Source organism: Diadema antillarum, unplaced genomic scaffold, assembly GCF_040938485.1.
Source record: "Diadema antillarum isolate AM-2024a unplaced genomic scaffold, OU_Dant_1.0 seq00001101_RagTag, whole genome shotgun sequence".
NCBI lineage: Eukaryota > Metazoa > Echinodermata > Echinoidea > Diadematoida > Diadematidae > Diadema > Diadema antillarum.
The window spans coordinates 102,598-242,598 of record NW_027271918.1 but is presented as its reverse complement, the minus strand read 5'-3'; the positions used below and the strand labels follow the sequence as shown (position 1 = coordinate 242,598).

Here is a 140,001-nt window from a genome sequence, read left to right as displayed (position 1 = left end):
AATGTGCTATTCTGTAACCTAGTCAGCATTCCGTATCTTATTCATTGAGACACCTTACTATCTTGCCGGATGGATTCCTAGCCATTCTGCTCAATCAATTGATGGAGTTTGATTGCAAAATGACTGAACTCCATTCTTGTTAATTTGAGATATTTGCGATTGAAGCACGTATAGCAGCTCAAAAAGGGAGAAACTAACGGGAAAATATGGGATATTCTTAATTATTACTTCAAGATTATTTCTTGTTATATAGCAAGTGAGGTATCTCTTGAAATATTTTATTCTTCTGCACCTGAAGATGGACTTACTTTAAAATGTTTAAAAATTGCGCTTAACTCATTTTGTGATCAATTTCATTTCTTGCAACATGTCAGGTAATTTGCATGCACATATTTCCTCTTTAAGGAATGATTTATCTATTTATTATAATTATTATTGTGTGAATATTCGGCTTCCAGAGGGGATATGGTGATGAAAGCAAATAACGGCAAATGTTTTTGACTTCCACGGCAGTGTACTTTAATAGCCATTTGTCATGCTGCTCCTTTCACATGCTACCAAAGAGGTGCTTGTCGTGCAAGATTTACCCGGGTAATTTGGTTGAGTTCGAACGAACAGTACTAAAGAGGAGAGGTGGTGTGAAGGTTTTGGTAGGGGTGTCTGGACCGTGTCGAGACAAATTGTTTTTAGCCGGAGCCGTGACTTCCTGATTCAGTACCTCCCTCATATAAACATCTCTAACATGCAAAAAGTATACTTCTGAGGTTGATACTGAAATTTTTACAAAGGCATTGGTACGGAAGGCCCTTGTACTTGAACTCTAAAAGTTAAACGTGTCCAACTTCCAACGTGAGATGGGGTTGTGAGGTGCAGATGAGTGGCACCATGCAACCTTTTTATCGCATTTGCCACAGTTTAAACGGTAGAAATAAGAAGAGCAGATTTTGAAGAACTGTGACAGAATATTAGTGTTTTTGCATTTTCAACTGAAAGCCTAGCTGTAACACATAATTCTTCTCTGTAGATTTTTTTATGAAAGATGATTCTCATGAAATGTTTTATAACTGATTTCTTTTTTTTTACTAATTATGTTTTTACTCTTGTGAGTTCTGTGTGAAAGCAAGACCTCAGGAGTATTATTAATTACGAGACACTGTAGTGGTGAAGTGAAATTAAATCATGTGTGAAATTGAATACACATAGAATTGAGACAATTAGATAACGCAAGATGTGTCAATATACATTCATGGTACACGGAAACTAGTTTTCTTTATCTGAATGCATATATTACGTAATTATAGTTACCCGTTCAAAGGTATGTACATATCCTGTAGTGATATCTTACTTTATACATTACAATAGAACATTTTATACAAAATATGTCTGTGTTTATAGTTTTCAAATAGATTTTAGTCTAGCTGTCATAGTAATTATGATAATGTATTATGAAAATGATTTTACTGAAATTTTAGCATTGCGATAGAGGCTGATTGATATAGATTTGTATATAGAAGTTATTTTGTAAATGGAGTCCTTGTTTTAAAATTGTTCAATGAATACCTTGAAATGAGCCACGTCTAAAAATCAGAGGCCTTTGTGAATAATTAAGTAACAACTTTGTATATCTTGCATAGTATACACGACTGTACAAACTTTTGTACTGCAGTGATTAAATTGTAATCATTGTTCATTACAGTTTTTTTTAGCTACTTTAGTCATCTTTGTTATTTTTCATATTATGCCTGTAATATGATTGTTTTTCACCATAATGTGTTCATTCTTACAGTGGCAAATATGTGCTCTTTTATTTGTTAGATAACACACAGACTATAAACTTGCCATTATTGAAATTTCATAACAAGGAAACAAGTTTACAGGGTCAAGAATGGATATTTCAAAGCCACTTCTTACCATCATTGTCTAGACTTTATTACTGTATTTCAAGTCTTAAGCCAAAATATTTGAATACAGCTGTATCAGTTAATAGGCACTTTGGTTTGTAGATCTTGTGCATGTGCAAACATACAAATACAAAAACAGGAAGCAGTCAGAGTAAGATATGTGCATGACTATGAATATGTGTTCAATGTCAATATGTACATGGTTAGCGTTCATGTTACAACAGTCTGTAAAGATGGTCCACAATGACCCCCCCCCCCCCAAGAAGTAATGAAATAAATAAATCAGAAATGTGATTTTCTTGAGCAATGCTCAAAAGCAGTGGAACATTTCCAGTTCCAGCTTGCTATAAAGAACAGTACACAGTGATTCGATCAAAGACAGACAAGTGTTTTTAGTTTGGGTAGAACCTTGTTATAATGAACTGCTACGGACCAGTGAAAGTTCCTCGTATCAGGTATTTCATTTTGGCAGGGATGAAAACAAAAGAATATAAAAGGGACATGAAAACTGAAATTTTACCTTGTTCTATCAGTTATCTTGCTATATATGACCTTGTTTCAGTTATGGTCCCACCATTAGTCTTGATCATTACTCCAGCACCAAGAGCCTGACCATGGACGAACTCTTGGATTACATGTGTATATTTCACTTTGAAGTGCACTGTACTACTTGTACCCAACCCTCACTAACCACCATGAATGTGCAGTTTTCTTGTAATGAATGAAGGTTTTCTTTTTTATTCAGGGCTATGAAACCAAGTCCCAATGGCCAGATATCATTAATAATGTGTTTATGGGCATGGACGTCGTAAGGGCAAGCAGTGTGTCACGTGTGCCTCTATCATCACTGTCCTATCATGTACATTTTTCTAATCTTGTACAGAAATGCATACTTGTTCATGTACAAATTAATGTATTCATGTAAATCTCAGCAGTAAATATGTATAAAGATCAAATATTCAAACACATTTTTTTTCTGTGTGTGCCGGGTGTGTTAATTGTGAGCTGTACAAAGGTTACCCATTCTATCCAATAGCATAGACATCATTTCCATGGTAATCAGATTCTGTATCACTGCTTGAAAAAAGTGCATTGGAATTCTAGAACATTTCACATATACAACGGACGTGTTTATTTCATGACAAAAGTTAAATCAGTGCGCTAGTACAGTTTTGGTGAGAGCATCAGGAATTTCAAACACTGCTTTGGATCTTGTTCTTCTACAGTGATACATGGAGATGATTATAAACAATGCAGTGGTTTGTCATACTCAACTTGTGACGTTTGTAACTGCAATGTATCACTGAATTTGTGCCCTTATCGTCTTTCAACTATCAGGTAAAAAAAAACCACAAAAATGTCCATCCATGAATTAGAGTGACAGTATTGCTGGACCAGCTGGTGACTGCAGCTACAGTGAAATGAACAAACAAACAAACACAATTTTCTTTACTGTCCTATTCATAGGACTTTCAAACTACATTAAATGTTATCTTCCAGTACACATCTGTACAATTTGTAACCATGGTGTTATACTCTGGGAAAATATCATTTGGACAGATGTAGGTATACTTTGAATATTGGATGTATTGGATCTACAATAGCATTCACTTTAATGCTGCTGATTGATTTGTCTGAACACACGCACACACACTTTCTCCGGCTGATCACTGGCCAATGGTGGGCTAGCAAGATGGCCGATTTATGATAGTTTGGATAGATGCAGATACCAAGGTACACTTTATTTATTGGACAGCAATTAGTGCTGCTGATTTGTCTGAACACACACATACAGCTGTACACACACACAGACACACATGCATACACACACACACACACACACACTTTCTCCAGCTGATCACAGGCCACTGGTGGGCTAGCAAGATGGCCGATTTATGATAACCCCCCCAAAAAAAGAAAAAAATATAACATCACCCTGTGCTTCACATCACTTTTTCCACTCAAGTTTTATCCATTAGTACTAATTAATATCTTGATACTCAGAACCAACTTTTCATTCAAATTAACTTCTGGTTTACCAACACAAAACCACTTGCTTCTATTTTTGTTTCAATATTAAGATTGCCACTTAGCTGCTGAAAAGAAATGAAGAAACTGCCATAGTAACATAAATCAGGTAGTCCTCTGTGTTTGTGAATGCTTTTACAGTGCGTATCTGGCTGGACAAGTAATCACCTAAGGCTTTAGCTGGCCTGTCTAACCTCAAACGTAACTGCAACAACCTACAGCATTCTAATGTCAACTACTGTTTCCCAACTCCCAGATGGTAGCAGAAATGGATTTTGTTCATAGTACTGCACTTGTAACATGTCACACATGTATCCAACAATGACATTACGGGAAAATGTTTGCCGTGGTATTCCGTTAGTGCAATACATGTAAATATAAGTAGTGTGATTTGTACGATGGTAACAAATGACACATTCTTCGTCAGTTTCCTGAAACAACAGAGATAAACACACTCAACAACAAGGCTTCATGTGGATACCTTAAATCAGGCTAGTCAATGTGTATGTATTTTAAATGGCGGTTGGGCAAGGGGATTGATGAATTTGAAATAAGGTTTATTTTCTCCTCTCCCTGTACATTGTACTCGTCACTGCAGGCATTTTTATGTATAATAGAAACCCCTCACTGCTCATACATTATTTATGCTGTGAATTGATTATACGATGGTAATACACCATTTACATTTCAATAATATAATTACACAATGTATATCCAAGGATAATGATTCATGAGATAAATACTACAGCTGTCTTAAAATGCATCCAATATTGGCATGTTGGGATATTAATGCACATGGTATAGATCGTGAAAAGTCATATCTTGACAATTGGGCCGATTTTTACAACGCAATGCCTTGGCATTTCTATAGAGAAAGAGATCAACTTATAAAATGCTGAGCATGTCGGATACCATACTGAAGTGATAACTCGCATGTCTAGTGGAAGCAGTAGTTGACTTACGTAGTACAGAAAGACACACAAGCATGCAGTCCAACCATTATTTCATGAAATGCACTGACCCAAGGTACAGGGACAAGCCAAGTTAAATTTGTGCGTAAAAACCTACATCATATGTATCCTTTTCAACTGTACACAAGAGCTATGAACTTACATATATACAAACAAAGCACTAATGCCCACATGAAAAGGCAAATATACGGTAGTAAAAGTTTCATAGTGAGAATGAATTGGATATAATAATTTTGTCACATACCCTGCAGAAGAGCCACAAGGCTTGCTTCTTCAAAAAATACAAAGAAATGATGGCATTTTTTCCTATGAAAAAGCTTTAATGACCTGTTGAATTATGTCACAAACCAAAATTGATTTAAGAGGTTTAAATTTGACTCAGCACGCCGTACCCTGAGGTACCGTCGTAACCTCGGTTATGGCATTGTGTAGCACCATCTTGTGTCCAGTATCATACAGTTGTGCAATGTTACCATGGCAACTATATTCTCATTATCAGCGCTATCACAAATTGGCGTGGTGATAATAATCCCACTGCCGATTTTCCTTGCAAACATAATACAGTGTACAATTAGTACTTACAATAACACCAAACAGTGAAAATCATAACAGATCATGTAAATGACAACCAAAAAAAAAGTTAGTATTTGCATGCACTGATTGTTGCATAATCACAAACAACTAACAAGACAACGTTTTTGTGCATAATAATACTAAAAATAAATTGTACACATTTTGGGGTAACCCAGGGTACAGTGCTGGGGGAAAAAAAAAAAGAGAAGATAATTCAACAAAATGGCAAATTTTCATTTGGTACCCCAGGGTACCAAATACTGCATCATTTCATGCTCAGGCCCTTCTGCCAGGCAGGCATCGTTTTACAGTACCGGTACTCATTTATTTTGTCAAATTTTTTCTGTGAGAACCATTATGAAAACAAACACATGCACTTACAAAGTGTACATAATTCCCAAAGTATAATAGTCTCTGATAAAGTTTATTCTATGTATTTACATGTACAAGTGTAATGTACAAGAGCCAGCTTGAATCTAGAACTTGCATACTGCTAGTCTTTCTGGCTTTATTTTACAAATACAGAATCTTCAGATTATAACTCTTAGAGCCACTGATGTATTAGCACAGTTGGGCTCACACTAGGTATAAATGTGTACAATGATGGCAGATTTTAGATGGGCTTAATACTGCAATACATGTACCATTATTGGGACTACAGGGAGCCGTTATCTGATTCACTACATAATTACAATAGACCATTCTTCATTCACGGAGACATAAAAATTGAGGAAAAAATGAAGAGCCACCCTGAAAATCTTGAGAAACACACTACATAAAATATTCCAACACAGTACAATGTATAGATCAGAAACTATAGATTGTCTTATTGCTCAAGTTATAGTTTGGGAAAGGAACAATTATGCTTCCCACTTTTCAAGAATGCTCACCATGGACCTAATATTGCTTACTTGCATTTGGCATACTAAAATATCGATTGAAAGGGCACACAATACACTGTGCTTGGTTATTTTGCAGCAACAGATAGATTCACTGCGCCTTTACAATGATGGTTGCCCTTGACAACTAGTCAGCTTGTCCAAGAGACTCGAGCGAGATAGCCACACTTGATGCATGCTAACTGGATTCCATGTGTCGAAATGGAATTCAGTAAGAGTAGGTGAACTGAATATCGGTAGCACCTTTTACTAGGTAGTGCTGGGAAATATATCCATTAAGGTGAATACACTGCTCATAGGACCGTTTGAAAAGCAGCAATATTGCAGGAGAAGCATGCACTCAAGTCTGTCGAGCAAAATAAAACAGAGACTACATCTTTGATCCTCTAGTGGACCAATCACACACCCTTTAACCTTCCAGGCAAGAATAGAAGCTGTGAAATAAGTGTCCTCACATAAAGATCACCATCAGATGCACAGCTTGCTCTCAGGGTCCAGGGCATTTCAAGCATCCCCAATCCTCTCTTCCAAATTTTTCAGCTGAGCACTAGAAACTTCATCCTGTTCATCCTCAACCTGCAAACAAAAATAATGGGATAAGACATATGGTGACTCTAAGACGCATCCATGCATACATACCTCTTCACACATCCCAAATATTCACAACGACTTATTTCACACTGTAACAATCATCCCAGCCCACACTAGGCGTTTTCACATCAGCCCGATGTTTCGAAATAGCACACTATTTTCTGACTTGGGAAATTAACCCGATCACGAAATAGCGCGCTATTTGATACAAGTAATGTGAACACAAATTAGTGCGCTAATTGTATCGCTCTGGTCGAGAAAATTTCTCGAGTCCAACTCGGGGAAATTTCTGAAATAGCGGGATAGTAGCGCACTATTTGATAATGTGAAAATACACATCTGTGATTCATTTTCAAAATGATATTCTTCAACAAGTTTTTGGTGGACTGCTTTTATTTTCACTAATGTTGAAAAAAAAAGAAGAAAATTTGTCTTGCGTAGTATGTGTGAACAGCGGCATATAAAATCAATTTTGAACTCCTGTTTGCGAATGCAACTTCTATGCATGAAATCGTACCTGCTCCACCTCCAGGACCTCTGGGACGTAGAACTGCAGCATGTTCTGGACCCCATGCTTGAGGGTGACGATGGAGCTTGGGCAGCTGGTGCAGGCTCCCTGTAGCTTGAGTTTCACCACACCATTCTCAAATCCCTGAAAGATATAGGGAGAGGAACACTTTTGAGTTACAGTATATAATACAACTGTGCATCATGTGAATGATACAGAGACTCCAATCCTAAGCATCTCAACAGGATACTCTATCATCTAGACCCTCCAGCAAACTGGAGACTCTGATATTATTCCGTGAACATGCACACAATGTGATGTGTGCTACCATGAGCACGTAGCATGATGTCTCTTGCGGCCGGAGTCCAGTGCCCATTTAAGGGTCCGGGAAGCTGTAGAGTTAAAAGATGCTTTTTAAATTTTTAGCACGAGAAAATACGTCTTTAAGGAGAAGACACACCGCTAGGGTGGGAGAAAATTACCTTAAAGCACGAGAGTTGGAGGCTTCGATAATGTATGTGGCTTGACTTTCATCATGCCATTTTTGAACCAGTGTAATGTAGGGGAAGAAAAACATTACCACCAGACAATGCAGAAAAAACATGTTGCAGGCCATTAACTCTCAACAAGCCTTCAACATGGCATATTGAAGTAGAACAAAACAAAATTGACTTAATTGAGCTCTAGAAGTGAGCAAATAGTTTTCCATTCAAGTTACAAAGCTACTTCTATTAAACTTACCATGTACACAATATCCCCACCATCTTCCTGCACAGTTGGCCTTATTCTAGTATCCAACAGTTCCTTGATCATCATGACTGTTTCGTCGTCATCTTCTTGAATTTCTGCAAATAGATTGATATTTTCATTTTCTTGTTAAAATGACATAGATGTTCACATTCCAAGGTAAAGACGAAATGTCATAGCTAAAAAATACACGACTTATGAAAGAATTTAAACGTGCTATCTTATTAAGCATTGTCATATTAATTCTAGTTTCTATAATGGTACAGTTCCGGTTGAGGTGAGGATTTAGCTTTTAATGTTTTGCGAGATATTCAGAAACCACTCTATGAGATGTCAAAGAGCATGCAGTTCTAAGGGGTATCAAAAGTTTATTCGATGAAAATCGGTTTTGAAATGGCTGAGATATCCAAAAACAAGGTGAAACAAAGATATCCTAATAAAGTTGTGGCATGTCGCCTTTTATTATTAGCACTTTTTTGGATATCTCGGCCATTTGAAAACCAATTTTCATCAAAGAAACGTTGAATCCTTCTTAAGATTACATGCTCTTTCATATTTCATAAGAGGCTTTTCATTATCTCACTTAGGAATGCTCAAAACATGAATCCCCATCTCAACCAGTACTGTACAGTCCCTTTAACCTGAAATGCCCATGCTGTAGTTAGTCAGCAAAAAGTGCCTACACATACATGAATCATACATGAGCACAACTGAAGCACTCAAAAAATTTAGAAGGGTTTATTTGATAAGATGAACAAAATCATGTACAAATCATTTTTTTAAGCAAATTCAATATTGAATTAGGTGTTATAATCATACATTACCAAATCAATCTTTCAGAAAAGTCAGAGTGAAATGACATTGGTTTGCAAGACTACAGGCATCACTCTGTTAACTGAAATGACCCCAAAATGTGGCTTCCTCACACACCTGTATCGGTGGGGGCTTTGTCGTCTGTGAGTATGGGCACACCGGAGGCAAAGAAGTCCATGATGGTTGCATACACCTCAGGCTTCAGAACCTTCCACTCCACATTGTCGTCATCGACTTTTGTCACTGTGATGAAATCTGGCCCCAAGAAGACGCCTTTCACTCCCTCGATTCTGAACAACTGCCTGTTTTTAGAAAGCAGAGTCAGAGTCACAGAGCATAGTAATCGTCTCACATTAACAGCTCGAAACTTCAAACACATGTTGTGGGTAATAACCCCTCAAGATATCGCAAAGATTTGCTTCAGGTTTCCAAGTTGCACATGGAAAAAATCAAACAACGCATGCAATGGCAGATTTTGGGCAAAATACTATGATTTCAGAATGTATTCAACTGTATCTAGGAGACCTAAAAATCCCCTGTACCTTATCACACATTTCTGGCAATGAGGGTATATAAGTCTTTTCACTTTAATAGTATTAATTATTGAAACACAAAGGAGAAAGAAATACATCTTAGGTTATCTAGACTCTCCATGATACACAAAAATGAACATCAAATACCGTAAATATTGTATTCAGACACCCAGAAAAACTATGATTTCTTACATTTAGCTACATTCTAATTTCTATCAAGAACTTTATTAGACAAAAACTGTTTTCTAGAAAGAACTAGTGTGAGTGCCTTTGCAATTGTGCAGAGACATACATTGATTGTAACTGTATCGGGGCATAAATGCACACAGCATACATGCCATAAGTGAGTACCATACAAAGAAACTAATGCATCCCAGAGCTTGTATGGTCAATTATTGTATTGCTTGCCATGATATTGAGATGCATACCTTGCAAGTGGAGAACCATGTGCAGTCATAGCACTGGGGAAGTCCATGGTTCCAGACCCAAGTACCTCCACCCCGGGCAGAAACTTGAGACTGTTGGGGTTTGGTGTGTCCTGGGTCTGGATGAACATACTTCGTGCTGGTGTATGAGGATAAAACAAAATATCTTCTGAAAATGTTTGAATGCTGTTAGAATTCAGGACATCACAAACGTCATCTCCATTTATTATTTTTTTTTACATGTATTTATTGACTTTCCAATGATTGGAGTACAGTATACCACAAATCAATCATAAATCACAATGGTTATAAATGATCACAGTAAGGATGTTAAACAGTTAAGATTAAAAAGAAAAATAAAAGTTTCCAACAATCTCATGTGACACACTGGGGTCAAGGAGTTATGGGATCCAAGGCCTACTTTATTACACACTGCAAGGGTCTACCACACATAAATGGGGGAAAAAACACGGACTGGCTTTGGGGTGATCTAGAAAAAGACAGCTGTAACTTGTAACTGGAGAGAAGAAATTACACATAATGTGGTATATGAAATGAATTATACACTTACAACAACAACAACAAAAAAAAAGGATGTAATGCGATCACTATTACACACAGACCACCTACATATATTCTATATATCAAAGAGAGGTAGAAACAATTGAGCTAACTTCCATACACTTAGTTCAGTATTACTTCTAATCTCCCTCCTAGCAACAGTCTGCTACCAGACTACCAAACCTTGACATGTCTTTTTTTCTTTTTTCTTTTTTTAAATACCTGGTTGCAATCTCGACAAAATGTTATTTCTGCCTGCAGCTTGGCTCAGGAGATGTTTACTGGCCGATGCCTCAGCTGGCCCATTGGATGATGCCAGGACATGATGTGCTTGCTTTGTGAGGCTGAGGAAAAAACAAAACAAAATGCACAATCACCATAACAACAACTAGGATCAGATACATTGAAATTCTAATCTGCCTTTTCCAAATGATGAAAAACTCTACAGTAATCATTCTCATTTATTTTTCTTCACAAAAAAAAGGTTTCTTCCCTATTATTCTGCATGCCCAGTAGTGATTAACACTGATACCGGAAATGGTCACTGTAGCCAACTAAAATAACTCCACAAAATCTATTTTGTGACATTTTTTTTTTTTTTTAATTCTGAAAGAACAACAGAATTAAAAGACATGTACATACACATAGTATGGTAATAGGAGTGGATAGAAATACAAAGATGTTGCACATACTGACGCAGATTCAGAAAATTATTTACATGTGGGCAAGACAGAATATTCACTACATTAATATCATCTAAAAATAAATAGCCCTTTATATGTACAGATCTATGAATTACTTTAAGTTTGCAACTGATTGACAAATTGCCCTACATCAACGTATTGGCTTTAAGTTTATTTTTCTTATTCACAATTATAGTTTTCAATTTAAAATCGACTATTCGGATCAGGCCGCTAGGTGCGGCAGTCTTGCATTGTGCGAACACACTGGCGCCCGTGTTTTGATGGGCGCTCTGCATCGGTTGATTAAAACTCGATTTTTGAAAAAAAAACAGACAGGATTTTTTCTTCTTTTCATCATGGATAGTGGACATGTGTGTGTATCAAAAAATCACCGTGCAAAGTTGCGACAATTTATACGTCAGATGTGAGATGAATAGAAGTGAATAGGGGACCTCATGAGGCGTTCCCCCCAGGCCTCATGAGGCGTGGGGGCGGTCCTCATGAGGCGTGGGGGCGGTCCTCATGAGGCGGGGTAGTCCTCGTACGCGGGAGCGGTCCTCATGAGCGGGTTTCCCGGACTGGTCTAAACAAGGCCAAGCAAGGACAAGGTTGATAAAATGGCTAAATTACTACAGTCAAACGGAAATAATGACGCTGAAAGAATATCATGTTTTAACCGAAGTATAATACAGTAGTTGTTGACTAGCTAGGCCTAATCAACAGACAAAACAAAATTATCACAAGAACTTGAAGATGGCCGTTATTGTTATTTCATAAAATAAAGCACGGTAATATATAATTTAAAGCTCAAGGATCATATCAGCCCCGCTCAAGCACCGAGAGGTATGACAACCGGAAGTTATCATCCTGATAATTATTCTATTTCACACGGTTCTTCAACTGGTCTCGCCAACTCCTTCTTCCATATCTAGCGGTTAGTCAGAACAGCGAAGGATTGGAATAATCTGCCGAGTGATATAGCAGATTCATAAATTTGACACATTTAAAGAAGCGCTCCAGCGTCACCTCCGTTGTGATTAGCTGCACATCACACCACAGTGCTGAGTGATACTCTATCCAGAGTTTTTCAGCGTATTCATCCAGATCCAGATCCAGATGACCAGATCAGATCCCAGGCAATGATGTATTACGCAACACTCCATTTTTCTCACCGGGATCCTTATGTGCGGGACTATTAAGTATTAAAAGCAAGTGCATGTAAGACGAAAAAGTGTAAAGATCAGAGAGATACGACTTACCAAACGCTATTCACACGAGATGCTACAGCCGTGAGCCTCGTGTTGATTCTGTATAGTCCTATGAAAGGTCTTACGACAGACATTTTGCAGGAGAAGCGGTTAAATTTCTTGTTTTCTGGTTGTTCGCTGCGCGCGGTAGTCTGTTCGTAATTAACCCTTGTTGGTCGTGAAGGAGTCTGTGCGAAAAGACTATGCTGATATGCACAACTGGCCGTGGTGATTCGGTGGTACTGCTAGCTGCGGGCAGCTGCTCCGCAGACAGTCAACCTGTCTTAGCGGTCAAGTGTCCACAGCGGCCACCTGTATAGGTCTATATACGGCCACAAGCCACCATATAGGCCTATCCACATACCACAAAAGCCATGTTTAAAAACTCTGTCTATAGTGGTCATCTGCCTCATATAACGGTCACTTTTTCGTCTCCCTTGGTTGGCCGAGCAACAGATATACTTCAACTATATTCCATGGAGCTTTTACTGATGCACTTCATAAATACATTGCTATTTATACGCAAAATATGGCATCGGGCTCTGATGTGTACCCCCCCCCCCCCCCCCCCCCCGCACGCACACTTTTGACAAAGAATAAAAACCAATAGGGGAGAGTGGGGTGAACTGGGACGCGGGAGAAGTGGGACACCTGTCATACCTCAAAAAGTTTTGAACTAATCAGCTCTCAAGTCTTTACGAATTATCACCTGTTATAGGCATTAACATCAGAGTACAAGCATATGCCTGCTCTGCAACAGCTCTGCGGGAAAGTTTAATTTTGAATATTTTTTTTTTCGGACACTTTTTTGTAGTTTTTTTTTTCAGTCAGTGTGAAGTGTTTTCAGAATTCATCGTACGACTTTGTAGGTCTTATGAATTCCAATTATTCACACAAAAAGATTTTGCAAAAGAAAAATAACTAAATTGCACGTGATGATATAGCCGTCATGAATTTCGGGGGTTCTGGGGTGAACTGGGACAGCATCACTGCCCCACTTCTCCCCGTATTCAAAGTTATGATAAATATATCAAAGCTTTTCTTTATTATTTTCTTTAAATTCTGGATGTTTTTGATGCAACCGTCTCTGATGGACCACAACGGATATATCACGTTTTGCGATGAAACTCTTGCATGGGTAAATATAATGGGTGACACCTCGAGTGTCACCAAAATGCTACAAGAACTTAATTGGACCACTCTGGAACAGCGCAGAGAAAATGACAGGCTAATTATGATGTACAAAATACACAATAATCTCACTCCTCTTTCAGCACAGGACTATATCATCAAACAGGCTACTCAGTTAACGAGAGCCTCGCAACCTCACTCCTATCAGGTACCATATTCGAGAACTGAATCGCATCGCCATTCGTTCTTCCCAAGAACTGTAAGGAACTGGAATTCCCTGTCGTCAGAAATTGTTTCAGCGCCATCTGTGGGATCATTTCGAAACCGTCTAACGGTTGATCACAGTGGCTAGTATTTTCGTCAAATTTTCTATGTGCTTGTAAATATCTGTAAATAAATTGTATTATAATGTAAATAGCACCAGTCTGCAAGAATCTTCAGTCTGTTGAAGGAGGCAGACTTAATCAGAAGAAGAAGAAATATTCAAACACACACACACACTCTCCTTCTCTCTCTCTCTCTCTCTCACACACACACAAACATATATTATGCTTGTAATATTGTTTAGCCTGAACTAATGTTTGTCCCACCTCACCCCAACCAATGTCCCACTTCTCCGAGGGGGTGGCCCTCTTCATCCCGATCAGAAGAATTTTTTAATCAATAATAGGCCTACTAAGACTGAGACATTTAGGAATATGCGAAGTAACAACCCATCATGTGGCATGATATAGCATTAGTAGTCTTTGGGTCATAGACATGAGAGCCCCATTCTAAATATCAGAAAAGTTATAGGAGGGAATTCATCAAATCACAATTTTTGTCTCACTTCTCCCCACTCTTATGCACGCTTTGACGCATGCTCAGAACATTTTTTTTTTCCTTTGCACGTCCCCGTCGCGGCCAGAAATCTAAATAGTGGACCTTTTTATAACATGCCCCTCCCTTTAAAGATAATGTGTGGGAGGGGTATACGTTCTAAAACGTAAAAATCAACGAATGACTTTTTTTTCGGGGGGGGGGGGCTGGTTTGGTTTGACGTCGGGGCCTACATATTTAGCATCATCAGCCATGAAGAAAGCGACGAAGAATGTGGGGGAAGATGTTTCATCTTATTTAATTTGTATAATGGATTTGTTCATCTTTTTTTTGTTTCAAATGAAAAAAAAAACCCCACTCTTATGTTGCATATTGAAGCTTTGGGAAGAAGTCATGTTTATCACCATTTTATGATCAGCGGAGCGAACGATCGATATACCCTGCTCACCAGGGAGAAGAGGATTCGTTCGAACTCTCTGACACCCCTACTCCCTCCCCCCTTCCCCGCATCATCACCTCATTATTCGCATAAATTATACTTAGTATGAAGTTGGTCATCATTGTTACCATTCAGGAAAACAAAGGCTGTGTGAACCTTTATCTTTGTTCGCGTTACTCGTATTCTTAACTTCTATGGCTGGTAAATTACGAGTAGTCACGTGGGATTGTTTTGGGTGGTGCTAGCTACGAGCGCTCACTAATTCTGCGCACGATGTGCAACAAGAAGACAGTACTCGTTGGTCGTATTGACCTCCAAGTGTAGACTCTAGTCAGAGAGATTACTAGACAATCTCTTTGACTCTAGGTGGGTGTAGAGATGAGAGGTGCATCCGCAACACATTAGACGTACAAATGTATATGGTGTCTAGAGTACTTGTACTAGTATGGTGGTGCCCTCGCGATACACCTACACGTTAGATACACCATGGATACACTAGTTCCATGGATACACCAGCTACACTCTACACCTGAATGCACCCTACGTACGCACACCGAGATTCGCGCGCGTGCGATGCAATACAATCGGAGTCGCATCATCGGAGAAAAGCTGCCGAAAAGTACAGGGAAGATGGCGGAACACATGAGAAAATCTGCGAATGGGACAACAACACAACAAGATCGCGTAAATTCAAGCGCTCCTGAGTCAGACTCCAAGACAATTTCCAATCAAAATGGTGCCAGCAATGATTCAGATCATGAAAATGATGAAAATGCGCTGAAAATTGGTGATACGTATCTCGTCAAACGCAACGACAACACGTGGCGTAAGTACGATACGAAGCAGGTTTTTTAACAATAACAGACAATGGGCAGAATGGCCCGTCACTGCACTGGCCACTGCACTGGCCACTGCACTGCTACCTAGCCTATGCTAGGCGTTGCAGAATACTGTGGTGTGTGTGTAGCGAAGCCCACGGCAACACGTCGTTCGACGGGTGTGCTTGCCATTCATTCAGGAACTTGTTTCTACTGACTGACCAGTACGACTCCTAATCATCCTATCTAACCTAGATCTAGTCATGCTGTAGACAAGTATCAGTAACAGTTAGTCTGCTTGCTTGTGAAACAAGGTGAAAAACGAGGTCGTGTGTCCACGACCATTTTCTATTTGACAAAGAAAAAAGTTGTGTCGTGTACGTGTCCAACTTCAAGTTGTGGGGACATTCGTCGTCGACCTCGTTTTTCACACCTTGTCAGTCAAAATTTCTTATAGTTATGGTCTTGCAGGGTCTGAAATTGTGAAAGTTAGAAACATACTTTTAATAGTTTGTCACTAGAACTGGAAACCACATAGACGTCTAAATGTCTACATCATGGAAAGTAGAAAAAGTAGAACAAAAAGTGAAGTCAATCTTAACTTTAGTTACAGAAGTTGAAATCATCAACGCAGATCAAGGAAAACATTGTGTTGATTGATCAAGCTATCATCTGCCTTGAATTTTCTAGGGCCTGTTGAAAAGATTGAGCAGTTGCAAAATGGAGTTAAATTTTACATTTTACAAGAATGCAGATGCTTGAAAAAAATCCAATGTGAGAAGATTGGTGAAGCAAGAGACTGCAACAGTTTTCAAAATAATAAAGATAAACTAAAACAAGCAAAGTAAGTAGAAAAAAACAACAACCAGAAAGTAAGTTCTGTTAAACATTTTCTGAGTAAAGTGCATGTCTGTAGAGACTGTAATGTAGGCCAACAAGCCTTGGTGCACAGAACAGATCAAGTGATTGAAGCTTGTCTTTCCTTTTTTTTTATTTATTTTTTTTTATTACCCGTCCTGAGTGTAAGATATCTATTAACGTTAGCCCCTTAGTTGATGTGACCTTTGTTATTGTGATATTGCAGATAATGCAGAGATTGTGCAGTCAAGGAAGAATGAACTCGAAGGCGGGAAAAAGGAGTATTATGTACACTACAAAGGACGTGAGTATTCAAGAGTCTTACTCATAGCTATTCTGCTTGAAAATAGATTTCTCTTTGCAGGCATTCTTGTCATCCATAGTTGGTGTTGATGTGGAAGGCACTGTGTGTCAGGGTTATCCATTTTCAAAAGTAGCAGAGGAAATTTCATTCTGCTTTATGGGGCGGGCTGTGATGCTCTTGATTTTTTGTTTTAGTTCTTCACATGATCTGCCTACAGTTGAAATGAAGATACAAATGTGTTACAATGTCTATGCCATTGATTTCCTTTTGCAACTCAAATACAATGTAAATCTCCTCATGATTGGTCAATGCTTTGAATTTCAAGGTTTCTGTAGACTTTCTGTTCAGATGCTCCACTGTTCCACAATAGTATATTGATCAAGAGGGGAATTCAACATATTTTGCAGAAAAAGCAACTTGAATGATGATGGTTGTCAACTTGTGGTATTTACTGTAATGATGGACACTGCACTTGTATGTTCAATAATTGTAGTATATTCACAGCTGAGTGGTTGCTACTCAACTAATATCACAGCAACTATAGATTGTGTATGGTTTGTTTGTAAAATGCTCTCTGAAATGGGTGTGCACGGATGTGTGGAGAAATAAGATGAAAATGCTGTAGTGCAACAGTGAAAAATGTTTATAAAATTTGTGTGTAAATGGCATATTACCATTTCTCTGATAACCTCTTGGAAACATCGCCACTGTTTAGGAATTTCTGTGCATTTCCCCCAAGGGTGCTCAGAGTGTCTTCCAAACAAAACGAAGAGAAACTTTTTGTTGTTGTTGAACGATGTCACAGAAGTTAGATGAAAATGATTGATTATGGACTCTAATTTCTCCACCAGTCAACCGACGTATGGATGAGTGGATTGGCAAGGAGAAAGTCAACATCCAGCAACTGCCACAGGAAAGGCAGAAGCTGGAGATGGGAGACCTGTTTGATGACTCGGACCGGAAGATCACTCGCAACCAGAAAAGAAAGCATGATGAAATCAACCATGTCCAGAAGGTGATTTTTTTTCTCTCTTCTTTTTTTTTCAGCTTGTGAATCTGTTTTCTGCCTTGGGATACATATCTGTTTATGTTGGTAGTCCTTTCTTTTCTCTTTTCTGTTTTGTATATAGGAGGGGGACAGTGTGAGTGTTGTGGAGTAGAAATACGTAGGAATAATTGATTGTAATAAACAGTCTTGGTAATTGTATTCTGAATACCCCCTTGTTTCCTCAAAGGTCCTGTTTACCTTTGGGAGCAGTGATTTAAAAAAATGTTCAAGATATCACATTTCATGAATATGTGTAGGTCTGTCGTATCACAAAACATCCTACCAAATAAATTTTTTGCCATAAAGCCTAAAATATGAGGAGATATCAGTATTTTTCTCAATAAACCGTAAATTTAGACGGTTTAGTCTGGAAACATTTTTTATTGCTCACATTTTGTATATTTAACAATACTTAACATCGAATTTACTGATTCAAATTTTTACAGTGGTTGTTTCTATCCCCAACTCATATTTTAAAATCATTTTAAGGCACTAATCTGGGTTTTTGTTTCATCTGCAAATGTTAAATTATGCCTTTAATGTAAACAGATGTTTTTATACTGGGCACATTTTGTGACATATTTTTAATAGTGATTTTGATCATGTTTTGAAATCTGCAAGATGAGGTTATCTTCCTCCTTGATTCCTCCTTTGCAGTGTGATCTACAAATAATTTTGAAAAGAGTTTGACAAGTTTGTGAGGGTAGTGTCAGTTGATCAGAAAAGCAAGTGTTAGATTGTCAAAAGCATTGCCACTTGCTTGTTTGGATATTGATTGTGAGTGAGAAATACATTAATGATAAGTATTATAATTATTTAAGTAAGAATACCATATATACTTAGAATTGTATGCATGCAAACAAACAAACAAGCTGGTAATAATGATAATGTGAAGAAATGTAGGCACAGATATTAATCACATGTCATTTATTTCCTCTGCAGAGTTATGCTGAAATGGATCCAACAACAGCGGCATTAGAAAGAGAACATGAAGCAGTGAGTAAACCCAATCTGCACTGGATCACACGGCATGCTCTCCTGAAGATCTTTCAGACTAGAGATTTACAGGAAGTTTGTGTTGGTGTGAACACAGTGATCAAGATGAAAGTTATATTGTACTCTTCTTTGTATCAAGCAGCAAGTGCTTTGTGTAGCTTTGCCTCAGTCTGCTAGAAATCCTCTATCAGTGTGTCCACAGCTGTGAATGAGGATGGGTTAAGACTCATTCTGAATGTTGTATACAGTAGTTTTAGAAATCAGGTTCTGAATACGTGTCTTGTTTATCCTTACATCTTGACCACAAGTCTTTGCTGAGAAAATGTATATGTGTATTGTGGCCATTTGCCAATAAAGAATCTATGTCTAGGAACTGAACCTTTGTAGATTGAATCTCTGCCTCAAATATTTTTATGTTATTAAGCGTAGAATTGTTGGAAATATGAACAGCTCTTTGTCATGGAGATAATTGACATTAGAATTGGTTACTTATACCTTTCATTAAATGTATTGTCCCCAACATCCAGCTGAAGTTGTGTTTCTTCATGAACTGTGGCTTCTGTGTCAGAACTCTTTTTGATTCTTCCAGTATTCCAGTGGCACATAAGCATAACCATGGGTATAGGACTGCTTGATTCAAAATCTTGCTCTGCTGAATTTTTACACTGGAGACATCATACATCATACTTATTCTATCCTCAGATTACCAAAGTGAAGTATGTGAATAGGGTCCAGATAGGCAAGTACGAGATTGATGCCTGGTACTTCTCCCCCTTCCCTGAGGACTATGGCAAGCAGCCCAAGCTGTGGATCTGTGAATACTGCTTGAAGTACATGAGGTTTGAGAAGACCTTCAGGAGGCATTTGGTATGTCATTGAACAATACTGTTGTAGTTTACTTGTGTGCATGTGTATTGATGGATAGAGATATGTGCATGTGTCTCTTTTTTTTTTTCATTGCAGTTCTACATTCAGTCAGTTGCCACACTTATTCAGAGGTGATTTGGTTACAAGTTTCCTTCAATGTAAGCAGGGTTCCTGATTGTTCTAATTGTGGTCATTTGATCATTAGAAGTGACAAATTTCTGGGATGTTCAAAAGTGACATGTATTTTGTGATGTACTGATACAATTTTAATTATGTGGCGTGATGTGGAAGAAGATTGTCTTCTTGGTTGGGGAGTGGGAGGGGCAAAAAGTCACTAATGCTAATTGGATATGAGCCTGATATATTCCATAAGACCTTCTTATGCCAGCTTTGTGTCACTGTCTTTTTGCAGGGTGAATGCACTATGAGGCAGCCTCCAGGTCGAGAGATTTATCGCAGGGGTTCTATCTCGGTGTATGAAGTCAATGGAAAAGACCACAAGGTGAGTTCCTCCCCTGTTCCCAGAGATTTATAGTGTTGGTTTCACTGTGTTGTCTCTGTTCCTTGCCTCTTATTTCAAGCTGCTATGGGGGTTTAAGAAAGAAGTAAGATTGGATAATTCTTAAGTGTTTGCTGAAATCAATACAGTCGACTCCTGTTATAGCAAAGTCCTCAGGACCGGCAGTTTTCTTTTGTCATATCGAAATATCGTTATAATCGAACAAATAAACAGTGAAAAATATAGAGAGGGTAATATTTGGACCTGAATTTTTACTTTGTTGTATCCTTAATTTTGTTATAACCGTGCTATAACGGGAGTGCACTGTAGTGTGTAGACTGACACTGTGTGCCGGGAGGGAGCCAATCTTCGTCGTCAGTTATAAGATATAATCTTTGCACATTTTCTCTTCTATTTCTCCCTCCTGCACCCATTGTAGTTGTACTGCCAAAACATGTGCTTGCTTGCCAAACTGTTTCTGGACCACAAGACTCTGTACTTTGACGTCGAGCCATTCCTTTTCTACATCCTGACCGAAGTGGACAGGCAGGGTGCCCATCTTGTCGGCTACTTCTCAAAGGTAAGCTTTTGACAGACCTCAACTGACCATCGAGGCTATATAAGGTCCAAGATACAACAGTGGAAATATTTGCCTCTCTTTGTGTATACTTCAGAATCTTGAAGTTTGCCACTCTTGTGTAATTTTCCATATGTACATTTTACATGATGTCAATTATTCTTTCAAAATATTTTTAGTTTTTCATTTTAAGTTCCTGTGTGATAGCTCAGTGACAAGTAGAGTCAGAAGTGCCTCCATTAAAGGCTGTCAATGAGAAAAAAAAAACTCATTCTAGGTTTGTGAATGGTCAGAGGAGAAATAATTTTGTAGGAATGTCTATTTGTTCTCTGTTTGTTTGTTTGTCATCTTTTTTTTTTTCTTCTTTTTTTAGTGGAGGGGGTTAGCACATGAATTTCTTCAGCCAAGATTGCTGTAGAGTAGAAATTAGCTACTTTCCAGAGATTTATTTATTTTTTTTTAAATCTTGAGGGTAGCTTACAAGTTATTTTGAACTGCATCTTTGAACTTATTCTTGGATTATGTTTTCATCATGATGTACACTAATGTACATTGTGAACATGCCTTTGGAGCAAATTAAAGTTTTCTGTATGAGATGTATTTCTTTCACAGTTTATAGGTTGTTTGATTGATTATTGTCTACTCTAGTAAAACCAATGAAATTTGAAGTGAGATCAGATTGTGGGGGAAAAAAAAAAGTTAGTTGACTGAAAGGAGCAAGATGAAAATACTAGTCTTTAGCATCCAACCATTGTAGTCACTAAAAAATAATAAAAATGATGATAATAAATATAATGATAAATCTGTTATCACACTGTTTCTTATTACAGGAGAAGGAGTCCCCAGATGGCAACAACGTAGCATGTATTCTTACTCTGCCTCCTTACCAGAGGAAGGGATATGGGAAGTTCCTGATTGCATTCAGTAAGTCAGGGTTTTTTTCTTATGGCATGCTGTAGTATGTAGTACTCAGAATTCATGTCTCAGATGCAGAGAAAATGTCATGGCAACCATGTTTATGAGATGTGTATAGATATAACTTGTTTTTGTTCTTTTTCTCTGCCACGAAGCGTCCCAGTAGGCATTTTCTTTTTGGGTTGTCCGTCCCTCCATCCGTCCGTAATCGGGTTTGTGGATGGGGTAATTTCGGAACTATGTGAGGTATCCAAATGAAACTTAACTTACTTTGGCATATGTATACGTGTATGAGTGAACAAAGCTGTGCCTCTCAACTTGTGGGTGCACATGCTCAAGGTCAAAATCAAATTCTAAGATTTCACTGTTTTCTCCATAGCTCTGCAGTGGCTGAAGTTATTTTTGTGAAACTTACCCCATGTTCACACTGGACATCTCACTTCAATAAGGATAGTCATGAAAGATCTTATCTTTTTTAGACTGACCATTCACACTGTTATCTCAGCTGACCCCAAGCTGTGGGGGCAATCGGGGCTTGAGGGGAGCCCTGCTGCTTGACACCAGACCTTTCACATGCACACATGTGATGAATACAGCTTGGGGAGGGAGGGGGAGGGAGGCAAGTCCCAGTAAGTGTCTTCACTGGGTTATTAGAGGGGAAAGTCCTGCAAAGTGGGATTTTCCTTGCAACGCAGGGACAAGTGTGAACATGGAGTATGTGTATACATGTATTGCCAGATAAAGATTCTCTAGGGACCCTCTTTATGCAACTTAACACAGATTCACTGAGTGTGTGCTGGTTTTTTTCACGATCTTACATTGTAATCTGCAGGCTATGAACTGTCCAAGCTGGAGAACTCTGTTGGGTCGCCAGAGAAGCCCTTGTCAGATCTGGGCAAGCTCAGCTACCGCAGCTACTGGTCCTGGGTGCTCTTGGAGATTCTCAGGGACTTCAAAGGGACCCTCTCAATTCGAGACCTCAGGTGAGGGATTGTGCCTTCAATGTTAAAGTGCAACATATGAATTCAATCCTGCCAAATATCCCTTGAGGACAGTCATTCCCACAGGCAGTGACTCCCTTAAGCCGTAGCGGTCAACAGGCAGAATATTAATGGAGATCTTTTGTGACAGAATTACAGAGAAGACATTCATCCCACTAATATTAAATGTTCGAATGTAATTTATGTGATAGTCTTCCAAGAGATGCCTGTGATGAAGTTTGTGAAGGCAGATTGATGTTTCAGATTTTTGTGACTTTGATTTTGTGTGGATGTGTTGCCCAAATGCAAAAGCAAACCTGTCAAGGTTTGGGTCTATACTCAGATGGCAGATAATGTTAGATTTCATAAATGCATTTTGTATTAGTTGTAATGAATTGTAATAATTTCCCTCAAAATTGTGATGAATTAATGCTCACATGTAGTCTTGAATCCCTACCCCTCCATTGAAATAGAAGAAAAGAAAAAACAACAACAACCACACCCACAACAGAGCATGTGCATTCTGAACTATCCAATTTTGTGATGACTGATTATTTATGAAGCAAATTGTAAGAACTACATCAGTGAAGATACTGCATACAGTATGCAAATCCTTTGATGGAGGTGCATCATCCCATTTACTCCTCTCTCTCTCTCTCTCCACCCGCCCCCAAACTGCAGCCAAATGACCAGCATCACGCAGGCGGACATCATCAGCACGCTGCAGGCGCTGAACATGATCAAGTACTGGAAGGGGCAGCATGTCATCTGCGTCACCCCCAAACTGGTGGAGGAGCACCTGAAGAGCGCCCAGTACAAGCGGCCGCGGCTGACCGTGGACGTCAGCTGTCTTCGATGGCAGGCACCCAAGAAGCCCCAGCTGTACTCGCGGGGCCAGAAGATGAAGAAGTGACGACCAGATCGGAGGGGACAAACCTGATGTGAGCTGGATGTTGCAGTCGTTAAGTTCCTGTCCATATGATAGTGAGTGGCATCGTGTGGCCTGTGCTCCATGTGAGTCATAGATGGACTTCCAGACATGATTACTTCTTCTTATCTTTTTTAAATGTCCCAGGAATTTTGTCTGTTAGATGGACATGAAAGGGGTTGAAGCCTGCAGAGATGGTGCACGGAGTATCAATGGCCATCTAAAACGATGCAATTTATTGCTTATAGGTGATCGTGAATCCCTGATGCTCTATGATATCAGATGCCATTTGCCATTACCATACCACATAGGATCCATCAGGATATTTAGAGAGGAAAAGTCACATAGTTTGATTTGAGTGAGTTCCAGTAAGTTGTTGGTTGGTATTCAGGGACTTCAGTCTCATTATTGTGTCTCTGTTTTCAAAGTTGTGGAGAGACATAGGAGTGGAATGCTTCATAATCTCATAGGATTCTTTGATCATTAGAAGAGGAAAAGAGTTATTTGATATCCTAGCAAAGCTGTTGGAAGTGACAAACTTCTTTCTGCATTTTTGTCTACTATTTTTAGAGTCAATAACCATAAACAGCGTGGAATTTTCATATGAGAGTCTTGACAGGACACTTGCATATGGAAAGATCAGATGCCGATGTGTATCAACTTTGATGTCAATAGTTGCACACCTCAGAAAAGACATGGCCAGTAGGGGTTTTATCCACCCCATAATATACAGGAAATGTTTAGTGACTTTCACATCATGTAGCAGTGTGCTAATACATGAATATGAAAGTGCACTATGACACTTGTGATTCATGGACACTGTACATGCACTCTTTGAAGAAATCAAAATGTTTGTACAGTGCTATCACGTTATCTACCCCTCTGATTGAGATTGCATTTTGATAGGCACGTACGTAGTAGAAGAGTGTGTAGGACATGTCTACTCTGTATGTCCTGTTTTTGTGCTGTGCTTTTTGTCAACAAGATCTCTGTCGTGTTTAATTTTGGAGAACCAATTGACTTGTAAGGGGATGGGAACATGAGCTGTGAAGAAAACTAGGCAAGGTTAGATGTTGGATACAATACACCGTCAACAGGAAGATAAGGCCATTAGTTACAGCTGTGTTACTCAAAAAATGGTGTGTTTATGATGTAAGAGTAAGGACTTCAAAAAGTTTGTAGCTAAACAGAATGATGTTTCCTTGTGCTGGGAGAAACAAGAATCAAGTAAAGTCAGTGAAGCAAAACATGTCCATCTTTGACGTGAGTCAGATCACAGAAATCATTGCTGTATATTGAAAGGCAGTATTTGTATGCGTGAACCCCTTTAAAATCAGGCACAATTTAACATTCGTGTGTATCTCGAAGCTGTACTGTATTTGGTTTGAGTTACTTTGTGCTAAGTGGCGGGAAATCTTTGAAAAATATGAAGATACAAATGTTGCGAATTGTAACTTTACTCCCCCGAATCTCATCTTTGGATGATATTGTTGCACAGGCCATAGCAAACTCTTGTGTTTAATTTTGCACCAGTACACAAATTAGTCGTGCTCCTATTTTGCAAGGTTGATGAGTGGCTGTTGCAGATGTACAGTCTATTCTTAGTGCCAAGATTGGAAAACAGCAACAAAAATTATCAGCCTTCAGGCGAAAAGCATCAAAGGAAGGCAGTGATTTGTTTTGTCACCATTTGCTAGTGGATATATTTCTTTTATTCATTTCCTTGGCTGTTATTTTGTTACACATATTTTTGACCTTGTTTCATTTGTAATACTTACCAGTTTCATGACCTGTTTGGTAGTAAAGAGCTAGAGAAGTAGCCCATCATGAAAGTGTGTGCACTTTGTATATTATTCACATCGATGTCAATACTGGATGTCCTTGAAGAAAATCTACTCAATGAGCACTATGTTGAAAGGTGAAATACAAATATCAGTATTGTGAAGTACATCAAAATTGTAAATGTTTTGTTTGTATTCAGAAGTATCAAGTCAACACCAATGATAAGTTATTTATCATGATGATATATATGTGTTTTATTTCATGATTTTTAAGATCAAGTTTTGGTTTTTTTTTTTTTTAATTGAATGTTTTTGGATTCTGCTTGTAACTGTATTGAAGACAACCAGGGGTATGCGCTCAAACATTTCTTTCCTTCCAAGCAAACTTCCCTGTTCATGTGTGAAAATGTAGCTTTAATTTCGTGTGAAGTTAGCGGTAACGTTTTGCTCTTTCCATCATTGTACCATGTGTTGCAACTGTCGTGTAAATACCTATAGTGTTATTTTACTATCATGTATATAGTAATCTATGTGAATAGGATGTGAATTATTCAGAAGTGTTAATAAATTCTTCTTTTTTTTTTTAAAGAAAGCAGACTTTGACTCTTACTCTTTCTTTGATTTCTACTGCCAATGGCTTGATTAGAAATCATAGTCATTGTAAAGATATTTTATAGCATGTGTTCTTAAAGCAAAACAGATGAACAGAAGTCTTCCTTAGCCTGGCCGTCCACTTAAAAGACCCCTACATTAAAAGGAAATGAATATAGGCCATACATATACTTGTGCTGTTCTACCAGTTACAGATACATGCCCCATTTTAACCATTGGATATGCAACTCAATAACACTTTACACGTGCTAAAAAGTACTTCAAGATCTCAAAACTTTACAGATACATCAGGGTTTGACATTAGCTTTTTCTTTGGTGGCCCATATGAGCCACTAAAACCTTTGAATCTGAATTTTTTGTTGCCCAAAAAAGGAATATAGTAGCCAAATAAAAAAGGGAAAATTGATATTCATTTTAGATTTTAACTGCCAGATTGGACCACCAAAAGATACACTTTTTGGAAATTTGGTGGCCAAAGATCAATACTTGTATTTAGTGGCCCAGAGCGCAGGTCACTGCTAATGTCAAGCCCTGAACACGTTAACTACCAGTCGCAAGTATATCTCTCATTTCAATCACTGTAACTCCTATCAGCAAGCTTTACTGGTGCCAAAATCAATTTGAAGATTCCAGTCATTTTGTCCAGTACTCGGTCGTGTTTATCACAAATGAAAGTGTTGACAAAGTTGACAAAAAAGACAAAAGGAACAAAATAAATGTGTTCCATCGTGTTTCAAACCCCATGTGCCCCCCTCCAACACACACACACAGAGACACGTAGACACACACTCTTGCAGTCTTGCTCTTAAAAATTTACGTCCTTTACTCTAGGCATCTGCACTACAAGAACATTCATTGTGGAGACAGGTTGGGTCACAAGTCATAATTGGCGCAGATAAATCAACTCCTAATGAAAATGTTGGGCTCACCATCAGAAACACAAGAACACAGGCTTTCATGATGTGTACAGTCAAACTCACATAAATCAAATAATGCCTAGGCATAAAAATTGGTTACCAAGGTAAGTCAAAGAAAATTCTAGCCCAATTGGATGTATTAAGCATGTGTTAATTCTGTTTTATAAGTCAAAATTCACTAAGTTGAAGGATTTTCTCTGATCCATTAGTATTAGCATTCGACCTAGGCGAGGTTGACTGTACTCTGTTGTGAAGAGGAACTCTGAGGCGGCAAGTGGGATTGTTCTTTAAAGGTTGTACATATATGAGAACAACTGAGAAAACAATATCAGTATGAATTTCTCATTCATTTTATTGCACAAATTCTTTATTTTCTGTAGGAAAAACAACAATGAAAAACAACTTTGCACCAAAATCATGTGTAGAGTGAACCGTCCTCGCTGAAATACTACATCGCCAAAGAAGCATGTGAACATGAGACACTATACACTTGCATTTATGAATAAAAAACATTTATGAATAAAAATTTCATACATTTTAATATGAGAATACACCATTGCATTGCAAGTCAATGAAATTGACACTGAAGTTTAAAACTGATAGCCATCAATGATACACTTTCAGTCATAAAAATCAGTCATAAAGTAAACAGAAATCTTTCTGTTTATACAGAAATCTGTTCACTCTCACATATTTGGTGAGTAAAACACAATAACAACATACCTATTAACAAGGCTGGTAATTTAAGTGAATCTGTTTCACAGGTTAATCACATTTATAGTGTGTTTACATGTCTCAAAGATGTCTCAAACCTTCCACACCACTTCTTTTGCTCTTCATATTGTAGAAATCTCACAGAAGGCATCAAGATTCAAAGGCAATGTAAGCTATTCATCATATAACCGCATGTAAAAAATAAATCTTAAAATTTTACTACCAGGTGTTAACACAAATGTAACGATACATTGCGGACCAATCCGTTTCTATACACCAGGATAAATTGTGTGAAGCAACGAGCTGCCATAGTGATTACTAGTAATCATAATTCCTTCCCAATTTTGTTTCTCTACATGTAATACATATATCTATGTACAACTGTATAACTATTGAACACACCTGCAAAGATGTTAATGAAAGGAGCACTGCACTGATAACTGATTCAAATCTTATGCACACCAAATCTTTATAATTCAAGTCGTTTTTGACAACCATTGAGCCAGCTGAAGTTTCCTGACACAGCAACAATTACTGCAAGCAAATTGGATTTCAAGTACATGTACTGAGTGTGTTCAGGTGGCTGGAATGACTTATTACTAGGGCCTCAGAGAAAAAGCAAAGCAAAACAAAACAAAACAAAACAAAAACAGATTTGAATACATTGGTAAGGGGCCCATCAGTGAAAACAACATGATGTAAAGCACAGGTTAGAAAGGCAACAAAATAATGGTGGAAGCACATTGTTGGAGATGAAGAAAACTGCTATACTTACTTGACAAAAGCGAATATTACAATGGATGGTAGAAGATAATGTATAAAAGTGAGGCAATATTTCATTGGCAAAACGAATGCACAATGATAAACAGTGATTCACAATATATTGAACACAACCCTCTGTTTTGTCCCACCTACAAATCACCACTACCTTTTATTTACATAGTTCTACACAGCATGATGACAAACACATCATGCATTATTGATGGTTTCACAGCAACTGTGATGGACAAGAGAGGATGAGACACGAGCTAACCACAAGCTGCACGTGAGTAGGCATGACTAACGGCTAATACTGACATGGACAGCTGACCTTCATCGTAGGTGGTACCAATCTTTTACAAAGTCGAGTTGGGTGTGAACAGGAAGAAGCCCCTAGTTTAGCGAAGACAATTAACATTTATAAATGAGGGGCATAGACACTATCACTAATTTTCAATAGAGTACCAAAGTGTGATGTCATGGTCTCATCACCATGGAAACTGGTTCTAAACAACCTCACCTGGCCCAAGTGTTTACGCATGCACCTGGTACCAAGCCAAGCTATAACAAAAGACTGTGACATCATCACTCTGGTACTCTATTGCCTTCTCTTCATTTTCAAATGGCAGATAAGTGCAAGGTCAACCAGTTGATACACTCCTTATTAATCATTATTACTACGACATTGTATATGTGAGGGGTTCCATGACATTTGCTCCTGCGAGAATTGCTCCCATGAAATACCTGCACGCTGAGCCAAACATAAATTCTACCTACAAACATAACCCTAACCCTAAGCCTAATCCTCATATCAAACTAAACCTAAAACCCTATCACAACCCTAACCCTAATCCTACAGCTGTAAGTCCTTGGAGAAAATAAAAACTGAACAACTATCGCAGAAGCAAATTTAGTGTTGCAATGTAGGGAGCCAGTGTGGCTCAGTGGAAAATGAAAACAAAACAAATAACACTGACTCTCAGTCATAAGGTCCTTGCTTCAAGTCTGCTGGGCAGCAGAGGTAATGACTGATATGACAGGCAAGGCACTCCATATCATAATTTTCATGCCACACAGCTCACTTTTAAGGTGAATTCTCTTTCTAGATTGAAGGGGGGGGGGGGGGGGGGGGGGGAGCTGCTCCTACTTTCTGCGAGTTAGCTTCACGTGAATTCCGCAGGAGGGCCGGAGAATGAGTTCTGCCATGGGGCGCACCTCCTCGATGCTGGAGAGGGACTCCACGGAGAAGCGTCTCAGGACGGTGGCAATGAGCACCTTGTCCTCCATCATTGCAAACCTTTGACCTGAAGACAAAAACACAAGCATTATCATTGCAGCATCACAGATTGAGAGAGAGAGAGACATGCACACATACACAGACATACATACACCATTCTCACAAGAGGCTTCAAGCGGGGATATGTTAATTTCCACAAGGCAACCATACTTCTTCCCTTAGTTGTCTCTAAAAAATATATGAAAGTGTATACATATTTTGTTTTGATACACTGACTGAAATGGAAATCATCAAATCTAATATTCAAATTTTTTATTTAGTGAAAAAAAAAAAGGCTACATGTAAAGTATGGGTGCTAAACAACAATAGATATGCATAATAACTTTAGTTTCCCCACTTTTTGGATAGTGTAAAGTACTATTTGCCTATATGCAGACACCAAATATGCAAAACAGGCAAGTGCATTATATATCCTTATGGTACCCTTTGGGCCTTACGAGGACACTTTTTCATTTGTTTTTATTACACCAAACAAACAGACATATGGTCAGTGTGAAATACATCCCTGGCTGGTTGCCTGGAGTGAAACTCACCAATAATGGCAAAACAATTCCTTGGTGTTCTTATTGATTATTGTTTCATCTTTGCTTTCGTTTGTGAAGGGGTTTTCTTTTGCCGCTGTCAAAAATGCTTGGATCAGCTTTTACAAAACCCTTGAATGTTTTGTGTGCATGCACTTTGTAACTTTATTACTATTTTTGAGATGCAATAGTTGAATGCTACATTCAGTCCTCGTAATAATGCCTGTTCAATAATGAAATTTGTCATATCATCTGTTGATTTTTTGTATGTTCATAAGGAGAAAATGAATTTTCTCCCTATGAACATAATCATGGAAAATAAACAGAGATAGAATTGAATCCTATTAAACCTGAAAACACTACCACTATCAAGCACAAAGTCCAAAAAGTTCTAAAACAAAACTCATTCAAGTGATGAGAAAATAATCAAGGAGGAATCAAAACAAACTTGGGGATCTACATCTGTAAAACCAGAAATCTTTGAGCGCATGAATCTTTTGCAAATTTTGCAAGGAACCAAGATTTGCGAAAGTAAAATGTACGTGCATGTGTTTGTCTACACAATGCACTGAACTCCAGTGGCAATTCACGAAAGTTTCATGCAGCAGTAAAGGCTATCAGCAAAAAAATTCATGCTGCGAATGTTTCTGGTTTTACAGTATGCCAGAGACTCCAACCCCAAGCACCTTCTGATCTGGAGATTCTCCCGCCTGAAACCCCTAGCAAACGGGAGACTCCAACTTGATGTGCGCGAAGTTCCTTGCTGCCGGGGTCCAACTCTAGGGTCCTAGATGTTTTCTCGTGCTATCTAAGGCTTATTTTACAACATACGATGACACAGAGTAAGAAATCATTTCAAGCGGGAGAAATTAAATCTCAAGCGGGAGAACAGGAGATTTTGCAAAAATGGGCTTTCAGCGAGAGATCTCCCATTGAAAGCGGGAGAGTTGGAGTCTCTGGTATGCCCTTTTACCAATGCAGTTTCTTGGTCCAGCAGAGAATGGTATGTAGGCGTATGGATGTCTCTTGGCGGAGTTCTCTGGCAGGAACCGGTCCGGGTCGAACATCAAAGGATTGGGGAAGTACTGCGGGTCTCTGTGGACAGCACCAATGGCCACCAACGCCAGAGATCCTTTCGGTAACAACTTTCCGTCTGTTCAGTTCAAGAGAAAAGATACAAAGTTGCATATTGTCAATTATCAGATTATATCTTCTTGTATGGTGACAGCAACACCAATGCAGTGAAATCTTGGTGGTGTATGTACAGCTTGAGGTGTTGAGCCCACCACACACCACATGATCTGACCAGTCTTGTGACTGTGGTGACTCGACACCGCACACTATGCACTCGGACTACACAGCTGGGCTTATGGCTGTACCAGCATCAGTACATGCACTGTAACATGATTGGCTGAAAGTCCACGACCAGTCATGAAAATTTGGCATGTCAAGTCTCTACGACTGACAATGTGACCCAGTCACACAACTTGAAACTGGCAAGGCAGGTGACATCACACTTCTGGTCTTTAGGTCGTATGACCGATGAATCGTGACATAGTCATGCAGAGTGCAGTGGCCTTAACCCATATCGGGCCAACTACGGGATATTCCATAGTTCGTTCAAACGCCTCTTGGGCCACATACGGAATATCCCATAGTGAATGAGATGACATTTAAAGGACGTCATTCCAAAGTTCTTTCACCTTCTAACCTTTGACAACATATCCCAGAATACTTTGCTACACTGTCTGCGATAATTCAAGAAGGTTTTGTCAGTGGAACGCCATCAAAATCGTAAAAATCATCGAAAAAAAGGTGTGTTTACATGGAATAACGCGAATAACCATGAAGCGTCAGTGGGTACTATGTACAGCTGTACAGAGTGCTCGATTTTGGATTTTCTGCAGCAGTTTTTGAGAAGGTTTGGACACTTCCAGGGCGACGATTCGACTATGATAATAGTCCCACATGTACATCCACATGTATTTTATGTATTTTATAATTCAGTCGAACCTGAAAAGCTGTGGCTGTATCTATCGTGACGAGTTTCGCTTCAACAAACTATAGGATGCACACATTATACTATCAATTTCCCGTGCACTCGCCATGGCTTCCTCGTCATAAATATAAACATAAAACCTGCAATTATTGTATCAATGGTCATGATATTTATATGTCCAGAGAGCTGACACTCTTATCATTTCATTTCCGGTACTGGATGTGTAAGAATTACAACATTTGCTATTTTTAATCCATGACAAACAAACAAATTGATTTCGTAACTTTTGGATGACTGTACTTCACTTCTGCTGAGTGCTATAACTACACTGTGCATTGAATGGCAGGATGTCATATATCACTTAAAAGGGAATTTTATCCTCTTTCAAATGATATATAACTTGTCTATTTTTTGTTTAGTGTTTGCTAATGAAGAGCGATTGTTTGGGGAGTTGTCTGCCTGTCGGCGTGTGTGTGCAAATGGTGCTGGGCCACTGCGGTGTTTGTTTACACAAGTGCGTTGGCCCGATGTGGGTTAAGACTACAATGTTTGCAGTCAATTCCCTCACACTGGCTGACCTTTGCAAAATGTGTACATTCTGTCAATTAAGCTGACAAGACTTAAAAACTATACTTTTTTTTGCTGCAAGTCCAAGTCCACATTATGCCACATATTACATCTTGGAGCAATATCTATCTTCCACTGGTCAGGCACATCATCTCACCTGCAACTTTCCAATTGCTTGATCTTGATCTTGTTTGAAAAAAAAAAAAATCCTAAGAGCAATAGACATTTTCTATTGGTCAAGGTGATTGAATAAATTGCCTTATGATCTTTTAAGTTCATATTCAGATCTTCTGGCAATATTTTTTGTACTGTGCCCGTTAGGAATGCATTACCTTTTTCTGTTTGCCCTTTTCTCCCTCCTTAAAACACTTCGTAAATTAATTTTGTGCACTCGAGAATCAAAAGTACAATGTTCAAATGAGAAATGTTTACTTGCATATTCGTTCCATTGAGCTGGCTTGCTAGAGACATGGGAGTTCAAGGCACCGCTTCATGAAAGTTGTCAGCCCTAACAAGACGTCAGTCTCTGACAGTTCCAATAAAATCCTTGGTTTAGATTAGCTAAGAAACTCTGGTAACTGACTGTTACTATGGTAATTGTCAGAGCCTGATAACTTGTCAGGGCTGATGACTTTCATGAAACAGAGCCCAGGCCATGCAACAAGAACAACAGCAATATATCTGGCATATCAAACACTTCCATCCTCCCTCTTGCTTTAGCTTTACCGACTTTCCTCAATCACTCCCATTCGATGGAGATGATCGACTCACCAATCACACAGTCCTCCAAGATATCTCGACCTATTGCTGGCACAGATGGAAAGATGCGGAGAGTCTCCTTCAGGACGCAGGCCAGATAGGTCAGCTTCTGCAGGTCATCTGATGTCACCGGTCGGTCACTGTCACCTACATATCGATTTCAACAAATGTTTCATTTTTATTTTTATTTGACTTGAGTTGCCTTCCGCATTTTTTCTCCAGGAGCAACAGCAATGGAAATGACACAGAATGTACATACATTGTAATGTGTGTTAACAAATAACATGGAAAGAGGCCACTACATATACATATTCAAAAGTGCTATATATACATACATACTGAATTTTGTACTCATTTTGCTACCAATGCAACACAGGAGGGAAGCATAGGAAAAACTGAGACTATCTTCCTGAGTATCAAATTAAGAGAGGAAAAGGTCTTAGGTACAAAGTCTGCTGTAGGCATGGAAAACAATGTTTTCTGGATTTCATGCTATGGTGGTGTACCTTGTCACCAAAACTACTGACAACATTCTACGTCATTTGATATACTTGCTGAATTATATTTGATATACAATGCAAACTGGATATCACAGTGATTTGATTCTAATCTTTAAATCCTCCTTTTTCCATTTTCTATGAGATTGCACCACATAACTCTCTCTCTTATTTTAATGATCTTTTGAATAGGTTAGGATGGTCCAATTTTAACAAATAATATCTCATTGTTAATCTTAGAGATTATTCTTTCAAACTATGTAGAAAACTGCAAATTCATTTTGGCCTACTTTTTATGGATTTTGAGCAGGGCGGCCACAAATGTGCTTACCAAAGATCTCATCCAATTCTTGATGTAGCTTCCTCTGTACTTTGGTGTGATGACCAATGAGAAACATTGCCCAGTAAGCCAGAGCTGCTGTTGTATCATGGCCCTGTCTCAGATTGAAACATTTTGCAAAGCATGCAGAAATATAAAGTGCATAGCCCAAGTCAATACTAGAAATATCACTTAAGGTGATTAATACCCCTGCCCCGTGACGACAGTCTTACCCAAGGAATGATCTTTCCTTGATCTTCTGCCATTTAAATGCCATTACCATGGCAACGCAGCTTCCGACACGTCCAAAAAATATGTCTTGCACATCTTCCCACCAAGACTATTGTGTGTGCCACATTTCATAAGCTTTTGTCAAAAACTGAGGAAGTAGTTCAATCCACAAGATCTTTCCTTGATCTTCCGCCATTAATATGCCGTTACCATGGCAACGCAGCTTCCGACACGTCCAAAAAATATGTCTTGCACATCTTCCCACCAAGACCAATGTGTGTGCCACATTTCATGAGCTTCAGTCGAATACAGAGGAAGTAGTTCAATCCGCAAGGTCTTTCCTTGATCTTCTGCCATTTATATGCCGTTACCATGGCAACGCAGCTTCCGACAAATATGTCTTCCACATCTTCCCACCAAGATCAAGGTGTGTGCCACATTTCATAAGCTTTGGTCAAAAAACTGAGGAAGTAGTTAAATCCGCAAGATCTTTCCTTGATCTTCTGCCATTAATATGCCGTTACCATGGCAATGTACTTTCGGGTACTGTCAAAAAATGCGTCTTGCACATCTACAACCAAAGGCACACATCTGTACCAAGTTTCATGGAAATTGGGCAAAAACTGAGGAAGTAGTTTGCAACACAAAATTTTCCATCATTTTGGCTCATAATATGTGAGCTGTTACCATGGCAACATACTTTTTGTCACTGTCAAGAAATGTGTCATGCTGACCTATATCCTAAGACAAACATTCAATATGAATTCCATGAGAATTGGAAGAACACTGATGAAGCATTTTTGCCATGAAGCATTTTGCCCTATATTTTACCAATAACATGCCGTTACCATGGCAACGCACTTTTTGCCACTGCGGAAATATGTGTCTTGCACATTAACATATTCAGATGAACATCTGTACCTAATTTCATAAAAATTGATCAAAAACTGTGGGAGGAGTTCGCGACGCAAGATTTGTACCCATTTTTGCCCATAATATGCCGTTACCATGGCAACGTACTTTTGGGTACTGTCAAAAAATACGTCTTGCACATCTACAACCCAAGGCACACATCTGTGCCAAGTTTTATGGGAATCGGTTGAAAACTGAGGAATTAGTTCGCGACGCAAGATTTGCAACGGACCGACCGCCCGACCGACCGCCCGACCGCCCGACCGCCCGACCGTCCGCTGATTCCTATATACCCCCTTCAAACTTCGTTTGGCGGGGGTATAACAATATGTGAGATATGATATACAGCCAAAACATCCAATAAAGCAAGACTGCAATTTGCTCAAACAATGTGCATAATTAAAAACTTTATCTTTTAATGCATGCATCAACTTTCCCTGCTCTCAAACATGGGCAAGTTCACTCGGGGAACATAGCAAAGATTTAAATACAGAACTTTACAGCTGTTGCTGGAGAAATGTTTCTGGTAAAAGTTGCTATTTATGAAATTATTAATCCAAGACACAATATCCATGATACTCTTTCAGAGTTGTGAGACAATGACATCACAGGATCATCTACTTGGCATACCAAATGAAATTACAATCAATTGCACATCACGAAAATGTGCAAAACTCAATATCTCTATAAATTCCATAACATTCTCACTTTATTGTTAAATAAACCACTCTCTTTATTTGATCGTACTCTGTCAGTGTTATTTTTAAACAAGGGGTGACATTTCACTGTTGGCTTTGCTCCATAGCCATACGTGTATCAGCCTTCGTTATGAAGTTATGGTCACTCATCCGAAAGACATACAAAACACCATCAATTGCAGACGAGCAAAAAGAGCTGGTGACTGCAAAGCACTATATACAAAACATGCTGCCTGAACATGTTTCTGCTGCTTTTGAGAGATATCTCCTCTTCCGATCTGCAATTAAGGGCTCGGCAATCATCTTACCATTCTACTTTGGCTCTTTCACTTCAGCTTATCTTATTAATGTTTCACTACCTTACATGGAATTTTTGCATTGAAAGAGTTTGCACTCACTCAGAGGGACAAAACTTAGGACTATAACCCCACTTAGTAAACACAACATCACACAGTGTTGGCCAATTTGGTACTAGCTGTGTTTAGGATACAAGGTTAAGCTTGAATATGTTTCACTCTACTCATGCAATCTGATAAGTAGAAGGGAAGGGGGAGGGGACAGACCAGACACCACACTTGACCTTTGACCTCACCTCAAACATGAAGGTATCCACCTCCTCCCTGATGTCATCCAGGGTGAAGCTGGGGTCCTCCCGGTGCATCTTCAGCAACAGGTCCAGGAAGGCGATGCGCTTCTTCAGGCTGTTCTGGTTGTTGTCATCGTCTCCAAAGTCTTTGGGGGGTTGGTTCTTCCGTTCTGTGATAATCTGGGTGCAAACAGAATGAACAATGATCACTGGGTCTTGAATATGAATTATTTTTGTGTTATTTTCATTGGATTTCACATACAAGCACTAAAATATAGAAGCCTTGGGAAATATCCGTTTAGATCATTATTTTGTTTATATATGTTTGCATGTCCTTTAGCAATATAAATAATTTGTGTCAACAGAGGTAGTTGATCGCACAATGACAGATAATTGAATGAGGGAAGGGGAGGGAGGGAAGGAATGAGAATAAGAATGACAATTTTATAGATATTCTGCTTTTTATGTATAAAGCTTATGCTCAAATTTCTTTGAAAGATTTTATTAAAAACACTAATGATCATTTTCATGTATTTTAATTTTTCTGTTCAAAGGGTGCCTCAATTGATGTTCAAAATGCTGAAAGACTCACATGACATCATAATAAACTGTTAGCTATAAGGAAGTTATCGATGTATATTGCAGTAATTTACTAGGGTTGGCTGTCTCCCTATTTCGCTTCTGCCAAAGGCTTCCGTCATTTCAGGAATATTTACAACAGTGTTTCTGCAATGCCCGATCTTGCTCAGCTAATCAATGTCATCAATCAGAGAGCTAGCAGACTTTGGATCCCTATTTGAGTCTTGTCTACTAGTAACGGGATGCTTCGAGTGTCGTTTAATGTGGGTCACTAATCAGTTTAAGGGACCTCTTATCTCCAAACCACAGATATGACTGGTTGTCATACAAGATGTTCTGAACGATTCTGCCTGAGGCAATAAGTCCAATGAGAGAGAAGCAAGATCACAGTAATAACAACAGGAACTGTCTTCACATACGCTGACGTTAATATGTCTGATGTCATCTGATGAAGACCACAATGACAAAACTTTCTTTAAAGGTGCATGGTCCCGGTGTTTTAGTCAAATGCGTACGCGGGCGCACGGCGCAAGTTTCCTATAGAGACCTACGCTATTGACTCCTCTTTAGCGCTTACGCTTTGGCCCACTTCCCCGAGTCCGAAGAAGTCCGATCCACTGTATTCAGTGGTCCGATCACAGTTCGGCTCATGATTCGGCTGAGGGGGATGACAGCTTTAGCAAACTTCTTTTGTGATGTCATGATAACAAGCACATATGCACGCACCCTGGCATTACTACAGACTGCGCGATGTGCAGAGAAGACAACGAAGGCGACGTTACTTAGCAAAACCTATGCACTTTACTCTTGATGACAGCTCAACTTCAGTAATCTTCGTATCATTGCTAACGGTGATCAGCAGTATCATCAACAGCGCCCTCTACACTACAGGGACTATGCCCCTTTAACATGTAATATCCATGAAATGGGGAGGAAACCCCAGAGAGTGAATGTAATGCACATCTCTGCAGAGATTTTGACCAGTGAGGCTCTGTACACACAAGGGTAAAATGGGCCTGCATTTTTAATCCCAATCTTGGGAATAATTTTCTATTCCATTCATTTGTTTGTAGTAAAACATGGAGCCAGCAGTATCTGCAGTGGTGAACAGACCACTTTTGTATTGTAAGGAGATTGCAAGTAGAGGCAAAATAATCCTACAGCTCAAGAATAGTTTTGGCATCGGAAAAGCATATTTCTTACCCATTACCTGTAGGATCTGGATGTGCCTTGTATTAACCCTACACAATATTGCCACATCTCAGAGACAGTAGGTCACAAAAGTCTTTCTAAAATTCATTGACATTATCTAAAGCATTATCCTTTCTAAGTATAAATGCTGGTGATAAAAAGGACCTGATGAAAAAGCAAATTAAGGAGTATGAATTCTAAAGAGAGACCATGCACTTCACACATTACTATTTAACAGAGATTCTGGTGTGTGGGACAACCTCTGAGCAAGAAACAAACGCTGATATCGAACTGACTTGCACACAATTGATCTCGCCATAAAACATTTTGAATAAAACTTGTATTCTAAATTGTGTCCTAACATGATGTCCTCTCTCTAAGAATGTGAATAAACAATAAACATTTCTAGAAATCTGTTGCAATTTCATGAATTTATACATTGGCTTTACTGTCAAAAAATAGCAAACTCCACCATACCTTAAAGATGTCACACATTTCCAACAGCACAATCACATACTTTTGGACATCTTGGCACAAGCCCCCCCCCCCCAAAAAAAAAAAAACCTTTATGGAAAGATAAAGAAACTAAGGATCCAGCTCCTTAAGCAAAAATTCCCAATATAAAGTACTTGTATGAACAGAGACGAACAGAGATGAGTCAATGTGATAGCTGAAGTATGCAAACATACATCCTGCTACCATGGAAAATAAGCAGGGCTTTAAGTGAATGAGACAAATAATTAGAACAATATGCTTACAATAAAAGTGATGAGAAGAAAAAATGATCACTACAGTGACAAACGAAGAGGTATAAAGGCAAATATTGCTCACCATGTTGGTCATGTCGTGCAGTATTCGTAAGCACTTTGCGTGTTCTTTTCCAGAGTTCATGCTGTCGTAGACAACATCCGGCCACGTCCATGGTTTCTTCTGCCGCTGCTGAATCAAGTCACTCATCCTGTCAAGTAAGATATCACAAGACAAATTGCATCATTATTTTGTTTCTATATTATCTTATTATTCATGGAGGGGGGGGGGGGGGGGGGAGGCACAGGCTAAACTTATAAATTCGAGTTATGAGTTTTGATTAATTCTATGCAGCCACCAGTGAAGAAAATAAATGCATTGAAGCATTCACATCCATCCTTGAATCCTTGGTCCGGTGTTAGTGAAATTATCCACCCTCTGCAACATCTGAAGCAGTCCACACAATACACAAGGATTTGCCTCATGTATCTCATGACAATTCCAAAAGTACACTCTTGGGTGGATAATTCTTCCCAACACCCTCTACAATGTGCATTATTTGTACAACAACATGCTGAAAGTTTCACAGCTAAGCCATGGAGGATAGAGAAGCACAAAAGTGGAGATTATGCCTGCACAGACACCTGACAATATTGACACTTCCCTTGCTTTAACATATTGTGGTCAACCTCACACACCACTACCAGTGAAACCAATGAAACATCTCCTTTGTATACAGTTTTAAATAGAGGATTCTATGGATGTTAAAGTTCTGGTGTATCCAATGCACTCCCCTCTCCTAAAAAGTGTAGCTATTGTATTAGAACAAAATGTGAGTAATCCCCATATTGTATTCAACACAAGGGCATAATCAAACCAGGATACAAAACAAAAACAAACAACAACAATGAGGAGAAGAAATAACAGATGGAGAGAGAGAGAGAATACAGATCTTTGTAATACCTTACGACTGCCTCCACATACTCATTGTTCCCATTTCCCTGGGCATTCATCTGTATGCCCATAGCTGTCTCTACAAGAAGATAAATGGGGAGAAAAGGCCACTTTGTGAAAGACTCAAATACTACCATACTGAAAGGTAACCAGAAGAGAATATGAGCTTGATAAATTCACTGAAAGGGTATATACATTCTAAAGATGGCAGAAAATCCACGGAGTATACAAGAATATATGTATGATACATCCATTGGGAAAATCAGAAGGAAATATTGTGAAATTGGTCGATGAATGAAAGGGGAAGAAAACCAAGAGACATGATGAAACAAGGAGGGGGAAACTCATCCACATATATCAAATGAGTCATAACTTTGAATACGGTAAAAGTGGAAATTTTCATGGTGGTGAAATTTTTTCGCGCATTTCAGGCAACCAGAAACTATCGAGAAAATAAAAGCATGTGAATATTTTTGCTTGCCATACGTACCACTAGTTGATGTCTTGATTCCGTGGAATTAAAAACACGCAAAACTCTTCTTACCCTGCCAAGCGCGAAAAGTCAGTCGCGCGAAAATATCCACTTTTACAATACACCTTGTACCAGAAGTGTACAACAGACAGACAGCTGGTTTATCAATATTGTATGGAAAGTATACTGAAAAGAGACAGGTGATATATAACAATGCAATGAATATACATTACAGACCTACATGAAGTTGACAAGGGTACCACAGTTTTACTATGATAACTGACTTGCTCACATCAGTTGATAGCATGTGAAATAGTAGAGTATTGAACCGGCACACACCAGGAATGCTTTAAGACCGAAGACTCGATTTACTTGATAAGACGTCATGCTTCACCTATGTGTACACTACAAGAGTTACGTTGGTCCTACCACTGATGATGTCCAGCACACAGAGTGTGATGTATGGGCAGATGTCCACTGTGACAGACTTGTGGGCTAACTGGTCCAGCTTCTGGCACATGATGATGCTCTGCTCGTTGAAGACGTCGATGAAGTTCTGCAGGACTGCGAAGTGAAACGCAGGGGTGAGCATCTTGCGCCGGTGAAACCACTTTTGGCCAGAGCTGGTGGATGAGGCATTGTAGTTGAAACAAGAAATTATATGTATGTCCTTGGGTCACTGGATTAGAAGTTTCAGTGACCTAGACTCCAGTATTACCTTCATATATTACAAAATTAAATGTCATCCCCCCTTTAATATTTAGATTGAATTGTGCCTGCAAAATGTGACAACAGATCAAATTAGATGTGACAAAACAGGTATTCAACTGTAAAGCTCTTGCATCGAGTCATTTTTATTGCAACTGATTGACAAACTGCCCTACATCGATGTAAATAAGCATGGAATTCATCAGTGTTTTAGTAGTAGCCATGATAAAATATCATGGGCATACATTATGGACATCCTGTCTAGTATGAATGTCCATGATTTCTTTTGCATGGCTACTATCAAAATCCTTATTAATTCAGTGCTTATTCATGTTGATGTAGGGCAATTTGTAAATCAATTGAAAGTAAAAGCCTTGACTAAATGTAGACTGTTTCAGAAACCTTTTCGACATAGCGCAGAAAAAGAGAAGAAATTGACTCACGAATATACAATGTATCATTTAAATGACAGGATTTCTCTGTCATATCACTGGGACAACCTTGAGAAATTTTAAGCTGATGGAGATTGTTAAAAAAAACAAAAACAAAGCAAAACAAAACAAAACTTCCTGTTCATTGATCCACCCCCATCCATTCCTGACTTTAAGTGCACCAAATGAATCCTTTCTCATGCATGATTGTACCTTGTGAGGAGACCCAGTCCAAGCCATGGCTCCAGGAAAGAGTAGACAAAGCCCTTCTTGATGTGACGACTGTTGCTCAGTATGGTCTACAGGTGGTAGAAATGATGCATGATCTAAATCTATTACTATAACATGTGATACAGATCATAGTGAATCCCTAGTCAGTACAAATGGTCTGGACCATAGTAATCTGCAAATTCGTCAAGAGAATTGGAGTTGCAGAAATTTTGGTATTTCCTGGCCTTTCTCCGTCAAATTGATATTTCCTACTGATACACTAACTTTCATATCTGTCTCATGCTATCCCTATGTTCCATCCACAACAAATACATTTCAATTACACGCCTATTCCATAAAAAAGGTAAATCTAACTGATCCACTAACTTTGTTTTATCTAATATTATGGATATTCTTCTCAAACTATTGCTTATGTACCATCATTTCTACATACATAATCCATTTCTTCTTTCTTTCCATGAAAACAGCTAGTGAATCCTAAGTAGATTAAGGTAATAAGTAGAATAAAGTTGAACAGTGCATTGAAAGCATGAAATAAAACATAAAAAAGACAATGTAAAACATTGTATACTGCAAGGAGGAACCCACTGATATGTAATCCTGTATACCGGTAAACCGCTGTCTTTAAAACAGATACAGCAATTGATCCACTAGCCTAGTTCATTGAGACAATGCTCTTGAGAGCAAAACTTTGATCTTCTCAATGGAGTGATTTTATCATCACAACAGGGCAGTAAACAAAAAACTATTTGATGAAGATCAATATCACATCAACACAACAAGGAAACACTGAGAGTCAGCAAGTCAAGTGTTTTACTCTTGTATGAAGATAACAAGGCAGCATGAAAGCCCTCGCCATAGTGAAAGAAACACTTGTACACTCACATTAGCTTATTGCCCTACTAACAAAACTTACACATAAACTGGGATATCAAAAAAAGAAGAAGAAGTTTTCTGCCCAGATAATTTCACACATACTCTTTCTCTCTGTGCCTGCAAAGCTGAAATTCCAGTCATTCCCAATTTCTCGCAAATCAATTACAAAATACATGCCTTTATGAATTCCTCTTCGAACTTGTAAAAAATCCATGCAGTCAATCCTTCTCAGAAAATGTTACCAATTGTTTCAAACAGATCCAGATATTTCCTGTTTTACCATTTACCAAATAAGTAATTCTGCAAATATCAGACATAAAAGAGAACCTAACAAGGAAAAGTAGAAATTACGCGGTGCGTAATATATGTCCCCGCCGGAAGTAGCATTTAGTAGCAATATGCACAATATAGGTAAAAAGATGAAGGTCAAAGGTCAAAGAAGTCAAAGGTCAAAATTCTATGTAGAAGTTTTGAAGCCCTCACCTAGTGCCATCACATAAAGCAAACGGAATCGAAATCGGGTTAGAAATGGCGAAGGAGTAGCATTTTGTAGGCAATGTGCAATATAGGTCAAAAATCAAGGTCAAAGGTCAAAGAAGTCAAAGGTCAAAATTCTGTGTCGAAGTTTTGAAGCCCTCACCTAGTGCCATCACTTAAAGCAAACGGAATCGAAATCGGGTTACAAATGGCAAAGGAGTAGCATTTTGTAGCAAAATGTACAATATAGGTCAAAAATCAAGGTCAAAGGTCAAAGAAGTCAAAGGTCAAAATTCTGTGTAGAAGTTTTGAAGCCCTCACCTAGTGCCATCACATAAAGCAAACGGAATCAAAATCGGGTTAGAAATGGCGAAGGAGTAGCATTTTGTAGGCAATGTGCAATATAGGTCAAAAATCAAGGTCAAAGGTCAAAGAAGTCAAAGGTCAAAATTCTGTGTAGAAGTTTTGAAGCCCTCACCTAGTGCCATCACTTAAAGCAAACGGAATTGAAATCGGGTTACAAATGGCGAAGGAGTAGCATTTTGTAGCAAAATGTACAATATAGGTCAAAAATCAAGGTCAAAGGTCAAAGAAGTCAAAGGTCAAAATTCTGTGTAGAAGTTTTGAAGCCCTCACCTAGTGCCATCATATAAAGCAAACGGAATCAAAATCGGGTTAGAAATGGCGAAGGAGTAGCATTTTGAAGCAAAATGTACAATATAGGTCAAAGGTCAAGGTCAAAGGTCACAATTGAAATTCTGTATAGAAGTTTCAAAGCTCCCATGTAGTGCTATCATATAAAGCAAACAGAATCAAAATTGGGTTAGAAATGGCGAAGGAGTAGCATTTTGAACGTTTTGATCACACACGGACGCACACACGGACGGACACACGGACGGACGGACGGACACACGGACACACGGACACACGGACACACACACGTACGGAGCCCGTTTCATAGTCCCCTGCTCGAACTCGTTCGGCGGGGACAATAAAACATATGAACTGACCATGGCATACTTATTTCACATCATTCTGTATGCTGCCATTATTATTATTTTTTTAAATATTTTTCAGACAGACATGGGGGAACATATCAATGATGTTTGAAAAAAAAGCAGAACAGCTGTGGGATGGTTGCATAAGTTTGCTACTATCAAATTAGCTTCAAGCGGAATATGCACAAACACAAATGGATCAAAAATCTTCCACATGTCATTTTGCTCCTGTCCAGTGAACAAGATCAAACCTGAAATACTTCTTGGGAAGAAAAGAAGAAGCTATCTGAGGCTTTACCTCAATGACCTCTGCATCGTAGATAAACAGAGTCGGGACAACACCGAGCCAGAGCCGCATGAGACCCTTGGACTTTTCCCGGTATGTTTCAAACCAATCATTAACCTGCTGTACCAGCTCTGTGGAATGAAGGAGAAAACAACTTATAAAGTGACAGTTTCAATTCAATACAGTTAAAACTGACTCAATCCAGTTCCTACCAAGCTACTGTAAAAGTGTAAATTTTGGCATTCTCAAGTAATTTTTCGTGCACAATCTGGTAAAATAAATTTCATGTTTTTAATTCCATAGAATCAAATAGATCAAATATTACTAATGTTAATCATTACCAGAAAAAAAAAAAATCTGCACACTTTAATGCACCTGAAAATGTCAGGACTGGTAACACCTCTGCAAATCAAAATACTTGCTAGGTACTAATGCACAACAAAAATCACATTCTGAAAATAAAAGTTACATTGGTTAAAGAATTGGAATATTAAACACAGCATGCATGCTTGAGAAAATTTGGTGAATGACAATCTTTGTATTTTTATCTTATAAAAGAAAACAAATCCTTCATTAAAAAAAAATGGATATAAAATTCTTATTTCTTTGACAACAAGAACAAACCCCCCCCCCCCCCCCCCCCATATATGTATCATATATATGCATGCACGCAGCACAGGTTTGGCAGCTCTGTAGTATTGAATAAGATTGTCAAAGAGTACACTTTTGTGGGAAAAGTGACCATAGGGCAGCATGTATTTGCTCTATAACAAAAACAAAGAGGGGGCGCGTACCCGGTTCACCCCCCTTTGGATCCGACACTGTAAACAAAACATTGAATGTCAGTGGTGGCAATTTGTGAAAGTTTCCTAACTGCAAATGTTAACCGGTTTTACAGTATTCCAACCATCAGCCGCACTTCTCACAAAAAAATAGAACAAGTCTTACCGATAGGGTCATGCTTGAACTGGTAAGTGTTACCAACAAAGGGGATGGCTGGTGGGCCCTCAAACTTATTGAAGATGAACCAGAGCCTGATGAATCGAATGAGTGGGACAGCCAGGACGGCTGTTACCACAAGGACGACAGCGACGCTTCCCATTCCAAGCACCATCTTGGCGGCAGCATCAAACTTTTTACGTCATTACTCACACCAAGAATCATCTGTTCAAAAAGAGAGATTCATAATTGTTTTAATAGCAAAGTTTTCGACAGAATGAGCCTCATAAGTCATAGAGTAGCAATATAAAACAACACCTGTGAATAAGCATTGTAAAACCATGCTAGTTCAGACAGGGGCGTCCTATCTGTTTTCATGATGGGGGGGGGGGGGGGGGGGAGATGAAACTTAGAATGGGTGTGCAAGGGAGCCAAGTGACTGAGCTGGGGGGGGGGGGGGGTTGTTGGAGGAGATATTTGCCTCCCATGAGAGAGAAATTTGCATTTTCAGACCTGAAATTCACAGATCTGGTGCACATTTTTGGTGATTTTTTTTCCTATTAAAAAAGTAAGACTATAGAGTAGCATCCGAGTATAAAGATCTAGTAGTGAGTAAATATTCATGCTACTTGCAAGGGAGATTTTGCATTTTCAGAATTAAAATGTTTACCACCCCCCCCCCCCAAAAAAAAAATCAAGGGGGGGGGGATCTACCCTGGATTGATTGTATCATTGCATTTATTGTGATTCAACCATGAACACTAAACTTGACCACCCCCCCCCCCCCCCATACTCAACTCAAGAACACTGTGGCGAGCCGACCGTGCTGCATTTACTAAGACAAAGGGAGATTCCCCCTTCGTTTGATGAACAGGTCGCTCATTCGAATATTCAAATACCACTTATAGGCCCTACTGTGAAGTTTCATGTTGACCGGTGATTATAAAAGTAAAAAACCCTATCATGTCATAGTCATGATTTTAGTTCATTAATTGCTCATCACGGACATCCTGATCAGTGAAGAGATCTGCGCAAGACTGGCTATCTACCTATTAGACCATGTAGACAGAAAGATCCGTCTGTCCGGAGGAGTCTTTTATTTTTTTGACGTTATCACTCTCATAAGGAGGGGATCCGTGAAGCCAGACGCAGTCTCCGCGGAACATTTCCCCGACGACCAGATACAGACCGATCTTTCGGTCAATCTACCTATAGCTATAGGCCCTTAAATTTCTACACTCAGATAGTAAACAAATAAGCAACGTTGGTGAAGGTGATGGGACAAACTATCACTTCCGAGGCGATCTGGATGTAGCTATCTTTCCAAGCGCAGCTGAGGAAAGATAGCGTACACATTCAGATCGCCGAGGAAGTGATAGTTTGTCTCATTGCCTTAAACTAAAAGTTGATTATTTGCTTTATATTCCACATCTAGGGTCCTAGAAATTCCCATTTTATTCCACATCTGAAACCGTTTTAGCTGTCTTTAGGTATCCTTAGGGCTTATAGGCTACGTGTGCGCGTAAACGACAAAACAATGAATTTGCTGTGCGCACCGCGCGGCACCGAAGTGAAAGTGCATTGCACTGTGTACTATCAAGTGACCTCGGTCACATGATAGTCCACAGTGCAATGCACTTTTATTTCGCGCGTACTCATCTTGCGTTAGGACTGTGTGGACTGTGTGGAGATCAGCGAAACAAAAGGGACTATCATATCAACATAGAGTGTAACGAACTTTTCTTCTCAGGTGATGTGATGGGCAAAACTACGCTTCATCACGTGATCAGCTCTGGACCAATCCTATTGCAACATTCTTAGTATGTGGAATATAATATGTGATACTGATTGGCATTAATATTGTCTATAGACAACAACGAGGAGTGAGCGGGATAGACCAAGGTAATAGCTCCGAGGGTGAGCTCTGTTTGGCCATATTGTTGGGTGACGAAAACAAATGGGGGTTCCTTGACTCTCCCTGGCATAACATATATGATTTGATGGACGATTCGACGTATTATCACTCACACTAAAGAAAGTCACTACCAACCGTTACTCAGTAAATTTACTCATTCATTGTGCAGTGATCAGCCGGCTGGATGGCCCACTGCACCAGTCAGTTTCTTCATTAAAATCCCTCCCTGAATTGAATCTTGGGGGAATGGCAGTTGAACAAAAGATGTAGAACCCCTAAAAATCTGGCACTAGAAATCTTCACAACAAGTTGTTGCTCCTTACCCAAAAAGAGTACTTTCTCGATTCTCCCTCGACGTCCACCTGATGTATCCGCCTTTGCTATGGACGCCGCTCGCTGGCGCTGGCTGAGGTTGGTCGACGCGGTAGGCCTCTGATACAGCACCTCCCTGTATATAGCGTGTTAATGACTGTAGGTCTAGCAGACGAAGATGTCATGTCACTGTATGTACCCAGTAGAAACTCAGACTTGTGGCAGTACGCATTGTTTATGTTCGTGAGAACCAAAGACGCTTACAAGTATCTCTGTTATAATCTTTGGTGAGAACCGAGTAAGATGGCGCTCTTTCCGTTTGCAAACAACGGAAGCGTAAACACGGAAGTCCAGACAGTAACCGCCTCAGGTCTCGCTTCGCCTGGATCTTCCGTAAGTTTACTAGACAAGGAATCGGGGGTGGGGCAAGTCAGGGGAATCAAGGAATCACCTGAGTCCCACCCCTCGTTTCATGTCTTTTTCCCCTAATCGTTTATGAAACAAATAAATGTTTTTTTTGTTTTGTTTTTGTTTTTGTTTTTGTTTTTGTTTTTGTTTTTGTTTTTTTGTTTGTTTGTTTGTTTTTTTTTTTTGGGGGGGGGGGGGGTAGGGTGCTTGGTAGGATAGAGCTGACACCCCCACTCCCGGATTAAATCCCCAGGTGCGTCAAACAAAATATATACACATTATGTACATTGTATAGCACGAGTTCAGACACACACCCTCGTCAAACCCATCCAGACCATTTTGATAAGCGTGCAATGGTTTATTTGAGTTGTACTCATATTTGCGAGATTACGCTCCTTTATGTTTGCATTGTAGTGAACTTAGAACCGCAATGTAGGCCTGCCAGTGTTTTTCACACAGTGTTTTTGTTTTGTTTTGTTTTTTATTGCTTTTTTGCTTCTTTTTTTTTTGCGATGTTGTTGTTGTTGTTCATTTTCCATCTGTGAAGATGGCTGGATAGCCCATATTCAGCTACACTAAGCTGGTCTTCCATGGGGTCCAGTTGGATGTGGGGTAGGACCACTTCACCGGGTTAGACACCCTGCTCTTTGCGATGAATGAATGAAGCGGGATCTTTTACGTGCATGAGCTGTGACTCTCTCATACACGGGACCTCCATTTTATGTCCTATATCCGAGGGACATGTGTCTATTGTATAGTCTGAGAGAGCATACCATATGCAATGCCTGAATAAAAACAAATTCTGATCAGGACTTTTTTTTTTAAATGTGTGATTGCATGGGGCCCTGAATAGAATAATCTTGGTCTTTAGTGATTATTGTATAAGTCACCTCTCTGATCCACTGCATAGGCCTTATTATTCCTCCTTTGAAATGAAATCGAAAATTGAAATATTTATTCTTTTCGTTAACCCTCTGTGTGCCCCGTTTATTTCCTGTCCATAGGTATAAGTGTGAAATTTGTGCACATTTCAGTCATTGACATAGAAAGGGTTAAATGATTCTTGTGTCGCAATGATTATAATCTTGCGTGCAATTAGTGAAAGGGGGATATGGATATAGGCCTAGTTGGTAAATCTTTGTCAAAGTAAACAGTTTTTGCGACAGGCCTATTATTTGCACAAACCAATGGGAGAATGAGTTAAAGGAAAGAAGGAAAGCAAAGCCAAGAAAGAAGTAAAAAGAAAGAAAGAAGGAAAGACAGGACAAGAACAAAAAGAAGGCGAAGAAACTTTATACAAAATAATGCAGTCTCGAGAACATAGTTTGTTCAACCCTCATAGTTTTGCAACATTGTGTTCTCTTCAGTGATTCTCTTTCATTTGCCACCTCACCGCAAGAGGGCGATATCTGCTTTACAGACACAGCGATTCATTGAATTTCTACTATGGCTTCCTGTGGTGTAACACATTTTTTGTTTTATATTCATTTCTTCTTCTTCTTCTTCTTCTTCTTCTTCTTCTTCTTCTTATTCTTCTTCTTCTGCATGCAGGGATTCAATTTGAGTTCATCGTTTCTTATAGGAAATGTATTCATCATTATAATCATTAGTGGTAATGATGAAAAAAAAATGAAAAAAAATATCATCGAATGGCATATCAAATTAAGTATTACCTAAAGAAAATTTTGCAAAACGAAAAAAACAAACAACAAACAAAGCAAATTAAACAAACCTCGCAAACTCTGGTTATCATTGGCATCACACCATTGAGACTAATATGCTATGGTATGTTCCTACACTCAAGATTTTCCCGTTTTTGTTCTATTTCTGGGCCAAGAAATTATTACTTCTTCATAATCATTTGTCGTCACCGTGTTATATTATTATTGTCTTACTAATTGCGAAAACTTTCTGTGTTTATCTTTTCGTAACTTTTCTTTAAATCTGTCTCTGTTTCCATTTCTTTTTGCCACCTGCGCTGTGTCTGTACTTTCTTCTTTCATTATTATACCACGGATTCCTCTTTTAATTACACCCACCATTTCGATGTGCCCTATTTGTCTTTATTTTGAATGTTGGTCTCATGTGCAATAGTGATTAATTTTGGAAAAGCAGAGGTGACTGTTTCACTTGATATGTTTTTCGCTTCTTTGTTTACTGCCTGTGATAATTATGTGAAAAGATAAATGCCGTATTACAGGATAAAGAGCTCATTGCAAATCCGTGTCAGACAATCCTTATAAGATGAGTGCTGCCTTCCTGTGTATACATCACTGACAGAGATAGGTTCACAATCATGTACGTCGTAGGCCTACATGGTTGTGAAAATCGTGTTACATGGGCGGCATTATGGGACTGACAGATATCGTGATCAAGAAATGCATTTCATTTGTATTGATAAAAGGTTAAATCACTTCAGAATATATTTTTTTTTTGTCTTTATGAAATGAACAGAAAATGATGTAATAATGAATGCGAATTTATACTGCAGCGGTAGAGCATGACGAGATCACTCCTTTGTTGAAGGGCGCCATCTATACGCTGAATTATGACAACTCTGAGATGATACACGATGCGCAGAAAGATTGTGATTTTCTTGATGAATTCCTGTCAAAATACAGGGGCGGATCCAGGAATTCCATAAAGAGGGGGCGTGTTTACAAAATTAAAGGGGGGCGCACGCACCCCTCCCCCCATTTTTTCTTTTTATTTCTTTTGTTTCAACAAAAAATAAAGGGGGGAGGGGGCGTGCGCCGGTTGCGGTCCTCCCTGGATCCGCCCCTGAAGTAAGTAGGTATAATGGGGAATGAGAAAGGTGTTTGCGGTGAAAAATGGTGCCCGAGCAATCAGCATAATCGTTAGGAGATCACCTTGGCTAATCTGCATACTATTTGATTTTGATCGAGATCAGAGTTGGGATAAAACGCGCGCAGGAATCAGAAAGTCAATTATTTTACTTTCCCATTGTCTTGTACTGAAGCATCACTCTTATCATTAATGGGTTGGGAACGGAACTATGTTTTAAAACATTTATATCGTTCACAAAATAGATTATCTAAAACAAAGAGATGTGACTGCAACCCCACTGACTATGTAGGCATGTAAGCCTACTGAAACAATAATATAGATCACGTACAACGTGAAGCCAAGTGTTCAATATTTTCCACAGCCATGTTCAACTCGAATTTAAATTTATCATAATTATAATATAATTACTATATAAATGTGATTTCCAGTGTGTAAAATTCATTTTATACATTGGTTTGTCACCTGTAAATCCGGCTGCTCATAGAGACAGACGTTCAATGCGACTCTTCGTACAGCGCAGATGGTGCAGGAAAAAATTGATAAAATGGAGTGGAACTGTAATACATATACCACTGCGGCGTCGCATCAGAGAAGGAACTTGGCGGGCGAGCATTGGAAGAACACGAGATTATGAGAACCCGCAGACACCTTACACACCTTGTGACATGTACCTGTCGGACGGGGAAACATTCCATTCCATTCACTCACTCATTCATTCATTCATTCATTCATTCATTCATTCATTCATTCATTCATTCATTCATTCATTCATTCATTTAAGAATGAAGGCTGAAAGTCAAGGTTCAAGCATAAAATGGAGGTGAGGAGAAGGCCTGGGTGGGGCGTCTATACCACTCACAGGCATTTCTTCTTTTTTTTTCTTTCTTTCTTACCTGCATATCCCCTCCTATTACCCCATGATCGTCAAAATCTATTCGTTCACAATCAAAGTTCATCAAAGGCTAATTACTGGCCAATTTACCACGCTTATACTCTCGGCATCATCTTTCCTAAGTGATTGCCTCCGCATGAGGCTAGTTTTGCTGAAGGCTGGGCAAACAAACCCCGGTAAAATATTTGACGAGCTCACAAAATTGGAGGTAAAAGGAGAGGAAACGAGAAGAAACCCCATGCTTATTCCGTATGTTATGTTAGCGGCATATTACAAAGTCTACCCGGAGAACTTCGAGAGAAACAGCAGGTGAGTTTTTTTCTGGAATTTCTCAGCGGTGTGCGATCCTGCTGAGTCTAGAGATTTGGTGCGATACGAGAGAAAATGCCGGGAAAAATCAGGTTGCAACAAAGTTCAGGCGCCTTGTGATTCACCGTAATGTGCCTATGCTCTATTAATAGTCTGGCTTCAAGACGTTTGATTTTCCCACCTGTCGATATCAAGCATCGAATAAGTTTATAGCGGCTGTCTCGAAGTGATGGATGCATCTAGCCGCACGGGCGCCGGGGCGCTGGCAACGACTTTTGTCGTCATTGGAAAACTTTCTCCTCCATTTTTCAGCCACCAGCCACACTACGGTGGTAGAAAGACGCATAGCCGAAACCCAGACGCAATGATACGAGCATGCATTCAGATTAATGATATTGGAGGACTACGAACTCCCCTGGAGCTAGTTATTAGAAAATGAAAGTAGTTCATCAAAAGCGATGGATCAATGACAATACGACCGAATTCTAATACAGCTGTAGTTGTGCGTGAGAAAAAAAAAATTATTTCGATTTTGATGCTGGTGGAAGTCATCTAACATGTTTTATAAGGGGCGCGTACAACATTTCTCCTGCGGTATGTCAAAAATCTTTTACGTCGTGTGCAAACTATACATGCACCTAAGAGTATGTTCTATACTTCACGCGCCTCACTAATTCCAATTCTCCCCAAATAAATACTTTCCATTACTTTGCTGAACATAATCCATATATGACACACTGTGTTCTTAAACATTCTCTAAGAAAGACAATACATCCATGAAAATTGTGCAATTCTGGGACAGTCTTGTTCGGAATGTAAGAGGAGTCGCATTTCTGTCCAGTGGTCACAGAATGATATACGAATCTGTTAAAAGTCTCTAAACATTCTTTTCTAACAAATTTCGCTGTTGGTTTAACGGAATAACTTACTACCTCTTCTTTCTACCGTTGTCATTCAAAACAATGCAAATAGAGGACGAAATTTTCCTTTAAAGGGCACCCTCACGCGGCCTCATCAGAACAGCGTGCTCCCACGAGGTAGAGACTTTGGGAGTCGAGTGTGGGCGGGGCGAGGAAACGCTGGTCCTACTAAGAGAAGATTTAGGAGGATTAGCGTTTATCGATAGTTGGGCCACTCGGGGAATTATGGGGCGGCTGGGAGGCAAAGAAGTTTCTCCGACAGACCGTGAACGCATTGAGATCCAAAAATAAAAGAGCAAAGAGGAAAAATCGAAGAGAGTTATGTGGTGAACAATTTGCGGGATCAGGGCGAGTGTAATGTTCGCTTGGTAACCCACACTCCTCTCGGCACAGGATGTTCCACAAGAGAAAGGAATTGTTTTGGAGTTGGAGGACATGTTGACACCGGGGATGCATGGGCGTGGTTATGTTCACAGCGGTCTGCTCGACGAGACACGGTAATAACCCCAGAGAATGAGAAAGAAAGCGCGACTACCTTATCAAAACTGTCTTATGAACAGCCATATAGGAACCCATATTAGTAATAATGATAATAATAATAGAAGTAATGATGATGATGATAATAATGATAATAATAATAATAATAATAGTAATAATGCATATAATGATAATAATAGTAGTAATAATGATAATAATGAGAATAACAATGATGATAATAATAATAATGATAATAAAAGAGAAAAATAAAACAACTACGAAAATAGAAACTACGGAAGCTTGTAAGTGCTACCGAGCCGAGATCTCGTTTTTTCACCTTTTCGGGTTCTAGAAGACGAGAAGACGAGATGAGATCTCGTCTGTTCGACTTTTCGGGTTCTAGAGGGCGAAAAGACGAGATCTCGTAGCGACCTAACATGAACAGAACTATGATTTTAAAAAAAAAACATGCTGCGACGACTTATACGTAATATTGTATAGTAATATAGGCGTACATTGAACAGTATATTGTAATCGTTTGATCCATGAACGTGCATGAACAAGTCGAGTCAGAGGTAAATCACTCTACATACGGGTCACACAGAAGTCGGTAAGGAGCTCAACCTTTTCGTTCTTCATAATGGAATTCCACATCGAATTTTTGTCGAGTCACTGATTAAAATGACTACAGTGTCGTGTCGATTAAGTTTTGTGGGCTATTCCTTCGGCCTTTTGTTCATCACCTTTTACGTCCCTTGAAAAGAGAACCTTTGGAGAAAAAAAGAAAGAAAGCCAGAGAGGAAGCAGACGATGGAGAATTTGTAAAACAAAAGGCGGGAATGTAAGGAGACGGGCTACGGTCGATCTCGTGAACTTAATTTCGTCGAAATGGCGCGGCCGCCTCTGAAAGGGGACGTTACGCTATTCCGCACTCTCATCGATCGACTTTTAAATTCTGCATTAAGTCGTAGTTTGGTTCGACAACGACTCCGTAAAGAGGTCAGTTTGTGCACTTCATTGAGATTTTTTTCACACACAGATGAGTCCATTCCTTCGACTCGAGGCGATCGCTTGCTCACATCAATCAAGTTGATCCTCATTTTCTTTTTGATAGGGCATATTGTAGAACAGTAACTGTTGTAGTGTTTATGCTTTCTTTTGTGAACACGAATTTTAAATGCAAGGAAAAGAAAACAAGAAAAAAAAACCCGCGGTGAATTTATTTGCTATATCCATACGAATATAAAAAGCCATGCATTGTAATATTGCTAAAAAAGAGCGCTATGAAAAACATCTTTCTGCTCAGAACACATGCTCCATGACGTTTCTTCAGATGAAGTGTACGTTGCGTTTAATCCAGTCATGGTTCTTCGTGACTATTCCGATAAATCAATTTGCTTGATTATGACGGATTTGAATTTCAAATGATGGCCTCAGTGAAAATACAACGTTTTCCAAAGAAATTTACTGTATTTTTGTGGTTGCTGTAATTTTTCATTTTTACAAGATTTCCTCCAAGACCAGTGGCATCCGCCCCTGGTTTATTTGGTCTGAGATTGTATAAGATCATATCGATTGGAAACAAATGTTACTAGAGATTTAGGCAATGCTGAATTTTCGGAAACTCAACGCCTTTCACTCAAGCCCCCCCCCCCCCCCCCCCCCCCGCCGTTAGTAACGCGTCTTCCATCGTGCGCGTGTGACGTCATGCGTAACCGATCCGCGTCACACCTCATTAGTAGTCGATGCAGCGGAAAGCGCACAGTCTTTGTGGGGCGGTGCTCACGCGGAGTCTGGGAATACTTACTACTCTTTAGAGTCACTTTTGTGTTTGAGAATGGTATCACATTCCTGGCATTACTAAGGACCCCCAATAAAGATTACGATCTCCGACAAACAAAGGTATTCAAAAACAATGGCTCAGTACATCACCCAATACAAGGCAGAATATGTTGGATTGCTCGCGAACACAATCCATACATTCTAATCCTATTGTGATCGAAAACTGCGGTTATTTTTGACATTGCGCCAGTTTTCAACGCGCCAGGTTGTGCCAGGTTGAAGGGTTTATCTCAGTCACTTTGTCTAATATACTAGTAGGTCTAGTTCCCAGCTCGTCTAACACCAAGACGGCTAAACCCATTTGGTCTACCATCAATTTTAATAGTCCAATGGTCATTTTGGTCTATAGGCATCCTTTTGTCGAATGCCCATCACTTTTTTTTTTTCGGGGGGGGGGGGGGAGGGGGGTGGGGTGGGAGAGACACTCAGAATGTATTAACAGAACCCAAATTAATGTTGCATTTATTTATCATGCCTATAAATGACATTATTAGATTAGACCAAGTGGCAATTTCCAGATCGAAGGGCCTCTGTGAATTTGGTCGTTTACCTTCCTCAAAAAATTGTGAAGAAGAGCGAAAGAAAAAAATGCCGCGACACGTTTAACGTCGAAGTATAATGAGCAAACTAATGACGAAAAAACAACTGATAAAAAAAGACAAAGTAAATAACTACATGTATCATATTCAAAATGGTTTATTTGGACAAGTAATATAACATATCTTGATATAAATAAAAGAGTGCACCTCGTTGTAAGCACAAAGTGTCTGTTTTCTCACTTCACCCTGTTTCTCACCTTAGCTGTCGTTGCTTCCATTTGGGTCTTCAAATATTCGTTTTTATTACGAAGTTTTAGCGATAAAAGCCATTCATTTCATGGATTTAGTCCTCCGCGATAGAATTTCAAACCGCCGACATAATCAGCGTAATGGTGCGGAAAATGTTATGCCTGCAGGTTACACCTGTTCATCGCCGTCTAACCAGGTGAATACCTGACAATTTTCCGCACGAGCTCGTATGATTCCGATTTTCGGTTTCTACCTGATGATAACTTCTAAAAAAGACCCGTCTATTTTTCGGCCCAGATGAAACAGAAGTCGGTGTTCGATGCCTCAAGCACGAGGGTGTGACAGCTTATTTTCGACCTTGCTTTTTCTTCAGAAATCCCAAGATCGAGCGCAAGAGTTCCTCTCCTTTTCAGTTGTCCCCTTTCTTAACTGTTTTCCATAAGCAGGCTGTGTTATATACCGTCTTTATTATCTACCTGTGTATTAAGAATACTATAGCTCAGACCATGGAGCTTTATTGTCTATAGCTCCATGCTCAGACATGATATTCACTGGTGTCAGTGAGCGTGGGATGATTAGGCAGTTGGATAGATTAAATCCAGTACTTGTATAATCATTTTCTTCCCTTTCATTTCACTTGTATTGGATTATAATATTTGGTATATATTATACTCTGTATAGTGATGATATAATGTCTACTATGTGTTAAACCCTGTATATTTATGAGATAATGTCCACTATGTGGAATATGAATAAATTTCAAATTTCAAATAATTTTTTGCAGTCAAAATTCAAACGTGATTATAAAGTTGACGATATTTTTTTTTTACTTGTGTGTTTTTCCACGAATCGACCTTTTGGTTCAAGCAAGATTCAAACAATGACAAACAAATGGAAACGTACAAACAAACTGCTTACAATATTTTCAGCAGACTGTTTGGCACTGGAAAGTGACAAGTTTCCTTTGGAGTTGTCGGTTCTATTTGTAAGTACCCTCTATAGACCCTTGTACCAGGCAGGGAGGTACAGTCAACCTCGTCTATGTCTACTTCGAGCAAGTCGGCAAATTGGCTAAGTTGATGAAAAATTCCACCCGGATGGATAAGACGTGCATAATATATCAATCTTTAGTGTAGATCGACAATCACGTAAGTCAAAGGATTATCTCCGATACCTTTGGATTCGATTTAGACGGAGTTGACTGTGAATAATGATGATAGTACAACTGTTGGTTCTTAGTAACCATGCTGCACAATGCACTTTCTCTGTGTTTGTCAGCATGTGTGTTCCTCTCTCCCCCTATCTTCTATTCACCGTGCATGTTATCGAGTTTAGAGATTATACAAAGTATAACCATCATGTTTAAATTCGTGGAGAAAGACACAAACAGATGCCTTGTGAGTTTTAGCGGCATCGAGCGCATTTCTATTAAAGACTTCCCAAGATGCATTGCAAGGGGGGGGGGGGAGAGAAGTGGGGGAGTGAATGGTGCATTGCAAAACGTATGATTAAACGTACTCGAAACGGTGTATAGGATCGTACATCAAGAGAGCGGCTCTAAGAGTACATGACTGTTCATTGCGTTCAATACCAATCGTTTTTCGAAAAAGAAGAAATTAGTAAGCGACTGTCCATCTCTACCGCGAGCTTCCTTCGTCATTGTTTTGCTAATGTCGTGCTTGGTGCCGCACCGACGGACACCCTCCCCGGAGCTTTGGGCCTGACGGTTCACCACTGTCCCGCTGGGATGTCTCCTCTCGTGCCAGCTGCCGATGTCAACTATTACTGCCGATAGCTTTTAGTTTTGTCTTGTTGTGTTCTGTTTGGTCTGGGTTGATGTTTTTTATTAACGTTCTTATGAAAAAGAGAGATAGAGAGAGACATAAACAGTGATAAAGTAAGAGAAAGAGAGAGAGAGAGAGTAAATAAAAAGCATAAAGGGCAGAGAGATCGTCATAGAGAACAGATACAAATAATTACAATGAATCTTGGCTTAATGCAGCGTAATGAATCGTGGAAAAGGAAGACCACTAAAAAGGCATCCATCCCTCAGGCAATGACAGGAAAACAATACTCCTAACAGACTCCCTCCCACTTCCTGCAAGTATGAAGGTGATTAAGATGAAGTGGCTTTCGTTATAGCCTTCTTTCTCTGCCCCGGCAGCCACTTTGACACAGGCGGCTGATCCATGTATGCACTCTCCTGATGCCCTGCTTCGGTTTCTTCAAGACTAAAGTTTGTCCTTAGATGATGTTTTTTGTGTCGGAGAAGCATGTACGCCAAAAGGAAAAGTTTTGAACCATGGAGCTCTGGTTGAACCTGCGTTTTCGTGTTGCTGAGGGAAAAGAAACAAATGAGAATAAATGTGGTAGTTATACTTTTGTTTCTCTGCTACTGCCTGCGGTCTAATTGAGGCGACTGTCTTTTTTTTTTTTCAGGTTGATGTTGTGATGTAACCATGAATTGCATAATGAAATGATATTGATGAACAGTTAGGGACCTATTAACTTGTCATGTTTAGCTGTCAGGAGAAGTGTGATCCAAGAAGTGACTTAGCACTTTCATTCTGCATTAGTTTGCTCATCATCAATATTGGCACAACAAACGCATACTCATCATCGGGATCGCGTGTTATGAATTGTGTGGATTACATGGCCCCTCAGTTTATTGAATATAGTTATTATGATATTGATGTTGTAATCCAAGCTATTTTTTTTCTCTCACTTTCTCAAAAGATGAATTTCTTCTTCAGGAGTCTTGCCAGACATTATCATGATCTTCTATTCCTCCTTCTTTCTCTCTATCATTTACATTCCCCCTGCGCATCCATCTCCTTCTCTTAACATCATTCTTCTTTTTCTTTTCCATCTTCTTTCCCTCTGGTTTAACTTTCTATTTCCATCTCCTTTGTCGCAGGAATGAGAAGAATGCCACGATTTCTAATAAACTTTCTTAACTGTTGAGAACTATATAGAGAAAGAATGCAAAATCGACATTTATATCCACGAAATTTGGCAGTGACGTCGTACTGGTAGCTATGGGAATGACAATGGTGTTCTATATAGGTCACAAGTCGACTTTTTAGAAGATTGACCCCTTACTCACTGACGAGCATTCTCACTGGCAGTAACATAAGACATGGATTCGACGTGGGGACTACAAAAGCAAACTGTAACACTTGATGGATGAAAGAATTATTCTGCACTTTCCTTTCATGTTGCCGCTGTACATGCGAAGAGACGTGATATTTTGAGGGCAATGAACGCTGAACAACAGATTCTGGAGAGAGAGATGGGGGGGGGGGGTTGGAAAGCAGAGAGGGGGAGAAGAGCTTGGAGGAGGTGGAAGTGGAAAGCAGAGAATGGTTGAGAGGAATGACCAGGATTAGATGATACGTCCTTTTTACACCGCTATGACGTATTTTGTTATCAAGAGAAAAACTTACTCAATAAAGGATGAACTGACGTTAGTGCCATTGAGATAACAAATCAAACGTAATCTATTTGTGTGAACACGGATGAATTGCGTTACGGCAAAAACAAAAATAGAGAAGAAATTGGCGAGAGAATTCTCGGCAAAAACCTCTCCAATTCACGCACTACAGCAATCATTTTTGCCTCAGGCCAGTCGCAGGGGATGAAACAAAGGCCACACTTTCTCGAGAGAAGTTTTCGACTGCCCCGCCCCCTCCGCAATTCTCTGGAAATCATGAAAAAACAAAAACAAAACTTTACTATAGACTTCACGGATCATGCTTCAATGATGCACGCGCTAATGTGAGCAGAAATGTCAATGACTCTTGTTCCTTATATAAACCCATCTTTCCTTGCTCTCAACTCCCTCTCTCTCTCCCTCTCACTTCCTCTCTCGCCCCCCCCCCCCGTCCCTCTCTCGTTCTCTTAAACGCAATTACATCAGAGAATGTTTCAACCCATGTGTGAAACTGAAACAACAAAGAACATAACAAATACAAAAGAGAGAAAGCCAAAAGTAACAAGAAGTTCTCAACAACGAAAAAAAAAACAGAACAGAAGAAAGAGTAATGCAAGATAAACCAAGGAAAACAAACAAAAACAAAGCCAGGCGTTTCATCATGGAAACTGTTATTTTGGCTGGCGCGCTTGTAATACAGGAACATGAAATGTGGCGGGGGGGGGGGGGGGGGGGGGGGGGGGAGTAATGGGAGTAAAGGGGAGTAAGGAGAGCAGAAGAAAGGAAAAGTGATAGAAGCTGGAGGAGCTTGAAAGAGGCTGACAGTGAAGAGGGGGATGAATGAGAATTCAAGAGCCATTCAGATGATAAACAAGGATGATGAAGAGATGAACGAGGAGAAAGAGAACTTGAAGGGGGGGATGTGGGAGGGGAGGAAATGAGGGGAAAGTTGAAGAGGTGCAGAAAAGGTGTTACCCCAGTCAAGTCAAGAAAGCCAAGATGACATATAATTTTGATCGGCACTAAAAAGTAGTTGGCAAAAACGTTTGAATCGCATGGCTTAGTCAGGTAGTGATAGCACGTACCTGACACCCTCGTTTGAATGAAAAAATAAGAAAGAAAGGAGCAAAGAAGAAAAATTCGTGTTATTTCATACATGGACTTATACAGTTAATAGTTAAAAAAATAGTCATATAGCAATTGGTTGTTAATCAAAACAACAATATATATTCATGTACATGTATTTTCAATATTCCCGGTATTGATTTTTTTTTTTATTAGTGTTATGATGCAATCAGTCAAGCTTCACTGAGACATTTTGATTGCAAAGGTTCATCACGTCATATGACTTAAGTGATAATATGCAAATCTCAAAAACCAACGAGCAGCAAAAATCAATGTACTAAAAGTGAATTCAAAATGTCAATTTTCCACACATAATAATAATGATCGACGACGACATTGGTGGATTTTCTGTAAAACAAGTCCTTCAAAGAATACAATCAGAGCAAGTAAAACGATTACCCTGCAAGTCATATCAACACCATCCAAATCGCTAAGAAAGATAAAGGAAGATTGCCCATAATATTAAATTGTGAAAGAAAGACTGACCAATGTTGATTTTTTACAGGAAATTAGCAATATGGAAGAAAATGATGGGTCGAAAGAAGTGCAAGAAGTATAGGAAAGAGTTGAATGTGGTGTTCGTAATGAAAAACCACAATCCCATAGCTTCTGCCATCAGACTCTGGAAGACATTACAGTTACCTTTGGCTTTATATAATATTATATAGTTTAGCTATGAGGAAACTAATATCATAAAGGATAGATGGCTATTACTAGAAACATTTCGAAGTATGGCGGTGCCCTTTTATCTTCTCAGAAACTAATGGGAAACGAAATCTGCCTCAATAATATGCTCTGCAGTTTGCTCCAGCCGAAATCCGCTTGGCTGGCGTCAGCGAAATAAAGCGAAGTGAAATGAAATCGCCAGTCAAGACGAAATGCATTATGAATGCAGTGCGGAGGAAAAGCGCGGCAAATTAAAAAGGCCCTCGTGAAATTTCATCACGGATTTGATATGACAAACGTTCTCTCTCTCTCGCTTTCCGTTCAAGGAGGGGGAAAAAGTCACCTTTTTTATGGTATGATGGAGGACTGGGAATTATACTCGCCACTTGTCGGTCAGTTTCTTTTTATGAAAGAAACTTCTCCTTGTGCTGATTACATTCTATTGAAGATTGTCGCGTTTGGTGGAAAAAGTCAACTATTTCGGTTCCTTCTAACTGGATAAGATTTCTCTCATATGTGCTGTAATGAACAAAAGGAAATGTCGAAATATTGCCAACATACGCCACAATATTTTTGTGTTTGTTTTTATCTGGATGTAACTGAAACGGCGAGAGAAAAAACTTCTCAAAATGCAGTTCCACTTTCTACGCGAAGACTCCTCTGGCGCCGAACACACAATATCAAACTTTAGTTGCCTTGTCTTCGTAATAAGGATTGGAATTGATCCGATTTCATGTGTTACAATTCCTCAAATGTAATGGGCGAACCAGCCAAATATCAGGGTCTTGACATATACACACTCACAAAAAGCTGTACTCCGTAGAGTGCCTCCCTGCACTTTACTTTCAAAGTGAATCTTTACTGACAAATATAGAAAGTTTGGTTTGGGTGCATGCGCAGTTACAATTATACAGGAACGTATATAACAAGAAGAGTGCAGCAAGGTATTGCAAATGCTACGCAGATCGATACACTGCACTCATACTTGAACTCTATTTATGAGGACAGATAACAAAATGACAGACAGTAGGCCTATATACTCCTAGCTAGGTTTAATGAGTCAATATGTGTGTGGGCTCCCTGCAGAAGAAATCTGAAGACAAAATCATATCTTGTTTTCTCCGTATATAAAGCAAATGCGGAATGCTACTCAGAAGGCATCACGGTCACGTGACGAACGGTCACGTGACGAAAACGACTGTTAATTGTACATTGCTGTGCTACTGGTTACTGCAAACGACTTGATAGTTGTCGTATTCTATGTCCTGTTTTCGGCCAGACTTGATTTGCAGATATAGCATGCTTTTCCTTTGAATTACGACTATTTGCAAAATAATGATTCTGGAACACACTGTTCAGTTTGACATCGTGTGATTAATAAAATTGTTTCACAAGATGAGTGCGAAGAAGGAAGTACATCCATGGACATGACTGATATAAATATCATGTAACGAGTTAAACAGCGCACTTATGGGGTACTGTATTGTGATTGTATGTCTTTCGCTAAAAGTTTAAGACAGAGTTTGTTCTTGTTTTCGTTCTTGTAATAGCCCAAATACTTATTATCAATTTCTTCTAGAAAATGGCCCATAACAGAAAAATAACAGGTCTCCACAAAACAAAAACAGCTACAAATCCTGCCTGTCATACGAGTGCTCAGTATAATGCAACCATTTGCTTCAAGATATAAGTCGTTCCACGATGAAGAGATGATACAAGGATGTCCTCATGTCATATGATCATGAGATGTTATAAAACAAATACGTGGTATTTCATCATGGTTGCTAAGTTGACGCAACTCTTTTTTAATTTTCTCGTAAAAACCAATGACAGAGAATTTTGACGAGATGACACCATGGCATCATTAAATCTACAAGGTCCTATTTATTGGCTTAGAGAGTCTATCACTGTAGCATGAGATAGGGTGAATCTTGAATAATTATTGATAGTTTTTTTCATATTTCTCTTTCTATTTTTGTTTTCCAATACTCTGTTTGTTGGACTTTACTCTATTTTGTCAATGTCTGCATGAATTAAAGCGCAGCCGAATTTCCTCTTTTTGGTTGTTCACACGTAGAAATGAAAATCGAGATTAAGATCTCACTTTATGCCCGTTGGTGTGAACGGCCCTGTTATGGCAAGGGTTGCCTCAGTCACAAGAAGTGTAATGTTATGTTGTTTCCTCATATATTCCGTCCTGCGTGCCTGTTGACCTCCTCCGTGAAACAGCTGTCGGGTCCTGGCGTGCTCGTATGCGGCCGCGACGTCGGGGAGCATTTGCCATGAGCTTGTCGTGGTTATGGATCGGGCTTCCGTTCGGCAGCAGTACATCTCCACTATCCTGCGAACTGGTATCTCACCGTGACCCCTCCATCTTTGGAGTATTCTATCATGACGATATTGATAGTAGCACTAGTTATGTCGATGTTGATAACGATGTAATAGCAATAACAGCAATGATGATTTTAATGATAACAGTGATGATGATAACGCTACTAATGATAATAATCATTATTACATCATAGACAACAGTTATGCCTCAGATAACGATGCAATTGTAATAGTAAAAACAATATTAATGATTTATGATAACGACAACGATGATGATGATGATGACACTCCTATTAATAATAACTGTTATTAGTATTTTTCATTAAAACATTATTATTGCTATTACAATTCTATCTATATTATTATACTCACTGCGATTATTATCGTCACTATTGATGCCACGCCTGCCAAGTGATCACAAGAGTTTCACCGTACGCAAGGGCGAATCCAGGAATTCCGTAAAAAAAAAAAAGGGGGGGGGGTGCCTTTACAAAATTAAAGGGGGCGCACGCGCCCATTTTTTCTTTTGTTTTGTTTTGTTTCAACAAAATTGTCATTTGTGTCATTGTCGTTCGGATCACTGCCAACACATGCACTGCTATTATCTACCATACTGTTGTTGCTTCTACTTCTACTTCTACTTCTAATCAATTGCGATGATGATAAAGATAATGATGATAATTGCAGTAGCTACTACTACAAGTATTACTTGCTTCTTTAAACGTCGCCCTCATTGTCAATAACACACACATGTTTATGTTGTGACAATCTATTTTTCCGTTGCAAGGCAAGTCAGCTGGAAATTGACTTTGATGGCAATGGAGGGGGGGGGGGGGCATAGCAAGGTGAAGCATAGCGAACACTTCTGACATAATGAGTCGAAACAAAATAAAAAACAACAACAACAAGGGATTGACAGGGATAGAATGGGGAGGGTACATACGCGGGTAGAGGTTTGTTTGAGATGATATTTGAACTACTTACGAAGTTTCGCTAATTTGGGGTCACTTAGCAACAGGTAAATCCCTGCGAAAGACGTGCGCGACGCGCAGATATGTTTAGTCGCATGCGAAAAGCCAACAGCAGCCCGATGCTATTTTTGGGAAATACCATCACTGCAACCTAAATAGAATTAACCCTCCCGCCGAGCAATGTGTAACATTAGTAATTTGTTAGCCGAGACACGCAACTCTAAACTGCGTTCGTAAGCCGGAATGAGGGGGGGGGGTGAATTAATGTCCAATCGCATTCACCGCACGAAATGTTTTCAAGAATGCGACCCTAAATTCTTCCTGTACGTCAGCAAGCTCAGTGGGAATTATGGGTATACGATTGCAATTAAGAAAGAGTCTGTTGATGCGGGCAATGTAGATAGAACTAACAGAGTTTGACATTCATTCATGTCATGGTATGTTTTCTTGAGAGACAGACTGATGAATAGTGCCCGTATTGATAGACAGATATAGGTAGGAGGTATATAGATGGATAGCTTAGATAGATGATTAAATAGATAGATAGATAGATAGATAGATAGATAGGTAGATAAAAAGGTATTAGGTAGATTGATTATGGTAACTTTCGTAGGTATAGGTCGATACACACACATATATATATATATATATGTGAATAGATATAGAAGGTGGGAGATAGAGATTTACATACCCCTATGTCTGTTTCTAGAGGTAAGCCAATATAAATTCACAGAGAGATGAATGGCTGATGAATACGTAAATTATAGATTCAGCTAATAGTTGAGTATAGGCAGTTTGTAAAGATTAGCTAGATATACTCTCTAAAAAAATCGAGTGAAAATTTTCACTCTTAAAGGAGTGAATACAAAAAAGAGTGAATTTCGAGTGAAATTGTGAATTTCGAGTGAAAATGTTCATTTTCACTCATTTTGGAGTGACCTCAGGGATCACTCGAAGATTTTGGAGTGATCCCTGACGTCACTGTTCATTTTCACTCAGAATTCACCCCAATTTCACTCAAAATTCACTCTTTTTTGTATTCACTCCTTTAAGAGTGAAAATTTTCACTCGATTTTTTTTTAGAGAGTAGGCTGACAGACCGACAGAAATAAGAAAATGTGAGATAGGTATAGATAGATAAATGAATGGACAGATACATGCATACACACATACAAACATGCATACGTGCATACGTACATGCATACATACATGTGCACGCACAAATACATACATACATACATACATACATACAGACATACAGACATACACACATACATACAAACCCTACTGGAAAGAACACAGTGTCGTACAGTGTGTTCACAGTGTGTCACATAGTCGACTATGTGAAAATGCTCGAATTTAACAGTGTGGAGATGATTTCACACTGTGGTTTGGTTTTCACAGAGTGTAAACACGGTAATGATCGGTGTCACACTGTTAATAGAGGATTCGCAATGTGTTCACAATGTGTTCACACTGTTAACATGCTCGAATTTAAAAGTGTGAAGAGATTTCACGCTGTGTTCACATTGTGTTCGCATTGTGTTCACACTGTGTTTCTCACACTGTGGAAAACTGTGTTCTTTCCAGCAAGGAACGTAGAGATAATGAAAGGGAGATGGGAAGAGAGGGAGAAAGGGAATGGTGAGGACAAAGAGTACTCAGTGTATAACGAAGCAGGGCTTTTACATTGCATGTACAGCGCATGTACCAGTAGTCAACGCCTGCTGTCACAGCCATGGCAGCAGCCATTCCCACATCCAGGGTTTGAAAACGAAATAAGTTCATTGTGAGTTCATTTGCAGCTCAAAATGACACTGAAGACAATTCAGTCTCGTCATAGATACATCACAATGAGAATCTCGACACTTGTTTATCCCCCTCTCTCCTTATCGCTCAAGAGGCCATTTTTAAGGAAATTGGTGTATTGTAGCATAAATATACAGTAAGGCCGATTGCCGTATAAAAACCCCTAAAGCTTTTAATCTACTAACATGTAATGTTCACCGAGATTGGCTAGTCTGTTTTGTCCAACAAATATTAAAGAAATACAGTATCCAGTTAAAGTCTTTAAAGTTTATTTCTCATTGTCAAAAATTAGCGGGAAAATGGTATAATATTATGAACTTGCACAGTGATGGCCATTATTCTATATACTTGCTCACAACGGACGAAATTTATTGAAATAATCCAAAAATTTCGTTGACAAATCCTGTGGTATTTTAACCTTTCAGTCGATATTTCATACTGCAACAACTTTAACCAATTTCCATCAACAGGACCTGTAGATTAGAAACAGAAATTCATTATAATATTGTGTGACGGCCCTTCTCTTCGATGCGGCAGTCATAGATACACACTGTATAGGGGTAAGAATGTATCTTCTACTTTGTGTTAACTGGATGCAACATTTAAAGATGCCGTTTGTAGGGAATTCCTTCAACCAATAAACCAGCGATTGATACCCTCAAGTCGTTTGTAAAAAAAAAAGAGAAAATAAATCTTTAAACATGTATCCATGCAATCACCGCATAATATGCTCAAAATCAAGTAATAAAGGCCTATATAGGTATATATGTAAAGACTTCGCGACATCATCAAAAAGACACATCGGACAGTGTCAACTCGGCAACGTTTCAACCCCGAAAGTTAAAGATTGACGGCTTGTATCGGTGATCTCAATGTGTAAGCATGACATTTAAAAGAACCAAATCTGTTGATGTTATCATCAAATATAATTATGGTGTACTGAAATTGAAACACAGTGAACACAAGTAGATGAGTCTTTTTACTTCATACAATGGGATAAAAATCCTCTTCTTGTTTCTCTCTGTGACCACTGATGTCAATATTCTGAAGTGTTCGTTTGGTTAATGTCCGTTTCTAGTTTGACCTGTTCTCAGTTTTGACGGGAATATTTCGTCTCGTTAACCCCTTTAAAATAATTACCACAGAATATGGGAAGTAGGTTGAATTCTTGCATGACAAGCACGTGTTTGAAATATGCTAACAGCAGGCGGCGCACGTCTGATTTGACTGGCGGCGAAGGTGCACAGGGCCAATATGACTACACGACAATAACAACAACCACGGCAACAAAAGAAATAGATGAACTATTCTTAGATACATCGAATTGATTGACCTCATTTGTGAGAGATTACACATGTCTAGTATAGCAAAGGCGCGAGTAGAAACTAAACTAGATCTTTCCCATGTGCTAAATCCAGCATACTCTATGGGAGTTTCATTTATGACCCTATTTTCAAAAGCGCTCTGATCCACTAGCGAAGTTTACCTTGAATATCCTGCCATCGATTTAAGTATCAGAAGAGGAGTCCCCCCACAAATCCAGTCAAAATACACCTATGACCTTCGAAAAATGTGGGAGCACAAAATAGTTTGGAAAGTTCCATCATTGTTTTCAAGTCGTGCTTAAAGGGCCCCTGAAATCCAAATGCATGTTGATTTGTGTTGATTTGTGTTGATTTGTGTTGATGTGTTTCTGTGATATCAATGTGACTAACAAAAGACATGGCGAGGGAACATGCAAGTTATGCTGAGTCGAGGGGAAGGTGCATTCCAATGTCTTTTGTTAAACATTTCAGTACTTTAGCAATGATTGACAGATGAGGTCATCTGAGGAATATTGGTTTGGAAGGATTTTTGTGGGCGTTCCCAAGTAATCGGAAGAAAGAAAAAAAAAATCGTTAAAATATATATGGAATGTTTCTAGATATTCGTTTCACCGCAAAAGTGATGTTGAGGGTATCATAAATCAACACAAATCAACATGCATTTGGATTTCAGAATTTTCCAATCTGTATTTTATATACAGCAGATTCCATTATGATGAAAAAATAAACAGTATGCAAACGAAGAAAAGAGTGAACGCATGGATTGGCCCTTACTTCAGGCTAAACATACTGTAGCCTCGCAAAAGGGGCGGGTATAACCATAATTGCTTCTGAGAAGGCATTGAAAACTAGAGAAAAGAGGAAAACGACCACAATCACTGCAATGGATCAAACTACATTAATGGCACAAAATTGTTCGGTAATAATCGATTATCATCAGAAGTACATTTTAGTCGGATGTCATCATTACGCTGAATGAAGTTTAAAACACATTTGGCAATCTAATCATGAATCCGGTTAATCCAGAACTGTTGTGAACTCATTTTATCACTTCATACACATTTTTACCCAGTCCATCGATATTCCCATTTCTATGGTGACTGTAAATAGAAAATTAGAATTTAGATTTCACCGGGTTCGCAATGAGCCGATCCTTACTATTTTTCATCTAGTTCATATCAAAGGTTCTTTACCCCCAAGAGAACCACTGTCCACACTTTCCCCGGGGGATTCCTCCCCTCATCAATCATCTCAGCCTGCCCCTCGTCCCCCATCAGCACCAGGAACCATTTCATTTGGGGGAAATTCGAAGCAAACACTTTAACCTGTCGAGAAGTGTCCCATTCCGTAGAGTTAATTGGTTGCTAGCTTCGCTCGCTAATTGCAAGCGGAAACGTACTCATGTATTTAGTCCCAGAAATGATCTTTGTCAAACGAAGGTTGTCGGCCTTGGAGATGGTGGTTAAGGTTGTATCCTCTAATCGTGAGATGTCTAGCAAGCTTGGAATCTCTTTGTGCGCTTTATACATCACCGGATTAAAAAAAGGGAGGCATTATTCTAAAGACTTCGTATGTCAATCTGTTGCAAAGATCTGGCGTCATAAAAACGTCTTCCTCCATATAATTTTCTCCCTCCCGCTTGCTTTATGTTTGCTAATATCTTTCTTCTTTTATTTGTACGATGTTTACCACGTTTGGATATAAGGATCTATCATAGTGTACAAATTTCCCTTGCGTGCACATCTCTAGCGAACACAAGAACCGGGGTAGATGCTCTCTTATGTTCGATGTCAGTCGGCCTTACGTTTTGTTTTGTCTCATCGTGCAATGGCAGAGCATTACGTGAGGTTATGGTGAAAATGATCATGAGCCAGGTAGTGTTTAGAATGTTATAACAAGTAACATTAAATTAACATTGACATTAACAACATCCACTACAAATTGCGTATTGTGGAAAAAAAAATCAATATTCGATACGGGAATCAACAATGGTACGAACCACACCACATTAAGCCCATAAACAATTACGCAAAACGGTATTGCTTCGTGAATATATTGTTTATTTTCAACTCTTTGCATGAACTGTTTACTGTTCCTGCTCTCACACTGGAACTTTGCAAATGTTTAGGAGTCATACCAGACTTCTGTGCGAAAAAGAAGAAATTTGAGAAAACTAGAGAAATGGGGAAGTCACAGCTCGTTGTTTTCAGCCGTTTGTGGATGAGGCTAAATTGGGCATTAACGCAGCATTGTTTCCACCATTACATTTATGTATATAGAGGGGGTGAGATTCATGGGGGGGGGGGGGGTGGTTGGAAAAGAGAAGGGGTTGCCTCGAATGAGTAATTTTTTTATGCAGCCCCTGTGAACTCACTGATAAGTCACTGTGTAAGTCGTAGGACAAGATTCGGGCGGGTGCCAACAAGGGTGGCTGGTGCAGTAACTGGAGCAAATCAGGTCTGAAAGGAGTGTGTTTCCGCCATGTCTAATGCTCACCACGTGCAAATAAGAATTGGGTACATTGTCTTTGTCTCTGTCTTTAAGCAGAAGGTGTCAATGCACTTTTAAAGAAGAAAGTATATAAAAGAAAACTTATTAGGAAAGATAATGGATTCATTTCGCCCTCCTCGCTTTGCGTCTCCCTCCTAATATGTAACTTAGACGATCGATTGCCACTGCGATATGGTTCTTTCTATAAGTTCTATACACTTTGTAAATTATCTCTAATATTAGTGTTGTTTCACCTGAGCATTGTTGATGCTGGCGAACCATTATTCGTTAATCGCCGTTATTATTGGCATCTGCCGTACACTATGTTTCCAAGGAAAGTTATTGATCGACGAGATTATATAGTCTAACTTGATAACAGATGAAATTAGCTAAATTAGATTTTTTTTTGAGACACAGATGTAGACAATAGAGGTACAATGAGAGTCTAAGTGAAACAGACTCTACAAACTGTAACATACAAATATATGAATGGATTGATGACTATATATATATATATATATATATATATATATATATATATATGTGTGTGTGTGTGTGTGTGTGTGTGTGTGTGTATTGGTTGCAAAGGAGACAAGTAGGCAGATACAACATCAATGCAGAGAAAAAGAAAAGTATGGGACGTAGATATAATACGTCCGTAATAATGATATCATATAAATATATATACATGGATATATGTATACGTATATATATATATATATATATATATATATATATATATAATATGATAAAAAGACCAAAAAAAAATAATATGTCCCAAAATGTTCAGGAGGGAAACAATTCTCTTTCCCTATGCCTACCGCACACCGGCCCCCGTAAAAAAAAAGAAGGAGAAAAAAAAATGGAAAACGAAAACTCTCAACTTTAGAATCTCTTGTCTTGAATCATTTAACTCCCTTTCGGGTTAGATGACAGAGTGGAGTGTTTTTCTGCACTTTGTCTCACGTGCATTGTGACCGTGGTGAATCAGACAGGATTTCAGTTTTGCGCCGTTTCCGATTGTGCCCGCCGAAATATAATTATACATCTCGGAGCGGTGGTTTCCTCAATTTAGTTCCCCCCTGCATCGCTGGAACGACCCTCGAAAGCCTGTGAAGTGTGGTCTTTCTCCCACGATGACATCTGATGTAGTTTGAACTGGAAGATTAACCCGACATGTCCCGGGAATCCTATTTCTGTCGATTGTAAATATAGCTTTTTATGATTGTCATGACTTTATACACATGTGTATATAGGGCCTATACTTCCGACAATTCTGCAAACGAAACATACAGGTTTGTAACATACTATAACTGTTTCGGTTGCATGTACTTAAATCTTTAGTTGGCATTATATATTTAAGAGGAATAAAGCTTCTGTATCTCTCTCAAAATGGCAAATATTTGTAGTCTTCTTTCTGATTTGTGTAGATTTAGTGAAATATACCAGTTCCAATAATCTTTCTCCGGGACATCATATGCAAAGAAATTCCCAGCTGGAAAAAACACAGTGTACCACACTGTGTTCACAGTGTGTTCACATTATTAGCTATGTAAAAACGCTTGAATTGTGAAGATGATTTCACACTGTGGTCTTTTTTTTTACAGAGTGTTCACATAATGATGTTCGGTTTCACACGGTGAATTGATGATTCACAATGTGTTCACAATGTCAAAACGCTCGAATTTAACAATGTGAAGAGATTTCACACTGTGTTCACAATTCACACTGTGGCACACTGTGTTCTTTCCAGCAGAGTTGGAAGGTACCAATTTTATTATGACAAAATGATAATTTCTGCGACGAGTTCCCCACTCATAATTAGCGAGAACGCACAAGAACCTTTATGCCGTCTAAGTTCAATTATCACATTATTGAAGAAGATTGCATATTCCAGGGAGTATGATGAAGAAATTTGCAGTTCTTCTATTGTAACTTTCAAGAGAGTTTATATTCTTATGAGCACATTTGCAAAGTTGTTCCATATATTCACTAATTCTCAAAAATGTCAAAACAACCAATCCGCAGCTTAGAAATGAGAGTTTAAGAGACGATTACACACATACATAAAGACACATTCATAAATGCATGCACATATATACAATCAGACAGATATACATAAGTGCCTACAAACACAGATAACTTCATCGCATCTTTTCATTCTGTCTGTCTTGAGAGACATCTTGTATTTGATCTTTTCTGGTTTTTTTTGTCTTGTTAAAAGCTTTAGATTAAAGGAAACATAAAACGGAATATTTACATCAAGAGCATAACAGGTTCAATGAAGTCTCACTAGTAACAAAGAAAACTTTTAACCGCCTGTCTCGTCACAACGCCACCTTTAATCGCCCGTAAATCATTCTACATCCAAAAGTCAAGGTGATAGGATACGACTTTTCCAACTGCGGAAAACTATCGAATATCACTCACGGTATATCATATTTCATCCTCTGGAGAATTCGTTCAGGCAACCGACAAGAGAAACACCTTCCCTATCACGGGTGAACTTGATAATGCAATTAAAACGATTTTCCTTTCTTTTTTAATAATTGCTTTCCCAACAAAATCAATCAAAAACTCACAATGTTTCCCAAAAGACATTGCTCAAACGTGAAGAATTCAGAGTAATTTCTTTACGATTTTGTCGGCGGTTAGGGAACCTTTTTAACCTGTCTACGATGAGACAGCAGAAAATATATTTGAAAGATATTCCTGATACAGTTTGGGCCTACAGAAAATTGTAGACGCAAGTAGTGATTTCGAAGTGATCTCGGCCATGATATACGATCAGATGAAGGAAAAGAGGCTCCACTGTGTATATGACAAAGTATTAGAGAAACGGAAAAATTCATAAATATCAGGCGTTTTTATGTTGACGATCAAGACGGTGTTATGCTGAGTCAACATTATACTACATAACTGGTGACAACTGCTTAACATACACTTCAGAAACAACTGATTGACATTTTTCCCTGTAGGTTTACGGCACTCGCAAACGCATACACATACACATACTAATGCAAGTACGGAAATGATATGAAATAATTGCGGGAAATTGTGGAACAAGTTGGTGGAGTGGGGGTGGGGATTGGTAGGTGGTACACGGAATGGCTCTATAGACTTAGTCGCATTTTTGGTGATCGAATAATGTTACCAGGGTCGTCGACAGAACCACAATAATGTTATGTAGTCTGTACTATTCGGTTCACCAGGAAGGTAGGAAAGAGTCTCATGCATCTCCCCGATTACATGCCTCATCACACGAAAGATTCGGGGAACATTAAAAAATGTCCTTCGGAAGTTTAAATTGTTTGTTTCTTCATTAGTTTGTTTGGTTGCTTCATCGCCGGATGCCATGCTTCGTCTTGATATTTGTTTGTTTGTTTGTTTGTTTGTTTACTTATATAACATGTTACCGGGATTAAATGTAAGTACCATATATCGACGATTCGGTATATTCAGGTGTTGTTGTTGTTGTTGTTGTTGTTTTTAGATTGTAATGCTAATTGTTCATTTTCGGACTTGTGCTTGCTATGTTCACGATCAGCGTCTATCTATCTCTTTCGGCATCTTGGCTAAAAGTTCAAAGTTCAAAGGTTAGACGGATGTTATGTGCGCTATAATACACGGCCGAGTTCTAAAAAGTTGGCGATTGATCGTCACCTTCGCGAAATATCGTGGCGGAGTTCTGGACGCAACGCCAGTCTCCTAAAGCTCTCTCACCTTTAATCAATAACTTCCCGTGTTCAGACGGCTGTCGGCTGTCGGTGACTGGGAGCCGCTCGTGAGAGTTTTGCCACCTTTTATATGGATTACCCCCACTTCGTAATCGCTTTCTCCGCACTCTTGAACAACAAAAACAAAAACAAAAACAAACAAGAAAGTCAAAACTTTTCCACGAGCTTTTTGAGGGAGTGTCGGACGCCTGTGTATCGTCTGCTGGCATGAGGATCCGAGAAATCCCAATTTGCCTGTGGTAATTCTAACGAAGAAGACTGAGATTTCGGTTATGACTAATACCGAAAGGCCTGAAAAACCACACACGAGAGTTTAAGGGGAATATGATGTTGACTGACTAAGGCAAGTTCCTGTATTGTATAACGCACATGATATTTATTTTGTATTTTGCTTGCAATGATACTTAATATTTTGCCAAATCTAACGGTTAGAGTACTGTGTTCTTTCTGTTGATTATTAGATTTTTTAACACGTAATAACGTTTCCATCTTGTCATAAACTGTCTTTTCTTGTTAAATATATTGGCAAGGAACATTTTCCATATGTTCCACTAGTTTATTATATCTTATTATAAGTGAGTGAGTATAAATTGCGCGTATCTATGACTAAAACAGAATGAATGACACCAAGTAAAGACTTTCAAACTCAGTTCTCTTTGCTATTGATACTTTGACAACATGAGCAAAAGGAGTTTCCTTTACTTTCACCCAATGTTATTGATACAAATGCTTAGAAAGAAAAAAAAAATATGAGAGAAGAGAGATGTCATTAGTATATTACTTTGTTTTAGAGATAACGTAGACAGTACTACCTGTGGGTTTTACCAATTTTGTTTGTTCTGTTCAAATGGCCAAGGACTTGGTAATAACAGCTTCCTCTGTTCTTAAATCACTAAAACGCGATGCATACAGATATCGGATGAGCAAAAATACTGATAGCCTTGTAAAGTGGAGCTTGAAATGAATTGTCAAAGACATGCGAAGTCCTGAAATATATTGAAATTCAATGAATTTAGGTTCACAAAGCAATTCATAATGTGAAATGTTGATGAAATAAGTTAGGTTACCTATAGATGATATTAGCAATTAGCATCGAACATTTCCTCACTTCAACAGCCTCATTTTTCGAAGCGATTAAAACAAAAACAAAAACAAAAACAAAAACAAAACAAACCCACATTGTTGACGAGCACAAAATATCGTGCCTTTAATGCCGGTAATGTATTCTATTTCAGAGTTTGTCGATGTGTGGCCTGAACTGAAAGTCTTAATTGAAAAAGACAGGTCTGAAGCAACTGGATCCTGGTTCGTCATTAATCTCCCCTCCTCATCACAACTTTGGGTCTTCCTCTAGTGTCCCAAAAGTCGCCATCGTCACCGACTTAATTGCGCGTCTTCAAACCTTTCTTCGGCGGTGCGGTAGCCACAGGGGCGTTGCCCTCGTATAAGGTATGCATGCCATTAGTTGTTGTTGGGTGCTTTTTTTCAGAAGGGTTGAGTCGTGGTTGGCATTCCGAGGCCATGTATAAACATAATGTCATATATCTGACGTGTGATCTTATACATTAGCTTCCCCCTCCCCGTCTTCTCCTCACTCTATTTATGCGTATGAAATGTAGTATATAAGCCATCTATATTTATATTTGTCTACCTCTACCTACACACGCGCGCGCACATTGCCCCATTGGATATACAAGCACAGCGTTGCACACAAACGCAGAACATGTAACATGACTATCAATGCATGGAGTTTCGTCTCCACCTCCTTACAGTCATTTGATATTCAAAATTAAGCGGAGATAGATACAGGTGTACTCAGGAGACATGAGATATTCCCAAATAAAAATACCAAAATACCAAAATGATATCCAAAAGTGTTGGAGGGACATACATAGACCTCGCAGGGGCAAATAATTTCTTGTTCGGCTTATGGAGAAATGCATTGCATGTCATGGAAATTTATAAAATTTTATTGAGCAGGGCTTTGAACTTCTATTAAAACCAATTTGTTATTTTCCTATCGGACTCATTTGAACGTAGCTTAGCCACGTTGACGATACAGTAGAGAACGAAGAGTCATGCATGAAGTGTGAAAAAAAATCCTTCCAAATAGCCATGAAGAGGTGATTTTTTTTTTATATATAATTGACTGTAATTATAGAAGGATCTGTAAAAATCTGAATTTTTTTTTAAATCTTTTAAGATTTATTTCGAAGACAAACATTTCAATGACTTTCGTTCTAGCAATTCTATTGTCATCGACTCTTGTTTATCACTTTGTATGTATTGTGGCAAATGCATTCATGTATATATTTGCATATACATACATACATATATATATATATATATATACATATATATATATATATATATATATATATATATATATTTATATATATATATATATATATATGTATATATATATATACATATTTATATGATGAGTATATATGTGTACACATTACAGTGTAAGAATCCAACGCATCGACAGTGCAATCAGGCGACCCAGATGCCGGAGTCAAGAGGTAAAATGTTCAAACTCGAGCCGTCTGACCGCCAACACAGGTCATGCGTGTTTTACATAAGAATGGAAGGAGAGAAAGTTTGGAGAGCGGTTAGCATGATAGAGAGAAAGAGAGAGGGGGAGAGAGATGGAGGGAGAGAGAGGGAGAGACGGAGGGGGAGCGGAGCGAAGTTGGTCTCGTGTTTGTAAAGTCCTTGAGTAAACTGCGAAATAATTGCTGAACGAAAATCTTATGTACATTTTGGATTTTCGTCCATTGTCGACATCAAAAAAATCCCGCTTAATGCCGCTGGAGCTGAGGGCGAGGAAAGTCTGCTTGAAAGTGCCTACCTCGTGTTCAAAGAAAAAAAAAACTTTCAAAGGGAGTAAAACACACTCATTTGGAAAGAGAAATTTCATTTTTCCGTCTTGATGCAGGGCAGTCGTATTGACGGTGCATCAATACTTGTTTGAAGCGAGGTATCATCAATATTGTTTATCAGCATTGCCGCACATCGATGGTCAGTCTTTATTGTCATATAATCATTGTGTTGTTTTGTGGGACATCCGTTCAGAAGGGTTGACATTCAAAAACCAATGTCGATATTGATTAAATTGCTTATATCAATATATTCATATCAATACTCTCTCTCTTTGTCTTTGTATGCCCTTATCTATCAATCTATCTATTTTACTTCCTGTAAATACATCCATATACGATGAAAAGCTTCGTCATCGTTCATGAAATATAACTGAAGCCCATGCAGACCGCGTAATCAAAAGCCGACAAAACTTATGAAAGTATTAAACTCGTCTACGCGTTCCTCATCTGCAACTTTCTATCATGAAACTTCATCTAGAAATAAAATTTCATAATGACTAATAATGATATCTTGGTGTCAGTTTCGTTTCGTTATATCCTATGTGTATACTGAGAGCAACTACCATAATTAACCACACATGTATTTGTTTATCAGATGTTCTCTGCGTTGTGTTATGCATCTGGTGGTCTTTGAACAATAGTATTTTTATTTGTGTATATCTCTCGTATATGTAACGCTGGTGGAAGACACTTTTCCACATGTGGACAATTTCAGATTCAGATTCAAGTTTATTTCGTTTCTCGACAGTAAAAAAATAACATAACATACATCACTCTTTCTTCAGTGATAAGAATCGTACCAACAAAAAACAAACAAACAAACAAACAAACAAACAATCAAAGTGAGTTTAACAGAGTAAAACAGTACTTGTATGCTTGCAGTAAAGATACATTTCAATGCCTGAAGTAAATCAAAGTAAAGTAAAGTTGAATATCAACGTACACAAGGCGAAAAACGGAGGGACCCACTGAAAAGACGAAGCTTGTAGAGTGTGGGCCCCTCAGGAGAGAAAGAATCATTGAAATTATTGGTAATAATTATCGGCATCAGGACAGCAACGAAAATATCTGAAGCAACAACAGCGAAAATAGTTGTAACAGCAGAGAAAAAAAAAGAGGAAAAAATGTTTAAAAACATTGACAAAATAGAATTAGAAATGGAAGCCCATAAAGAGTCAGACAGAAAAGGAAGAAAAACACAAAATGACAACATTAACATATAAACGAACATAAAACGACACTGGGACATCGACGAGGCTAAAAAACCCGCAAAAGACAGACTACGACAGGAAGTAAGACTAGCACAACGGAGATAACGATACACGAGGGCTGGACGATGGAAAACAAAAACAAGACAGAGACAAGACCGGACGGAAAAAAAAAATAACAATCCCTCATTGTATAAGCGTATAGAGTGCAGATCCCGAAGAAAAATCCATCAACTGCATGACTAACTTAACCCAAAACTTTATTCACGAACTTGGCGGTGGTCAGCTAGTACGAGCGACAATGTGTAAGCAACTATGCGGATTTTATGAAAGGGGTATCAAAATGAATAACGTGTAAAACTAATCCGATTCATGACAAATGTTATTGTAAAATCGCAAAAGATAGGCTTTTAATTTTCTTTGAAATGAATACAAAGAGGGAGCTGTTTTTATATCGTGGTTCAGAGAATTCCAATAGTTTGGACCAGTGTAGATAAATGAATTTTTCCCTAAAATTGTTCGGAAAAAAGGTAAATGAAATTCATTTGAACGTCGGGTGGGATAGGAGTGAAATGATTGGTTTTTAAGGAACATTGAATCAAAAATAGATGGAAGTGAACTGTTATTAAACATGTACATAAATTGACCTAAGTTCAATAAAAACAACTCATTTATTTTTAGTAGCTTATTAGACGCAAACAGTAAATTTGTATGTGAACGTGTAGGAGAATGACAAATAATACGGAGGGCTTTTTTCTGCAGTAACAACACTCTATTCAAGAGGGTCTGATGAGTATTACCCCAAGCCAAAATTCCATAATTCAAATAAGGCAGTATCAAAGTGGAGTATAACATGAGTAATGACTTTTGAGGAATATAAAATTTCAATCTGTTCAAAACACCTATATTACGTGAAATAATTTTACATATATGATCAATATGTGTTTTCCAAGACAGTTTATTGTCAACAATTATACCAAGAAATTTAAAATCTAATACACTTTCTAAATTAATATCATCTAAAACTATGTTAGAATTTAGTGCTTCGACAGTATTACTGAAAAGCATATATTTTGTTTTTTGAACATTCAATGATAATTTATTAGCCCTGACCCAATTAGTAACTTTTAACAGTTCTGTGTTAACTTTTTGGACTAAAATATCAACATCGTTGTGAGCAAAAATAACAGTGGTATCATCTGCAAAATGAATAAAAGAAAGTATTTCAGAAACAGAAGAAAAGTCATTGATATATACTATGAATAGCAACGGTCCTAATAAACTTCCCTGAGGAACACCACACTTAACATCTCTTATAACTGAATTATTATCTTTAATAGTAACAAACTGTTTTCTATTACCTAAGTAACTCTTAAGCCACTCCAAGGCCTTCCCACGTATTCCACAATACAACATTCAATTCAGTTCAATTCAATTCAATTCAGTTCAATTCAATTCAATTCAATTCATTTCATTTCGATTCGATTCAATTCAATTTATGTAAATTCAACTTAACTCAATTTAATTCAATTCAATTCATTTCAATTCAACTTAACACAAACATAGCTGGAGAAATCAAAGCAAGTTCGTATTTCTTATTCTCACTAGATTCAAAGACAGTTTCTAGTTGTCATCTTCAGTCAGAATACAACGTCTTTTTAATTTTTCAGGTGTTCATTCCACCGATGGGCTCATCATTAGCTAATGTTCACTAGCTCGTTTGGTTTAACATTGGCTGAGAACGGGTGTCTTTCCATGAGTCATGTTGTCAATAAAGCAGTTCACTGGACTAAACTTTTATGTGAACACAACGTGTTAGTCTCCGATTACCAGTTGTTTGTTAGACGGTGTCAAATCCTCGGGCGTTTAGCCTGTGACCATTGTTACACAGAATCGTTACAAAGGATATACCCGGCTTGACTACAATGGCCCTTTCCTCTAATTCATGCACGCCAACAGCGGAAAAGACGTTGAAAGTATAATGTGTGTATAAAAGAAATACAGCACACAGGACATTCGTTTCAGCTGATCGCCAGTGGTATATGAGTATGATGTATACATGAAAATGTAATTCTTAGAAATCCTATGATTTGCTGGACAGTCCTAACGTGAGGTGATTCTTAATGATAATTATGCTATGTATTATAGCTATACATCATATCATTGTACACTACTCTGTATCACGTACACTGCATCATTATGCCTAATATCACAATGAGTAAATCATATCAATACAATGTATATTGGAGTATACATATGATACCATATCACATCGTATTGTACAAATAGCACAGTTTAAACTATTTGCCCAGAGGTGACTTCTCAACAGTGTTATTATATGCCCCGAGCCGTGACCCGAAAAAAGGCAGTTTATATACAGCATCCCACTTAATTCATATATATTTATTCTATACTAACGTCAGGCAATGAAGTTAAGTTGGTGTGCTACCGGTCAGAACGAGTATAATTTCTTAATGCGCAAATATAGATATTACGCCGGCAAGATACAGTGTACTTACCCCGGGGTATACTTACGCGTATTTTGAAAACCCGCTAGCTGACCGCTGGGCAGGCAGTATAGCGAAAACTAGTGACTGCACCTTTGACAAATCAAAGTCGAGTATTCATCCAATGAGGTATGCAATTAACTTACGATAGATATATTATGTGTATTTCAGCTCTTCTTGGAAATTTATGTGGTCTTTATGTGTATCTGCGAATAAGTATGAGAAGAGTCAAAAGGTCATTGTCATTCATGATAGATCTATTGGGACAATAACAGATATTAATGCCAAAGGTCATCGACACTCTATCGTTATCGCTATTGGAAGTATGCACTGATTACACTGTGTCATTCCTTCTGCGGTATGTATCTTTATCTATATTCATGGTACATCTTTTTTTTTCCCTCGGGACATTGGCGCGTGTCTAACTGATCAGTTGACTGCTTCCGTTTCATATTGTGTAATCTGCGGTTATCGATGGACACGCCCGTGTTACTTCATAATCAAGGATTCTACCTTTAAGCATCACACCATTTGCATGAGATCTTCAAGCTTTTGCTTATGATCCACGCAATATGGGTTTAGTGTCCATGTACTAAACTATGAAAACTAAAATGAATAGCATGTGAAAAAAACGATAAAGACTGTCAAAGTGGAATGAAAGGCTTTAAAGGGGATGGCTAGTAACTGATCAGTGGGAATCAGTGGGAATGCTGGGGGATGATTGTTCCAATCCTTGTGGGATTCATTTAAGAGTACATTATATATCTATTGTTGTGTGAAAACTATTTGCTTCAGAATGGTCTCATATTCAAGTAATGTTTGTCTACTCGTAATAAACACACCTTAACAATTTAGGGGCATTTAGCCCACGAGTTCGACATTGAAAAACGGCCCACGGGTCATACATCCCACAAGTCATACAGCCCATGAGTTCGACACTAGGTAAAACAGCCCACGAATTCGACAGATACAACACGGGCCTTAATGTGTCGGTCTCGTGGGCCTTGTTTGCTTAGTGTCGAACTCATGGGCTTCTATGAATTCGTGGGCTGTGTAACTCGTGGGCTGTATGACTCATGGGCTGCATGACTCGTACGCTGTATGACTCGTGGGTGTCGGTCTCGTGACGTGCAGCCGTAATGTATGGGACGTGCCCTGTCTGATCCTACCTCTATTGATATCTTTCACGTTTGGTCATCGCCTCCAAAACTCGCCTGCACCATCACCCAAACCGCCACTTGTTCAGCTCTTTAAACCCCGATATGCGTTGATTGTTCGTCCACGTTATTATCGACCATTCTTTGTGATGTAAGAACCAGTTACCTCGCCCGAAATGTGAGTAGAAATCTCACTTCTCCACAATCTGATCCATATGACCATAATGTACTTTTCAGTAAGTGGCCAGAGATTTCAAACCCGAATGAATGGGTATGTGTGTTCGTATAATGCTTTGCACGTACCTGCTCATTTTCATTTTCTTTTCTTTTTTTGTGCCAAATGTGATAAATGGAGGAGGTACACGACAGCAAAACTGTAATATCTATTGTTTGATTGAGTGAGAAAGTTTGCCGTCTTAAATCAACACGAATTCGTTGAAAGGAGGAGAAAAAGGGGAGAATTCTCTTTTTCTTTAAGATTTAGAGGGAATGGTGGATCAAGAGGAACAAGTGGCTGCGAGTAAAACGAGTAAGAAAACATGCCCCTTGTCTGTGCAGCGAGTTAGCAACCTCTTACCCAGGGGGTACAACAATACTAGGGGAGAATACAACGCACAACACAATCACAGGAGGACCCTTTGGTCAACATAACGAAAAAAAGGGGACGCAGAAACGAGGAGGTATTTTATCCAGTCCGAAAGTTTTGGAGTTTTAAAGGATCTCGACCGTGAAAAGAAATATAAATGAATAGTTTGCTGTGAAAATACGCCGAGAAGGAATTGTGAAACGCACGGAATGTGAAGTGGTTTGAGAAGTCGAAATAATGTCCGTTGAAATAGTACATTGGCAGTGAAAAAAGGAGAAAGTCCCAAAATAATCGTAATGGTACCCAGAGTGGTTAGGACGATGGTGTGTGTATAATGTTTGTGTGTGTGTGTTTGCGTTCCCCTCTTGTATATTGCCGGTATACTACTTCCATGCGGACATTACTTTTCGCCATATATTCATATATGTGATGAACACGTTATTCAACACTATACCATTGGTTGTGTTTCGCCATATATTCATATATGTGATGAACACGTTATTCAACACTATACCATATGTTGTGTAAAACACTACAAGCTGCGAACATTCTTATCCTCTCGCAAGCAACACTCACACGCAAAATTGAGAAATTATTTTTAGATGAATTGCATCCCCCAAATAAAAAACAAAACAAAACAACAAAAACAACAACAACAACAACACCAGAACATGTAATAGCCTATGTTTCATAAACGCAGTTAACAAAATGAGACAAAGGAAAGAGAAGGAAAGATATTATTGAGCACAACAAAGCACGTTGTAAGAAAGATACAACTAGGATATCCGCGGAAGTCTGCACCATTGGTCTATGTTTGTGACTTATTGCAGCCTGCGTGACACAATGGTTCCTGGATTGTCATGTATGTTTTGTGCACAAAATGTTAACATTTTCATACATCATTCTCAAAAGACGTTACTCGTTTCAAAACTCTCATGAAGATCACATCAAGATGTCATCACCAAGTATTTTTATTACGCGTTCACTATATCACATGCGATTTGTCTCGTCATGCTATGAAAAAAAATATGAGGAAGAAACATAATTTAACAAAACTCTGCTCACGCACTCTCTACGCAGTTGTGACGTTACTGGTCAATGGAGGCTATTTTAGATATCTTACTGGAATTGTTTTTGTTTGTTTATTTCATTTCCATCTGAGAAAATGGCTGGATAGCCCATATTCAGCTGCAATAGCTGGTCTTCCATCGGGTCCAGTTGGATGTAAGGCGGGACCACTTTACAGGGTTAAACAACCTGTAAGAATGGTAACACAGTGTAAGAATTGTAATGATTCTAAGGCTTTTATGATATTTACCCCCAATCGATTTCACGTAGGCCTAACTGAACATTCTTATCTTTTTTTTTAATGTGTATTGAAAATTTTGAATCTGTATAGTTTTGTAAAATATTAACATCTTCATTATGTGCTAGGGAGTGGCACATGAAGGCTCACATGGCTCCGGGTGAAAGTCAAGAGTATTACTTTTTATGAGCCTTTGACCACGTGTAACTCCGTTACATCTTAAATATGTATGTTCATACATTGCAATTGTATGGCAAAATAACTGATGATAATAATGATCTAATGTTTCTCTAATGTAAATACCCTCTTGTCACTGCACATTATATGCAAATCAATATTTCAATCATTAGCATTATCAAAACCAAAGACATGTTCCTCAGAATAACTTCTCGGGTTTTAAAGAGTATAGGACCTATAAATCCACACCTTAACATTGAAGTTGACTTTGAGAAAAAAAAAGTGAAATATGGCAGGTTTTATCAGAACAAATATAGGATTTGAATGAGGAGGCCAAGGAATTTACAGTTTATTGTGTTTCCAGTAAATATTTACATTGGTCGAAACACCATGAACAATTTTGTGGCGGTGATGATGTCATCGCCTCTCAGCTCTCTCATTGGTTCGAGCAAAAGAAAATCAGGATCACTGAAATGACATTTTGATCGATAATCTAGCATTTTTAATCCTTTTATATCCTGAAAGTTATCATTGCTATGTATAATCTTAACACACACACACACAGACAGACAGACAGACACACACACGCACACAAATGATGCACAGAATACGTTTTTGTTTGTTTGTTTGTTTGTTTGTTTTTAGGTTCCCGAATAATTATGGCAAAAATAAGCCTATGCATGTGTTGGTCAGTCTGAAAGGTATTGACATCAGCACTTGTGAATGTTTGCTTATTATGACACTGTTTCGTGAAAAACGTGTTATAATAATAAAAAATGGTTATATTACTGTGGCGCAATTTTGATAAAACACCCTCAGTGGAAATGGCCACTAACTGTCGATCACCAGGTCCCTCGTTCGAGTCCCTGTATGGGTGTGCCCTACAGGCAAGACACTGTATTCGGATTGCTTATTGGTCCCTTGGATGGGACTCAAAGAGGAATTCCAGTCCAGTTGTAAGTTAGTCTGATAAGAAAGAATGACATTTTACGAGTACAACAGTGAAAATTTGATCAAAATCATATAGAAATTAGGGAAGTTATAAGATTGTGAAGTTTCACTTACTTCTGCAGAACAGTTCTCGTATAGTTCATATGAATATGCAAATGAGTGAGCTGATGATGTCATCACCTCACAATTTTCCATTGATCGTGTACAACAAATTACACAAATTCAATGTTTCTGTTATCGAAATGAGGAGCATGATGTTATTCCTTGTTGAATAACTTCATAATAGTGATCAGTTAGATACAAAATCAGGATTTGAGACTGGCGCGTAACTGCCTTTGAATAAAGAACTGGAAATTTCGAAGAAAAAAAAATCAGGCAACTATATGAAAAGTTGTGAGGGGATGACATCATTACTTCACTATTTGCATATTCATATTCACAGTTCAAGAACTGTTTCCTGAAAGATAAGTGAAACTTCAAAATGTCATAACTTCCTTATATTTCATCCGATTTCGATCAAATTTTCATTGTTGTGCTATTAAAGTTTTACTCCTTTTCAGACTAACTTTCAACTGAACTGGAAGTCCCTTTTAATGGCGTCGGCCCTGGGCTTGCTTGCTTACAAGAAATCATTTGTTTCTTTGCGGTCACATTAACCAAACTTCTACACTGTCTGAAGGAACTCGTTGTGGCATTGAACTTTGAGTCCCATCAGCCCAAACCAAGTCTATTCTGTACGCCAATATAAATCGGATCCCGACGTGACTATAGAGCTCAATAAAAGCAAGGAAATGCTATTCAGAAATCAAATGCAGCTCCGCCTCACCATTTTGTGTCATTCAAGGGCTTTTGTTCTCATTCTTGCGTGCTTTACTCGGGTGGCTCTTTGTAATAGGCCTACCAATGGTCCTGTTTGGAACGGTCGGTTATACCTGAGGGACCTAACAATGTATCTACGAGTTCATTGAGGAATGTGCGCCTATCTTAACCCCCGCATTGTCTGTTTTTCTCTTCCCTTTCTTCCTGCTCCGTAGTCCCTCTAAAAGAGAAGTGCAATGTTCCTCGGCCGCTTCAAAGGCTGTCCAAAGAATAGCAATTGTATACAGACAAAACAAACTCCTTGCCGCCTCCATTGAGAAAAAAGAGACACCAAACGGTCGGGACATTTCGTTTATTTTTCCGAGGTCAATAGGGCAAAAATGGATCTGAGGCTGAAAGAACAACAAATCGTTACAGAAGAGTCTCACACAATCAAGCAGAAAAAGAAGAAGAAGGAGAAGAAGAACTGCAGAGAATAATCAAAAAGAAAGAAGCGGGTCGTGTCTTCACAATTAGAACTATTTCAAAAAAAGATTTTCCGGTTCAACAAGGTTAAAACATCAGACTAAAATACTGGCGGTACATCCAACGCAGTGAATAGAGGGGCGGGACTGTCAAGTATAGTACGTATATGACTATACAAGAATGACCCGGGAAGAAACAGAAATTGTCCTCACTGAACGTCGAACTATAAATGTTGCTGCCTCTTTACAGAGCCTTTGTTTTTCTTTTAAACGGTCTTGAACATCGTGATTTCAAAAGTATATAGGTCATTCTGCAATGCGAGGAAATTTTTACCGAGATCCCTAACATTTCACATAACTTTGCCAATGGTCTTCTAGTGTAGATTCTACATTACTAACTATATTTTCAAAGCGTACGGATGTACGCTGACTTAAAGCCCAGGGCCACCAAGGTGTACAACTTTGTCTAAGATTTTCCTATCACATGTTATATCAAAGTTGTTGTTCGTTGTAAAAGTAGAATTCATAAGAACATTCTGGCAAGAATAAAAATTTTATTGCGATAATAGAGAACGATAAAGATTTTATGTCAGTTGTGATCATTCAAGATAAAGATGTATGGACGCTTGCGTCTGTTCAGTCCACGCAGTCTTTATCTTCAATTCTTATCTACAGCGTCCATACAGTCTTTATCTTCAATTAAGCTTACTATGTGAATTCTCTCGTCAAATTTGTTTGTAGTTTATACGAAATACTTCTCTCCACAGATTTGGCTGCATGTGGACCTTAGGAATTGACTATCAATTCTCTCAAGAACATGGGCAAGAATTGTACTATGGTATACAAAGTCACCTCTTGAGCAGAGCTACAAAAAGAGAAAGAAATTAAATAATCATTCATTCTTTGGTCATGCAAAGAGAAGAGATTATCGAGCAGCCTCACAGTCATGTGATGCGTAATTATCGATGATTTACCAATATTCAAAAATGATTTCACCACAATTTTGTAGTTTGATTATGTCCAATATTTCTCCCAAATTTATCCATCTGAGGCCTCCATATCATTCGTTACATAAAAATGAATATATCAATATGTTTTCAATTACAAAAAAAATGTCAGTTTTAAGAACCATATTACCATAAAATCCTGAATATTCTTGATATTCTTTACTATCTTTACTGTTTCAAGTGACAACGATATTCTTTTTGAGATCGAAGGCTGTTCTTCACGTCCCTTACTCTGTGATGAAACTTGCTGAAAAGGTGAAAACTGAGACAAAGGGAACAGACAAAAATGAAATAACAACCAGCTGGTACTGGTGGTTAATTTTACAAAAATCAAGATAAAAAAAAAACCACAAAAATAAATGTCAAAGCGCTCTTCTTTGCTCTAATAGTGATGTGGCGAATTTTAACTTAATTTTGCAAATATTTCGTTAAGTCAAAATATACCATGCCAGAATGAGAAGCTCCTTGCTACGATATAAGTAGATGCCCGTTAAATGGACGTGAAATAAGAAAAACAGAACGACAAATCGCTTGATAGCAACGAACATTTCTGACACACAGGCTAATGCCTACAGATACACGGTCAATGACCTACTTAGAGTTTGAGAGTCGAACCTTCATTTTGACCTCATCACTGACCTTGTTGCTCTTTGCACTTTGAGCCCGTAAATAATGCCGATTCTTAGGTGGGGCATCAATCTATGCTACAGACTTCTGAAGCTTTAAAGTAATCTATTCTAAAATCTTTTAGGCAGGTCCAACATTTCTTATTCGACCCTTGAATAAAGCAAGCTCATTTCAAAATCACATAAAAAAAATAACTTCAAGATATTTAACCCATGCTTTATCCACGCGTTTCGCAAGAAGAAAGTGGTACCTAAATTTCCAATAACTTCTTGTCAAAGGGATACTTTGTTTTGTTCATTAGTTGTAGTCGGCCTGTATAATAACAATATTTTTCCGTCAAGGAAATGTTGCGGTAGAGTTCTGCACAGCGTTTCTGCAGGGTTTGTCACTTATCACATCTTATGGTTACTTCTCGGTACTTTTCTCATGCTCAATTACTATAATAGGTTGACTTGTAGTGAAACAGGAATAGAACAGAACGATGCAATTTGATCAAAATCGAATTAAGGTATGTCGAATATGGTCGGGGTCATCCCATGAGACCGACACCTACGAGTCACACGGCTCACAAGTTTGACATTGAATAAAGGTCCATGAGTCGTATACAACTCACGAGTCATACAGCTCATGAGTTCGACACTAGGCAAATAAGGCCTATGAGTGCCGACACTAGGCAAGCAAGGCCCACGAGTTCGACACTAAAGCAAAAAGGCCCACGAGTTTGGCATTAGGTAAAAACGACCCAAGAGTTCGACATTACATCATGGGGCTTAATGTGTCTTGCCCTGTTTGCTTAGTGTCGAACTCGTGGGGCTTATTTGCTCAGTGTCGAACTCATGGGCTGTATGACTCGTGGGCTGTATATAATTCGTGGGCGTCGAACTCGTGACGTGTATGTACCCATGTGGTCTTACTTATCCAAGGTAGCCTCTTACGTGTACGCACTATTCTTCCGGTGGGGCCCTGCCATTACCATTGCCCCAGCATTGCCAGGAACCCTTGGTCGAGACCCTTGCCTTCGTCAAGTGGGACATGCGTTATGGTAAGAACATCTCGTCCAAGGAAGTCAGCACTTCGTGGGCCTCGAACTCGGGCCCTCTGTTTCAAAGCCAAAACTCTTTTTCATTTTAACACAGTGCCCCAATTGTGATTTGTATGAAGCGGTTTTGAAGCTGGACTGGACACAATTTTACAGGCTTCCTTCAGTTTTGATACTAACAGTCTCGAGAGACTGGCTGATCTGGGGCCCCGTTTCAGAAAACTTGTTATCACTAACAAGTTACGATAGTTGTTATAAGCTACTGAAATCCTTGCATCTGATAAGCTGAGAGCAAATTTGTCATAGAAATGTGTCAGTTGTTATGGATAACAACTTTTATGAAACGGAAACCTGGTCAAAAGAGATAGAAACGTTTCAAGCAGGGTTTTCTTTCATGAATATTGCGACTGATTGATAAATTGCCCTTCTTCGACTTTGATACACAGCGATTATTCACAGTTTGTTTGTTTTCTTATAATGGCCATGTTGAAAATCATGGGCATACATGCAAATATGAATTTGAGTATCCCATACATACAAATTTGAATTTGAGCGTATTTTTTATTGAATATTAGCAACCTATAGGAGATGACAAAAGTTTGACATCGTGTGTGTGAACGTAATAACCAACCAGAACATGTCTGGGTCTGATCATGCAAGCATGATTATACAAGATAAGAATTTTATGTACGAAAAGTACGAAAACTGGTAACATTTTCTGCGGCTAAGATATGAAATGTTGCGTGGTGACGTGTTTATACCAAAAGGGTGATGTTCTTTGTGTGTGTGTGTGTGTGTGTGTGTGTGTGAGCGCGCGCGCGTGTGTTTCCAGTAAATTCAAGCAACTCCGTTAACTCAGTCTGGTAAAAAGTTTAGTAGTCAGTGAGGTTGGTCGTAGTGAGGATGTTAACCCGAAAATGAAAGAAGGTTCATCATTCCGAAAGTTTGGAAATCCGAAAACGAAATAAGGTTGGTAGAGCACCCTTTTCTTCTTCTTTTTTTCAGTTTCTGATTACCGAACTTTCGAAATAACGAACCATATTTCATTTTCGGACTAGCGAGCCTTCAGAATAACGGCACACATGCACGGATAAATTTTCTCATTTACGAACATCTAGACATATGGAATTTGTGTGTTTGTGGTATAACGGACCTTCGGAATAACGAATCTTATCTATTTTTTCGAATTAACGAAAATTTGGAAAAACGAATATCACCCTCACGGGTGATGTTATCATGGCGAACAAGGATCTAATAGAGAACCATGGGATCGTAGAGGAACATTGATTTTGTTCGTCAATGTTTCATCGCATGATATCAGTGTCTTTCAGGGAATGTTACATTGGATCCCATGTTGCAACGCATAAAAATTATTGTCAGTGTCATGACAGCATGCCACATACCTCTGGAATGCGAACAATCCTGCCCGAGAGATTAACCGTAATTGTCGTACCCGGGCCATGCTAAACATAGCGTAAAGATTAGTGTTTAAGCCTCTGATGGGTTTACAATTTCATACAGTGATGATGACAATAAAACAGACTTCTGATTATGAATCACTTGTTCGCTCATATCACGTTTCTTGGTTTCCTGCTCAAATATTTACGTAGTATCATAAAACCAACATACATCTCAGTTTGCCTTATGACTTAAGCAATTCCGAAAGGAGATTCTTTTTTTCTTTTTTATGCGGGGTACGACGAGGAATGTGTGCATCGAACTTCGGTGAGGCGAGAGCGCGAGAGAAGCACACGGAGGGTAGTGATGAGCCGACAAGAAGAGTGTCATCGTTTCGTTCATTCATCATCGAATAGCGTAAAAGAATTCGTCGATAAAACTCCCAAGCGAGCAGCGAATCGGAACGCTTCTTTTCAGCGCTGAACTTCCGGATTGTTGAGAGCGAGGACTGTGAGTGGTCAGAAGCGAGTGCGATGCGTGCGTGCGCTTGGCATTAGCATACACGAAGTAACCGGGGTTGGCAGACGATCCTGACTGGCTATGCGCTCGCCCTTTCATGAAGTACTCATGAGTGCGCGCCTCACGTTGAGGGAAAAATATCAACATTGAAAGTAGCAGCAACTTGGAAGCGAGTCGTATCATATGAACAGGAAACCCTACTCGCCTTAGATCAAAGGTTGGCGAAAGTTAGAAAGCAAGTTGACTTGTTCACGAAGGACGCTCCTCAACTCTGCAGAACCTCTTTCCATCAAATATAAATCTGGAGAATCCTACGTACCTCTCGTTTGGAATTTCACGGGCGATATCGAACGTTGTCAGCTTGTTGGTGGGACTGCCTCGCCAGAGAGATCCCGGTGTTTGCATACCTCCACACCGGTGGCGGCCCCTTTGATTTTTAAAGGCTTAGCATTTCAGTGCGGCTACCAACGACTCCGAAAGTAAGGAATTCGAATTAACTGTTCAACATGGCCACCCTTTTGCCGATTTCGAAATATCTGGTGTCTGTCCTTTTGTGTGTAGTGCTCTTTTCGGTACCGAGTCAGGGAATATACATCCGAGATAGAAGCAGCAGGCAAAGAGGCGATCGAACCGAAAGGATGAGGGACCGAGAACCTGCTTCCAATGAAGGAACGTCCCTTGAAGAACGGAGAAGAGATCCCTTTACAAGAACACTGGTAAGGCCATCACCAAGCTGCTTTGATAGCATCTGTGATTTCAGGAATTTTGCTCTGTATTTTAAGTTTTATCACGTTAACACCATTATTCAGCTGAAAGGCACTGTGTTGGTGTGATGTGTAGGTGAGCTTCCCTATTGTCTTTGGTGTCAAGGAATTAAGAATTTCAAAAGACATGATCTTTTTGTAATGATGGTGAAAGGTACCTGATAATATAGATTACTAGTAGTGAAAACTGAAGGGGAACCATGCTTCGTATCCCTCCCACAAGTCACTCGTTGCGTCCAATGATGTATACTTTGTAGCTTAGGAAAGTGTGAGATTTAGCCTCTTACGACATTGCCGATGTACCTAGTGCTAGTGTATTGACTTCGAGAACAGCATACCTGTATATATTAGATATCTTGCAGTTGCAGAGAATTTTGAATGTGCAGATTCGCTTTTGAAATTATTTAATCTCATCTCTATCACCTGCTCTCAATGGAGAAATTTGTGCGGTTCTGATTATTACAAGGCTTGTGTGAATATAACAACAACCCTGCTCCTCAGTCGTGAAAGTAATCTCATTATTTTCTTGAGATTCCGACAGATTTTCTTTGTGTACTTTGAGATTTCAGCTTTGCTGAGCAACCTCTGAATGCCCCCGTCGCACATTCCTTCACGTACCATCGAAAGGGCTTTTCTCATGTTTGATGATGAATTCAAATGATCCGCAGCAAATCCCCATCTTTAAGACGACGTTGTGTGCGATTGTTTTCTTGAGAAAGTGATCTTCATAAGTCGTTGGCATTATCGAGTGAATGAGGACTTTGAAAGAGGAAAAAAATAGGGCTGCGAACACCAATTTGACTGACCACTGGTGACACCTTTAGCATGGAGGTAGAAAGAAATCCTACCTCCATGACAGAACCAAGGAGAAAACTCTTTGCTTCTGCGCGAGTTAGGTGAAATCAAGACGTCGCGTACCTGGTTTACACCACTGATAATGTTTTTGACTGATTTTCGTAGACTTCTAGACAGTTTTACACGTTGGAATGCAGACCTGTAGATTTCGCCGTAGGGTTTGCGCTGTTGTTTTTGTGCTCATGGGACGAAATCGTGTTATAAACATGCTGTTATGCGCATATCCCCGTCTCTCTCGTGTACGCAATCAGAATGTGTTTGCAAATGTTAAAGGCTGGTTTCCACGAACTTGGTAGCTATAGAGCGTTACATTATATTTATGTGTCTTTCAAGCAATAACGTAGTCGCACGGACAGAGCACATGGGAGCAAAAATGATTAATCACAGGATACCTACAGTGTGAGAAAGGGGGGGGGGGGGCACGCGTGGTTCCTTGATTGTCAGTTCTTAGTGCATATTTATTGTATGTAGCATATACTAGGATGTAGGAAAACATTTAAACATCTGATGTTACTTGACAATTTACGGAGAGTCCTGTTTGCTCGTTAATGATGAAGATGATTTCCAAAATCAAGCTTCTTTTTGTAAAAAACTTTTTGTAAAAAAAAAAAAATATATATATCCAGAGAGCCGCAGTAAAAGAAGAAGAAAGACAGAAAATCGAAAGGAGATATCTGATAACAACGACCTTATATACTTTCGAATGATTCTATATAGCTCTGTAGAATTTCTTTGCGTATACAGTTTACAAGCCGAATCGTTGCACTCGATTCGTGTAAATTTGAATTCGGCATGCAGCATGGTTGAGATCAACGACTTGTCACCTCAGGATATTCCAAAGATATGTTAGACTAGATATTTGTATTACTTTCAGACGAAGAGCTGAAACCGCCGGTGAGCACGAAGAATAGGGTGCGGTTAGCTGCTAGGTGCTGCATACCCCTGTCAAGGTCGACGATTTCTTACGAACCTGGCCTTAAATTACTTGAAGACAGGATGACGAATTAACGTCGCACTTCGCTTTGATTTTGGTGCATTTTGCTGACGGCCAGAAAAGAGCCATCAATCAGGAACGATGTGTAAAGAAAGCCTGGAAACCTGTAATGTGACATGCTATTGTGGGGTGGGGTTGTTCACAAAAGATCGTGCTGAAGAGACAAGAAGAAGAAGGAAACTGTTGTGTTGTCTGAAACATGCGTGCTGGAACTGCTTTTTTTTCACACCATGAGTCTCTTCCCACATGCATGTAACATACTGTCCACGTTGGACGTACTGTAGTTCACTCACGTTGTACTCTGGCTTCGGTGGGTGCTTCACACTTGAACTTGTGGTGTAGGCCTATATAGTAAGACATTGAAGCAAATTATAACTCGAGGGTAAAACATCGTGCGGTAGTCAAGTAGATAAACCAAGGACATATCCGAGATATTATCGAGAAAATGTTACTTTGTGACCATAGAGTAGGCTTTTATGCTAATGCAATCCTTTGGTTATTGCCATTTATGTTTATTTTTTATTTAGTTTGTCTAATGTAGTTTTGACAAGTGAGAATGTAGCGATGAGTGAACATTGCACCTCCTTTACGCTGTTAGCACCATGTGTTCGTACACAGAGGGATGGTATAGTACTGGTAGAGATAAGAATTGGGCTTTTAACTTTTTGCGAGATACCAAGAAAACACTTATGAAATAGTACAGAGCATACCATTTTAAGAGGAATTCAAAGTTTATTTGATGAAAATCGAGTTTGGAATGACTGAAACATCCAAACACAGAGTAAAACAAAGCTACCTCCATGATCGTAATAAAATATGGGTCCCACACTTTATTAGAATCGTTCTGTTTTCGATATCTCAGCCATTTCAAAACCAATTTTCATCAAATAAACGTTGAATTCCTCATGGAATTACATGCTCTTTCATATGTCATAAGAGGTTTCTCATTATCTCGCCAAAAATGTTAGAAACCTGAAATTAGGTCTCAACCAAAACTATACGATCCCTTTAACACTATTTTAGTTAAATTTAGTCAAAGTTTTTGTTTTCCATCCAACAAAAGGAAAAGTATAATACAAAGCATACATGTCACAAATCGTATTGTTTCAACAATTTGCATACAAAGTGAATGATGCGATATATTACTATATGTACTGTATGTACAATTGAGTTGAATAATAAGAGAAACAATATTACTATGCTAGGTTGACAGGAAAGTTAATGTGATGATAGAAAGGAGTGATCCACTGTAAAACGTAGATCGTTCAAAAGTATACATAATATCTAAATAACACATCCAAAATCTATGTACAACTGAGGTATAACTGTTGCATGATATGCAGGTAATAGAAAAAAGAATAAGAATAAGATAACGATGTTACGGCCAAGACAGTATATGCATTGTGTACCAGGAAGATATGGTGACAAAAGCAATGCACACACACACACACACACACACACACACAATCACAATCAATTTTCCACACACGTATAAAAACATGTATGCACATATTACACATACATCGCGATATAGTACCAAGAAGAGCGTAAAGAACACAATGACATTACAGCCGATATATAGAACGAGAAGAAAGGAGGAGCAGAGAAGAAAGAAAAAAGAAAAAAAAAAAGCTGTGTATGATAGAACACGCCACTCCTTTGTCATGATAAGGTGAAAGCACGAGTGATATATTACAAAAGTGATCTAAGTATCTATTGTCGCATGCAAACAGCTAAGCATTTTTTTAGTATATATTTAAATGTTATATGTACCTATGGGACATTCTTCAAGGCGCTTATCTAAGCTTTTCAAAAGTTTGGGTCCAGTATAAGCAAATATATTTTGTTTCTACGAGGTAGACACTGACATGCATCTTTTTTTTTTTTGGTAGTAAATTACTCCATCGTTGGATACCACTCATCAGTGCAAGCCATCAGATCTTAATCAGTGAAAAAAGAAAATCGATATATAATTATATTGACGTGGAGAGTTTTTCGTAAAGGGCTTGCCTTGCTATCGTTTATTTAAGAGACCCTGAGCTGGCAAATAATTCTTTCACAGAAGTACAACAAATAGGAAAGTTTGGGATGTAAACAGCGTTATTTGTCCTACATCGTGGGAGATTGGGCAAAGAATGCTTGAAATGCAGTGGCCGATATGCCCGCACAGTCAAAAGATGCAATCGCCTGATGTTCTGCTCGGTTTTAAATATCTTCGAACAAAAATCATGTTCTTCCCAAAGTGCAATGGAGGAGGTAATACCGAACCAAGGATTTATTTTTTCCACTTCGGGGGCAAGGTGACTGCATTACTGCAAATCCAAGAATGAATGGCATTTTGACATAGGTCAGAAACGCAGTGCGTGTAATTCTAGGTACTGTCTTGCTAGAGGGTTGAGCTTGGCAAGTGATGATGTGATATTTGTAAGATATCGCAAACCAGTGACTCTCTGGCTTTGCAAAAATGAGGAGAAAATCCTCGATCACCGATTGATGTCACCCGTAAGTTCACTGACGAGATGCGTTAATACCGGTAGTCGGGTCAACTCGATATCTGAACTCATATTCATGCGTTGCAGTATACCGGGTATACCAGCTTAAGACCCTATTAGTAGTGCGCTCGGTGATGCATGATCCGTTTTCAGACGAGATATACATTATACCTCTCTCAGCTGGGAGATTCTCTTTTCATTAATTCAAAAAAAAAGTTAGATGTTCACGGACCGGCAATTGATACATTCAGTTTATATAAATGAGTTTGCACTGACACTTTCGATTGTATTACAAGAGTAATTGACGTCTTTAAATCACCATTTATCTGCTTTTAGTGTCGCTTTTCATTTGTCATTCTCAGCAGATATGTATATAGAGACTATTTTTTGTTGTTGTTGAAAGCCAGTCACGTCGACATCGTAAGACAAATGGATCGTCACCACTGACACCGAATGAGATCATCTCTTCAAAACTGTTAATCCCCTGTAATTGTGCTGTCCGACAGTCTCGGCTACAGAATTTCTACCCATTCATCTTTAGTAAGCGTACGGGATTCTATTAGCCGGCTAAAATAATATGGACCATGTTTTCAACAAATTACAGGAATGTAGAATGTTATATCAGAGAAAACAAGTAACTATTTTCATTTTTCTTGTTCTGTAATTATCTTGATTGTGTGTGTGTGTGTTTATTGGGAGGGGGAGGGGGATTTATGGTATAATCTTGTTTGTTAAGACAACCAAACCAGTCTTGTGTTCCTGTCATTGTGCCATGCTCGTTGCCATTCTGATACATTAATATCCGTCGTGCAATATCGTGTTCTTAAAGTCATCAGATTTGATTACGTAACGAATCTGCATCCCTGGGCAATGAAGAGCGCATTTCAGGCCTGCAATGTTATCCCAGTTGTGGAAAAGATCATGCCATTTCCTTTCTTTTTTCACATATCTGTTCTCTCATATTGTCATAGCTCCATCGAACCACCGTATAGTCTACGACCATGTATTTATGACAGCCACATGACTGTTATGAGTTCAATCAACTAAGACGCAAATTCTTCATAACAACAGATAAAATACGATAAAAATGCTATACCACCGCGCCAATTCATTTTGCCACGATTATTTTTTTTTTCCTTTTCCCCAGGGTAGAAAAAGAAAAAGGAGAGAGATATCTGATCTTGAATTTTGCGGTGTTTTGAATGATGTGATGGTGATCAGTTCAGGGTGTCTGTGAACAGCCTGTGAGGCCAGACTACTCATTCATGGCAAAAAAAAATCTTGATCAAATTGACACGCGCCAAATGGGAGATTAATTATGATTGGCACTTCCGGACTAGTCATGACGTCACGACAGAAAGAGAGAGAGAGAGAGAGGAGGGATAGGGGAAGAGAAGAAGAAAAAAATGGAGAGAGGAGCAGAAAGAGGCAGAGAGTGAGTTAGCCGTGAGTCTAATGAGAGGGAAGTGAAAATATGGATTGTTGACTTGGAAAACAAAGCGCACTGTATGAGGAGTATCCCGGGGAAAAGGTTTGAAGGAATACACATGGTCCTCCCAGAGGTCTGTGTGAGGTGTTCAACCTTTTTCCCTACCCACGCACACACACACACACACACACACACACACACACCCTTTAGCGATTTATAAGGCAGTGCATATATAAACGCATGCCTTGAGAGAAGACGTGTAGTTTGACATATCATGAATGATGATCAGAAATGAAGCAGAAAGAACGAAATTTTGAAGTCTGTCTGGAAATTAGATGAAAGACGCCGCTTAAATTCCTCCGCCGTAGTATGGCTGCCGTGAATATTTCATCATGCTATGAAATTTATCAAATTGAATATTCTGTAAATTGTTTACTGAATATGACTTTAATTGGAATCGGACGTGCGCAATACTAAGTGTATTATGGTCATGAATTATAAACCTTGATGACATAATTTGATAATAGTGACGATCCTTACCATGTACTTGTTATGGCGCCACTATTCATTGGAATTGATGCGACACTTACGTGGCATCAGATATACGTCTTTCTTTTTATTTTTGTGCAGTCGATATAAAGTAAATGGTTTCATATTAAAGTGAGCACTATGCAGATATTTCCTTGTAGGGTTTGCTACCATATTCACGGGTGAATTGCTATATCATATCTGCACCTTTCTCCTGGAATGAGATTCAATGACGAATATTTTTGTAGTCAGGTGTCCAAGCATGACCTCTCATTAATCACCCTCCGCAGAAACCTTGGCACTCTTTAGACCGTATAAACCCCTTTCCTCTGAGTACAAGTAGAAAATACAGTATGCGCTGAAATACTATTTCCGTGAAAACGTGCCATGACGCTTTGCCCATACGAACAAATGTTGTACATCTGTTGTCGGGCAGGGAGTCACTTTTCTTCGGCTTAATCCACCCTTAACTCTGCCGGTTCCACTGCAACTTTGCTGTATTATATTCTAAGGAATCGGTTCTGAGAGGATGACCATAACCATGGAACGCTCTTATGACCAGACTGAGATGTATATATACTGCCTTGTTTGCACACACAAAAAAAAACTCACAAAAAGACATACCATCCAGTAAAGGCATAATTTACTATTTGCAGATGAAACAAAACAACCCAGCATTAGTGCTTCAAAATAGTTCTAAAATGTGAGTTAGCGATAGAAACAACCAATGTCAAAATTTGAACCAGTATAATCGATGTTAAGTATTGATAAATATACAAAATGTGAACAGTAGTTATGATAAAAGTGTTTCCAAACTAAACCGTCTTCAGTTCTGGTAAAATTATAATATCTCCTTATATTTTAGGCTTCATTGCAACATTTTTATGTTGTCACTTTAATATGCATCAAAAGTGAGATCTTGAACATTCTTTTTTTTAATCACTGCTGCCAAAGGTAAACAGGACCTAAAGGCGTTACGAAGCAAGAATGCATCTTTCAAACAATGATTTTCAGTGTTCCACATTCGAATTACATAATTACATGATTACAATCTCGAGAAGACGCAACTGTTGTACCTATAACAAGAAAAATAAAAGTCAGGCAAAGGAGATGTGAAGTTCCAGAAATAGAATAGCCAATTATTTTCACTTTGCTTTTCAAGGTGATTCGTAGTTTTAGATAAGTATTTTTTTTAAATATCGGATTAACCGCGTCACGAGAGCTTGACATGGGGTGGGTTTTTGTAGTTTTTCTTTGTCTGCTCTTTTGTTTATTTTTTGTTAGTTTTTTGCTGTTATTGTTGGTGGTTTGGGGGTGGGGGTAGGCCTCTAGTTTGGCCAATATTCTTCCAGTCAGCGCTTTCTCACTTGCCAAACTTTTATGAACGGCAACATGTGTACGCGTTCTATATTTATCGTTGCAGTGTACCTGTCATATTTGTATCCGGTTTTCCAAGTAATGAACTTCTTTTATCAGCTCTCTCGATTCGCTCCTTCCGCAGCATTTATTCCATGGAAATCATTAGTAAACACAACAGGCGACTAAAAGTGGAGCGTCGAAAATGTAGCATTTACGAATATCCGTCCAGTTTCTTTACACCGTAAGGAGTCGCATGTAGCCTGCATAGGAGGCACTGTCTGCTCGTAATACTAAGTAACTTCTCTAATCAGGCACTGCCATGCATGTAGATCTATATCATTCTAGTTGTATAGCTTGGCATAACATACACAATGTATACTCAATGTAGAAACTTCTAACGGCTTTCACGAGTTGGTAGCATTAACACTCTCAAAGCCTTCTGTTTATGTACGCCTGTTCCAAGTTCTACCAAAATACAGAATTTAAACGCGCTTCGGTATAGGGCATCCTTTGCCTATTTGGTAGGAGGAGTCTCGTCAAGCTACCGGGTGCACCAAACACCTGTGCAGTGCACGTGCCTGATCGATAGCAGTCGTCCCCATGCTGTCTTGAGCCTACCTCATTACTGAACAGATAAGATACCTTACGGTGTGCAATCCTCAAATCGATTGACATTCTCTGTGATAGATAAAAGATAACCCATGGTACCCTTGGCTGATATAAGATTTCACTTTCTTCCCCCCAAAAAAGTGTTTACTGCATGGTATGTTTGTTTAGGGGTGTTTGTTTTTTTCGTTGTTAAATATTATTATATTAATTAGGGAAGGTCACTTTGTACCCTCTAGGTGTCACGAATATTACAGGAAGTTTAAAACAGCCCGATTGACCGACGTGCAGATGAATGCTCCCGTGGTTAACTTTTGGTCTATTTCCAACCCTCACTCTAATACCCATCGGAAATCCAGAATTAACCGATGCATACCAATACCGTTAGAAATAGTCTACCCAGGCTACACATTTGTCCGCTAGTCTTCGTCCAAGCCCTCGAGCGTTGTTGATTGGTTTGTATAAATAAACATCAAGTCTGCTGTGTTGAAAGGTGCCGTCGAAAATAATAGTCGAGGAAAAATATTGCGGGAATAAGTCCCATTTTTGGACGGATGTGATGATAACCTTAAACTTAAACTCAGGAGGAAAGCGAAGAACGAAAGGAAATGGCTTTGAGTCTGCTTTAGGTTTACATTTAATGATAAAAGTGAGCCTCGCTAGATAATCATAATACGGCTGCCTGCCAATGGGGTTGTGGTCATTCAAATCGAGTCACCCAAAGGTTTCCCCGTAGAAAAGGTGTGTGCAGCTCGATTCACAACTGGTCATCATTTCTATGATTGAATAAAGGGAGTGGTCATCAGAACTTCTTTCCTTTTAGTAAGCGTAATTAGCGATAATGTTGGAAACAACGAAATATCTGTGGGAAGGTTGTGATGTATTTTGCAAACATCCAGTCTCAAGTTTGCGGAATGCCGTGTGACGTCAGAAACCGAGTGACACTGACAGTTGTGGGCGGGGCAATTTCATGGCCACACCCACTTCTCGAGGCAGTTGTGTTTCATTCATGCTCGACTGCAGATTGTCTAGACCTCGTGAGCATGTGACCTCATCATCACTGTTCTTCGGCGTCATACGAATGAATGAATACATAATTTTGCTTTCTTTTTCTTTTATTTCTATTTGTCTTGAGGCTGAAGGCTCACCATACCTTTAGGCCCTACTCAGTTATTCCTTTATATTTCTTACCACGTTCAAGTCCATTTTACGCACCAACATTTGGTAAGATTTTTTAATGCAATTTTATTGTTTATTTTTGACAGTTTTGTTTTCTTTGTTTCTGCTTTTCGACATTTACTTAAAAGACCGTGTGCATGAGTTCAGTGCCAGCTCTCATATTTCTTTATTTTCTGCAGAATGCGTATGGAAGATGTTCGGGAAGGGCGATTGTAAAAGTCATCGTAAATATGCATGTGTGAATATGCGTGAAGCACTACTCCAACCTTCATTTGATTTAATTTCATGAAAAGAGAATAAATGATCAAATTCGCTAGTGGACTCTGGTACAACGTGGTGCTTTAAATGATAACTATCTAAGGTACGCATTTTACCTTTTTACCGAGGAGAGTGAAGTACATAAGGTTTCATTAATGCCTCTGGAAAGAAAGTGAGTTTAACGCAAAAGTGTGCAAAAAGTAGCGATCTTTAATGTTAATTCCCTTACGAATTTGTCCGATTTCGCGTTCTAAATTTCGCTGATGTTTTGCTTCGATCGAAGAGGTGGAAAAGAGTATCCCGTCCCGTACTCTCCTGCTTTTGATTCTACTGCTTTAATTCAAAAAAAATTCCTTTTTCGTCAGCTACTCCAGATATTGGGGGTCAGCGGCAAGGAAAATAATGTTCTGAGTGTATACCAAGCCCTTGTCTGCGATTTTTTGAAAGAACACATTCCCGCGCTGCAGTTTCTTTTGTTCGGAAGACAAAATAATGCAGTAAGGCAAGAAATATCAACTGATGTGTTCGGCTGCTGTCCAAGAGACATCATGTTCTAAGTGATATCTGCAGAGAATCAGTGGTTCGGGGTAGCTTGAAATTACGCTGCACCGCTTTCCTTTCAAGATGATTCATCAGTGTTTTCGAGTGTTATTCTCTTCAGGGCACCTGTTGCCATTATAGGATGGTACTGGAGGACCACAATATGTTGTTTATTATCAGGGATGTTCCAGTAGTACAATGAGCTAAGAGGAAGATGGCTAACATCTATACTTCTTACAATGTGACATGGTCATTGAAAAGACCTTCAGTTGAATAACTCATCAGTGCCCAATTCCCAAATACGCAATTAGCAGGTAGGCAGGATTCTTCTCCGAATGAAGAGTTTCGTCGGAATTCAGTGCGGGAAATAGGATAATCCGCTCCAAGCCATGTTCCGTTTGTACTTTGTCGGAGAGAAAAGAATGGTGAGGGGTGTGCTTGACAAGGTCCAGATAGTTTTGTGGGTATGCTCGGGTATCGAACAGAGATCTGTTGACATGGTTGATAATTGCAGGCATGATGTGAATTCTTCTGACTTTACATTTCTTCGCCATTCTCTCTTTTCCCCCTTTTTTGTAGCTTTTTTCTTATTGTTATCTTTTGCGTCACGTGCACGGTATGAAGTTCATTTGAAAAGAAGAGTGCGCATTGACGGCGTTACAGCATTCACGATGATACTCAACCCTGGCTAATACAGTGTATATCGTTTGCATTTGCTTGCATTGCATTGCTTTTTGAGCGTTACCAGTGAACACAGATTAAAAAAAATATGATAGAAAAAGATCAAACGTCATTTCGCCCATAGTTGGTATATAGACTAATGTCATGAACTAACGCCTTCTCATTCTTCGCGACTCCGTGTATTCCCATTTGCTTTTGTGCCCTTTCTTCCTCTTTTTTTTTCTTCAAGTCCATCATATCTCTTTCCCCTTTTAAGATTTGTTGGGAGCAAACGCATAATCAACCGCGATCCCCGTTGTATTTCCGCTGCACAAGTTGTTGGTGGATTGACTGGCGTGACCATCGTCTGAGTCGTGAAGACTTTCCTGTCAAGCGACGAAACGATGAAAACCTTAAGATGAAAAAAATCAGCATGAGGACAATTTCATCATGACCATGAACTTCATTTTTTTTAATGCTGGTGGTGGTGGTCCACAGTCATGTACGCATGGAACTCTTTGAAACTGTCGAATACCGACTTGAATTTACAGCTGGGTACCTGCTCGACAATCATCTGTTGTGAGTTAGGCTGTGACGTCAAGGTGACGTTCTCAAACACCTCAACTTCTTCTAAGATGGGACAGAAACGGGGATTCCGAAATCGTAATATTACTCTCAATTTGACTCACTCTCTCTCCCTCTCTTTCTGTGTGTGTGTGTTTTTTTTTTCTACTGACGTATACGAATAGTCCTGTAAAATTCCCTCCTTCCAATAGTGTTTTGCATGCTTATTGCTATTTTGTTATATTATCTGTTGTTGTTGTTGGTTGTTGTTGTTGTTTTTTTGCGTAAGATCGATAAATATCACGTGTAAGCCATATTTACCGGAGTTACAATTCGTTTGTGTTTGGAGAACAAAGTGATGAGATTCGTGTGTATTCATGAAGAGTTTAAATGCAATATCCGACGATAAATTTGTCATCTTGCGATATTTGAGCCTGAAAAACAGCCGAAAAATAAAGAAAATAGTTAAAATGTATACATGATGGTTTTGATGATATAATGTAACGAGTGCAATATCATTGAAAATATATATTTTTTTCTCTTCGACGTTGGCGTTTATCTATTTTTGCATTCAAACTCTTCGTACTTGTTCATTCGTCAGCCTTAGTATTTTTCACAAGATATCACATAAAAAGAACTTGCCCAAAGTAGTTCGTGATGTCAACTCTTCGATGCAAAGTGGCTGGCATATATTATATCTAGCAGTATAATATAGCAGCAGAATAACTCTGAAGCCACTGATCATTGCATTTGACGCTAATTACTCGATTTAATCTGCCGCTCTTTTCACGAACTGTCAGGAATAGATTTCCAGTAACTTATAATTCAGTAAGTTTTCTTTAGCGCATAAAGAAATATTAATCATGTGTGCATAAGAACACTCATCAGACGAACTTTGAGAGCGCCGTAGGTCGATAGTGGAATAAATGATGCCAATATTAAAGACCGCCGAATTTTCGATGTATTTTTAGGGTTGATGTATTATCATTCTGTCCTCCATCTATTGTGAACGAACCATGCATGTAGTCCATTATCATCCTTCCCTCTTCTTCGTTTCTGCCTTTCTTTGTTGATTAAACGTACCTTTTTGGACGAAGAACCAGCGCAGAAAGAAATGAAAGGGAGGAGAAAAGGGCATTATGCTGAATCCATAAAAGTTCAAATAAGTTGCCGCGTACATCGAATGAGTATTTTGTGCTCAGGGCAGTTGAGAGGTAAAGAACTTGACGATCCCTTTGCCCGCCACTACACTGGTCTTGTAATGCGTTTGAATCGTACATCCACATGTATTATTGTGGTGTACACAGAGGGAAAATATTAAGTAAACTCTGTCCAACTCCACAGGGGCTGCTCATATTGCATTCTAGGATTTTCGGTATTTTCATAAGGCTATTCTGCGAGGCATAAATTTCTCCCAAAGGAGCCAGGTTTGGAGGGGGGGGGGGGGGGTAGAGCCGTGCTATGGAAAGCGAGATGTAGCAGTGGCGATTTTCCATCCATTGCGTTTGAACGGCAGAGCGGAATGTTAAAGAGATCTTCATAAGATGTCAGGTGTGCTGGGAGCGATCGTTCTTGAAGACCGCAACTACCCTACTCCCAATGTAATTTTTGAGGGAGCAGTTGCAGACCCCCCCCCCCCCCCCCCAAAAAAAAAAAAATGAGTGCAAGATCCTTTTTTTTCACGCATGATTAATGTTTTCTGACTCAGTGCGCTTGCACAAAGCTATCCATTATGGTTAAGATATAGTGCTATTGTTTTCTTAACTAAAACTTTTTACGTCGTTGCCAAAGTACAACGATAAACCCATCAAATTCAAATTATAAAGTTATGGCTCAATTCGCGATATGTAACCGTACACCAGTAGTTTGGTTATCTTTGTGGTTCGACGTGCACCGCTGAGCGAATTAATTCAATGGTAACTTTGACGGCATAATTTCTTAGCGATGGCTTAGCGAGTGATCAGGAAAAGCTCACGGCATTCCCGCAAATCGGCAGGACATAATGCGTAGCACGCAGAGTTGGCCTAATCGAGGGCAGGTGCTCCTCGCACCGTCCCGGGGCGCAGCCCGTGGCCCAACGTAAAGCATTTACCCCCAGCCAGTAATATATTAGGGGTCACGAACTGCCATCCATGCTTGCCGTCTTTTGGTCTTTCAGTAAAGTTATCCGGAAATGGCCCTTTGCTCCTTGGCGTTTTCGTTCCAGAACTTGCTCATAATTCCTTTTTTGAACGTCTAGACTCTATAGATTCTTAATTATTCACTTCAATTAGTCTCTCATGTTCATTTAGTTTTGTTTCATAATCGGAAAGAATGCTACTCAATTTCATTTCCCACAAGCTGGTCAGCGTGAAATTCATTCTCGCGACTTATTCCCGTAACTATGAAAGTTCTTTTGCCCTGAAGTGTTCGAGTATAAAAATGCGTGTTGAGCATCACGTTGCAATTCTCAAATTGATCTTAGCATTGAAAAGACAAGCCGACAAACCGCAGGTAATTTCCAATAGCAGATAATTAGGGGATCGCTATGGGACCACCGACTGGCCTTGAGCGAACAAGCAAAAAATTGATATGATAAGTTTTTTATGAACATCACTGTCGATGGGGTCGAAACTATGGGTTATGTTTTTGTAAATTTAGTCTCGGGTTACCAGCCGTTTAGAATAAACCTGCCCACTATGCCATTGATTATAATCATTTTACATTTTGAAAAACTAAGCAAACAAACATTCATAGTCGCGTCAATACGTCACGCTGTCTTGTTAGCATGCCCTCATGTGGTAACAATCTTTACAAAGATCGGGGACTTTCTTCAGAACCCCCCCCCCCCAATTTTAAAGGATTCCAATCGCTCTTCCCATTTCATGGTATGAAGGTGATTAAAGGAAACATTGCATTGTTTTCCAGATACAGTGCACTGCCTTTGTAATGGACGCGGTTATAACGAAATTCTCGTCACAACGAAGTAAACATTCAGGTCCCCTAATTATCATTATATCTGTATACCGTACAGTTCGGCTATGATAAAATATCATTGTGATATAATGAGAGAAAACTGCCGGTCATCAGGGCTTCGTTATAACGGAAGTCACCTGTATACCGTGTTATATCCGTCCTTATATACCAGCGTGCGTTTATCACGATTTCAAAATGAAGTCGTTTAAAGTTTTCATCTTGACAAATTTAATCACTCAGAGTTAGCGTGATCTTGTCTCTGCCTGTCTGCCTCTCCTCGTCTTTCTTCCTCTTTAAATGTGTGTGGGATGTACTTGTTCTGCATTTTTACTGCTTATGTCAAAAATCTTCTAGTCTGTCCCTACAAGATCTGTATAATTAATTTTTCAGGCACTGTAAAACTTATTGACATGTTGTCATGTCCTCGAACATTTCTTTTATAAACCAGGACAGCAGAAAACAACTAGACCTTTTTTTTTTTACTTGTTGTTCAGGGCCAATTGCTGAAAAACATGTTGCAATATTTCATCAGGTCCAAGGTTATATTAAGAGGGACGATACCTAACCCCGCCATGTTCAACGGATATAGCATACATCGATAATGGCGCGTCAATAATTTCCCTTTAAAGAGCAGCCATGACTTTTTTTTTGTATTTGTTCAGACTTATCAAGTTGGCAACGAAGCGATTCCGATCAGATTTGGTCGAAAATGATAATCTCTAATTTGGTTTATCAGCGTCAGTCTGTTTGATAATATTCTGACCCCTTATATAGAGCCGCCATCAATGCATCAACTTAAGATCAGAATACTTTTTTTCGCACATAATTTACGTATTTATACTGGCAAGAGGAACTGTATTTTCGTCATTGGGTGCAAAGAATGTGTGTTCACAACAAATAATAAACCTGCCTGGCTTCATGTACGTATAAGAGTGTTGGTACATAAATTCTAATTAGACTATAGTTATACGTTCCTCTTAGAAATTATCTGCTACACAGGGTAGATTCAGAAGTAACGAAGTATACCGTATATAGAAAGCTGAGGTTAAAAGATGATAGAACGTCATGACAGATTTCACATAATCACATCAATGATTTCACATCAGTACGTGTACCACTTTCAGTAAGCACCGCGGCTGACCGGGGTCAATCGTTTTCTATACTCGCGCGGCCTGGGCGTCGTACCTGAATGAGCGGCCATGGGCAGTCTAGTCGTTGAGAACGATTTATTTGCAAAATGGGATTTATTTGCAAAATGGGATGGATTTGAAAATTGTCTCCTCTTTCTCAACAGACTATAGTACGACTCATGTACGAGTTATAATGTTAGAATATTCGTGCAGTGTCGTTTCGAAGAACCCGCAGAAAATCGTGATATTCTGGCAAACAGTATGTACGCAATTTTTTCATTATATTTTGCTCCGATCCGTCATGTCAGCGTGATACTGTGTCAGTGTTATTTTGGATATTCCTTTGAGGGGATATCTTTCTATTCCACTTTTCCGGAATTGATCCTCACGATTGATGGTTTGAGGCATACCACAATCTGTATTGCTTTTGTCATCTATGATAGGCTCAGCCACTTTGATTTACCCGCGCTTTCACAATGTCAAATCAGGTTTGTTCTCAATAATGCATAGTATACGAATGAGGAGACATCTACGCTCCCGAGTGGAATAATTAGGAACGTTTAATGTGTAGACATTTTACGGTCAGCAAAATCATTTACCCTGTTAATTTGTTGAGCCTCATTTATCACTTCCAAATAGACTTGGATACTTATATCTCAAAATATTAACTGCTTCGAAAGGAAATACCGGCTCTATTTATGTCAGAACTGAACTGGAACATATAATTGATTTCCCATGCACGGGTGCACCTAAAGTTGTTTTAGTCAGATATGAAAAAGAAAAGCCCAACAACGACCCGGCAGAGATAAACCATGAGAGTAGGACAAGGAATGGCTGTCCGCCTGTCAGTAACTTCAGGAAATCATTCATTTTTATGGCTGCACTTTATTTGTGATGATTCAAAATGCGACCTTCACAGCGACACAGAGCAAAATCTGTCGTTGAGGGGCCCATAAATACATTACCGTTTATGACCGTAAAATGGTAATTTCAGGTTCAGTGCTAGATGTTACACAGTCAAATGCTGATTTCCAGTGACATCTAAGCTAGGAATGTGTCCGGGTAACGAGATCTTTTTCAATGACTCGGTAACGAGAAAAGAAATATGCCAAGAACAGTTTTGGTATATGTCGGGATAACGGGACCCATTTTATGAAGGAATGCCGTTTGATATCTGACCACTATTGAGGGTGAAATATACACTTTTGGGTTAATAATCTCGAGAATAAATCACTTGAGAAATATGATAGTCGCTGTGAGACACCGAACGGGGTCCCTGGCCGATCTCGTAGCGAAACTCGATCCTGGTTTCAAAGCGCGTGGTTGTGCTCACTGTGGAAGCGAATGGCTCCCTTAGTCCCACGTGTGAATTTTTCTCGTGAGGCATGTGGCCTTTTGCTGCGAAATTCTCAGAGAAAACATGCAAACTATTTGGTCAGTAGGTATGTGTGGGTCTTTTTCTTACTCCGCCCTGCAGTGGTTCACGTTATGAAAGGAGCGCACGTATGCACATGTAGAACTGTGGAGGAAAATTGAACGAGTATTGACTAACCAGTAAAGCGGAATTATTTTCGACTCTCCCTTTCAATGTATTTAAAAATCTTACTTATATTCACTGAATTACCTTTAATTGAATCTGTCCAAGTACTCTCAAATGATAATTTAGCCTACCCTTAAAAACCCAAGCAATTTAAGTGAAACAAAGGCACATCTCAATGAAATACATGGACAATCAAACAACATTTCACACAATTATGTGCAACCTATATTAGCACCTCGTGTGATGTCACAGTCATCTACAATAGTGACGTCACGTGTATTATGTTCTTATTTTCCACATTTGATATTGATATATGGCACTCTTGATTTATGTCATTGATTATGCACAATGATACACACACAAACATACACACACACACACACGCATGTATATATATATATATATATATATATCCGTTGGATATATATCCGTCGGGAATATAGTTTGTTGAGGATTGATGAATAGTGCTCAATGCTGTAAAGCAGAGCATATTAGGCGTACCTGTGTTTTGGTGCCTTGTCTGCTACCGGCGGTTTCTCAGCGAGAATATATATATATATATATATATATATATATATATATATAATATTATATTATATTTAGGGGATAATCATATTTGTTTTCTCGCTGGCTCTCAGCACTCCTGTAAGAGGACAAGTTTGTGTTGTTGGACACAACTTTTTGTGAGCGAAGATGTATTGTAGGTTCATTGTAGTCCCATTTTTTTTTCGCGGGATTTGGGTAATGTAAGAGCTTGTGAGGTTGGCAAAATATTCCTTGATGTTTCTGAGAAATGCACTGGTATATCTAGTTACACCCGCCAGATAGGTTAAAAAAGTGTTGTTGGGATTCTTGTATCTGACAGCATTTATTGTATCATTGCAACATATAACATTAAAAAAATAGAATGTTACTTGGCAGGCGAAATCAACTTCACATAAAAATCACTCTGCAAAGCTTTACGACTATATGTGTAGTCTTGGATAAAAAGTAAACGATAACGATTGTGACCAAGTACCTCCTTGCTATGACGTAGGTTTCTCAACAGAACATTTCACTCCTTCGGAAAGGCTAAGCTTTTTTTATACGAAAGTGACGTGGGTGGTATCGAAAATCTGAAAGGGATCTGAGTAAAGGACACAATTTGTTTGTCCCCTCTTAGTAAACTTTGAACTTAATCAGTCCTGTAATGACTCAGGTCGGGGTTTGTAAGAGACAAAAGCAGGGCGAAAGTTTCAGATCTAGAATAGACGACTTTGTTAGGTAAATAATGGCGGCTTGCGTGTCGCTGCTCCAGTGCACTGCGCACCAGTTTGTTTACATCGGCGCCCACAAAGCATTCGGTCACACTTCACGTTGTGGTGACATTTTAACAGGATGGCACGTTATCATACGGTGAGCTTACAATAGAGAGGATGTATTAATGTGGACGGCTCTACTGATATTGAGCAAGGTTTGAAAGTGCATTTTTAAAAGAAACATACTTGTTGACAACTCACTAGAAGCCGCCAAGTTCGAAAAGAAAACAAAAGAAAAACAAAACGCTTTAAATGACGTGACATTAAGCATTCTGTTGTTTTTGTTCAGTTCCCTTTCGTGTACTTTTTTCTAGTGCATTGCAATACGTAACTTGTGCCCTTTCCCGCGTTAAGTTACAAATGAAGTCATTTGAAAATCGTTGATGAACAATGTCAACTGTGCATATTGCAGGACGTCACTTGTCTTCATCAGTCACACCGAGCAGGGGTCCATTTTAGCCTCAATTTAGTCTATTCCAAATTCTTTCGCATCTCATGCATAGCTTTTGTTCTGACATCAAACGCCACGCCCGACAATGGAGGCTGAATTTCAACAGTCTTCACTCCAGGGCTTCACAATGATGATAATCTTCCATCCTTTTCATCTCTCCGGCCGGGGCGCCGGTTGAGACTTTCATGGAGGATTCCTTACCCAGCAATTAGCGCCGGTTTGTTCCTCGTGTTTCATTCGATTCCCAGGCTTGGCACAATGGACCAGGTCCTTGAGTCTCATTGATCCACGCGTAAGACCGGGAACGCGCAACACGTTCATTACCATAGCCTGTTGTTCGCCTAAACGGCTTATCATTTGCCCCACACATAGTTACAGCGCAAGGAGGGGGGTGACTTTTATGTGCGATTTGGAAGATCTATTAAATGGTTCCAAAGGACTACTTCATGGCGGATTACAAGGATGTCGGTGCGTTTATCCCACCATAAAAGTCGTTTGAAGTAGGGGTATAAACACAACGACAAAAGTCAACGCCTACAGCGATCAATAGGAACGATTATCAAGTGCCGCCAGAAGCATTATTTTTGAACTTAGAAGAACGATCCTCGGCACCACATGGAGGAAAATATTGTTCATCCAGACACACGAAAAAGTACTTCAGAAAGATTGTGTTTGTTTATATATATTTATATGTGTGTGTGTGTGTGTGTGTGTGTTTGCGTGTGTGTGCTGTCTTCTATGCATTAACCTTGACTCTATAAATTAGAAGTGAATGCATTACCAGTTTCAATCTATAGAAGGATTTTTTTTCCACACATTTAGCTTGTGATGAAAAAAGTAACCTTTAGCGACAGGTCAGTGAAGGTATAAAAAATCATACAGAGAGTTCTTAGACTCTACAAGTAGAATTTCTCAGATATTTTGAGAATATACCTAAAATGTGGAATTCTCCTCGACGAATGCTGAACAGCGCGGCTGTTTTGAACGGACCGTATAGAACACATGTGGCTCAACACAACGATATTCAAAGATCATGCTCTTGTTGAGTTTCATCATTCGATTATACTTCAATTAATGCTGATATCGCTCTTTTTTCGAGAAATTCCTCCTTGTATTTTACTTTTTTAATGCAGTCATTTGAATTGAAATTCAGGACTGATAATTACGATCCTTTTGAAATCCTATCGATTTTTTTTCCCAAATATCATGCTCTGCCCAAAGCAGAATAGGCAGCAGTCTTTAGCAGGCAACCTCAGAAACTGCCCATAAACTGGGGGTATAGCTATATACTTTCGAATGGCGAGCTACAGTAACGACTTTAGAACGGCGAGAAGTTGGCACTAGGGGACTTTGGCAGATAGCCTGGAGACGTATGTTGCACGTCGCCGGGATATACTGTATAATGTAGCAGTGTAGTATTTAGCTCGCGGGGTTTATTACCAATGACAGCACGTAGCGTACACTTCGTGCTTGAGTGTATCATGTTCTTCGCTTCAGATCGGGAGGGATTTCAGCAGTCATCCCCGGGAAATCTCTCGCCAAAATCCAAGAGTAATCTAGGATCTCAAAGTGCACTCCCGATTCACCTGTCCATTTGCCTTTCCGAGGATTTGAGCAAAAATGTGTAGAACCTCAAAAAGTTCTTTGCTCAAAGTCTCTGCTATGATTCAGAATTTTCCAGTCCATCTCAATATTAAGTTACTACCATAATATTCGTCTGTTTCTTGCTCCGTAACATGATATACTATATACTCAGATAATGGTGATAAGAGAACAAAGTTATGTCACAGCAGAAATACATTTTTGCTCAATACAATGTGCATACAGGTCAGGCTATACTCTATCTTACCCGCTCTTACTAATTCACATGCCATCCCGTGCAGGACGAGTTATCTCTCATAAGAACCTGATCCACATTGGTCACAATGGCGCACTGAAATCAAATTGTACCTCAGTCTGCATGATACAACCATTACATTCTACATCCGGGCACACTGAACCTCTTTGTCTCTTCGCCCTCCCCGTTCACGTGTGAAAACACGTTAACAGAGTCATGTTTATGATCATTTTGTTTGATACTTGTATAAGAGGTCTTTAGAAGTGCCGCCAAATACAACTCTTAATACTGATTATCTGCGCCTTTGACGAGTTTTCTTCATTCATCCAGCTATCGGCTATGGCCATGTTTGACTCCAAATTCGAATCTCTATCTTGCACTGACAAATTACGTTTTACGCACCTTGTCATTCTTTGACTGATTTTGCTCGTGGAATGTTGTATCTGCATTGCATTGCACAGCAGAGTACCTATTTATACGTAAATATAGCTTTGGAGATCACATGAATGTTCCACACTGAGATTCATGTTTGAAGGTATATCTAACCTCAGAACATGAGAGCCATGCTCTTGCGATTCTAGCAAGTCAGACGTTGAGGGCGCAGACTTTAACGAAGTGGCAAATCGGTTTTTTTTAAACACGACCCATTTGTAGCAGGTTTTTAAAAAATATTCCCGGAACAGAACTTCGCAATATCATATGCATTCACTAACTCTCCGCGACATTCCCATCCCCCAGTAGACCTCCTTAAGTACACCTGCGCCCCTTTGCGGTAAACCAACATCCTGAGATTTTTTCTCGGCAAAGTGCATCTTTAACCTCGTTTACGCCATCCATCTGAGACCAGTGAACAAATCCGCCTGCATTACGAGAGGTGATGGGATCCCCCCATGGTGTGTTCCACCCCAGATGCGAGGAATCCTTCTGAAGACGGCAGCGGGCTTGGTCCACTTTCATCATCTCCTGCCGACACGCGGTGGAGCTTTTGTGGGAGCTGGAGTAATGCCCTTGGACTTGAACTAGTTTGACATCTTCGCGACGAGCATGCGGCCGTGATTGGGGAGAGAGGGGGATTCGCTTTTCCGACTTTTAGGAAAGTGGTTACGGCAGCAAGAGTTTGTTTTCGGTTGCCATTTTATTACCCCTTGTGATAGCCTTTTTATATGTGTTTTCATAAAATGGGGCCGCTGCACTTTTTCATCTGTGGAGCCGTTCTTTTTGATATGCGCCGTTAAATGGGTTGCGATTTGTATTTTCCTTCTCGATTTATGTGAGTGCTTAACCTATATAACTAAGTGATATACCTTCTGTAGTGTTCGGTAATACTGAACAGGGGAACTTTGGAGAGGAAAAAAAAAATCAAACTGATTGTCCCAGTTTCAACTGACTATTGCGTGCGATTTTGCGGTTTCAAGATTTGAGCAGACAGGTGAAATTGGACGGATTCGTGCAAGGGGAACGTGGTCCATGAAATTAATGACCGCAATATAATCAATGGCACAACAAGCGAATAAGATACAGTAGCCTTCGTTTTGTGAACTATATTCTGATATGACAGTATATATATCACAATGAGATCGGATTTTTTTTTTAATGAAGTAAGATGCATTATAGAGATCGACGGCAAGTCTTGGACTGTAATAAGGGCTTTTTAAATGTAGTATCAGGATGACGGAAAGATGTAATCGGCCTGAGATGCGAAATGTATAGGCCTCAGGGAGAGAGGTAATTAAACGGTGCCTGTTTATCGCTGAGTAAAATAGCGCAATTATAAAAGGGAAATTTTGGACCCGTTTTAGTGGGCTTTCTGTTTACGACGGTCTAATAAAAAAAAAATGATGTATATGTAAACAAAACCGTAAACAAAAGTACATTTAAGATCAAAATGATTAGAGAGATATGTGAAGGGTGTTCGCAAGAATTTTGATTGAATGTTTGTTTTGACAACGTCACATGCAAGTCCCCTGCCAATGGTCGAATACAATGCTGTGCAAATATAGACATCTAGCTCTGCCATGGACCCGGCCCCATTTCATTAAAAAAAAGATCATGTGATAGCATCTTTTGCTGGAATGGCAATTGTCATGGTAACGACAAGAATCCAGGTTCCTGATTGGCTGTTTCAATGGGAATTTGCCATTCCAACAAGATTTGCTATCCTAACGCCTTTGTCAGTGATGACGAATAATTAACAGCCAACTGCTGGCTTTTAGCTTAAGTATTACCAATAAGTATTCGATGTCACGTTTTGTATTTCTCTAGCTCAGTAGGATTTATACAATCTATCTCGGAGTATGTTTATATGACAGTAAATACATGAATCATTCCCAGTGCCCGTATAAAAATGTAGTTCGGAAACCCATGTCTGCCCCGATTGAGATCTTATTACGAAAGTGCATAATGTTGTTTTCGCACTCCCTTTAATTCAGTGGATGATTGGGAATGACTATGACAACATGAATGTCCTATAATTAGTGGGATATGTAAATCCAGTTAGAGGAAATTAGTGTTATATGTCATCAAGCAAAGGAAAGAAGAAAAATGTCACCACACGGAGCCTTTTGTACACTGGCCTGACTGCGTCTATGTAGCCTAACAACAATTTCCCTCATGAATAGAGCGGTGACTGTATATTTGGAACATACGTCAAGTCATCGTGGGGAGCCGCTTTCCGCGGGAAAATCTTTATCCAGTACATTACTACATTCATAGACGTGGAGTGTTCGCAGGCCGTTTTTATAATCTCTTCGTTCGGTGACGACTAGATTTTCGAGATGGCGAAATAAATGAAACAAATGAAATTCACTGTGCCACCCCACGTTTTGCGTCCTAGATAACTCGCGTAGCACCACGTTTCCAGCCTCTTGGAATTCGTGTCATGGGCTGTTTGCGTGTTTTGGCTCGTCAGTTTTTGTATGGGTACAAGACACAGATATCCTATCATGAAAAGGATCTGTACAAGGTACATCGTTCCTTTCAAAGAAGAGTTTCTTATCTGGGTAGATTGCATGGTTTTTATGAAGTTCCGTCCATGCAGTGTATCAAGCAACAGCTTTTTATCAAAGACCTTTATGTGATTTCTGCATGAAACTGATTCCTGTCGAAACTCTGTCAAAACTCTTGCAATGATTACATTTCTCTAATAATCTCATCCATTCAGGTCAATTCTATCTATTCGTGACTGAAGGCATCGATGCTAGTGTTTCCACATATCTGCCAGGTCGAAAATACTGTCATATCCATGCTCGGTCGACGATCCCAGTATAGTATCTTGTTCTGGTGTGTTCCATGAGCGTCACTGTGATGTCGAATGGCAAAACAAAGAAAGAAAGAAAGAGTCAATATTGCATATCCATATATAGAAGAATAACTCATGCTATAGAATCGATTGACTTGAACATCGGACTCTCTGACATCACCACGTAACATTGACATGATTATGATAGCAAAAAGTTTTCGAACACTTTTTTTGTGTGTATAGACGACTCGAAGACGATGACCTGAACGCCATATTGGATTGAGAAGAAACCTGACGAAACTTTTTTAGCTCTGACTGCATAATTCATTTGAAGTTTGACAGTAGATGTGCTCTTAGTCTTTGTATTTCAGTGACAAACGTGGTATGACGTAGAGTGTATGAAGACCGCGCCTGCTGTGATTATACAAGTCAATGGCTCTGGAGTCAAAAGAGCGTACATTGATAATCAGCGTTCGAGTATGACAAGTATTTGACCATTACGTAACGTCGTATCACGTCAAAAACACTCCTGCGTGAACACTATGATGTGCCACATATATTATTAATACCTAGTATTATTATATATTTTCTGGCACAGCGATGCATAGGGTAGGTTCCTATATGATTTCTAAGTCAGTCTGGCGTTAAAATTTCCATAGAGCATTCGTAAGAAAAACACAATAAAGAACTTAAATCTGGTCGAATGCGTAACCAATCGGAGAGCAGCAGATATAAAGTTAGCAAGTTAGATGATTTTGCAAAATTCTGCAACCAAAGAAATAATCATACTCGAACAGCAAACGACTCTATTGAAAGATGATTTTTCACTCTACATTATGAAATACTAACAATGAAAAGTAACAAAAAAAAAACAACTTATAATGAAAAAATAGAACTCTAAACCTCAGAAATGGCTTCTAATGAAACACTTGCTTTATATGGAGACATTAAAAGGTGAATTACAAATTTTCCTTTGTGCCAAATTCTCGCACCAAGGTCATAAGCATCATGATTATGCATGTCTGCTACCATCATCAATAACATGACTACGATACTAAGCCAAGGTGAACCAAACTAAACCAATTCCTTTCAGGTTTAACCGCTTCCATATCTTTTTTTTTTTGCCTTCACTTGCATTTAGGGTCATGCGCAGACGCGACAGACCGACAGCAGGAAAATCAGTAACAAACATGAGTACACAACCTCCATCATTACGAACATAATACGTCATTATCATAAACAGCGCCACACGAACTCCTCTTGTCCTCCAGTCATATGCAATGACGGAACACGTATATTGTTGATGCCCTTGACAGATAATTGAAAGAAATCGACAAAATTTCATCGCACTGTCATTGCTGTTATTATTATTATCGCCATCACCATCATCATCATCATCATAGCGGAACCGTATTATGATGTGATACATTTTACCTGTATTTTCAAGTGTTTTTAACAGAGTTGGTTTCCGTGAACCTTGAGAGGTACAGGCAATTAGTCGAGACCACAGAGGACACCAAGGCACCAGTTCCGGCTCACGTTTTCTCACGCCTCTGATGCCGTTTAACCACCCCACTATATACTCCTTGAAATTGTCGAGCTCCTCAAAAAAAAAAGTGTGTTGAACTTTAACATGGAGCAACATCTCATTTTGTATTACTGTTCCTCGAAAATTATAAAAGGAGTATAATAGAATGCAGCTGCGCCGATGATGTTATTATAGCAGGTCTACATTTGCATGTGATATTTCAAGGAAGTGCAGTTCATGATGGACGCATCAAATCAAAAATTTCAGTGAAGTGTCATAGAATATGTCTCTATGATTCCTTCATTCCTTTCTCTACGTATCCATACTTTGTTGATGACGGCATCGTCATCGTCATTGCTTTGTTTTGTTCGTTTTTCAAAGAAAATTTTCCTCTGCCCGTTTGTGTAGACGCTCTACTTCTCTCTAGAATACATGCATGTGGGACCCAAGGTGCATTGGCCTAGCATGCTATAATTGCTCCATGATATCATCACAGGATAGTTTGTTCACAGCCATTACGCACATGCGGTAGCCACATTTCTATGAATCATGAGCAAGTTCTATCAATAAAAAAAAACAAACGTGCGTTCCTCTCTGAAGGATGACACTTGAAGAAGTGAAACACGAAGCAGTTTTCCCCCCCTACACACACACCCGCAACGCAGCTCACGTCATGATCTTACCCCGATATGAATGACTCCAACTACGGTTACAACAATCGAACCGGACTCGGGGGATACAGACGGATCCTCCCTAGGCGCATCACCCGGTGGAAGTCAATCTAATGCGAGTGTCGCGGCTGGGATGGCGAAACTTAATGAGGACCAGTAGTCCGTTACAATTCAAACTGTGTTCAAGGGATTGATCGGAAGATGAAGTAAATGGACTGTCTCAAATGTTGATGTTCTGCAGATGTAATTATGATTCAGTTGCAGTCAGATATTGTCAGTCACTTCATGATCTCGCTTTGCCACCAGACGTCTGTGTGTGTGTGTGTGTGTGCGTGTTTGTGTTTGGGGGAGTTGAGCACTTTGTCACATCGAGTACTTTTTTTTTTCGCACTAAGTTTCTAATCCTCAGTTAGCAAATGTCATATTACCCATCAAAACTAGAACTGACAGTTACGGCGAATTTGTACAATGACACAAACTAAAAATAGAGTCCCTCCTCTCCCCCCCCCCAAAAAAAAAAGAATAAATAGATATAAAGAAGAAAAAGACAAAAAAAAAGGCAGCAGATATGCCTTGAAGAACAGTGACAATAAGAGGCCTACCCGATCAATAAGAAGTGATTCTTTACATCAGATTTCTGTTAATTTGATAGCCTCATGATCTAAACATCAACAAAGGTTGATTAGAAATCGTCAGTCATGGCACTGTGTAGAGATCTGTGTCTTATCGTCCATCCACACGAGCTAGACTCTGCTTGAATAAGCACAGACAGATGAAAAGAGACAAGAACCGATAACCTGCAATCACGTTATATGCAATAAATAGGCCTATATATGTATATAGGTATAAATAGAAAATCTAGACTATCCAGTCAGGAAAGCCATGAACGCTTCGATTAGAGTTGTCTGGCTTTGATTCGTACACGACACATCGTAGCAAGACGTAGAATGCTTAATTCATTGCGAAGTATTCTGTGTCGTTGTTGAGCGGAAGGAAATATTTGTGAATTTGAATTCAGATTCTCTCCAGGGTGGAGACACGACAGGTGTAATCAAATTATTGTTAATCCTTTTTTTTGTGTAAAGTACACCTTTAATTCCGTAAAAAGAATCTCGTGTTCGTGTGTACTCATTTCAAGCAAGGGTGACAACTGAGGGAAGAGCTGGACTTCAATCTGTACGGACCAACTGTTGAGCAAATCATCATTAGAAACACATCCGAACCAGCTTGGCTGTGAATTTGATTCTCATTAGTGGTAATTACCTATTTTTGTTATGAGTGCGTAACCTTTCCTGATATTGCTTTGCATATTGAATTATGGTTGTTTGTTGCCGGACCATACTGCCCTGTACGCCACCAGGTTTTTCGATCAGGGCATATTCCACAGCCAAAACTTTATAATCGACATATCAGCTGCGCGTCATTTCTAAAACGCGTTCGGCGTGTTGAGTGCAACATGGGATTAACCCCCTCGGACCCAAGAATTCTCTGATATTGTGCATCCACGAGTTGCCGATGGTAATAAAAGAGTTGACAGCTATTTCGAAGTGTTTTGTGTGCGTCCTACTCGTCCTTGTCGGCGTCTGTCACTGCTGCAACATGTTTAGAGGAGTTTTTAATGTAGATAAATGCAGTACTTTATGGCAGTCGTAAGATAAGTCTGACAAAAATATCATGTTAAGAAAAAAAAAACTGCATAGGATGTCGGTAATCGTGATACTGAATTATCAATTCTGATCGGGCCTTCAGGACTAAGAATTTGACAGATGTTTAAAGAATGATACTAAGAATGGAGCAATAATGCGGCGTTCTTCAGGTTCTTGGATCCATCTTTTGGTTGAGGTTGGCCTTCAGGTTTCCAACATTTTTGTGTGGGTAATGAGAAACTTCTTAGAAACTATGAAAGAGCATACAATTCTATGAGGAAATTGCCCTCTGATGAAAATTTATTTGATGGAAATTGTTTTTGAAATGGCTGAGATATCCAAAAACAAAGACAAAAAAAAAAACCCAAGGCAAACACTTTGTTTTACTTAGTTTTGGATATTGATAACCGATTTTCATTAAATAAACATTTAATTCCCCTTAGAATTGTATGCTTTTACACATTTCATAAGTGGTTTCTAATTATCCGGCAAAAAGTTAAAATCTGAATCCCACCTCAACCAAAACTATACCATCCCTTTAAGGGTACGAGCTTTTCATCCTGCAGCTTTCGATTTCTCGGAATAAAACATGCTTTAAGTCTTCACAATATACATTGGCTGTGCCGTTTCCATTACTGAGACGCCGAATGTGAAATTAACTTTTAGTACGAAATTCACCGCAATAGATAGAGATAAGTCATCGCACATGGCATTAAATCAGTCCTCACTATTTATGGTAGCACTCTTATTATGTCAATTTTGAAATTTTGTTGTTTTTACATCCGAGGAAGAGCCACCTCAAAGTGTAGATGTAGGTTGCACAAACATGTGTCATGTACTATCTCCATCAAAACGATTACAGGGGATATCTATTTTATAAATCCTAAATGAGACGTTTCCACTAGTCTAAACTTACGGCAATCGTTTGCCCAGTGATTGGTGACGGCAAGCACATGAGAGACAAGTCCGTACTCAAACGCGAAGGAGACACAGAGCTTTTAACGCAGACGGAAAGGGGGGACTTTAAGTGTGAACCTCGCACTTTCACATGGGAAGGCTTCGATGACGATCCTAATTGAAACCATTAAAATTTGTCACCTACATCTGCGAACTACTGTGTGTGACGTATACACGTGTGTTGAATATGAACTTTACGTGTTGAAAAACCAGATTTGTAGAGAAGGAAATCTTTTTAACAAACCAAAGGAAATCACAAATACAATCTTCTGAGGGAAAATACTTGGTATTAAACAATGACATGTTACGGTGCGTCATGTCTTGGATGTAGAAGAAGAGAGAATGTTTGTTGTTGGAGTTGCATGGTGAAGTAAATAGGCTTACACATTTAATATGTCCTTAGTGTTCTCTCCCGATTGTTTCTCTATCTAGAATATAAACGTGTATACGTGTGCACAGTTATGCATATGTATACGTGCATACAATCATACATCATGTACATATACATATCAAAACTCAAGAGCAGCTTGGATAATCGGAGTGGTTTACCGGGCTAATTGCCGAGAAATTGCCCGCCACGTCTGCTAATAGTTCCCCCAGGATTGGTCCCAGCAGGGTAGCCATTTAGCCAGCCATTATCTCGGCAAATTGTCCCTCCGCCGACTCGACGTCCGCCAACACGATGTCGACGCTCAGGGACCGCGTCCAAATCGATTTAAAGCTTGTCAGTTTGTGGAGCGATATCAAATTAACTTGACACGTGGACTCCGGGCGATTTCCCCGTCCATTTAGTGATGCAAGTTGTGTGTTGTCTGCAGATTACAGTGCTTGAGAGCTTAAACCTTGGCGGTTGAGCTGAATTCCGAAATGTTACTTGAACTTGTCGTGGTTTTGAAAAGGCACGGTACAATAAGTAAGATTGTCTGTAGTCAAAATGTAGCGATATTGTTCATCTAAATGACTACTTTATGGCAAACGATTTTAAGAAAACATTACTCCAACACTAAATGTTGTTGCAAGGTATGCTGCAAAGACGCGTCTTTTAGTCAGTGTGTTCACCACCGTCCCTGCATCTAGCTCATTATACTTAAGCCTTTTTACCTTTGTGATTTATGAGGCTAAAATGCTGCAAATTATTTGGCACTCACTGCCTTTTCAGTATTAACGACTTGTTTATTTGAAAATGCAAACATGCGTAAATTCTTTCCCTATTATTGACAGTACAAATAATAAGTCAGTTATCGTCGTACATAAGGTAATATCCTGTATTACTCTTGTATTGTCATGAAGAAGCAGGGGTATAACTTTAAATAAGCTAAAGAACCCACACTGTTTCCGTGCATAAGTGCGGTTGAAATCCCGACCGCATGCGAAGCCAAGACACATGTACTCCACCTCCACCCCATTCCCAAGACAGATTTGTGCTCAGAAGCCCATTACGGGGGTATTGTGGTGGCAATAATAATGATAATAATGACTTCATTCAGAAAAAGAGACGTGATTCTGTGTACAACACCCACAAGCCGATTCCCAAGACAGCCATGTCGCTGGTTTTCTAACTACTTTCGATCTTTGATAGTAATGACTTCAAAGTGTGCTGATTCCCCCAAAGGTAGAGAAAATTGTCCAACAAAAGGGCGACAGATTTGATACAACAGAGGTAATGGACATCGACCGAAAACTCCATCTGCAGAAAGGAGGTGGGGGCGGGTGGAATCAGGAGGAATCTTACCCCTCCCTGCTTCCAGAAACACTCTTCTGCTCATCCCGGCCCCGGTGAGAATTCGCCGACGATTATGGAAAGTGCGATATATCCCTCGGCCAAAGAATAACTACGAGGAAACCGATCAAATAAGCCGTATTTGCAATCTCTTTCAGCAAAACAATGACAATGAACACAGATAGTTTAGACGAGATTTACCGAAAAGGCTTACGTAGATCCGAATGTAAATAGAGGTCCGCATCATGAAGTTGATGGTAAACCGGTATAAGTGAGGACAAGGGAAAGCTTGTCCTCTTCTTGAGAAGGATTTGGTTTCTCGGTTTGTGTTATTCCTACGACATCCCTTATATCCTTATCATTATTTATCCCAACTCCCCTTAAGATATTGAATATGTAATTTCGTCGGGGTTGGGGTGGGGGTTGTTAGAGAGTATGACCCGTGACCTGAGAACTGCGGGAGTGTTGGTACAGCGGCATGCATTCAATGCAGTGTCGGGGGCATTCATACAAAGTTCCTCCGAGTTAACGGTGTGAACTAGTAGTGACGAAGAATGATGTGACTTTTTGTTGTAATGATGATGAAGTAGGACGAACGTTAAGTGTCTTTCGTAATGACGCAAATTTGATAACATGACTGCCATTTTCATTATGTATCATTTTTTCCCATTTATTAAAAATGTTGTCAAAACAAATATACATTAACATAAAATAAAATAAAAACAAACCTTGGGCCTTGATTACACTCAAAGATGTTACAATTAAATGAATTGCAAGGAATGTGTTTGCTGAAATTTATTCGTAGTGCAAAATGTCAAACTTACTTCAAATTATTGTCCATATATAGCTTATGACAACTGAATGATGCTTTTAGCATATACAACGAAAGAGGACATTCAGAGGGCATTTGTAACGCGATTCGTTTCGATATCAGTGTAAATGTATGATGCATGGGACCTCCAAGAAATTGATAGTGCTCGTAAAGAATCTGCAAAGATCTTGACGAAGAATTAGTCTAAAGATGAAAGTGATGATAATCATTTCATATATGAAGTGTGTAAATGGGATGATGATCATCATGACTTTTCCCAAAATGGGATCAAACATGTAGTTGACAATATTGAGGTGTGTTCTCTCATTGCACTTCCTAAAAATCGTTTGTTGTCATTGCAAATACCAAGGGGCAAAATATACACATTCTCTTCCTGTTTACATTGCATTGGTGGAGCTGAATCGTGTTTGCATCCATGCAACCGCCTTCGCCATTACCATGGAAACGGAGGGAGGGACTTACTGCCTGACTTTTTTCTTTCTTTTTATTTTTTTATTCGCAATTCGAAAAGTTGGCGTTCAGGGATATTTCATAAAAGAGAAAACGCAATGAGGGGAGATAAATTTGGGTAACGAAGTTCGGGCCATTTACAGTGTAGTTGAGGCTGTTTATTGGTATTCTACGTGAATTATTGAGGAAAACATGAATTTGAGTTTAAGGGCCTGCGTAAAGCTTGTCGTTTTTCCAAAGTGCGTAATTTTGTTTGACTCTTCTAATGACACATTAGTATATAGGTGCTATTCTACGGTCAGCTGGGATGCACAAGTTTTTGTATTGTTTGTTTCTTTGTTTGTTGAAAAGTCATAACCCCCATAATCATTCCTTCTCCACGATAAGACTTGGATATGTGCGTCATGAAAACTGAGAACAAAATCTCTTTAATCGAACGGTGCCGTCACGATAGTGAGTGACAAACGCCTTATACCAATTATGTTTTCGTCTTCTGACTTTTCAAAGTTATGTTTTTTTCTCGCTTTGTGTCAGTCGACTTTAAAATACATTTTCTTGCCCTCTTTAATATAGCTGTGTATTCTCTACGATGTAATCAGTCCTTCCTCTCCCTTTCCTTTAACAGAGTCTGCAAATCATTTTTAACGTTTCCTTTCAATGAGGTTCATGTACATTACGACTTTCTTATAATACCGTCACGTTGTTCAACTTCCCCTTGCATTTTTCTCTCTGGATAAAAATAAAGTGGGGTGCGTGGTTCCGCCCACCGTGTACCCAAACCCCCATAAACACAAGATGCGATCTAAGTCGGCTCACATCAAACAGGGTTCACGGACCTTACGCGAGTGAAGCGCGCCGCCAAAAGAGTAAAAGTTGTCCCGCATTGACCTCTCGCATCACTTTCCCCTCCTCATTCTCGTGCTCCAATTTCAACCACCCTTGACGCCCTTCTCCCCCAATTATCACCACCAATCTCCTCATCCCTTTGACCTCCGGGTGCTCAATTGACAGTCATTATCTTTCACCTTGGTTCCTACCATTAACCCGGTCACGTGGAGCTTTTTGACGAAACGCCGTTTTCTTGTCGTTGCTTAAAGATTGATTTCGTCGTGAGAAATATTGCCGTGATCAATCTTTCCAAACAGTAGCGTCGTCCTCGCTATATTTCTTCCAAAGATTGGTGTATATTTATGATGATTATGGTGATGATGATGAGCATCATTTGTCATGTCACCTCTTGAAAAGATGAAACGATCTAAAACCAAACGTTGGACCATATCTATGTATCTCCGCGAGAGAACAGAAGGAACCGTGTGTATACAACGAAAGCATATCACGCCGAGATCGGCCGTGTTCTGAAGTCATTTTTATTTCATTCAGAAGTCGTCACCACTGCATGCGTCTGATTTAGCACCTTTCTATTGAAGCCGTACATTAAGCAAGCGATTGAATTGACGCTGACCCTACTATTTGTGTGGAGGATTAAGGTTATTATACCTCCTGCATATTTGGCTTACATTGATATAAACACATCGCGATCTTGACCCTGGTTCGTGTTTGTGTGCTTTTGAGTTATCGTGGTAGTCTGATAGTGTCTAGTCAGGACGGCAATCGTATTCTTGCCGTGTGCTCCTTTAATGGCGGGTTATTCCTCTACTATTATGTTTGAAAGTCGATCCTTCTTCGCCGATTCCCGCCACACAGTCGGTAGTCTGATCCGTGTGTGTGGTTTGTTTACTTCCGACCTATCACAGATGTAAACAAGACATCCAAACATATCGTTAGTTGTTTATGAATGAACTTTGACGGAACACAAATTTTGGTCTCGCCCACTGAAAAGGAGGAAGTCACTGATCGTGTCAAGCGATTTTTCTGTCTTTGCCATCTTTATGGATGAGAATGCGGCTCCTGACTTCCACTGAAATAAAGAAAAACATATTCCGATTAGATATCACTTTTTATCGTCATTTCATATACGCAGTGAAAGTGATCAGAATTTCTTAATCAAGTAAACGTGCTTCTCATCAGACGATGCTGACTTGAATTATTGCCAGTACCATCCCTTTATACGATGATTCATACCTTGCTTCGTGAAATGAAAGGATATAGACCAAAGTCGTTCTGGAAGCAGATTGGAGTAGGCTGAACCATATACAGCGGAAAGAGCTAAAGCAGTTAACCTGAAAGTTATTTTAGTCGTTGGTAGCTGAAAACTGTTTTAATAAATGGAAGAATTAGGAACGATTGCTGAGAGTGAAATGAGATATTTTCTTTGTGTTTTTGTTTATTGCAAAGAAATCAAAGCTAAGCTGTTGCTCGGCGTCTTGCCAGTTCTTAGTAAAAAACCATTGTGATTTAAACACAAATGTCTTCGCATTCAAGTCTTCCTTCCAAGCACCGGGTTACGGTGTCGATGCGCCTCGGAATACAAGTCTTCTTGGCCTGCTCCTATGGGATGCGCGTAGATTTACGGTCTTCCTTCGCAAGTCAGGATACGGCCTATAAATCGAGCATTTTATGTGCTTGTTTTATGGACAAGAGACGATCCAAACACACATTTCGCCTCCTTTTTGTCTTTTGATTTAAGTTCAAGATTGTAGTAAAATATGACAGCAAGAGGAATTATGGCTTCCGGATACTTAACCCGTCGTCTAAAAATTATTATAACTTGGAGGGGTGGGGAGGGGAGGGGAATGAACTACAGATATCAATTACGACTGAGCAGTAGGTCAACGCATCTTAGCACACGTTACATCTTTGTCAATCTATCGTATTACACACCGATAGATCATAATAGAAGTGATATTTTTATCGCAGACGTGAAATGTAATATGAGCAAACGTATCGGAGTACAGGAACGTTGAGAAAAGACGAACTGTTTTCTAACTAAGAAAAAAAAAAACAATTTGCAAGTAATTATTGTCATATTTTTTTTTTTTACTTGCTCCTAGGTCTTGTGCGAAACAGACAACGAGTGTCCCAACAAGTTTTACTGCCATGGCGGCGAGGGACACAAGTCATGTCTTCAGTGCAGAAAGTCGCACCGTCGTTGTCACAGAGACCAGATGTGTTGCCGTGGCAACACTTGTGAGGACGGCCGATGCATCCCTCATCAGTTTCGGTTTGACGAAGAGTACAACAGAGCTGTGCAGAACTTTGAGTCGGTGGATGAGGAGGAAGAGAGCATCAGTCAAAACACCAAGGACAATTTCAGAAAGCGTGAGTAGTGTTGTAGCGTTGAAGGGATTGTGTAGTATTGGTGGAGATGAGGATCGAGCTTTGAACTTTTTGCGAGATACTAAGAAACGACCTATGAAATGTTACAAATCATACCATTCTAAGAGGAGTTTAAAGTGTATTTGATGAAAATCGGTTTTGAAATGGCGGCGGTATCCAAAAACAAAGTAAAACAAAGCGATCCTAATGAAAGATGGGTCCCACCTTTTGTTGGGATCACTTTGTTTTGGATATCTCTGCCATTTCACAACCAATTTTTCTCAAGTAAACATTGAATTGCTCTTTTGAATTACATGCGCTTTCATATATCATAAGCGGTTTCTCATTATCTCGTTGAAAAAGTTAGAAAACTTAAGCTTTACCATCTCTTTAATGAGATAAGATATGCGTTGCCGTCAGCTTGTTTCCTCTAATACTTTATTTCATTTCATTTCATCTCATCTCATTTCATATTTCTGAAATGAAGGTACATTAAAGGAGCAAAGACAACTTAACGGCATACACTTGCCGAGCACAAATACAAATGCCAAATTTGTCAGTGACACGATGACACAATACGCGATACAAAGATTTATGATTGAGTTTCATGCAGCAATGTACTCAAAACTCAAAATGCCTTGAGCGTTAATCATATTTTGCAAGGACTAAAAAGAAAACACACGCTAAGATTTGATTCATCAAGATTCATTCAACTTCGCTGTAAGTTTTGAATCCCTACCCCCCCCCCCCGAAAAAAAGAACAAAATGTTAAAAAGATAAACACATAAGAGGGCTTGTGGGAAGCCTGTGACATAATATGGGCGAGACGATGAATGATAAAAGATCAGCAAAACATGACATACGACAAGAATATTGTGGCTGTTCCAATGCCAATAAATCACTTAATATGATACGTCGACTTCTCTTGAAAAAAAAAAACAAAGCAAAAAACGCACACACCAAGAATAAAAGTTGTTTGTTTTACCCCCATATGCAATCACTATTGATTCAGTATTTAGGCAACTACATGTTCGAGCCAAAAATTCGATTTTAATGGCTTTTTACCGGTCTTTGAATATCATCAAACTTACTGTCAGATATAACAAAGTCAAGGACTTGTATTGACACTTCAGACTACATTAACCAGATTTTTTTTTCCATCTCTGTTCTCCACCCGGATACAGGTCATCGTGGAGAGTCGTGCGGCTCTTCTGAGGAGTGCGACACCGGACTGTGCTGTGCCCAGCATCTCTGGTCCAGGATTTGTAAGCCGATGTTGGAGGAGGGAGACGTGTGCACCAAGAAGCGCGACAGGCTCACCGACATGTTTCAGCGCTGTGAATGCCAGGACGGCCTCTCCTGCAAACGAAGCCCCTCGACGGAACGACGCCTTCACGTCTGCCAGGCTGTCAAGAAACGCAAGGGCGCCACCAGCAAGGAGGTTGCAGACGTCGAGGACGTGACCGACGCCAGGGTCGTGGACGGGTCGGGACCCCGCGAGAGAATATTAATCGTCAACGCCGAAAAGACCCGGCCGATTCCGAGCAAGAACGGGGACTTTCTCGAGTATCTCTCGGCAGAATCTGGAGAGAAGATCCACGAACTCGTCATTCGGGGAGACAGGTGGCAAGGACCCTTAGGCAGACCTTCCACCAAATTGAAAGGAACGGCGTATAGGGACACTACGGAGATTTCGCGTACGCAACAAGCCGATTTCTATGCCAGCCAGTTAACTGTATTATGATCGCCCCGCAATCAATAGAAAGGCTGAACATTACGAGACAAACGCGCACGAGATGATGAGAAATATAACCGGACCATAATGAAGAATACAATCGTGGGATGATAGAGAACGGGCGCCAGTCCTTTGTCGGAGAGTCGGAAGAGTCAGACATCACTAATTGGAAAGGAAAACCATTTCAGTGTTGTGCTGCCTAATACCAACTCTTTGGGACAACGCCGCTCTGGCAATCTCTCCGGGCGACAGCGTCGCCGCGCCCCCGTGATATTTCATTCAAATGTGCCGCTTATCAAAGGAACGAGAACGTGGTATCTGGAAACTCGTTCATTCTAACTTTTGTTGAAATTGAACAGCAACAGGAAAAAAAAAACCAGAGAGAAGTAGATCAGAAAAATATTAAATGCAGGTCTTCCAAATTGATCTTGCAATATGTTTAGTTCAAGAAAAAGAAGAGGACAATTTAAGAGACTTGTGGCATTATCATAAAAGTGCATTTGGAGGTATTATTATAACTTATGATGATGTATGATGAGGAAGCGCAATCTAATCTTAGCCTTCTTGTCACCAAAACATGGAAAACCTCGTAGAGACGTCAATGTGTGAATGTTTCTCCTTGTAAATTTTGTATCACTTACACTAAGTAAAGCCATCATAATCATGACAAAATATACAGTGTAAATGGGTGTTGAAGGTAATTTTTCGGAACCTTCGACAAAGTAAACCATTTGAAATGAAATAATATTACATAGCAACTAACGCTTCACTCTACGACGAGTTTGGTGACCTGTATAACTCCATACGATATTCGACTCATTGTGTATAAAATGTATTATTAGTATTTATCATCGATATAACTGTGTACCATACAATTTGTATAGAGTGGAGGAAACTGTGTGTGAGATAATTTCGCTTTGCTCTGAATCTTTTCTTTCCGCAGAAACTTTCATATCACGTGATCTTGTTTTGACCAATCACGTGGCATGGGAGTAATGCGATCTGTGATTTGAGATGTTTTGTTGAGCAATATATTCTTATCTTCAAAGTTCCTTGTTCTCGTTTGTAAATAAGACGGGTAAATTACGTATGTCGATTCTGCGGCACTACTATATATACGAACACTTTGAAAGATAGGTATGTATGCATTCAGACGAGAAAAACGGATTTCGCGAACAATCAATACTTCGCGTAGTATTCTCAATGTATTCAAAAGGGGATCCATTGTTTCAGAAAGGCGGAAACCACATGACTACACTGCAGTTTGTAACACTCAGAGTCTTGTTAAATTGCATTTAAATTTCGTCAAATAGAATGTTTTACCTAGGAGTTTTTCTCAAGGCCATTTGTGCCAACAGCTTGGCTATGATTGGGAAGGTACAGCGCTAATCTTTTACAGTTCAGCTCCGTTCCAACGGAAATACCAATACAAGATCACTCTTGTTCAGGTCAGTAGAACAATATTCCCAGTCTCATACCCTGCCAATGTATTGTCCAGCCTTTCGTGCCTATGGGATTACTGTTCATCCCGTGGAATCAGAAACGGATGCGGATTGTCCCAAGTTCTTGGCAACAATGCATAGTGTTATGTGGTCCCTTGCACGAACGCTTTGTAACGTTCTAAACAATTTAGATCAATTTCCTTTGACCACGCCTCAAGTCACGCTTAATTTTTCGTGCGCTACTCTGATGGTAGCTCAGCTACTGCATCATAATCCGACCACGCCCGATCTTACACGTCACCACTGAATAAGAAAGGGAAAATGAGATAAATCCATCTGCCACCATCATCTTTTACTGCGTTACTATGATTTGATCCCGGATATCCTTTTGCTATAATGTGCTAACTTATATTCAGCTATATGCATCCTGACAGTTCTAAGAATTACAAAGTCAGCTTTGTAATCAATGTCTTCGAATGTCGAATGAACACTTGAGCATTCAATTTTGGGTCAATTTATTTACTGTTGAAACTGGATAAATCACTCGGATTTCAAATTCGGTTCAGAAAAGAAAAATGCGAAAACAAAACAACCTACATATATAAAAACTGTTTTTATAATTAACTGGAATGAACAATTATACCACACGGTTTACCCATTGCAGCTGCAGTCATGTTTTTTTATTTTGGTTAGAAAATGGGAGTCATAACAATCATTCTTTTCCTAACTTGGAAATTGAAATAAAGTCATCAAATGATGTCGTGACGGAACGCTCAGTATTTCATTGAGAAGGAGATAAAATGTCGAAGAACCTTGGATATTAGTGCCCAGGAATATACTTGAAACCGTGAAACGCCGAAAAGACCCCTAGAGCATTGCGATGAGGAGACAGAAAAAAAAATCATCCATAATATTCTACCTCTTAGAGGCATTGCTTATGTCTCGATGTTCCATTCAAGTGGATAGCGCTGTCAGTGCTTGATTGATTTCCTCGATTAAGCGTTGTTGCAGTTCAATCACGAATGAAATGTCCTTGTCCTTTTCTTGATACAATTATTTTTTCTATTATTTGCGAAAGAGCGAAGTTTTCACTGAGATACCGACATTTCTTTGACAACTGCGCATTCAACTTGACGTATTGATAAAGATATCATAAGTCCTCTAGTGATGTAATACGGCAACCTAGTTTTCGCGTCGAGATGCTCAATGACATCCCTTTTCAATAAATTTCATCCCATGGTCTGTAGAAAACGCAACAAAATCGAAGATATGAATAAATCGATACAGCACTAGAAGAGAATATGTACAAAGAATAAAATAAAATCCTGCCGTGAGTAGAGTTCATTAGCAAACAAACAACGATGTGTTCTCTTATTTACCTTAAAAAAGTAATGTCTATGAAGTTGCGTCTAACTTGACAGTAGTATTTTATGCAGCAATACACGATAATTTAATTCTTGCGGGAACAAAAAGAAGTCACTGATACCCATGATAACTGGGTCTTTATTGATACTGCAGTCACTTTTGTGACTGGTTGTAGAGGTGAAAATAATGACTTGCATGATTTGAGTCATCGCTGCGGAAGAAAATTACCTCAGCCGTTATATCAAATTGGAAGACTTAGAAGAAGCGCTTTTAGGAGACGGGAGGGATTAGTGTACTTGCTGATGAGTTGGTCTCCCATATTGTCCGCAGACAGATCCAAGATGACATTCTTACACGAAATGATTACATTGCTGTTGTGTACATGAAGTCGCGATCGTTTCTACGAATCCGCACCGCAGACGTTTCCGTGCACTTTTCTTTTGTTTTGTTTTGGGGATTAGCATTGATAAGAGCAGAAATCATGTACTTCCTAATTTCATCGTTGTTTAAGTTTATACAAGGGAACAGATCCCTTCATTTCGTCGGAGCATGCCGCGCGTGCACTGGCATTCCTTTCAATGTTCATTTGGTTATGACATTTTGCTTCTTTATTGTTGGACGCGTACCCCCATTTTGATTGGAAATTACGTGGGTTGTACGGACTTTGAATTAACGTTCCCTTTCTCCTTGCTCCTGTGTAATTCTTTCATTTCCATATCTAATTTGACGGCCGCCGGTCCGGCATTAGGACGGCGCCAGAGATATTTGCATGTCAAACGACACCGATGATGAGCAATTATTTCTCCGTGTTCGATGATGAGTTTTTGATTTCTTACGATATGGTTTGATTATCTTTTAAAATGTTAAGTTGTTATTCCTGATGGAGAAGTCTCCTCACATGCAGAAGCGTATCCAGTGAAATGGCAGGGTTTCGTATTCCGATTTTATTAGAATCGAGTCTTCATCTTGAATAGAGAAAAAAAAATAGTAAAGGAAAGTAGATCAGTGATTTATTGTCAGTGTGCTCTTTGCCCGATATGGGATCGATCCTCCTGTTGAAATTGTTGTCATGGTTACATGTACATTTATGGGGACATGGCAAAGATAGTAATGCCATGGTTCATCCTTGTTATATGCCTTGATTGAAAGGGACAACTGGTTCACTGCGACATTGTCGCGAGGAAAAATCCGTGGTTATAGCTTTAAATCATGAAACGTAAACGCAATTGTGTTGTGACATCTTATCATGTAAACCTGACAAACTCTATTAATTGATTATGATTATAATTAGCACGTTAATTTCTACCACGAGTCAAATCATGCAAAATATGAGATTTTTTTTTTGCGTATATCTTGACAACAGTAAATCACTAACTGACGATTTACGTAATAGTGAAACACGATTATGTATCATTTAGTCTATGAATAGATTTGATATTCAAAGTATATAGTGTATTTTTTACAAAAGAGTTACGGAATCATGAGCTGAAATCTTTTTAATTCAAAGACAAACTTTTACATGAATGCAGAGATCATGACCATACTAGCAATACTTATTGTTGATACCGGGAAAATGAAACTCTGATAACTTTGTTCATTCATTTCATTGTAACTTGTCTCTTTTTATTTTGGTTCTATCATGATTTAGACCCTTGATCAGTGGCTACTCTATGCTTATTTTATTTATATCTGACTCTGTAAATCTTTAAGTTTCATGTTTCTGAGTATCAGTTTTGTGAAGACAGCAGTCAGTTCTGCAGTTGTACCGTGCATTGAGTTGATATGGTGAAGTTATAGCTCATTTTGTTTGGTTGTTTTTAGTTTGTACTTGAAAGCCAATCTTGTTAAGAGAAGTCTTTGATTGTTTTATTGAGTTTTTACCTCGGTTGATAGGTCGTGCTTCTTTTATCATTGTATGTTATTATTTATACATGGCTGTTTGAGCCGATGTTGTGTACATACTTGTACATTCATTTATACGAGAGAAATAAATTTGTATATTACCATTGAGATCAAATTTTTGTTATGAATTGCACTTGGAGCAGTAGTTACTGAAGTGGTGTGGGGCAATGAAGGCAAGAGGAGATGTGAGCTTGAGAAAGGAAAAATGAACTAAATGGAGAGAGTGGTGCTTGTGGTTTGAAAATAGGTGCCATTTATTGGTATGAGATTCTGACAAATACATGAGCATGAATCACGAGTGTATGCATTGTACATCATTCTCTTCTTGTGTGCTTGCATATGCTTGTGTGCATGTGAAATTCTTCAAAAATATAAAACACTGAGTATATAGAGCAGCATGTCTTATGATATCGGGATAAGTTTTTTTTTTTTCAACAAATGGAAATGATGCCTGTCTAGGCTAACTAGATTTTAATCGATAGAAAAAAAAATAGTAATTAATTTCACTTGAGAGTCAAATCTTCATTTTTCGATGGATAAATTCGCTAAGATTTTGTTTTAAAAAAAAAATTATCATACAGAGCAGCACAATATATGTATACAATTTTGTGTGTAAAAAAAGATTACACAAGTTTAATCTTGTTTTCTGAGATAAGAGTTAAGCTTTGAATCAGCTTTGAATGCAGCTATATCATCACTATTAGTAGAACACATAGGAAAAATCGATATGATATCGATATGAATATAAGGAGAATTCCACAAACTTTCATGTTTTAATGAAAAGCTAAACATTCCCTCGACTTGATACAGACATTATGTTAATGGTATATCCACCTGCTTTCTGAAAGGTGTAAGTCAAGTGCTATTTCATTATGCTGGAAAGATATGTTGAATTTTCTTTATCATGCTATTTTCTCTATATCGTTGTCGATACATGACGTCACAAAGTGTTATAATCTTCTCATCCAGTGACGATGCAACACAAATTCATAACTTTCGAACGGATTGTCCTATTTTCCTCGAACTTATTCACTTATGTCTTGATATAGCTGTTTTTCAATTCACATATTGATTTGTGGGGGTTTCTTTTCTTTTTTAAATCTTCCCTATAAATTACAATGGTACTGAAGTTAGGTATAGCATTGTCCGAATGTAGGGAAATCTGTTACCATATTGATAGTATGTAGTTATGTTCTGTGGACCTTTAAGCGATATCATTAATGGCCAGTAAACCCACTTTTTTGCCGAATATAACAATAAATTCAGATTCAGTTTTTGATTCAGATTCATCTTTATTGATCTATGATAGGACAGAAATTTTGCTTCCATTGACACTTATTTGTACAATAATGCAAACACATCACACATCACAGTTACTTGTTTCTATGACAATGATGAACGTTGAGAATGATGAGCATTGAAAAAAAGAAATAAGTTGATTTCTACACGTTTTCGATCTAGGGCACATGCCGAGTTAAATGAATGGATATGTGCTTTGAGTTTGTACTTTGAAAGTTGCCAACGCTGATAATAAGGTCACGTAGAAATAACACAGTCATGCTTGGTGTAATATGCTGTGACAGTACTGTCTTACATTGATGTTTCTTGCTAACCTTTCTTGCGCAAAATGTCATCTTTCACATGCTGGTCGACGATTGATGAAGTTAAAACAATATTTTTTTTGTGGTTTATCCCCTAAAGTACACTCGGGTTCGAAACGGTTTTAATATCCTCCTTCTTATCATCAGGTGGAAGATACGTGCTGAATATCGAAAAGAAATTCGTCAAATTTGCTACGTTCGTCGATATTCATGGGAAAAAGAAAGAGAGGGGAAAAAGTCCGCGAAACCTTATACATCCCTTGGAGTGAACTTTAGCCCTAAACGCCGCCTAATGGTTTTTGACCACTCCCAGCAGGTCTGTGATGAGCCGGTGGAAAAGTAATCTGTCAGATTTGTTTGATATTTCTGCCCCCTCGAGTGGAAGGCAGTGTCCACGCCATGTTCCCCGAAAGGAGAGAAAAGAGGCGGGATTCCAACCCGTCGGTTTGGTTTCGCTGCAAGCCCGCTGCGCGTAGCTATCGCGTTTCGGCCTACCAACCGCGCGCGCTGAACTATTGCCCCACGGGTCGGTTAATAGGGGCTCACAGCGTGCGCGTAATTATGGGGACAAATTGGTCCGCGGTTTTTAAAATATCCCTGACAGTGCGTAAGAAAACATGCTTGTAAAATGCGGTATGTTTACATAGCAGTGGCCTCATATTCAAAGCAACGATTTATTGGAATGTGTGCGTATGGAAACGTGGCCAAATGAGTGAAAAGTATTTCATGAACATAATGGAGTGATGAAAAACTTGTATCAAAGCAATCATCGACGTCAACTTCAGCCCCATTCTAACATTCGCACACCAAACATTATCGATCATTAATCACCAATGACGTTATCAATTAGAAATAACACAAGGTATACTTCAGAAAATTCCCTTGAGTGCATGTATCCTTTAAATATCATGAGTAATACCGGTATTCATTCAAGACTTCTCCAGGTATTTTAGATAGATATTTGATTATAACTCTGAGCCAGGATATATGATATATGATTTGTATACACAAGTACAAATATTCACATGGGCATGAAAAGAACAAGAAAATAGTACAGTGTATATGCCAATAGAATTATCAAAAACACATGGTATACAAAAGAAATCAGGAAACTTGGTCAACAGAAATTATGCATCTGATAATGTAATTGAGGTAGTAGAATTAAAAATGTTAAAAACTAGAATTGAGTTTACACGAAGTGCACTATGGGGGGGGGGGGGAACTGGGTCTAGTTGTTACAAATTGCGCATTTTGAGGTGTATTAAGCAAATAAACATTTGTTTTTTCATCTTCCATGAATCGGAATTTTACATGAATCGGATAAAATCAGATCTGATAATGAATAATATGTTAATGAATATTGCACACCTGTCTGTGTGTGCCTGTTCGTGCATGTATATGTATATGTGCGTGTATGTGTATGTGTATGTGTATGTGTGTGTGTGTGTGTGTGTGTATGTGTGTGTGTGTGTATGTGTGTGTGTATATATATGTATGTTTATGTGTGTGTATTTGTCTGTCTCTCTTACTATCTGTGGGTGTGAGTGCACGCTTGTGCATTTTATGCAACACATTAGAACATACATGGATATGACGTGCTATCACATTAACAACATTGATCATGAATAAGCGGGATGAATTAAGTCCACTCTTCACTACAGTGCAAGGTTACTTGACACGAGCATCCTCTTTTCTCAAAAAAACCTACATACACTCATTACAATTGTCAATTCAGAATTATCAAAGGTTTCAGCGTGGTTAAAGTGCAACAAATTATAATTGAATTGAAAAAACGAATTATGTGTTCTTTAGAAATAGCCATACACCAATGGATGATATGTTATATATTGATGGTAAGCAATTGGATCAAAAGTCTTGTGTAAAATTTTTTGGGGTAACTATCGATTCACATCTAACATGGTCCGATCATGCACACCGAGTTCATTCGACAATATAAAAAAATATCAGGATCCTCTGGAAAGTAAGAGAATATCTTACCACACATACCCTTCAAATTCTTTATAATGCACTCATATTACCCCATATCACCTATTTTTGTAATATTGTGTGGGGGAATAATTGTTCTTACAAAAACGTGCTGTAAGACTTATTACCGGACGGCTTCACACTACTTAGCACACACTGAATCTTTGTTTTATGATTTAAAGACTCTTAGAATTTCTGATATACATACATGGCAAAAAGCAATATTTGTATATAAATATACTAACAATCAGCTAGCCGTCATGCCACAGATTGTCATTTGGAAAATCCTAAACTCATTATAGCTCAAAATTCCATAAGACATCATGGTCCAGATGTACGGAACTCAATGAATGATGACCTTTAAAGCTACGGTCACAAAGGTTCGTACGCACGATGCGTTCGTATGAATGTCACTGTTCGTACGAATTCTGGAGTTCGTAGAGATTCGTAGAAGGGGCACAGATTCTTACGGCCTTCTTGCGAATTTCGTACGAACGCTGTTTAATTCGCAAGAACAACTTTAGACCTTTAGAAACGAAATGATTTATGACCCTAGAATTCGTACGTTTTTCGTAAGAATGCCTTGAGTTAATCTTTCGTCAGACTTATGGCCATCGTACAATTTCTTTTTGTCGTAAGATGGTCGTACGTGCAACTTACGGCACTCTCAAGTCATTCGTAAAAAGATTTACGATTTTTTGAATATTTTGTCGGGTTGTTGAAAAGACACTGCTGCGTCCTGTAATGGCTTGGTCACAAATGGCTCTACGAACTGCTACGAACGCGGTACGAACGATTTTTAGACAATTTCGTAAGATCTTCTTAAGAAGGCCGTACGAAACCAGCGTTCGTAGAACGTTCGTAGACTGTTCGTAAGTTCGTAGCCTGGTCGATAGTCTTGTCCAAGATTTTTTTAACTTCGTACGAAACCCCCTCTTCGTAAGACGGCCGTATGAACGTCGTAAGAACATTGTAAGAACTAAGCAAGATTTTTTAGGATCGAGAGACAATTCTAGAAGCCTTAAATTCTTTCAACTGTTACATAATTTTCGACAGGACATGGCAGCGTCTTTTTAATAACCTCACAAAATTTCCTTACGAATGACTTAAGAGTGCCGTGAGTTGCAGGTACGACCAATTTACGACAAAAAGAAATCGTAAGATGTCTGTAAGTCTGACTCAAGGCATTCTTACGAAAAACTTACGAATGCTACGGCCATTGTATAACTGAAAATTCTTTCGTTTCTCTAAAAGGTCTTAGGTTGTTCTTGCGAATCGTAAGAAGGCCATAAGAATCTGTGTCCGATCTACGAATCTCTACGAATTCCAGAATTCGTAAGAACAGTAACATTCGCATCGTTCGTACAAAGCTTTGTGACCGTAGCTTTATTCTTTCGTTAGACTTACGGCCATCTTACGAAAGACGTAAGAGCCCTCTATGAACAACTTAAAACGTTCTTACAATCATCGTAAGAATTTAAGGCTTCTAGAATTGTCTCTCGATCCTACAAAATCTTGCGTAGTTCTTACAATGTTCGTACGACGTTCCTATTCTCCCGCCTTACGAAGAGAGGGTTTCGTACGAAGTTTAAAAAAAATCTTGGACAAGACCATCGACCAGGCTACGAACTTACGAACGGTCTACGAACGCTGGTTTCGTACGGCCTTCTTAGATCTTACGAAGTTGTCTAAGTTTCGTTCGTATGGCGTTCGTAGCAGTTCGTAAAGGCATTTGTGACCGAGCCTTAACCTCTACAATGTTTCAAATCATCCTATAAAAACGTTCTTCTCGCAATGTACCACTCGAATTAGAAATTACACTTTTGTTATAGTTCCCAACTCCTGAACACTGTATATCTCATCGCTTTTCTTCTCTTCTCTCTTTCCTCTACTCTATCTATTCGGGTACCTTATTCCCGAATTTTGTTTTGTTTTATTTTGTTCTTCTTTCGTCCTTATACATTCCACCTTGTGTTGTCCTTTTTGGTCAAATGACATTTAAAATATACTTGAAAGATTTACATTATTTGTTCTACGTGTGTATAATTGTTCCGTTCCTTCCTGTGTTAGTTAAATAAAAATTGTTACAAGGCATTTTGTATTCAGAGGCCGTTGTCCAAGTCAAGCGTTTTGCTTATTGATAACGGTCTCCTCCACCTGTACACTTAAAGATCTGAAATGATATTTATGTATCATTTCACACGATTATATATTTGTGATGCGAAATTTTGTTTATATGTTCATGACATGTGAATAATATGTTCGATATTCTTATACTTATTTTCTGTTATGTGAATACAAGTGGAGAAATAAAACTTACTGAAACTGAAAACTGAAACTTTCTCATCGAAGTATTTTAAAATCAAGTAGCGAACATCGATACATATAGGTCAATCATGCAACATAACAGTTGAATAGCTAAATGCTGAAATGCAAGTAATTGATGTAATTGATTGATTAAAAGATTGTAGCTTTTGATGCCTGCACATTAGCTTTAAGTACGAAAAACAACATGGCATTATAAACCAGACTTTCTGTAAGTAGTCCTATAACAAAACATAACTGAACTAAACATTCATTGGGGTAAATTATTGCACCTCAGTGATGTTTAACAGATGGGGCAAATTGTTACAGTGTATAACAACTTGGCCCGGTACTTATTTCAGTAACTTGAACGATTAAGTGTACTCAAACAAGACGTGCTCAAACAATCAAACACTCAAACATCAGACGGTGCAACCAAAATACGCCCAAGACACACTTCTTTCACCAACTGTGTATGGGGATGAATGGTTTTGATAAAATTAAAGAATATAGATTATCTTAAAATTTTACTCAGAAAGCTGAAAAAGCATTCTTTTTAAACTAACTTCTTCATCGAATGTTCAGGCATGATCAAATTTCGCCGGCAGAGACCGTTTCATATATGTCCTGATGTGATACCGCTTTAAACGTCGTCTCTTGTTTAGATTTTGAGAAAATGATCATGTATCAACTTTCCCGTGTAACGACTGGACCTGGTCTCCCCTTCACATGAAATAAGATGTTCATTTGATTTATACTTGAAAGCCTCTACAGCAAGATTGCTTCTAAAAGTAATTTATTCCAGAGTTTGTTTTCAAATACAGACAGGTCATTGTTATTCCGCATTAAATTTCGTTACTATACAAGATTTTGTGCGATGAAATTTTGCTTTTCAGAGACATAATGATAAACGTCACTGTAAAAATCTAATGATACTTTTTATTCATACATACATTTAAAAACTAATAACATCTTATGAATTGGACGTGTTCTTTTTTTTCTAAAGAGCCAGATACACACTGTAAAGTATCTATATAAACAATA

At 39.0% G+C, this 140,001-nt stretch overlaps 4 protein-coding genes across 4 annotated transcripts; 2 read left to right on the top strand and 2 right to left on the bottom strand.

Annotated features, from left to right (window-relative positions):
* Positions 1–6,748: 6,748 nt before the first annotated feature.
* On the bottom strand, positions 6,749–12,617 carry LOC139743666 (NFU1 iron-sulfur cluster scaffold homolog, mitochondrial-like). Its single transcript, XM_071654128.1, has 7 exons — positions 12,493–12,617; positions 10,773–10,894; positions 9,993–10,128; positions 9,149–9,333; positions 8,213–8,316; positions 7,481–7,615; positions 6,749–6,948 (listed from the first exon to the last, which is right to left on the bottom strand). The coding sequence occupies exons 1-7, from the start codon at positions 12,573–12,575 to the stop codon at positions 6,877–6,879; spliced, it is 837 nt and encodes a 278-aa protein (XP_071510229.1). The 5' UTR covers positions 12,576–12,617; the 3' UTR covers positions 6,749–6,876.
* Positions 12,618–15,483: 2,866 nt separating this feature from the next.
* LOC139743665 (histone acetyltransferase KAT8-like) lies at positions 15,484–24,468 on the top strand. Its single transcript, XM_071654127.1, has 10 exons — positions 15,484–15,695; positions 16,772–16,849; positions 17,701–17,864; positions 18,840–18,893; positions 19,596–19,760; positions 20,173–20,262; positions 20,699–20,839; positions 21,667–21,760; positions 22,584–22,734; positions 23,413–24,468. Exons 1-10 carry the CDS (start codon positions 15,500–15,502, stop codon positions 23,642–23,644), a joined length of 1,365 nt encoding a protein of 454 aa, XP_071510228.1. The 5' UTR covers positions 15,484–15,499; the 3' UTR covers positions 23,645–24,468.
* A 5,111-nt stretch (positions 24,469–29,579) lies between these two features.
* Positions 29,580–48,198, bottom strand: LOC139743664 (cytochrome P450 4V2-like). The gene is made up of 12 exons (XM_071654126.1): positions 47,956–48,198; positions 45,727–45,942; positions 44,791–44,909; positions 42,124–42,209; positions 41,201–41,394; positions 40,309–40,378; positions 39,430–39,556; positions 36,835–37,008; positions 34,414–34,516; positions 33,598–33,732; positions 31,234–31,413; positions 29,580–29,746 (listed from the first exon to the last, which is right to left on the bottom strand). Exons 2-12 carry the CDS (start codon positions 45,890–45,892, stop codon positions 29,586–29,588), a joined length of 1,515 nt encoding a protein of 504 aa, XP_071510227.1. The 5' UTR covers positions 45,893–45,942; positions 47,956–48,198; the 3' UTR covers positions 29,580–29,585.
* A 43,326-nt stretch (positions 48,199–91,524) lies between these two features.
* Positions 91,525–128,500, top strand: LOC139743662 (dickkopf-related protein 2-like). Its single transcript, XM_071654124.1, has 3 exons — positions 91,525–91,641; positions 126,358–126,625; positions 127,807–128,500. The coding sequence occupies exons 1-3, from the start codon at positions 91,564–91,566 to the stop codon at positions 128,364–128,366; spliced, it is 906 nt and encodes a 301-aa protein (XP_071510225.1). The 5' UTR covers positions 91,525–91,563; the 3' UTR covers positions 128,367–128,500.
* Positions 128,501–140,001: the final 11,501 nt, after the last annotated feature.

Excerpts from the sequence above, each read along its gene's own strand:
- LOC139743666 (XM_071654128.1), bottom strand. The coding sequence starts at position 12,575 with ATGTCTGTCGTAAGACCTTTCATAGGACTATACAGAATCAACACGAGG. Across the intron at positions 9,334-9,992 it reads CATGGTTCTCCACTTGCAAG|GCAGTTGTTCAGAATCGAGG; the intron begins GTATGCATCTCA and ends TTCTAAAAACAG. Across the intron at positions 8,317-9,148 it reads CAAAGCCCCCACCGATACAG|AAATTCAAGAAGATGACGAC; the intron begins GTGTGTGAGGAA and ends ATCTATTTGCAG.
- LOC139743665 (XM_071654127.1), top strand. The coding sequence starts at position 15,500 with ATGGCGGAACACATGAGAAAATCTGCGAATGGGACAACAACACAACAA. Across the intron at positions 16,850-17,700 it reads TTATGTACACTACAAAGGAC|TCAACCGACGTATGGATGAG; the intron begins GTGAGTATTCAA and ends TTTCTCCACCAG. Across the intron at positions 17,865-18,839 it reads AAATCAACCATGTCCAGAAG|AGTTATGCTGAAATGGATCC; the intron begins GTGATTTTTTTT and ends TTTCCTCTGCAG.
- LOC139743664 (XM_071654126.1), bottom strand. The coding sequence starts at position 45,892 with ATGGTGCTTGGAATGGGAAGCGTCGCTGTCGTCCTTGTGGTAACAGCC. Across the intron at positions 41,395-42,123 it reads GGACTGGGTCTCCTCACAAG|CTCTGGCCAAAAGTGGTTTC; the intron begins GTACAATCATGC and ends CTCATCCACCAG. Across the intron at positions 37,009-39,429 it reads TGCACGACATGACCAACATG|ATTATCACAGAACGGAAGAA; the intron begins GTGAGCAATATT and ends GTTTGCACCCAG.
- LOC139743662 (XM_071654124.1), top strand. The coding sequence starts at position 91,564 with ATGAGGGACCGAGAACCTGCTTCCAATGAAGGAACGTCCCTTGAAGAA. Across the intron at positions 91,642-126,357 it reads ATCCCTTTACAAGAACACTG|GTCTTGTGCGAAACAGACAA; the intron begins GTAAGGCCATCA and ends ACTTGCTCCTAG. Across the intron at positions 126,626-127,806 it reads CAAGGACAATTTCAGAAAGC|GTCATCGTGGAGAGTCGTGC; the intron begins GTGAGTAGTGTT and ends ACCCGGATACAG.